The sequence below is a fragment of the Hypanus sabinus genome, chromosome X1, assembly GCF_030144855.1.
Source record: "Hypanus sabinus isolate sHypSab1 chromosome X1, sHypSab1.hap1, whole genome shotgun sequence".
NCBI classification, from domain to species: Eukaryota; Metazoa; Chordata; class Chondrichthyes; order Myliobatiformes; family Dasyatidae; genus Hypanus; species Hypanus sabinus.
This window is the reverse complement of record NC_082738.1, coordinates 31,838,560-31,982,738: the sequence shown is the minus strand read 5'-3', so window position 1 is coordinate 31,982,738 and position 144,179 is coordinate 31,838,560. Positions and strand designations below refer to the sequence as shown.

Genomic DNA, 144,179 nt, shown 5'->3' with positions numbered 1-144,179 from the left:
GGAGATCTGTACACTGACCATAATCTCTCAGTCCCTTTCTCTCAGGGTGAGATCTGTACACTGACCAGTGTCTCTCTGCCCCTCTCTCTCAGGGGGAGATCTGGACACTGACCGGTGTCTCTCAGCCCCTCTCTCTCAGGGGGAGATCTGTACACTAACTGGTCTCTCTCAGTCCCTCTCTCTCAGGGGGAGATCTGTACACTGACCGGTGTCTCTCAGTCCCTCTCTCTGAGGGTGAGATCTGGACACTGACCGGTGTCTCTCAGCCCCTCTCTCTCAGGGGGAGATCTGTACACTGACCATAATCTCTCAGTCCCTTTCTCTCAGGGTGAGATCTGTACACTGACCGGTGTCTCTCAGACCCTCTCTCTGAGGGTGTGATCTGGACACTGACCGGTGTCTCTCAGCCCCTCTCTCTCAGGGGGAGATCTGTACACTGACCGGTGTCTCTCAGTCCCTCTCTCTCAGGGGGAGATCTGGACACTGACCGGTGTCTCTCAGCCCCTCTCTCTCAGGGGGAGATCTGTACACTGACCGGTGTCTCTCAGACCCTCTCTTTCAGGGGGAGATCTGTACTCGGACCGGTGCCTCTCAGTCCCTCTTTCTCAGGGGGAGATATGTACACTGACCGGTGTCTCTCAGTCACCCTCTCTCAGGGGGAGATCTGTACACTGACCATAATCTCTCAGTCCCTTTCTCTCAGGGTGAGATCTGTACACTGACCAGTGTCTCTCAGACCCACTATCTCAGGGTGAGATCTGGACACTAACCGGTGTCTCTCAGCCCCTCTCTTTCAGGGGGTGATCTGTACACTGACTGGTGTCTCAGTCCCTCTCTCTCGGGGGGGAGATATGTACACTGACCGGTGTCTCTCTGCCCATCTCTCTCAGGGGGAGATCTGGACACTGACCGGTGTCTCACAGTCCCTCTCTCTCAGGGGGAGATCTGTACACGGCCCGGTGTCTCTCAGTCCCCCTCTCTCGGGGGGGAGATATGTACACTGACCGGTGTCTCTCTGCCCCTCTCTCTCAGGGGGAGATCTGGACACTGACCGGTGTCTCACAGTCCCTCTCTCTCAGGGGGAGATCTGTACACGGCCCGGTGTCTCTCAGTCCCCCTCTCTCGGGGGGGAGATATGTACACTGACCGGTCTCTCAGTTCCTCTCTCTCAGGGGGAGATCTGTACACTGACCATAATCTCTCAGTCCCTCTCTCTCGGGGGGAGATCTGTACACTGACCGGTCTCTCTCAGTCCCTCTCTCTCAGGGGGAGATCTGTACACTAACCTGTGTCTCTCAGACCCTCTCTTTCAGGGGGAGATCTGTACACTGACCATAATCTCTCAGTCTCTCTCTCTCGGGGGGAGATCTGTACACTGACCGGTGTCTCTCAGTCACCCTCTGTCGGGGGAGATTTGTACACTGACCGGTGTCTCTCAGACCCTCTCTCTCAGGGGGAGATCTGTACACTGACCGGTGTCTCTCAGTCACCCTCTCTCAGGGGGACATCTGTACACTGACCATAATCTCTCAGTCCCTCTCTCTCAGGTGGAAATCTGTACACTGACTGGTGTCTCTCAGTCCCTCTCTCTCGGGGGGAGATCTGTACACTGACCGGTGTCTCTCAGTCACCCTCTCTCGGGGGAGATCTGTACACTGACCATAATCTCTCAGTCCCTCTCTTTCAGGGGGAGATCTGTACACTGACCATAATCTCTCAGTACCTCTCTCTCACTCAGGGGGAGATCTGTACACTGACCGGTGTCTCTCAGTCCCTCTCTCTCAGGGGGAGATCTGTACACGGACCATAATCTCTCAGTCCCTCTCTCTCAGGGGGAGATCTGTACTCTGACCATAATCTCTCAGTCCCTCTCTCTCAGGGGGAGATCTGTACACTGACCGGTGTCTCTCAGTCCCCCTCTCTCGGGGGGGAGATATGTACACGGCCCGGTGTCTCTCAGTCCCCCTCTCTCGGGGGGGAGATATGTACACTGACCGGTGTCTCTCTGCCCCTCTCTCTCAGGGGCAGATCTGTACACTGACCGGTCTCTCAGTTCCTCTCTCTCAGGGGGAGATCTGTACACTGACCATAATCTCTCAGTCCCTCTCTCTCGGGGGGAGATCTGTACACTAACCTGTGTCTCTCAGACCCTCTCTTTAAGGGGGAGATCTGTACTCGGACCGGTGCCTCTCAGACCCTCTCTCTCAGGGGGAGATCTGTACACTGACCGGTGTCTCTCAGTCACCCTCTCTCAGGGGGACATCTGTACACTGACCATAATCTCTCAGTCCCTCTCTCTCAGGTGGAAATCTGTACACTGACTGGTGTCTCTCAGTCCCTCTCTCTCGGGGGGAGATCTGTACACTGACCGGTGTCTCTCAGTCACCCTCTCTCGGGGGAGATCTGTACACTGACCATAATCTCTCAGTCCCTCTCTTTCAGGGGGAGATCTGTACACTGACCATAATCTCTCAGTACCTCTCTCTCTCTCAGGGGGAGATCTGTACACTGACCGGTGTCTCTCAGTCCCTCTCTCTCAGGGGGAGATCTGTACACGGACCATAATCTCTCAGTCCCTCTCTCTCAGGGGGAGATCTGTACTCTGACCATAATCTCTCAGTCCCTCTCTCTCTCAGGGGGAGATCTGTACACTGACCGGTGTCTCTCAGTCCCCCTCTCTCGGGGGGGAGATATGTACACGGCCCGGTGTCTCTCAGTCCCCCTCTCTCGGGGGGGAGATATGTACACTGACCGGTGTCTCTCTGCCCCTCTCTCTCAGGGGCAGATCTGTACACTGACCGGTCTCTCAGTTCCTCTCTCTCAGGGGGAGATCTGTACACTGACCATAATCTCTCAGTCCCTCTCTCTCGGGGGGAGATCTGTACACTAACCTGTGTCTCTCAGACCCTCTCTTTAAGGGGGAGATCTGTACTCGGACCGGTGCCTCTCAGTCCCTCTTTCTCAGGGGGAGATCTGTACACTGACCGGTGTTTCTCAGTCACCCTCTCTCAGGGGGAGATCTGTACACTGACCATAATCTCTCAGTCTCTCTCTCTCGGGGGGAGATCTGTACACTGACCGGTGTCTCTCAGTCACCCTCTGTCGGGGGAGATCTGTACACTGACCGGTGTCTCTCAGACCCTCTCTCTCAGGGGGAGATCTGTACACTGACCGGAATCTCTCAGACCCTCTCTCTCAGGGGGAGATCTGTACACTGACCGGTCTCTCAGTTCCTCTCTCTCAGGGGGAGATCTGTACACTGACCATAATCTCTCAGTCCCTCTCTCTCGGGGGGAGATCTGTACACTGACCGGTCTCTCTCAGTCCCTCTTTCTCAGGGGGAGATCGGTACACTGACCGGTGTCTCTCAGACCCTCTCTCTCAGTGGGAGATCTGTACACTGACCGGTGTCTCTCAGTCACCCTCTCTCAGGGGGAGATCTGTACACTGACCATAATCTCTCAGTCCCTCTCTCTCAGGTGGAAATCTGTACACTGACTGGTGTCTCTCAGTCCCTCTCTCTCGGGGGGAGATCTGTACACTGACCGGTGTCTCTCAGTCACCCTCTCTCGGGGGAGATCTGTACACTGACCATAATCGCTCAGTCCCTCTCTCTCAGAGGGAGATCTGTACACTGACCATAATCTCTCAGTTCCTGTCTCTCAGGGTGAGATCTGTACACTGACTAGTGTCTCGCTGCCCCTCTCTCTCAGGGGGAGATCTGGACACTGACCGGTGTCTCACAGTCCCTCTCTCTCAGGGGCAGATCTGTACACTAACTGGTCTCTCTCAGTCCCTCTCTCTCAGGGGGAGATCTGTACACTGACCGGTGTCTCTCAATCCCTCTCTCTGAGGGTGAGATCTGGACACTGACCGGTGTCTCTCAGTCCCTCTCTCTCGGGGGGAGATCTGTACACTGACCGGTCTCTCTCAGTCCCTCTTTCTCAGGGGGAGATCTGTACACTAACCTGTGTCTCTCAGACCCTCTCTTTCAGGGGGAGATCTGTACTCGGACCGGTGCCTCTCAGTCGCTCTCTCTCAGGGGGAGATCTGTACACTGACCGGTCTCTCAGTTCCTCTCTCTCAGGGGGAGATCTGTACAGTGACCATAATCTCTCAGTCCCTCTCTCTCGGGGGGAGATCTGTACACTGACCGGACTCTCTCAGTCCCTCTTTCACAGGGGGAGATCTGTACACTGACCGGTGTCTCTCAGACACCCTCTCTCGGGGGAGATCTGTACACTGACCATAATCTCTCAGTCCCTCTCTCTCAGAGGGAGATCTGTACACTGACCATAATCTCTCAGTCCCTTTCTCTCAGGGTGAGATCTGTACACTGACCAGTGTCTCTCTGCCCCTCTCTCTCAGGGGGAGATCTGGACACTGACCGGTGTCTCTCAGCCCCTCTCTCTCAGGGGGAGATCTGTACACTAACTGGTCTCTCTCAGTCCCTCTCTCTCAGGGGGAGATCTGGACACTGACCGGTGTCTCTCAGCCCCTCTCTCTCAGGGTGAGATCTGGACACTGACCGGTGTCTCTCAGCCCCTCTCTCTCAGGGGGAGATCTGTACACTGACCATAATCTCTCAGTCCCTTTCTCTCAGGGTGAGATCTGTACACTGACCGGTGTCTCTCAGACCCTCTCTCTGAGGGTGTGATCTGGACACTGACCGGTGTCTCTCAGCCCCTCTCTCTCAGGGGGAGATCTGTACACTGACCGGTGTCTCTCAGCCCCTCTCTCTCAGGGGGAGATCTGTACACTGACCGGTGTCTCTCAGACCCTCTCTTTCAGGGGGAGATCTGTACTCGGACCGGTGCCTCTCAGTCCCTCTCTCTCAGGGGGTAATCTGTACACTGACTGGTGTCTCTCAGTCCCTCTCTCTCAGGGGGAGATCTGTACACTGACCATAATCTCTCAGTCCCTCTCTCTCAGGTGGAAATCTGTACACTGACTGGTGTCTCTCAGTCACCCTCTCTCGGGGGAGATCTGTACACTGACCATAATCTCTCAGTCCCTCTCTTTCAGGGGGAGATCTGTACACTGACCATAATCTCTCAGTACCTCTCTCTCTCTCAGGGGGAGATCTGTACACTGACCGGTGTCTCTCAGTCCCTCTCTCTCGGGGGGAGATCTGTACACTGACCGGTGTCTCTCAGTCACCCTCTCTCGGGGGAGATCTGTACACTGACCATAATCTCTCAGTCCCTCTCTCTCGGGGGGAGATCTGTACACTGACCGGTCTCTCAGTTCCTCTCTCTCAGGGGGAGATCTGTACACTGACCATAATCTCTCAGTCCCTCTCTCTCAGGGGGAGATCTGTACACGGCCCGGTGTCTCTCAGTCCCCCTCTCTCGGGGGGGAGATATGTACACTGACCGGTGTCTCTCTGCCCCTCTCTCTCAGGGGCAGATCTGTACACTGACCGGTCTCTCAGTTCCTCTCTCTCAGGGGGAGATCTGTACACTGACCATAATCTCTCAGTCCCTCTCTCTCGGGGGGAGATCTGTACACTGACCGGTCTCTCTCAGTCCCTCTTTCTCAGGGGGAGATCTGTACACTGACTGGTGTCTCTCAGTCCCTCTCTCTCGGGGGGAGATTTGTACACTGACCGGTGTCTCTCAGTCACCCTCTCTCGGGGGAGATCTGTACACTGACCATAATCTCTCAGTACCTCTCTCTCTCTCAGGGGGAGATCTGTACACTGACCGGTGTCTCTCAGTCCCTCTCTCTCAGGGGGAGATCTGTACACGGACCATAATCGCTCAGTCTCTCTCTCTCAGAGGGAGATCTGTACACTGACCATAATCTCTCAGTCCCTGTCTCTCAGGGTGAGATCTGTACACTGACCAGTGTCTCTCTGCCCCTCTCTCTCAGGGGGAGATCTGGACACTGACCGGTGTCTCACAGTCCCTCTCTCTCAGGGGCAGATCTGTACACTAACTGGTCTCTCTCAGTCCCTCTCTCTCAGGGGGAGATCTGTACACTGACCGGTGTCTCTCAATCCCTCTCTCTGAGGGTGAGATCTGGACACTGACCGGTGTCTCTCAGCCCCTCTCTCTCAGGGGGAGATCTGTACACTGACCATAATCTCTCAGTCCCTTTCTCTCAGGGTGAGATCTGTAAACTGACCGGTGTCTCTCAGACCCTCTCTCTGAGGGTGAGATCTGGACACTGACCGGTGTCTCTCAGCCCCTCTCTCTCAGGGGGAGATCTGTACACTGACCGGTGTCTCTCAGTCCCTCTCTCTCGGGGGGAGATCTGTACACTGACCGGTCTCTCTCAGTCCCTCTTTCTCAGGGGGAGATCTGTACACTAACCTGTGTCTCTCAGACCCTCTCTTTCAGGGGGAGATCTGTACTCGGACCGGTGCCTCTCAGTCCCTCTCTCTCAGGGGGAGATCTGTACACTGACCGGTCTCTCAGTTCCTCTCTCTCAGGGGGAGATCTGTACACTGACCATAATCTCTCAGTCCCTCTCTCTCGGGGGGAGATCTGTACACTGACCGGTCTCTCTCAGTCCCTCTTTCACAGGGGGAGATCTGTACACTGACCGGTGTCTCTCAGTCACCCTCTCTCGGGAGAGATCTGTACACTGACCATAATCTCTCAGTCCCTCTCTCTCAGAGGGAGATCTGTACACTGACCATAATCTCTCTGCCCCTCTCTCTGAGGGTGAGATCTGGACACTGACCGGTGTCTCTCAGCCCCTCTCTCTCAGGGGGAGATCTGTACACTAACTGGTCTCTCTCAGTCCCTCTCTCTCAGGGGGAGATCTGTACACTGACCGGTGTCTCTCAGTCCCTCTCTCTGAGGGTGAGATCTGGACACTGACCGGTGTCTCTCAGCCCCTCTCTCTCAGGGGGAGATCTGTACACTGACGATAATCTCTCAGTACCTCTCTCTGAGGGTGAGATCTGGACACTGACCGGTGTCTCTCAGTCCCTCTCTCTCGGGGGAGATCTGTACACTGACCATAATCTCTCAGTCCCTCTCTCTCAGGGGGAGATCTGTACACTGACCATAATCTCTCAGTCCCTCTCTCTCAGGTGGAAATCTGTACACTGACTGGTGTCTCTCAGTCCCTCTCTCTCGGGGGGAGATCTGTACACAGACCGGTGTCTCTCAGTCACCCTCTCTCGGGGGAGATCTGTACACTGACCATAATCTCTCAGTCCCTCTCTTTCAGGGGGAGATCTGTACACTGACCATAATCTCTCAGTACCTCTCTCTCTCTCAGGGGGAGATCTGTACACTGACCGGTGTCTCTCAGTCCCTCTCTCTCAGGGGGAGATCTGTACACGGACCATAATCGCTCAGTCCCTCTCTCTCAGAGGGAGATCTGTACACTGACCATAATCTCTCAGTCCCTGTCTCTCAGGGTGAGATCTGTACACTGACCAGTGTCTCTCTGCCCCTCTCTCTCAGGGGGAGATCTGGACACTGACCGGTGTCTCACAGTCCCTCTCTCTCAGGGGCAGATCTGTACACTAACTGGTCTCTCTCAGTCCCTCTCTCTCAGGGGGAGATCTGTACACTGACCGGTCTCTCAGTTCCTCTCTCTCAGGGGGAGATCTGTACACTGACCATAATCTCTCAGTCCCTCTCTCTCAGGTGGAAATCTGTACACTGACTGGTCTCTCTCAGTCCCTCTCTCTCAGGGGGAGATCTGTACACTGACCATAATCTCTCAGTACCTCTCTCTGAGGGTGAGATCTGGACACTGACCGGTGTCTCTCAGCCCCTCTCTCTCAGGGGGAAATCTGTACACTGACCATAATCTCTCAGTCCCTTTCTCTCAGGGTGAGATCTGTAAACTGACCGGTGTCTCTCAGACCCTCTCTCTGAGGGTGAGATCTGGACACTGACCGGTGTCTCTCAGCCCCTCTCTCTCAGGGGGAGATCTGTACACTGACCGGTGTCTCTCAGTCCCTCTCTCTCGGGGGGAGATCTGTACACTGACCGGTCTCTCTCAGTCGCTCTTTCTCAGGGGGAGATCTGTACACTAACCTGTGTCTCTCAGACCCTCTCTTTCAGGGGGAGATCTGTACTCGGACCGGTGCCTCTCAGTCCCTCTCTCTCAGGGGGAGATATGTACACTGACCGGTCTCTCAGTTCCTCTCTCTCAGGGGGAGATCTGTACACTGACCATAATCTCTCAGTCCCTCTCTCTCGGGGGGAGATCTGTACACCGACCGGTCTCTCTCAGTCCCTCTTTCACAGGGGGAGATCTGTACACTGACCGGTGTCTCTCAGTCACCCTCTCTCGGGGGAGATCTGTACACTGACCATAATCTCTCAGTCCCTCTCTCTCAGAGGGAGATCTGTACACTGACCATAATCTCTCAGTCCCTTTCTCTCAGGGTGAGATCTGTACACTGACCAGTGTCTCTCTGCCCCTCTCTCTCAGGGGGAGATCTGGACACTGACCGGTGTCTCTCAGTCCCTCTCTCTGAGGGTGAGATCTGGACACTGACCGGTGTCTCTCAGCCCCTCTCTCTCAGGGGGAGATCTGTACACTAACTGGTCTCTCTCAGTCCCTCTCTCTCAGGGGGAGATCTGTACACTGACCGGTGTCTCTCAGTCCCTCTCTCTCGGGGGGAGATCTGTACACTGACCGGTCTCTCTCAGTCGCTCTTTCTCAGGGGGAGATCTGTACACTAACCTGTGTCTCTCAGACCCTCTCTTTCAGGGGGAGATCTGTACTCGGACCGGTGCCTCTCAGTCCCTCTCTCTCAGGGGGAGATATGTACACTGACCGGTCTCTCAGTTCCTCTCTCTCAGGGGGAGATCTGTACACTGACCATAATCTCTCAGTCCCTCTCTCTCGGGGGGAGATCTGTACACCGACCGGTCTCTCTCAGTCCCTCTTTCACAGGGGGAGATCTGTACACTGACCGGTGTCTCTCAGTCACCCTCTCTCGGGGGAGATCTGTACACTGACCGGTCTCTCTCAGTCCCTCTTTCTCAGGGGGAGATCTGTACACGAACCTGTGTCTCTCAGACCCTCTCTTTCAGGGGGAGATCTGTACTCGGACCGGTGCCTCTCAGTCCCTCTCTCTCAGGGGGAGATCTGTACACTGACCGGTCTCTCTCAGACCCTCTTTCACAGGGGGAGATCTGTACACTGACCGGTGTCTCTCAGCCCCTCTCTCTCAGGGGGAGATCTGGACACTGAACGGTGTCTCTCAGACCCTCTCTTTCAGGGGGAGATCTGTACTCGGACCGGTGCCTCTCAGTCCCTCTCTCTCAGGGGGAGATCTGTACACTGACCATAATCTCTCAGTCCCTCTCTCTCAGTGGGAGATCTGTACACTGACCATAATCTCTCAGTCCCTCTCTCTCGGGGGGAGATCTGTACACTGACCGGTCTCTCAGTTCCTCTCTCTCAGGGGGAGATCTGTACACTGACCATAATCTCTCAGTCCCCCTCTCTCAGGGGGGAGATATGTACACTGACCGGTGTCTCTCTGCCCCTCTCTCTCAGGGTGAGATCTGGACACTAACCGGTGTCTCTCAGCCCCTCTCTTTCAGGGGGAGATCTGTACACTGACTGGTGTCTCTCAGTCCCTCTCTCTCGGGGGGGAGATATGTACACTGACCGGTGTCTCTCTGCCCCTCTCTCTCAGGGGGAGATCTGTACACTAACCGGTGTCTCTCAGTCCCTCTCTCTCAGGGGGAGATCTGTACACTGACCATAATCTCTCAGTCCCCCTCTCTCTCGGGGGAGATATGTACACTGACCGGTCTCTCTGCCCCTCTCTCTCAGGGTGAGATCTGGACACTAACCGGTGTCTCTCAGCCCCTCTCTTTCAGGGGGAGATCTGTACACTGACCGGTCTCTCAGTTCCTCTCTCTCAGGGGGAGATCTGTACACTGACCATAATCTCTCAGTCCCTCTCTCTCGGGGGGAGATCTGTACACTGACCGGTCTCTCTCAGTCCCTCTTTCTCAGGGGGAGATCTGTACACTAACCTGTATCTCTCAGACCCTCTCTTTCAGGGGGAGATCTGTACTCGGACCGGTGCCTCTCAGTCCCTCTTTCTCAGGGGGAGATCTGTACACTGACCAGTGTCTCTCAGTCACCCTCTCTCAGGGGGAGATCTGTACACTGACCATAATCTCTCAGTCTCTCTCTCTCGGGGGGAGATCTGTACACTGACCGGTGTCTCTCAGTCACCCTCTGTCGGGGGAGATCTGTACACTGACCGGTGTCTCTCAGACCCTCTCTTTCAGGGGGAGATCTGTACACTGACCGGTGTCTCTCAGACCCTCAGACCCTCTCTCTCAGGGGGAGATCTGTACACTGACCGGTCTCTCAGTTCCTCTCTCTCAGGGGGAGATCTGTACACTGACCATAATCTCTCAGTCCCTCTCTCTCGGGGGGAGATCTGTACACTGACCGGTCTCTCTCAGTCCCTCTTTCTCAGGGGGAGATCTGTACACTGACCGGTGTCTCTCAGACCCTCTCTCTCAGTGGGAGATCTGTACACTGACCGGTGTCTCTCAGTCACCCTCTCTCAGGGGGAGATCTGTACACTGACCATAATCTCTCAGTCCCTCTCTCTCGGGGGGAGATCTGTACACCGACCGGTCTCTCTCAGTCCCTCTTTCACAGGGGGAGATCTGTACACTGACCGGTGTCTCTCAGTCACCCTCTCTCGGGGGAGATCTGTACACTGACCGGTCTCTCTCAGTCCCTCTTTCTCAGGGGGAGATCTGTACACGAACCTGTGTCTCTCAGACCCTCTCTTTCAGGGGGAGATCTGTACTCGGACCGGTGCCTCTCAGTCCCTCTCTCTCAGGGGGAGATCTGTACACTGACCGGTCTCTCTCAGACCCTCTTTCACAGGGGGAGATCTGTACACTGACCGGTGTCTCTCAGCCCCTCTCTCTCAGGGGGAGATCTGGACACTGAACGGTGTCTCTCAGACCCTCTCTTTCAGGGGGAGATCTGTACTCGGACCGGTGCCTCTCAGTCCCTCTCTCTCAGGGGGAGATCTGTACACTGACCATAATCTCTCAGTCCCTCTCTCTCAGTGGGAGATCTGTACACTGACCATAATCTCTCAGTCCCTCTCTCTCGGGGGGAGATCTGTACACTGACCGGTCTCTCAGTTCCTCTCTCTCAGGGGGAGATCTGTACACTGACCATAATCTCTCAGTCCCCCTCTCTCAGGGGGGAGATATGTACACTGACCGGTGTCTCTCTGCCCCTCTCTCTCAGGGTGAGATCTGGACACTAACCGGTGTCTCTCAGCCCCTCTCTTTCAGGGGGAGATCTGTACACTGACTGGTGTCTCTCAGTCCCTCTCTCTCGGGGGGGAGATATGTACACTGACCGGTGTCTCTCTGCCCCTCTCTCTCAGGGGGAGATCTGTACACTAACCGGTGTCTCTCAGTCCCTCTCTCTCAGGGGGAGATCTGTACACTGACCATAATCTCTCAGTCCCCCTCTCTCTCGGGGGAGATATGTACACTGACCGGTCTCTCTGCCCCTCTCTCTCAGGGTGAGATCTGGACACTAACCGGTGTCTCTCAGCCCCTCTCTTTCAGGGGGAGATCTGTACACTGACCGGTCTCTCAGTTCCTCTCTCTCAGGGGGAGATCTGTACACTGACCATAATCTCTCAGTCCCTCTCTCTCGGGGGGAGATCTGTACACTGACCGGTCTCTCTCAGTCCCTCTTTCTCAGGGGGAGATCTGTACACTAACCTGTATCTCTCAGACCCTCTCTTTCAGGGGGAGATCTGTACTCGGACCGGTGCCTCTCAGTCCCTCTTTCTCAGGGGGAGATCTGTACACTGACCAGTGTCTCTCAGTCACCCTCTCTCAGGGGGAGATCTGTACACTGACCATAATCTCTCAGTCTCTCTCTCTCGGGGGGAGATCTGTACACTGACCGGTGTCTCTCAGTCACCCTCTGTCGGGGGAGATCTGTACACTGACCGGTGTCTCTCAGACCCTCTCTTTCAGGGGGAGATCTGTACACTGACCGGTGTCTCTCAGACCCTCAGACCCTCTCTCTCAGGGGGAGATCTGTACACTGACCGGTCTCTCAGTTCCTCTCTCTCAGGGGGAGATCTGTACACTGACCATAATCTCTCAGTCCCTCTCTCTCGGGGGGAGATCTGTACACTGACCGGTCTCTCTCAGTCCCTCTTTCTCAGGGGGAGATCTGTACACTGACCGGTGTCTCTCAGACCCTCTCTCTCAGTGGGAGATCTGTACACTGACCGGTGTCTCTCAGTCACCCTCTCTCAGGGGGAGATCTGTACACTGACCATAATCTCTCAGTCCCTCTCTCTCAGGTGGAAATCTGTACACTGACTGGTGTCTCTCAGTCCCTCTCTCTCGGGGGGAGATCTGTACACTGACCGATATCTCTCAATCACCCTCTCTCGGGGGAGATCTGTACACTGACCATAATCTCTCAGTCCCTCTCTTTCAGGGGGAGATCTGTACACTGACCATAATCTCTCAGTACCTCTCTCTCTCTCAGGGGGAGATCTGTACACTGACTGGTGTCTCTCAGTCCCTCTCTCTCAGGGGGAGATCTGTACACGGACCATAATCTCTCAGTCCCTCTCTCAGAGGGAGATCTGTACACTGACCATAATCTCTCAGTCCCTGTCTCTCAGGGTGAGATCTGTACACTGACCAGTGTCTCTCTGCCCCTCTCTCTCAGGGGGAGATCTGGACACTGACCGGTGTCTCACAGTCCCTCTCTCTCAGGGGCAGATCTGTACACTAACTGGTCTCTCTCAGTCCCTCTCTCTCAGGGGGAGATCTGTACACTGACCGGTGTCTCTCAATCCCTCTCTCTGAGGGTGAGATCTGGACACTGACCGGTGTCTCTCAGCCCCTCTCTCTCAGGGGGAGATCTGTACACTGACCATAATCTCACAGTCCCTTTCTCTCAGGGTGAGATCTGTAAACTGACCGGTGTCTCTCAGACCCTCTCTCTGAGGGTGAGATCTGGACACTGACCGGTGTCTCTCAGCCCCTCTCTCTCAGGGGGAGATCTGTACACTGACCGGTGTCTCTCAGTCCCTCTCTCTCGGGGGGAGATCTGTACACTGACCGGTCTCTCTCAGTCCCTCTTTCTCAGGGGGAGATCTGTACACTAACCTGTGTCTCTCAGACCCTCTCTTTCGGGGGAGATCTGTACTCGGACCGGTGCCTCTCAGTCCCTCTCTCTCAGGGGGAGATCTGTACACTGACCGGTGCCTCTCAGTCCCTCTTTCTCAGGGGGAGATCTGTACACTGACCGGTGTCTCTCAGTCACCCTCTCTCAGGGGGAGATCTGTACACTGACCATAATCTCTCAGTCTCTCTCTCTCGGGGGGAGATCTGTACACTGACCGGTGTCTCTCAGTCACCCTCTGTCGGGGGAGATCTGTACACTGACCGGTGTCTCTCAGACCCTCTCTCTCAGGGGGAGATCTGTACACGGCCCGGTGTCTCTCAGTCCCCCTCTCTCGGGGGGGAGATATGTACACTGACCGGTTTCTCTCTGCCCCTCTCTCTCAGGGGCAGATCTGTACACTGACTGGGCTCTCTCAGTCCCTCTCTCTCAGGGGGAGATCTGTACACTGACCGGTGTCTCTCAGACCTTCTCTCTGAGGGTGAGATCTGGATACTGACCGGTGTCTCTCAGCCCCTCTCTCTCAGGGGGAGATCTGTACACTGACCGGTGTCTCTCAGTCCCTCTATCTCAGGGGGAGATCTGTACACTGACCGGTGTCTCTCAGTCCCTCTCTCTCAGGGGGAGATCTGGACACTGACCGGTGTCTCTCAGCCCCTCTCTCTCAGGGGGAGATCTGTACACTGAACGGTGTCTCTCAGACCCTCTCTTTCAGGGGGAGATCTGTACTCGGACCGGTGCCTCTCAGTCCCTCTCTCTCAGGGGGAGATCTGTACACTGACCATAATCTCTCAGTCCCTCTCTCTCAGTGGGAGATCTGTACACTGACCATAATCTCTCAGTCCCTCTCTCTCGGGGGGAGATCTGTACACTGACCGGTCTCTCAGTTCCTCTCTCTCAGGGGGAGATCTGTACACTGACCATAATCTCTCAGTCCCCCTCTCTCAGGTGGGAGATATGTACACTGACCGGTGTCTCTCTGCCCCTCTCTCTCAGGGTGAGATCTGGACACTAACCGGTGTCTCTCAGCCCCTCTCTTTCAGGGGGAGATCTGTACACTGACTGGTGTCTCTCAGTCCCTCTCTCTCGGGGGGGAGATATGTACACTGACCGGTGTCTCTCTGCCCCTCTCTCTCAGGGGGAGATCTGTACACTAACCGGTGTCTCTCAGTCCCTCTCTCTCAGGGGGAGATCTGTACACTGACCATAATCTCTCAGTCCCCCTCTCTCTCGGGGGAGATATGTACACTGACCGGTCTCTCTGCCCCTCTCTCTCAGGGTGAGATCTGGACACTAACCGGTGTCTCTCAGCCCCTCTCTTTCAGGGGGAGATCTGTACTCGGACCGGTGCCTCTCAGTCCCTCTTTCTCAGGGGGAGATATGTACACTGACCATAATCTCTCAGTCCCCCTCTCTCAGGGGGGAGATATGTACACTGACCGGTGTCTCTCAGTCCCTCTCTCTCGGGGGAGATCTGTACACTGACCGGTCTCTCTCAGTCCCTCTTTCTCAGGGGGAGATCTGTACACTGACTGGTGTCTCTCAGTCCCTCTCTCTCGGGGGGGAGATATGTACACTGACCGGTGTCTCTCTGCCCCTCTCTCTCAGGGGCAGATCTGTACACTGACCGGTCTCTCAGTTCCTCTCTCTCAGGGGGAGATCTGTACACTGACCATTGTCTCTCAGTCCCTCTCTCTCAGGGGGAGATCTGTACACGGCCCGGTGTCTCCCAGTCCCCCTCTCTCGGGGGGGAGATATGTACACTGACCGGTGTCTCTCTGCCCCTCTCTCTCAGGGGCAGATCTGTACACTGACTGGGCTCTCTCAGTCCCTCTCTCTCAGGGGGAGATCTGTACACTGACCGGTGTCTCTCAGTCCCTCTCTCTGAGGGTGAGATCTGGACACTGACCGGTGTCTCTCAGACCCTCTCTCTGAGGGTGAGATCTGGACACTGACCGGTGTCTCTCAGCCCCTCTCTCTCAGGGGGAGATCTGTACACTGACCGGTGTCTCTCAGTCCCTCTATCTCAGGGGAAGATCTGTACACTGACCGGTGTCTCTCAGTCCCTCTCTCTCAGGGGGAGATCTGGACACTGACCGGTGTCTCTCAGCGCCTCTCTCTCAGGGGGAGATCTGTACACTGACCGGAGTCTCTCAGACCCTCTCTTTCAGGGTGAGATCTGTACTCGGACCGGTGCCTCTCAGTCCCTCTCTCTCAGGGGGAGATCTGTACACTGACCATAATCTCCCAGTCCCTCTCTCTCTCAGGGGCAGATCTGTACACTGACCGGTGTCTCTCAGTCCCTCTCTCTCAAGGGGAGATCTGTACACTGACCATAATCTCTCAGTCCCTCTCTCTCGGGGGGAGATCTGTACACTGACCGGTGTCCCTCAGTCCCTCTCTCTCAGGGGGAGATCTGTACTCTGACCATAATCTCTCTGTCCCTCTCTCTCTCAGGGGGAGATCTGTACACTGACCATAATCTGTCAGTCCCTCTCTCTCAGGGGGAGATCTGTACATTATCATCTAATTCTGGTGAGCCTCCATTCTTAAAGTTTCTCTTTTGCCACATTCTTATCTTATGAATCCAAATTTCCTTTGTAGTTTCCAGTGTCCTCGTTAACCTTCCTCAACCTCCCCCAACCTCTGGCTCATTCAGAAAGGCAGGCATTGCCCATGCTCCTGTCTGCATCAACTGTGCTGAGATTGAGAGGGGAGAAAACGTTTATATTCTCCTGTGAGTGTGAATGTCACCAATATCCTGTACAGACTCAATCAGTGCCTCTGCTTCCTCAGGAGGCTGAAGAAATTTGGCATGTCCCTGTTGACCCTCACCAAATTTTACTGATGCACCATAGAAAGCATCCCACCTGGGTGCATCACGGCTTGGCACGGCAACAGCTCTGCCCGTGGCTGTGGAGAGTTGTGGACACGGCTCAGCACATCACGGAAACCAGCCTCCCCTCCATGGACTCTGTCTACACTAGAGAAAGTTGCAGGGGCTTAAGGTGCTTTGTCCTCCTTCATCACCTCCCAGTTTCTTCCTTCATTCCCCCTTCCCCACCCTCTCACTCACCTGGTCTCACTTCCCTTGTATTCCTCTCCCCTCCCCCCACCTAATTCTGGATTCTGCTCCCCTTCCCTTCCACTCCTGACGAAGGGTCTCGGCCAGAAACGTAGCTTGTTTATTCCCCACCATAGATGCCTCAGCTTCCAGACCCGTTGACTTTGACCTTCCATATTGACCTCAGGATTTGGCGATCGTGAGAATTTGACCTCCAAGCCTTGAACTCTGGACTCGAGCAGACCTCCGACCCTGGGGCTCGCCAGCCACGGGGGAGTCAACGCGGTTCTCCAGTCCCAGGACCCGCCTACTTGGCAGACAACAAGACCTGGGAAAAGTAAGTTGGGATGTTCCGGTTGTGTAAGACATTGATGGAACTTGGAGAACTGTGTTGGAGAATAGTTCTGGTCACCTTGTTATACAGGAAGGGTGAGAGAGCAGCTGAGAGGCTCACCAGTAGTGGAGGGGCTGTGCTTCTGAGGAGAAGTGGGACAGACTAGGTTTCTTTTCACGAGTATTGGAGGCTGAGAGATGACCTGATAGATGTTTATATAACCATATGTGTCAGAGGTGATTTCCTAGGGCAGGGCAGTCTAGATGAGATGGCACAGGTTTAGGGTGAGAGGGGAGAGATTTAAAAGTAACATGAGGAGCACATTTCTCACACAGTGGGTGGGTGTAACAAGCTGCCAGAGGCGATGGTGGAGTTGGGGACAATTACAGGTATATCATTTGGACAGGTACGTGGATAGGAAAGACGTTGAGGGGCATGGGGCAAGTGGGACTGGCTTGGATAGATATCAGGCTTAACAAAGTGGGCCAAACGGCCTGTTTCTGTGCTATGGGGCATTTCAGAGTTGAGAGAGATCAAGGGATAGAGAGATAGAGAGAGATGGAGACATGGAGAAAGGTATAAATAGAGAGAGATAGAGAGATAAAAGAGCGATTGATAGAAAGAAGGAGAGAGGTAGAGAGAGAGCAATAAAGTGACAGGGAGAGATAGTGAGAGTGATGAAAAAATAGAGAGAGGCATATAAAGGGAGTGAGAGAGAGGTGGAGAGAGTGTTGGAGACAGAGAAAGAGGTATAGCCAGTGAATCAGAGAGGTAGATAGATAATGAAAAGGCAGAGAGAAGAGGAGAGAGGAGAGAGGGGAATGTGAGCGTGGGGGAGGTGCTGAGCACACACTGTCCCCAGGGACATCATTACTGCAATGTAAATAAAAAATTGGCATGACACCTCCCTAAATATTTCATCCCCCTGCAAGGAAGCAGCAGACAGACAGGCTGTTGGTCACTGCAGTGCTGCAGGACCTGGTTCGATAGAAAGTGTGTGTGTGTGTGTGTGTGTGTGTGTGTGAGAGAGGGAGGGAGAGGGATGGCAAAGGAGAGAGTGAGTGAGTGAGTGAATGAGAGAGGGAGGGTTGGGGTACACACCAACAGAAAGTCAGACAGAGGTGGAGAGGAACGGAGAGTCAGAGAGAGGAAGAGAAAGAAGCAGGGAAATAGGGAAAGGGAGGGAAGGAGGGGAACACAGCACAGTAGGGGTGTGGAGGGAGGAGAGGGGGAGAAATTGGGGTGATGGAGGTGAAGAGAGAGAGAAACTGAGGGCAGTTGAGGCAAGGGGAAAAGGTAGGAGAGGGAGACAGATTGAGCATCTACAGATGCTAGAAATCTTGAGCAACACACAAAATACTGGAGCAACAGAGCAGTTTAGGGAGCTTCTGTGGAAGGGAATGAGAGAGAGGGGGGAGAGAGAGGGGGGGAGAGAGAGGGGGGGGGAGAGAGAGGGGGAGAGAGAGGGGGAGAGGGGGAGAAAGAGGGAGAGAGAGAGGGGAAAGAGGGAGAGAGAGGGGAGAGGGAGGGGAGGGGGGAGAGGGAAGAGAGGGGGAGAGAGGGGAGGGGAAGAGAGGGGAGGGGGAGAGAGATGGGGGAGAGAGATGGGGAGAGAGGGGGAGAGGGGAGAGAGGGGGAGGGGGAGAAAGAGAGGGGACAGAGAGAGAGATGGGGAGAGGTGGGGTGGGGGGGGGTAAGAGAGACCATCACCCTGAACAACCTCCTGTAGACAGAAACTGACGTGTTAACAAATTGAGGATTTGCCTCCACACTCTCACTTCCAGCCTATCTCCTTCCTCTCTCCTCTCTCCCTCTATCTACTTTCCTGCTCCCCTCACCAACCCTCCCCCTCCACTCTGCCTCCACCCTCCCCTCTCTCCCCTCCCCTTCCCTGCCCTTGCCTTCCCCTCCTCCCTTCACTCACCCTCACCCTTCTCCTCACTCATCCCCCTCCCTGACCTCACCTCACCTGTCATCCCTCCATCACCCTCTCCCTCTCCACCCCCTGCCTCCCCCTCCCTCCCACTCCCTCCACACTCTGTCCAACCTCACTCCCCTCACTTCCCCCTCACCCTCCCTTCTTCTACATCTCCCTCCCTACTCTCTCCCTTTTCCCTCCTCCGCATAGCCCGCTCATTCCTCTCCCTCCCTCCCCTTCCCGCAACTCTGCCTCCCCCTCCCCTCCACAGTATCGATTGGTCGTGGATCAACAGCTCTACTCAATTTCATTTTAATCGAGGAAACAATCCCAAGAACAGCAAAAACAATTTTCTCCCAGAGATTTGCTTCTCTTAATGTGATGAAGTTATGGAAAACACAGCAGCAGAGGAATCAATTTGTGTTCTGCAAGAAAAATCTCCACCCCACCCCCTCTCTCCATCTCTCTCTCCCCACCGCCTCTCAGTCTCTCCCACCCCCCCTCAGCCTCACTCACTCCCTCGCAATCTCTCTCTCCCCACCCTCCTGTCTCCCCTCCCCAAGCATCCTCTGTCTCTCTCTCTCTCTCCCCACCCCCTCTCAGTCTCTCCCACCCCCTCAGTCTCCTTCCTCCCCACCCATCTCAGGCTCTCCTACCTCCTTTCAGTCTCTTCTCCCCCCCCACCTCCTCATAGTCTCTCCCACCCTCAGTCTCTCTCCCCACCCCCTCTCAGCCTCTCCTACCTCTTCACAGTCTCTCTCCCCCACCCCTTCACAGTCTCTCTCTCCTTCACCTCCACTCTGTCACTCCCTCCCCACCCCTCTCATGCCCCCTGTCTCTCTACCTCCATCCCGTCTCTTCCTCTCTGTCTGCCCGCCCCCCTCTCTGCTATTCTCTCCCTTTCTTCCCTGCAATTCTCTTGCTCTCTCCTTACCGTCTCCCTCTTGCTCTCTTCCCTCCCTCCCGTCACTCTCTCCCCCACTCTCCCTTTACATCTCCCTACCTCTTTCTCATTGTACACTCTCTATCTCCATCTCCCCTCTGCTGCTCTCCATTTGCCCCTCTCTCACCCTGTCTCTGTCCTTTGTCCCTGCCCTCCCCTCTAACTCTCCTCTTCTCTGCCCCCTCTCCATCTCTGCCTCTCAACATTCCCTTTTATTCCCCTCTTTCTAAACACTCCTCTTGCACCCTCTCTCTCCAACTTTACCCCTCTTACCCTTTAACTCGTCTCCTCTTTTCCCTCTACCTGCTTCTCTGACCAACTTGCCTTTTCTCTGCCCTTCTCTGTCACTCTGTTCAGCTCCCTTTTGCTGCCTACTCTAAATCTCTTCCCCCTCCCTCTCTGCCCTCCTCACTCTCTCTCCAGCCCCTCCCCCATCCTTCCCCTCCCCTCCCTCACTCCCTGACCTCATTCTCTCCAGGACCGGGCAATACTCCCAGGATCACAAGACCAGCCTACCACAGAAATCCGCAGGGCACAGTTCCAGAAACTCTCTGTAATTATTTATATCGATCGGTAACAAGATTAAAATTCACAACATGAATGGGAAAAAGTTTCCTGCAGGAAATTCACATCCCCAAAAAATAATTCAGAAAAAGAAATATTATGTTAGCAAACTGAGTTCCATTTGCTGGAATTTGGGGAATTTAACACACAAATCATAGACTGAATTCATTTCAACTCATGGAATGGGTCTTTATACAACACCTGCAATTTTACAGCCCCTCCCACAGCACGGCACTCCCTCCTCACCGCCCCTCCCACAGCACGGTGCCCCATCCTCACCTCCCCTCCCACAGCACGGCACTCCCTCCTCACCGTCCCTCCCACAGCACGGCACTCCCTCCTCACCTCCCCTCCCACAGCACGGCACTCCCTCCTCACCGCCCCTCCCACAGCACGGTGCCCCATCTTCACCTCCCCTCCCACAGCACGGCACTCCCTCCTCACCTCCCCTCCCACAGCGTGATGCTCCCTCCTCACCGCCCCTCCCACAGCACGGTGCCCCATCCTCACCTCCCCTCCCACAGCACGGCACTCCCTCCTCACCTCCCCTCCCACAGCGTGATGCTCCCTCCTCACTGCCCCTCCCACAGCGTGATGCTCCCTCCTCACCGCCCCTCCCACAGCACGGTGCCCCATCCTCACCTCCCCTCCCACAGCACGGCGCTCCATCCTCACCGTCCCTCCCACAGCGTGATGCTCCCTCCTCACCTCCCCTCCCACAGCACGGCGCTCCCTCCTCACCGCCCCTCCCACAGCATGATGCTCCCTCCTCACCGCCCCTCCCACAGCACGGTGCCCCATCCTCACCTCCCCTCCCACAGCACGGCGCTCCCTCCTCACCGTCCCTCCCACAGCACGGCACTCCCTCCTCACCGCCCCTCCCAAAGCACGGCGCTCCCTCCTCACCGCCCCTCCCAAAGCACGGCGCTCCCTCCTCACCTCCCCTCCCACAGCATGGCGCTCCCTCCTCACCTCCCCACCCACAGCACGGCACTCCCTCCTCACCGACCCTCCCACAGCACGGCGCCCCCTCCTCACCGCCCCTCCAACAGCTCGGCGCTCCCTCATCACCGACCCTCCCACAGCACGACGCTCCCTCCTCACCTCCCCTCCCACAGCATGGCGCTCCCTCCTCACCTCCCCACCCACAGCACGGCACTCCCTCCTCACCGACCCTCCCACAGCACGGCGCCCCCTCCTCACCGCCCCTCCAACAGCTCGGCGCTCCCTCCTCACCGACCCTCCCACAGCACGGTACTCCCTCATCACCGCCCCTCCCACAGCATGGCGCTCCCTCCTCACAGCCCCTCCCACAGCATGGCGCTCCCTCATAACCGCCCCTCCCACAGCACGGTGCGCCATCCTCACCTCCCCTCCCACAGCACGGCACTCCCACCTCACCGCCCCTCCCACAGCACCACGTTCCCTCCTCACCGCCCCTCCCACAGCACGGTGCGCCATCCTCACCGCCCCTCCCATAGTATGACACTCCCTCCTCACACTCCCTCCCACGGCACGGTGCGCCGTCCTCACCGCCCCTCCCACAACACGGCACACCCACCTCACCGCCCCTCCCATAGTATGACACTCCCTCCTCACACTCCCTCCCACAGCACGGTGCGCCGTCCTCACCACCCCTCCCATAGTATAACACTCCCTCCCACAGCACGGTGCGCCGACCTCACCACCCCTCCCATAGTATGACACTCCCTCCTCACACTCCCTCCCACAGCACGGTGCGCCGTCCTCACCACCCCTCCCATAGTATGACACTCCCTCCCACAGCACGGCACTCCCACCTCACCGCCCCTCCCACAGCGTGATGCTCCCTCCTCACCACCCCTCCCACAGCACGGCGCTCCCTCCTCACCACCCCTCCCACAGCGTGATGCTCCCTCCTCACCGCCCCTCCCACAGCACAGCGCCCCCTCCTCACCGCCCCTCCCACAGCACGGCACTCACTCCTCACCGCCACCTCCCACAGCACGGCACTCCCTCCTCACCGTCCCTCCCACAGCGTGATGCTCCCTCCTCACTGCCCCTCCCACAGCGTGATGCTCCCTCCTCACCGCCCCTCCCACAGCACGGTGCCCCATCCTCACCGCTCCTCCCACAGCACGGCACTCCCTCCTCACCGCCCTCCCAAAGCACGGCACTCCCTCCTCACCGCCCTCCCAAAGCACGGCACTCCCTCCTCACCGCCCTCCCAAAGCACGGCGCCCCCTCCTCATCGTCCCTCCCACAGCACGGCACTCCCTCCTCACCGCCCTCCCAAAGCACGGCACTCCCTCCTCACCGCCCTCCCACAGCACGGCACTCCCTCCTCACCGCCCTCCCACAGCACGGCACTCCCTCCTCACCGCCCTCCCAAAGCACGGCACTCCCTCCTCACCGCCCTCCCAAAGCACGGCACTCCCTCCTCACCGCCCTCCCAAAGCACGGCGCCCCCTCCTCATCGTCCCTCCCACAGCACGGCACTCCCTCCTCACCGCCCTCCCAAAGCACGACACTCCCTCCTCACCGCCCTCCCACAGCACGGCACTCCCTCCTCACCGCCCTCCCAAAGCACGGCGCTCCCTCCTCATCGTCCCTCCCACAGCACGGCGCTCCCTCCTCACCTCCCCTCCCACAGCATGGCGCTCCCTCCTCACCTCCCCACCCACAACACGGCGCTCCCTCCTCACCTCCCCACCCACAACACGGCGCTCCCTCCTCACCTCCCCTCCCACAGCACGGCGCTCCCTCCTCACCTCCCCACCCACAGCACGGCACTCCCTCCTCACCGACCCTCCCACAGCACGGCGCCCCCTCCTCACCGCCCCTCCAACAGCTCGGCGCTCCCTCCTCACCGCCCCTCCCACAGCATGGCGCTCTCTCATAACCGCCCCTCCCACAGCACGGTGCGCCATCCTCACCGCCCCTCCCACAACACGGCACACCCACCTCACCGCCCCTCCCATAGTATGACACTCCCTCCCACAGCACGGTGCACCGTCCTCACCGCCCCTCCCACAGCACGGCGCTCCCTCCTCACCTCCCCTCCCACAGCACGGCGCTCCCTCCTCACCTCCCCACCCACAGCACGGCACTCCCTCCTCACCGACCCTCCCACAGAACGGCGCCCCCTCCTCACCGCCCCTCCAACAGCTCGGCGCTCCCTCCTCACCGACCCTCCCACAGCACGGCGCTCCCTCATCACCTCCCCTCCCACAGCATGGCGCTCCCTCCTCACCTCCCCACCCACAGCACGGCACTCCCTCCTCACCGACCCTCCCACAGCACGGCGCCCCCTCCTCACCGCCCCTCCAACAGCTCGGCGCTCCCTCCTCACCGACCCTCCCACAGCACGGCGCCCCCTCCTCACCGCCCCTCCAACAGCTCGGCGCTCCCTCCTCACCGACCCTCCCACAGCACGGTACTCCCTCCTCACCGCCCCTCCAACAGCTCGGCGCTCCCTCCTCACCGCCCCTCCCACAGCATGGCGCTCTCTCATAACCGCCCCTCCCACAGCACGGTGCGCCATCCTCACCGCCCCTCCCACAACACGGCACACCCACCTCACCGCCCCTCCCATAGTATGACACTCCCTCCCACAGCACGGTGCACCGTCCTCACCGCCCCTCCCATAGTATGACACTCCCTCCCACAGCACGGTGCACCGTCCTCACCGCCCCTCCCATAGTATGACACTCCCTCCTCACCGCCCCTCCCACAGCACGGTGCGCCGTCCTCACCGCCCCTCCCACAGCACGGCGCTCCCTCCTCACCGCCCCTCCCACAACACGGCACACCCACCTCACTGACCCTCCCATAGTATGACGCTCCTTCCTCACCGCCCCACCTACAGCAGGGCGCTCCCTCCACTCCACCCCCCCACAGCATGGCACTCCCTCCTCAACGCCCCTCCCATAGTATGACACTCCCTCCTCACCCTCCCTCCCACAGCACAGCGCTACATCCTCACCTCCCCTCCCACAGCACGGCGCTCCCTCCTCTCCTCCCCATAGCACGGCGCTCCCTCTTCACCGCCCCTCCCAAAGCACAGCGCTCCCTCTTCACAGTCCCTCCCACAGCACGGCGCTCCCTCCTCACCTCCCACAGCATGGCGCTCCCTCCTCACCTCCCCACCCACAGCACGGCACTCACTCCTCACCGACCCTCCCACAGCACGGCGCCCCCTCCTCACCGCCCCTCCAACAGCTCGGCGCTCCCTCCTCACCGACCCTCCCACAGCACGGTACTCCCTCATCACCGCCCCTCCCACAGCATGGCGCTCCCTCCTCACAGCCCCTCCCACAGCATGGCGCTCCCTCATAACCGCCCCTCCCACAGCACGGTGCGCCATCCTCACCGCCCCTCCCACAACACGGCACACCCACCTCACCGCCCCTCCCATAGTATGACACTCCCTCCTCACACTCCCTCCCACAGCACGGTGCGCCGTCCTCACCACCCCTCCCATAGTATGACACTCCCTCCCACAGCACGGCACTCCCACCTCACCGCCCCTCCCACAGCGTGATGCTCCCTCCTCACCACCCCTCCCACAGCACGGCGCTCCCTCCTCACCACCCCTCCCACAGCGTGATGCTCCCTCCTCACCGCCCCTCCCACAGCACAGCGCCCCCTCCTCACCGCCCCTCCCACAGCACGGCGCTCACTCCTCACCGCCACCTCCCACAGCATGGCACTCCCTCCTCACCGTCCCTCCCACAGCGTGATGCTCCCTCCTCACTGCCCCTCCCACAGCGTGATGCTCCCTCCTCACCGCCCCTCCCACAGCACGGTGCCCCATCCTCACCGCTCCTCCCACAGCACGGCACTCCCTCCTCACCGCCCTCCCAAAGCACGGCACTCCCTCCTCACCGCCCTCCCAAAGCACGGCACTCCCTCCTCACCGCCCTCCCAAAGCACGGCGCCCCCTCCTCATCGTCCCTCCCACAGCACGGCACTCCCTCCTCACCGCCCTCCCAAAGCACGGCACTCCCTCCTCACCGCCCTCCCACAGCACGGCACTCCCTCCTCACCGCCCTCCCACAGCACGGCACTCCCTCCTCACCGCCCTCCCAAAGCACGGCACTCCCTCCTCACCGCCCTCCCAAAGCACGGCACTCCCTCCTCACCGCCCTCCCAAAGCACGGCGCCCCCTCCTCATCGTCCCTCCCACAGCACGGCACTCCCTCCTCACCGCCCTCCCAAAGCACGACACTCCCTCCTCACCGCCCTCCCACAGCACGGCACTCCCTCCTCACCGCCCTCCCAAAGCACGGCGCTCCCTCCTCATCGTCCCTCCCAAAGCACGGCGCTCCCTCCTCACCTCCCCTCCCACAGCATGGCGCTCCCTCCTCACCTCCCCACCCACAACACGGCGCTCCCTCCTCACCTCCCCACCCACAACACGGCGCTCCCTCCTCACCTCCCCTCCCACAGCACGGCGCTCCCTCCTCACCTCCCCACCCACAGCACGGCACTCCCTCCTCACCGACCCTCCCACAGCACGGCGCCCCCTCCTCACCGCCCCTCCAACAGCTCGGCGCTCCCTCCTCACCGCCCCTCCCACAGCATGGCGCTCTCTCATAACCGCCCCTCCCACAGCACGGTGCGCCATCCTCACCGCCCCTCCCACAACACGGCACACCCACCTCACCGCCCCTCCCATAGTATGACACACCCTCCCACAGCACGGTGCGCCGTCCTCACCGCCCCTCCCATAGTATGACACTCCCTCCCACAGCACGGTGCACCGTCCTCACCGCCCCTCCCATAGTATGACACTCCCTCCTCACCCTCCCTCCCACAGCACGGTGCGCCGTCCTCACCTCCCCTCCCACAGCACGGCGCTCCCTCCTCACCGACCCTCCCACAGCACGGCGCTCCCTCCTCCCCTCCCCTCCCACAGCACGGCGCTCCCTCCTCACCTCCCCACCCACAGCACGGCACTCCCTCCTCACCGACCCTCCCACAGCACGGCGCCCCCTCCTCACCGCCCCTCCAACAGCTCGGCGCTCCCTCCTCACCGACCCTCCCACAGCACGGCGCTCCCTCCTCACCTCCCCTCCCACAGCATGGCGCTCCCTCCTCACCTCCCCACCCACAGCACGGCACTCCCTCCTCACCGACCCTCCCACAGCACGGCGCCCCCTCCTCACCGCCCCTCCAACAGCTCGGCGCTCCCTCCTCACCGACCCTCCCACAGCACGGTACTCCCTCATCACCGCCCCTCCCACAGCATGGCGCTCCCTCCTCACAGCCCCTCCCACAGCATGGCGCTCCCTCATAACCGCCCCTCCCACAGCACGGTGCGCCATCCTCACCGCCCCTCCCACAACACGGCACACCCACCTCACCGCCCCTCCCATAGTATGACACTCCCTCCTCACACTCCCTCCCACAGCACGGTGCGCCGTCCTCACCGCCCCTCCCACAACACGGCACACCCACCTCACCGCCCCTCCCATAGTATGACACTCCCTCCTCACACTCCCTCCCACAGCACGGTGCGCCGTCCTCACCACCCCTCCCATAGTATGACACTCCCTCCTCACCGCCCCTCCCACAGCACGGCACACCCACCTCACCGCCCCTCCCATAGTATGACACTCCCTCCTCACCGTCCCTCCCACAGCACGGCACTCCCTCCTCACCGCCCTCCCAAAGCACGGCGCTCCCTCCTCACCGCCCCTCCCAAAGCACAGCGCTCCCTCCTCACCGCCCCTCCCAAAGCACAGCGCCCCCTCCTCACCGACCCTCCCACAGCACGGTACTCCCTCATCACCGCCCCTCCCACAGCATGGCGCTCCCTCCTCACCGCCCCTCCCACAGAATGGCGCTCCCTCATAACCGCCCCTCCCACAGCACGGTGCGCCATCCTCACCGCCCCTCCCACAACACGGCACACCCACCTCACCGCCCCTCCCATAGTATGACACTCCCTCCCACAGCACGGTGCACCGTCCTCACCGCCCCTCCCATAGTATGACACTCCCTCCTCACCGCCCCTCCCACAGCACGGTGCGCCGTCCTCACCGCCCCTCCCACAGCACGGCGCTCCCTCCTCACCGCCCCTCCCACAACACGGCACACCCACCTCACTGACCCTCCCATAGTATGACGCTCCTTCCTCACCGCCCCACCTACAGCAGGGCGCTCCCTCCACTCCACCCCCCCACAGCATGGCACTCCCTCCTCAACGCCCCTCCCATAGTATGACACTCCCTCCTCACCCTCCCTCCCACAGCACAGCGCTACATCCTCACCTCCCCTCCCACAGCACGGCGCTCCCTCCTCTCCTCCCCATAGCACGGCGCTCCCTCTTCACCGCCCCTCCCAAAGCACAGCGCTCCCTCTTCACAGTCCCTCCCACAGCACGGCGCTCCCTCCTCACCTCCCACAGCATGGCGCTCCCTCCTCACCTCCCCACCCACAGCACGGCACTCACTCCTCACCGACCCTCCCACAGCACGGCGCCCCCTCCTCACCGCCCCTCCAACAGCTCGGCGCTCCCTCCTCACCGACCCTCCCACAGCACGGCGCTCCCTCTTCACCTCCCCTCCCACAGCATGGCGCTCCCTCCTCACCTCCCCACCCACAGCACAGCACTCCCTCCTCACCGACCCTCCCACAGCACGGCGCCCCCTCCTCACCGCCCCTCCAACAGCTCGGCGCTCCCTCCTCACCGACCCTCCCACAGCACGGTACTCCCTCATCACCGCCCCTCCCACAGCACGGCGCTCCCTCCTCACCGCCCCTCCCACAGCATGGCGCTCCCTCCTCACCGCCCCTCCCACAGCATGGCGCTCCCTCATAACCGCCCCTCTCACAGCACGGTGCGCCATCCTCACCGCCCCTCCCACAACACGGCACACCCACCTCACCGCCCCTCCCATAGTATGACACTCCCTCCTCACACTCCCTCCCACAGCACGGTGCGCTGTCCTCACCGCCCCTCCCATAGTATGACACTCCCTCCCACAGCACGGCACTCCCACCTCACCGCCCCTCCCACAGCGTGATGCTCCCTCCTCACCACCCCTCCCACAGCACGGCGCTCCCTCCTCACCACCCCTCCCACAGCGTGATGCTCCCTCCTCACCGCCCCTCCCACAGCACAGCGCCCCCTCCTCACCGCCCCTCCCACAGCACGGCGCTCACTCCTCACCGCCCCTCCCACAGCACGGCGCTCACTCCTCACCGCCCCTCCCACAGCACGGCACCCCTTCCTCACCTCCCCTCCCACAGCACGGCGCTCCCTCTTCACCGTCCCTCCCACAGCACGGCACTCCCTCCTCACCGCCCTCCCAAAGCACGGCGCTCCCTCCTCACCGCCCCTCCCAAAGCACAGCGCTCCCTCCTCACCGTCCCTCCCACAGCACGGCGCTCCCTCCTCACCTCCCCACCCACAGCACGGCACTCCCTACTCACCGACCCTCCCACAGCACGGCGCCCCCTCCTCACCGCCCCTCCAACAGCTCGGCGCTCCCTCCTCACCGACCCTCCCACAGCACGGTACTCCCTCATCACCGCCCCTCCCACAGCATGGCGCTCCCTCCTCACCGCCCCTCCCACAGCATGGCGCTCCCTCATAACCGCCCCTCCCACAGCACGGTGCGCCATCCTCACCGCCCCTCCCACAACACGGCACACCCACCTCACCGCCCCTCCCATAGTATGACACTCCCTCCCACAGCACGGTGCACCGTCCTCACCGCCCCTCCCATAGTATGACACTCCCTCCTCACCGCCCCTCCCACAGCACGGTGCGCCGTCCTCACCGCCCCTCCCACAGCACCGCGTTCCCTTCTCACCGCTCCTCCCACAGCATGATGCTCCCTCCTCATTGCCCCTCTCATAGAATGGCATCCTCTCAAAACCTGATAGATAAGAAGGGATGTAGTTCCAAGAGGAGGTCACAGAGACGGGGAGGGTTGTACGGGATGGAATGAGGTATCAATGATACCGGGATGGGTTTAGTAGACTGGAAAGGTTAGAGAGGAGGGAAGGATCTCACAGTACAGAGAGAGAGAGGAGTCACACAGATGGGGAGGGGTGTTGGATAGGGAGAGACAGAGACGGAGAGAGATGTAGGGGAGGGAGGGAGCTCAGAGCAATGCAGAGGGGTGTAGGGGAGGGAGGCGGGAACGGAAATGGGGTGGGGTTGAGGGGACAGTGACAGTGTCACGATGAACAAACTACCTCACTATTACTCTTTTGCACTCTTTATTTTAATTGTAACTTCCAGTAATTTTTATGTCTTGCAGTGTATTGCTGCCACAAAGCAACACATTTCACAACATATGTCACTGATAATAAACCTGACTCTGATTCTGACCCTGAACTGATCGCGTTAAGTGATCCCAACTAGCTCTCTGCAGATAGAAATTTAACTGTTCCCAGCACCACTGAGAGAAACAGCTCTATAGAGAACAATTTCAACCTTCTGCATATCAGAATTTCCAATTATATGCATGAAACACACCCCATTTGGTTGCAATATACCTCGATTTGTCTTTGCCGTTCTGAAGTGCCTATCTACACAGGTAAACCACTTGCAGATCGCAGTGTGTAACCCAGGGGACAGACCCATTGCCAGTGAGCACTTGCTACAAAGTTTTCAGACAAGGCAGAAATTTGGGAATGACAGCAGTTCCTCAGAAATGACTCGAGGAACAGCTGAGCGTTAGTGTGAGGAGGGAATGGGTGGCTGGAGAAAGACAGGAAAATATATGTGTGTACTTGTGTTATGTGTGAGTCTGTGCCTGTGTGTGTATGTGTGTGTTTGTGTCCCTGTGTCCCTGTGGCTGTGTGTGTCGGTCTGTGCTTGTGTGTGTGTGTGTGTGCGTGCATGCGTGCGTGTGTGTGTGTGTGTGTGTGTGTTTGAGTGTGTCTGTGCATGTGTGTATTGTGTACATGTATATGCCTGAGTGAGTGTGTGTGTGTGTGTGTGTGTGTGTGAGTGTGTGTGTGTGTGTGTGTATGTGTATCCCTGTCTGTGTGTTTCTGTGTGTCTCTGTGTACATATGTGTGTGCATGTCTGTGTCTGTGCATATCTGTATCTGTATGTGTCTGTGTCTGTCTGTCTATTTGTGTGTGTCTCTTTGAACGTGTGCCTGTGTGTGTGTGTGTATGTATCTGTCTGTCTCTGTGTGTGTATGCCTGTGTGAGTGTGTGTTTGTGTGTGCATGTCTGAGTGTGTGTGTATGTGTCACATGTACCGAGATGCTGTGAAAATCTTGATTTACACACTGTCCATTCAGATCAGATCATCACACAGTGCATTGAGGTAGGAGAAGGGAAACACAGTAACAGAATGCAGAGTGAAGTGTCACAGTTACAGAGAAAGTGCAGAGTAGGCAGACAATAAGGCGCCAGGGCTACAATGAGGTAGATTGTGAGCTCAAGAGACGACTTATTGTCCAACTAAGCCTGTGTTTGTCCCGTATCCAAAACTTTCCAATCCATGGACCTATCCACGTAGTTTTTAAATGTTGTTTTATACCTGCCTCAGCCATTTCCTCTGGCAGCTCGTTCCACCCTCTGGGTGAAAAGTGGTCCCTCAGGTTCCCATTAAATCTCTTCCATCTCATCAATGTCTTGTACAACAGTAACATAACCTCCCAACTCCTGCACTCAATGCCTGGATTGATGTCCTCACGCCTTCCATAAGTAACTTGGAAGAGGAAGTAGAAGGGAGGTTAGTAAGCTTGCAGATAGTGTGGAAGGTTGTCGTAGGTTACGACGAGACATTGACAGGAAACAGAGCTGGAATGAGAAGTGGTAGATGGAGTTCAACCCAGGAAAGTGTGAGTAATTCACTTAGAAGTGGCAGGATTTTTAGCAGTGTGGAGGAACAGGGGGATCTTGGGGGCCACATTCATAAATCCCTCAATGTTGCTGTGCAAGTTGGTAGGGTTGTTAAGAAGATGTATGGTGTGTTGATCTTCATTAGTCAGGGGATTGAGTTCAAGAGCTGTGAAGTAATGTTGCAGCTCTGTAAAACCACACTTGTGTTCAGTTCCGGTCACCTCGTTATCGCAAGGATGTGGAAGCTTTAGAGGAGATTTACCAGGAAGGATTCTGTCTGGATTATAGACCATGTCTTATAATGACCGGTTGAGCAAGCTAGAGATTTTCTCTTTGGAGCAAAGGAGGATGAAAAGTGACTTGATAGAGGTGTACAAGATGAAAAGAGGCAGAGACAGAGTGGACAGTCAGAGACTTTCTCTGGGCAGCAATTTCTAATACAACAGCACGTAAATATTAGGGTGATTGGAGGAACATATGGGGGGGGGGTGGGCAGATGTCAGAGATAAGTTTTTTCCATAGAGAGTGGAAGGGTGTAACATTCTGCCAGTCGTGGTGGTAGAGGGAGATGCATTAGGGACATTTAAAACTGAGAAAGGCTCATGGATGTGAGAAAATGAAGGGTTATGTGGGAGAGAAGGATCAGATTTATTTTAGAGTAGGTTAAAAAGTTGGCACAATATTGAGGGCCAAAGGGGCTGTACTGTTCTATGTTCTATGAAAAAAGGAACCATAATCTTCCTCTCCATGTCTCTAGATGCTCGTTCATTTTGCTTTGTGTCATATAACGTGGGTGATCACGGTCTTTCCAGGACCATGATTGTTCTCGGCAAATTTTTCTACAGAAGTGGTTTGCCATTGACTTCTTCTGGGCGGTGTCTTTATCACCATCCACTCTGATCAGGGGACTAAGCAGGTGCGACACCTTGCCCAAAGGCAGCGGAGGGAAGATGCACCTTACACCTACTTTGGTAGAGACATACCTCCACCCTCTGGATGATGGGCAGAGATAAGGTGGACAACACAGCGTAAGGTTCTGATCGTCATACTGCAGGAAAGATACGATGGTGCAGAATCATGCACAATGATGTTGCTGGGACTGGATTTGAGTTGATTGTCACATGCACAATTCCATGTGGGCACAGGAGCAGAATGAGGCCATTTGGCCCACCGAGTCTGCTTCCCCATTCCATCACAGCTGGTTTATTATCCCTCTCAATCCTCATCCCTGAGAACTTTGACATCTTGAGTAACCAAGAACCCATCAACTTCTGCCTTAAATACACCCAATGACTTGGCCTACACAGTCATCTGTGGCAATGAACTCCACAGATTCACCACCCTCTGGCTAAAGAAATATTTCATCATCTCTGTTCGAACTAGATGTCCCTCAACTCTGAAGCTCGCCCACTATAGGAAACATCCTCTCCACTTGCAAGGATAAGTGCCAGGAGAGAGATCAGTGGGGAGGGACAAACGGACAAGGGAGTCGCGTAGGGAGTGATCCCTGTGGAAAGCAGAAAGTGTGGGCTGTGGGAAAGATGTGCTTGTTGGAGGGATCCCGTAGCAGGTGGCGGAAGTTCCGGAGAATTGTATGCTGGATGCGGAGGCTGTTGGTGTGGTAGGTAAGGACAGGAGGAACCCTATCCCTGGTAGGGTGGAGGGAGGATGGGGTAAGAGCAGATGTGTGTGAAATTGAAGTGATGCGGTTGAAGGCAGTGTTAATCTCCCTCCTGGCACTACACCTCCTCTCTCACCACCATTCAGAACCCCAAACAGTCCTTCCAGGTGAGGCGACACTTCACCTGTGAGTCTGTTGGGGTCATATATTGTGTCTGGTGCTCCCAGTGTGGCCTCCTGTACATCGGTGAGACCCGATGTAGATTGGGAGACCGCTTTACCGAGCACCTACGCTCCATCCACCAGAAAAAGCGGGATCTCTCAGTGGCCACCCGTTTTAATTCCCCCTCCCATTCCAACACGTCAGTCCATGGCCTCCTCTACTGTCGCAACCTGACACCAGGTTGGAGGAGCAATACCTTATACTCCGTTAGGGCAGCCTCCAACTGGTGGCATGAACATTGATTTCTCAAACTTCTGGTAATGCCCCCCCGGCCCCCACATCTCCATTTCCCATCCCTTCTTCCCTCTCTCACCTCATCTCACCAATCAACTTCCCAGCTCTTTATTTCATCCCTCCCTCTTCAGGTTTCACCTCTCCCCTCTCGCCACCTTTCAAATCTACTCCTCAGCTTTTTTTTCTCTGAAGGGTTTCGGCCTGAAATGTCGACTGTGTTTTTTGCCGTAGATGCTGCCTGCCCTGCTGAGTTCCTCCGGCATTTTGTGTGTGTTGCTCAGATTTCCAGCATCTGCAGATTTTCTCTTGGTCAGCATTACATCCTTGTTTTTAAATTCTAATCCTCTCGAAATGAATGCTAACATTGCATTTGCCTTCCTCACCACCAACTCAACCTACAAGTTAACCTTTAGGGAATCTGCACAAGGACTCCCATGTCCCTTTGCATAAATGATTTTTGAATTTTCTCATTTATAAAATAGTCCACACCTTTATTCCTTATGCCAAAGTGCATGACCATGTATTTCCATACACTATATTCCATCTGCCTCTTCTTTGCCCGTTCTCCCAATCTGTCCAAGTCCTTCTGCAGACACCCTGCTTCCTCAACACTACTTGCTTCTCCACTTAACTTTATATCGTCCACAAACTTGGCCACAAAGCCATCAATTCCTTCATCTAAATTATTGACAAATAACGGGAAAAGAAGCAATTCCAATGCCAAACCCTGCGGCACACCACTAGTCACGGGCAGCCGACCAGAAAAGTCACCCTTTATTCCCACTCTTTGTCTCCAGCCAGTCAGTCAACCTTCTATCCACGCTAGTATCTTTCCTGTAATTTCATGAGCTCTTATCTTGTTAAGCAGCGGCATGTGTGGCACCTTGTCAAAGGTCATCTGAAAATCCAAGTACACAACATCCACTGACTCTCCTTTGTCCGTCCTGCCTGTTATTTCCTCAAAGAATTCCAATAGATGTGTCAGGGAAGTATCCACTCAGATATCCCCTCTTGCCTCTCTTCTATTGTATCTGAAAAAAAAATTGCATCCTCTTTTATATTATTGGCTAATTTACCTTCATATTTCATCTTTTTTCTATTTATGCTTTTTTAGTCGCCTTCTATTGGTTTTTAAAAGCTTCCCAGTCCTCTATCTTTCCACTAATCTTGTTTGTATTGGCCCTCTCTTTAGCTTTTATGCTGTCTTTGACTTCCCTTGTCAGCCATGGTTGCCTCATTGCCCTTCCTTTAGAATACTTATTCATCTTTGGGTTGCATCTTCCGAATTTCTCCCAGAGACACCAGCCATTGCTTTTCTGCCATTGCCCCTGCTAGTGTCCCCTTCCACTCCTGCTCATGCTACTAACTCAGATATCAAATCTGAAGACAATACAACAGTGATTGGCCTAATCACAAACAATAACGAGTCTGCACATAGAGAGGAGGTGGTGAAACTGTCCAATTGGGGCAGGAAGCACAACCTGTCATTTAATATCAAGAAGACAAAAGAAATGATAATTGATTTCAGGAAGGCAAGAAGTCCTGAACAATCTCCACTAAATGGTGAGGCAGTGGAAAGGGTCTCTAGTTTCAAGTTTTGGGGGATGAACATCACTGAGGAGCTCTCTTGGTCTATCAATACAACCTTGATATTAGGGACACACACAAAATACTGGATGCCCTCAAAATTTGCCTGCTCTATTTTCAACACCTCCCTCCCCTTTCTCGATCTCACTGCCTGTTATTTCCTCAAAGAATTCCAATAGATGTGTCAGGGTTCCTCTTGTCCTCACCTACCACCCCACCAGCCTCCACGTCCAGCACATAATTCTCCTCAACTTCTGCCATCTCCAAGGGGATCCCCCCACCAAACACATCTTTCCCTCCTCCCACTTTTTGCTTTCTGCAGGGAACACTCCCTACACAACTCCCTTGTCCATTCGGCCAGCGTCCTACCCAGCTCGATATTAGGGAAGGCACAACAGCGACTACACTACCTGAGGTGCTTAAGGAGAGCTAATCTGCCTCGAAAGTTGCAGGCCAGCTTTTATCAATGTACAATGGAGAGCCTACTGACATACAGAGTGACAGTGTGGCACTCCAGCTGCAGCAAGGCAGATCCCAGAGCACTCCAGTGGGTGATTAGGACAGTTCAGCACATCACTGGGACTCAACTACCGAACTTGAGACAATCTACGACTCTCGATGCCTGCGGCACGCTCGAAACATCAGTAAAGACCCATCCCATCCCAGACACTGTCTGTTCAGTCTCCTGCCATCTGGTAGGAGATTCAGAAACATCTTTGCCAAGACAGTGAGACTGAAAATCAGCTTCTACCTGAGGACTGTTATGCAGCTGAATAATGCTGCACCCCGGCTTGCCAATGGCCTTTGAGTGTCATGGACTATCAAAGTCTCTTGTTGCATGTAAATATGGAAACATTTATTTATTTATTTACTAAATAAGCAGTACCACTTGCATTGTGACTATCTGTTTTGCATGGTCTGGAGTAGCACGGCAATCTCATTGTCTTTAGCAATGACAACACAGTTCTACTCTCACTAGCACATGGCATAGACAGCAATCTAGAGATCCTGCTTTTCACCTTTCTCTTCAGGATCTCCTCTCTTTTCCTACCAATGTTGCTGATACCAACTTGCATTGCAATTTCCAGCTGTTCGCCTTCAATTTAATGCAGACAAGTGTGAGGTGTTGCACTTTGGGAGAACAAACCAAGGCAGGGCACTGACGAACTCGGTAGAACAAAGGGATCTGGAATACAGGTATGTAATTTGTTGAAAGTGGTAGATAAGGCCATAAAGAACGCTTTTGGCATTTTTGCCTTCGTAAATCAAAGTATTGCCTACAGGAGATGGGATGTTATGTTGCAGTTGTATAGGACGCTGGTGAGGCCTAATTTGGAGTATTGCATGCAGTTTTGGTGACCTACCTACAGGAAAGATGTAAATAAGGTTGAAAGAGTGCAGAGAAAATTTACAAGGATGTTTGACGGGACTTGAGGACCTGAGTTATCGGGGAGGGTTAAATAGTTTAGGACTTTTTTTCCCTGGAGCATAGCAGAATGAGGAGAGATTTAATAGATGCATGCAAAATTATGAGGGTCATAGATAGGTAAATGCAAACAGGTTTATCCCCCCAAAAGTCGGGTAAGTCTCGAACCAGAGGTCATGTGTCAAGGGTGAGAGGTGAAATATTTAAGCAGAACTCCTTCACTCAGCAGTGGAACAGGTTTATTTCAATATTTAAGGGAAGCTTGGATAAGTACATGGTTGGGAGGGGTATGGAGGGCTATGGTGCATGGGTCTAAGCAGATTAATAGTTTGGCTTGGACTAGATATTAGATGGGCCAAAGGACCTGTTTCTGAGCTCTATGACTCTATTATACCCAATGACTTGTCCTTCACAAATTCCACAGATTCACCACCCTCTAATTAAAGAAATTCCTCCTCATCTCTGTTCTAAAGGGACATCTCTCTATTCTGAGGCTGTTCCCTCTGGTCCTAGACTCCCCCACTATAGGATACATTCTCTCTATGTCCACTCTATCTAGGCCTTTCAATATTCGGTAGGTTTCAATAAGATTCCACCCCCCACCTCCATTCTTCTAAACTCCAGCAAGTATAGGCCCAAAGACATCAAACACTCACATACATTAACCCTTTCATTCCTGGGATAATTTTTATAAACTTCCACTGGACATTCTTGTACAACTGAAGAAACCACTGGGCAGGAGGTACAGAAGCCTGGAGTCCCACACCACCAGGTTCAGGAACAGCTACTTCCCTTCAAACATTCGGTTCCTGAACCAACCGGCACAACCCTGATCACCACCTCAGTACAGCAACACAGTGACCACTCTGCACTATGATGGACTCTATGATGGACCCTTGCTGCAGAGAGCTGTGGGCTCTGCCCAATACATCACCGACACATCCCTCCCCACCATGGGTAGTATCTGCAGGATGTGCTGCCTCAAGAAGGCAACATCCATCATCAGAGATCCCCACCATCCGGGCCATCCCATCTTCTCACAGCTCCCATCGGGCAGGAGGTACAGAAGCCTGGAGTCCCACACCACCAGGTTCAGGAACAGCAACTTCCCTTCAACCACTTGGTCCTTGAACCAACTGGCACAGCCCTCAGTACAGCAAGACTGTGATCACTCTGTGCTAAAATGGAATTGGTTATATTTTTGTGTTTTTTCTTGTAAAAAAATTGTGCGTAATTAATGTTCAGTTAATGGTTTTCTTGTGAATATCTGTTTCTATGTGCCTGTGACAGCATAAAGTACACACCATTCACAAGAAAAACATAACTAGTAGTTGTACAGAACTTTTTACAGTCATTTTCTGTACTCACTGGGATTGGTTACAGTCTTTTCCCCAGAGTTGAGGAATCTAAAGCCAGAGGGAATAGGTTTAAGGGGAAAGGTTTATGGAGGACACGAAGAGCAACATTTTCACACAGAGACTGGTGAGTATGTGGAATGAACTGCCAGAGGAAGTGGTAGAGAATTCCAACATTTAAAGGACATTTTTGGTCAGAGACATGGATAGGGAATGTTTAGAAGCATATGGGCAAAATGCAGACAAATTGGAATTGGAAATGGAACTGGAATTGGTTTATTATTGTCACATGTGCTGAGATAGAGTTAAACACTTGTCTTGCACACTGTTCATACAGATCAGATCATTACATGGTGCATTGAGGTGGGAACAAGGTAAAACAGTAACAATGCAGAATAAATCAGAATCAGCTTAACATCATTGGCATATGTTGTGAAATTTATTGTTTTTGTGACAGCAGTACAATGCAATACATAGTAATAAGGAGAAAAGTGAATTACAGTAAATTTATGTCAAATTAAATAGAAATAAAAATGTATTGAGATAGTATTCACTGTCCATTCAGAAATCAGTTCCAGTTCCAGAGAAAGTGCCGTGCAGGCAGATAATAAGGTGCAAGATCATAAAGAGTTAGATTGAGTCCAATATATCATACTAGGGGACCATTCAATAGGATTATAACAATGAGACTAGCTGAGAAAGGTACCTTGGTGAAAAGAAAGAGTTAAATTTGATTCCTCCTTGGTATATGCCAAGATGTGTGACACAAAATGGAAGTCTGTCCGATAAAATCGTGCCAGCTTGGAATATGGGACTAGCCTGGGGATGTGTATGAAGACGCATTCTTGAGATTAAATGCTGATATAGCATGTTTTCCTCCCTGCTGACCTGTTGACCATGTTTCCAAGTTATGTGTCTAGGCTGAAGGTCACAACAGATAAGGGATGGAAAAGTACCGGGGTAGAAGTTAAGTTAGATTTTTGAAGGGTATAAAAAGGGGCAATTACCTTGAGCGAGAAGAAACCTTCTCTTAGGCTTGGTCACAACTAGTGCTAAGAGCTGGAGACAGAGACGAAGTTATTGAGAGGGAGAGACAGGAAAATCTGTTGGGCATTTGCTGTCTCGTCTGGGGTGTGGCTTACTGATTGGTTGATAAGTATTATTTTGTCTCTAGTTAATTGTATTTCTTTCCGCGCCTTGTGGCGCATTGGGCAGCAGTTTTGCTGTTTTTTTACGAGGCCGAGTATCAAACTCAACGCTGAACCCAGCACGGATGGAACCGGCTGTATTCAAACCTCGAAGTCCATTGCTGACGCCACTAAATCAGCAGCCAGCCACTTCGTCTCTTACTACGTCATTAATCATTTTTCTTTCTTTCTGTATCTCCAATAAAGTAATTTCTTATAACTTTTATATGTACAGTGCATCCTTTGTTTGTGGATCCCACTTGCTACTAAATCAGAAAAGAACAAGGAACACACTTTAAATATTTTCGTTACATTTAGTCAACGTGGATGAGTTGGGCTGAAGGGCCTATGGATTCTGTGACAAATGTCCCCTCCATGGCTCTCTCTCTCTCCCTTTTCCCCAGGAGAGGGCAGAAACGGATAACTATCCAAAACAATAATATTCCAGATGCTCTGCGGAAGTGGGGAATCGTCCCAGTTCTCAGGAGTTGAGACAGAACATCTGGAGAGACTGCTTCCCATTTCAGCTCCCTGCTTAAAGAATTCACAGTACTTGCTCTTTTCCGAGTTTACACCATTCACTCCACTTGTCTCCCATTTCACTCTCTCTCCCACTCTGTCACTACCTCCTGCTTTCTCCCTTTCCCCTCTCTCTCCTGCCCCCTCTCACCTCTATCACTTTCTTGCTCTCTCCCCTTTTGCCTTCCTTTCTCTCTCTCTCACCATCTCTCTCCACCTCTCTCATCCCACCCCCCCCCCGTTCTCTGTCCCTTTTTCTTCCCTGCCGTCTCTCTCTCTACTTTCTGCTCTCTCCCACCACCTCCCTCTCCTTATCCTCCGCCTTTCTCTATAACCAGGCTCTCAAAACCGTATGGATGACTCCACAATCTACAGAATACTTTCAAAAGTATTATTTTTATTTGCACACCTTCTCTTCTTTTGCACAAACTGATTGTCAGTCTTAGCCTGTTTATCTATAGTTTATTTTGTAAATTATATAGTATTTCTGTTCCCTGCATGAAAATGAATCTCAAAGTAGTATGTGGTAACTAACATACTTCGATGATAAATTTACTTTCAACATCTTCTCTCCCTCTCCCCTTCTCCATTGCCACCTCTTCGCCCCTCTCTCCCTTCCCCCCACCCAGCTCTGCTCTCAGAGTTTGCTTCCTTCACCACCTCGCTCTTTCTTTCGCTCTCCCCTCCCCCACTCTCTTTCTCCTGCCTCCGCCACCCTCCTGCACTCTCCCCCTCCCCCTCCTACCTTTCCCCTCCCCCTAATCTCTCTCCACCCTGCCTCCTTCCCCTTTGTCCAAAACCCGGGCTCCGTTCCCAGCGCTGAGCCCTCCTCCCTTGCCACACACACAGACACACACACACAGAGCTCCCTGTGTCTCGGCTCCAGACACCGGTCACTGGGACGTAACGAGACGGGACGAGGCAGCTCGGATTGGGAACATGTTCCGGCTTTTGGTTAAACAAGCGCGGAGACACCGCGGAGTGAGTCACGGAGCGACGGGGGGGGGGGGGGGGAGATGGAGAGAGCTAGCGTGGAAGAGAGGAGGTTTGGAAGACGGGAGGAGGGGAGGGAGACGAGATGGAGGGAGGGAGGGTGAAGCAACGGAGGGAGTCATGAGATGCTGGCGGGATACTGGAGCGGCCACGAAGCAAATTCTCCCTCTTACCTCCCTTTTTCCCACGCCTCTCCATCCCCCTTGCCACCTTCCTTTCCTCACCCATCCCTCCCGTTCCTCCTTTCTCCATCTCTCCTCTCCTCACACTTCTCAAACCTTCTTTAAAATTCCCTGTTCCCACCTTCAGACTCAATCCTCCATCACCTTTCCTGTTCTATAACCTTACCTCACACCCTCTCAAAGCCGCCTTTACTCCCTCCCTCAACTACTTTCTTCCTCACAAGGATGGCGAAGATGCACTATCCCCATTCAGTGTCCCCCTTAAACTCCCCAACACCCGGTGATTTCCAACGTCCCCATTCAGTCTCCCCCTTAACCTCCCCAACACCCGGTGATTTCCAACATCCCCATTCAGTCTCCCCCTTAACCTCCCCAACACCCGGTGATTTCCAACGTCCCCATTCAGTGTCCCCCTTAACCTCCCCAACACGGTGATTTCCAACGTCCCCATTCAGTGTCCCCCTTAACCTCCCCAACACCCGGTGATTTCCAACGTCCCCATTCAGTGTCCCCCTTAACCTCCCCAACACCCGGTGATTTCCAACGTCCCCATTCAGTCTCCCCCTTAACCTCCCCAACACCCGGTGATTTCCAACCTCCCCATTCAGTGTCCCCCTTAACCTCCCCAACACGGTGATTTCCAACGTCCCCATTCAGTGTCCCCCTTAACCTCCCCAACACCCGGTGATTTCCAACATCCCCATTCAGTGTCCCCCTTAACCTCCCCAACACGGTGATTTCCAACGTCCCCATTCAGTGTCCCCCTTAACCTCCCCAACACCCGGTGATTTCCAACGTCCCCATTCAGTGTCCCCCTTAACCTCCCCAACACCCGGTGATTTCCAACATCCCCATTCAGTCTCCCCCTTAACCTCCCCAACACCCGGTGATTTCCAATATCCCCATTCAGTCTCCCCCTTAACCTCCCCAACACCCGGTGATTTCCAATATCCCCATTCAGTCTCCCCCTTAACCTCCCCAACACCCGGTGATTTCCAATGTCCCCATTCAGTCTCCCCCTTAACCTCCCCAACACCCGGTGATTTCCAACGTCCCCATTCAGTCTCCCCCTTAACCTCTCCAACACCCGGTGATTTCCAACGTCCCCATTCAGTGTCCCCCTTAACCTCCCCAACACCCGGTGATTTCCAACGTCCCCATTCAGTGTCCCCCCTTAACCTCCCCAGCACCCAGTGATTTCCAACCTCCCCATTCAGTGTCCCCCTTAACCTCCCCAACACGGTGATTTCCAACGTCCCCATTCAGTGTCCCCCTTAACCTCCCCAACACCCGGTGATTTCCAACATCCCCATTCAGTGTCCCCCTTAACCTCCCCAACACGGTGATTTCCAACGTCCCCATTCAGTGTCCCCCTTAACCTCCCCAACACCCGGTGATTTCCAACGTCCCCATTCAGTGTCCCCCTTAACCTCCCCAACACCCGGTGATTTCCAACATCCCCATTCAGTCTCCCCCTTAACCTCCCCAACACCTGGTGATTTCCAACGTCCCCATTCAGTGTCCCCCTTAACCTCCCCAACACCCGGTGATTTCCAACGTCCCCATTCAGTCTCCCCCTTAAACTCCCGAACACCCGGTGATTTCCAACGTCCCCATTCAGTCTCCCCCTTAACCTCCCCAACACCCGGTGATTTCCAACTTCCCCATTCAGTCTCCCCCTTAACCTCCCCAACACCCGGTGATTTCCAACGTCCCCATTCAGTCTCCCCCTTAAACTCGCGAACACCCGGTGATTTCCAACGTCCCCATTCAGTCTCCCCCTTAACCTCCCCAACACCCGGTGATTTCCAACTTCCCCATTCAGTCTCCCCCTTAACCTCCCCAACACCCGGTGATTTCCAACGTCCCCATTCAGTCTCCCCCTTAAACTCCCAAACACCCGGTGATTTCCAACGTCCCCATTCAGTCTCCCCCTTAACCTCTCCAACACCCGGTGATTTCCAACGTCCCCATTCAGTGTCCCCCTTAACCTCCCCAACACCCGGTGATTTCCAACGTCCCCATTCAGTGTCCCCCCTTAACCTCCCCAACACCCGGTGATTTCCAACATCCCCATTCAGTGTCCCCCTTAACCTCCCCAACACGGTGATTTCCAACGTCCCCATTCAGTGTCCCCCTTAACCTCCCCAACACCCGGTGATTTCCAACGTCCCCATTCAGTGTCCCCCTTAACCTCCCCAACACCCGGTGATTTCCAACATCCCCATTCAGTCTCCCCCTTAACCTCCCCAACACCTGGTGATTTCCAACGTCCCCATTCAGTGTCCCCCTTAACCTCCCCAACACCCGGTGATTTCCAACGTCCCCATTCAGTCTCCCCCTTAAACTCCCGAACACCCGGTGATTTCCAACGTCCCCATTCAGTCTCCCCCTTAACCTCCCCAACACCCGGTGATTTCCAACTTCCCCATTCAGTCTCCCCCTTAACCTCCCCAACACCCGGTGATTTCCAACGTCCCCATTCAGTCTCCCCCTTAAACTCCCGAACACCCGGTGATTTCCAACGTCCCCATTCAGTCTCCCCCTTAACCTCCCCAACACCCGGTGATTTCCAACGTCCCCATTCAGTGTCTCCCTTAACCTCTCCAACACCCGGTGATTTCCAACGTCCCCATTCAGTGTCTCCCTAACCCTCTCCAACACCCGGTGATTTCCAACTTCCCCATTCAGTCTCCCCCTTAACCTCCCCCAACACCCGGTGATTTCCAACGTCCCCATTCAGTGTCCCCCCTTAACCTCCCCAACACCCGGTGATTTCCAATATCCCCATTCAGTCTCCCCCTTAACCTCCCCAACACCCGGTGATTTCCAACGTCCCCATTCAGTCTCCCCCTTAACCTCCCCAACACCCGGTGATTTCCAACGTCCCCATTCAGTCTCCCCCTTAACCTCCCCAACACCCGGTGATTTCCAACGTCCCCATTCAGTCTCCCCCTTAACCTCCCCAACACCCGGTGATTTCCAACGTCCCCATTCAGTGTCCCCCTTAACCTCCCCAACACCCGGTGATTTCCAACGTCCCCATTCAGTGTCCCCCTTAACCTCCCCAACACCCGGTGATTTCCAACGTCCCCATTCAGTCTCCCCCTTAAACTCCCGAACACCCGGTGATTTCCAACGTCCCCATTCAGTCTCCCCCTTAACCTCCCGAACACCCGGTGATTTCCAACATCCCCATTCAGTCTCCCCTTTAACCTCCCCAACACCCGGTGATTTCCAACGTCCCCATTCAGTGTCTCCCTTAACCTCTCCAACACCCGGTGATTTCCAACGTCCCCATTCAGTGTCTCCCTAACCCTCTCCAACACCCGGTGATTTCCAACTTCCCCATTCAGTCTCCCCCTTAACCTCCCCCAACACCCGGTGATTTCCAACGTCCCCATTCAGTCTCCCCCTTAACCTCCCCAACACCCGGTGATTTCCAACGTCCCCATTCAGTCTCCCCCTTAACCTCCCCAACACCCGGTGATTTCCAACGTCCCCATTCAGTCTCCCCCTTAACCTCCCCAACACCCGGTGATTTCCAACGTCCCCATTCAGTGTCCCCCTTAACCTCCCCAACACCCGGTGATTTCCAACGTCCCCATTCAGTGTCCCCCTTAACCTCCCCAACACCCGGTGATTTCCAACGTCCCCATTCAGTCTCCCCCTTAAACTCCCGAACACCCGGTGATTTCCAACGTCCCCATTCAGTCTCCCCCTTAACCTCCCGAACACCCGGTGATTTCCAACATCCCCATTCAGTCTCCCCTTTAACCTCCCCAACACCCGGTGATTTCCAACGTCCCCATTCAGGGTCTCCCTTAACCTCTCCAACACCCGGTGATTTCCAACGTCCCCATTCAGTGTCTCCCTAACCCTCTCCAACACCCGGTGATTTCCAACTTCCCCATTCAGTCTCCCCCTTAACCTCCCCCAACACCCGGTGATTTCCAACGTCCCCATTCAGTGTCCCCCCTTAACCTCCCCAACACCCGGTGATTTCCAACATCCCCATTCAGTCTCCCCCTTAACCTCCCCAACACCTGGTGATTTCCAACGTCCCCATTCAGTGTCCCCCTTAACCTCCCCAACACCCGGTGATTTCCAACGTCCCCATTCAGTCTCCCCCTTAAACTCCCGAACACCCGGTGATTTCCAACGTCCCCATTCAGTCTCCCCCTTAACCTCCCCAACACCCGGTGATTTCCAACTTCCCCATTCAGTCTCCCCCTTAACCTCCCCAACACGGTGATTTCCAACGTCCCCATTCAGTGTCCCCCTTAACCTCCCCAACACCCGGTGATTTCCAACGTCCCCATTCAGTCTCCCCCTTAAACTCCCGAACACCCGGTGATTTCCAACGTCCCCATTCAGTCTCCCCCTTAACCTCCCGAACACCCGGTGATTTCCAACATCCCCATTCAGTCTCCCCTTTAACCTCCCCAACACCCGGTGATTTCCAACGTCCCCATTCAGTGTCTCCCTTAACCTCTCCAACACCCGGTGATTTCCAACGTCCCCATTCAGTGTCTCCCTAACCCTCTCCAACACCCGGTGATTTCCAACTTCCCCATTCAGTCTCCCCCTTAACCTCCCCCAACACCCGGTGATTTCCAACGTCCCCATTCAGGGTCCCCCCTTAACCTCCCCAACACCCGGTGATTTCCAATATCCCCATTCAGTCTCCCCCTTAACCTCCCCAACACCCGGTGATTTCCAACGTCCCCATTCAGTCTCCCCCTTAACCTCCCCAACACCCGGTGATTTCCAACGTCCCCATTCAGTCTCCCCCTTAACCTCCCCAACACCCGGTGATTTCCAACGTCCCCATTCAGTGTCCCCCTTAACCTCCCCAACACCCGGTGATTTCCAACGTCCCCATTCAGTCTCCCCCTTAAACTCCCGAACACCCGGTGATTTCCAACGTCCCCATTCAGTCTCCCCCTTAACCTCCCGAACACCCGGTGATTTCCAACATCCCCATTCAGTCTCCCCTTTAACCTCCCCAACACCCGGTGATTTCCAACGTCCCCATTCAGTGTCTCCCTTAACCTCTCCAACACCCGGTGATTTCCAACGTCCCCATTCAGTGTCTCCCTAACCCTCTCCAACACCCGGTGATTTCCAACTTCCCCATTCAGTCTCCCCCTTAACCTCCCCCAACACCCGGTGATTTCCAACGTCCCCATTCAGTGTCCCCCCTTAACCTCCCCAACACCCGGTGATTTCCAACATCCCCATTCAGTCTCCCCCTTAACCTCCCCAACACCTGGTGATTTCCAACGTCCCCATTCAGTGTCCCCCTTAACCTCCCCAACACCCGGTGATTTCCAACGTCCCCATTCAGTCTCCCCCTTAAACTCCCGAACACCCGGTGATTTCCAACGTCCCCATTCAGTCTCCCCCTTAACCTCCCCAACACCCGGTGATTTCCAACTTCCCCATTCAGTCTCCCCCTTAACCTCCCCAACACGGTGATTTCCAACGTCCCCATTCAGTGTCCCCCTTAACCTCCCCAACACCCGGTGATTTCCAACGTCCCCATTCAGTCTCCCCCTTAAACTCCCGAACACCCGGTGATTTCCAACGTCCCCATTCAGTCTCCCCCTTAACCTCCCGAACACCCGGTGATTTCCAACATCCCCATTCAGTCTCCCCTTTAACCTCCCCAACACCCGGTGATTTCCAACGTCCCCATTCAGTGTCTCCCTTAACCTCTCCAACACCCGGTGATTTCCAACGTCCCCATTCAGTGTCTCCCTAACCCTCTCCAACACCCGGTGATTTCCAACTTCCCCATTCAGTCTCCCCCTTAACCTCCCCCAACACCCGGTGATTTCCAACGTCCCCATTCAGTGTCCCCCCTTAACCTCCCCAACACCCGGTGATTTCCAACATCCCCATTCAGTCTCCCCCTTAACCTCCCCAACACCTGGTGATTTCCAACGTCCCCATTCAGTGTCCCCCTTAACCTCCCCAACACCCGGTGATTTCCAACGTCCCCATTCAGTCTCCCCCTTAAACTCCCGAACACCCGGTGATTTCCAACGTCCCCATTCAGTCTCCCCCTTAACCTCCCCAACACCCGGTGATTTCCAACTTCCCCATTCAGTCTCCCCCTTAACCTCCCCAACACGGTGATTTCCAACGTCCCCATTCAGTGTCCCCCTTAACCTCCCCAACACCCGGTGATTTCCAACGTCCCCATTCAGTCTCCCCCTTAAACTCCCGAACACCCGGTGATTTCCAACGTCCCCATTCAGTCTCCCCCTTAACCTCCCGAACACCCGGTGATTTCCAACATCCCCATTCAGTCTCCCCTTTAACCTCCCCAACACCCGGTGATTTCCAACGTCCCCATTCAGTGTCCCCCTTAACCTCCCCAACACCCAGTGATTTCCAATGTCCCCATTCAGTCTCCCCCTTAACCTCCCCAACACCCGGTGATTTCCAACATCCCCATTCGATGTCCCCCTTAACCTCCCCAACACCCGGTGATTTCCAACGTCCCCATTCAGTGTCCCCCTTAACCTCTCCAACACCCGGTGATTTCCAACGTCCCCATTCAGTCTCCCCCTTAACCTCTCCAACACCCGGTGATTTCCAACGTCCCCATTCAGTCTCCCCCTTAACCTCTCCAACACCCGGTGATTTCCAACGTCCCCATTCAGTCTCCCCCTTAACCTCTCCAACACCCGGTGATTTCCAACGTCCCCATTCAGTCTCCCCCTTAACCTCCCCTAAACCCGGTGATTTCCAACGTCCCCATTCAATCTCCCCCTTAACCTCCCCAACACCCGGTGATTTCCAACGTCCCCATTCAGTGTCCCCCTTAACCTCTCCAACACCCGGTGATTTCCAACGTCCCCATTCAGTGTCCCCCTTAACCTCTCCAACACCCGGTGATTTCCAACTTCCCCATTCAGTCTCCCCCTTAACCTCCCCAACACCTGGTGATTTCCAACGTCCCCATTCAGTGTCCCCCTTAACCTCCCCAACACCCGGTGATTTCCAACTTCCCCATTCAGTGTCCCCCTTAACCTCCCCAACACCCGGTGATTTCCAACGTCCCCATTCAGTCTCCCCCTTAACCTCTCCAACACCCGATGATTTCCAACATCCCCATTCAATCTCCCCCTTAACCTCCCCAACACCCGATGATTTCCAACATCCCCATTCAGTGTCCCCCTTAACCTCTCCAACACCCGGTGATTTCCAATGTCCCCATTCAGTGTCCCCCTTAACCTCCCCAACACCCGGTGATTTCCAACGTCCCCATTCAGTCTCCCCCTTAACCTCCCCAACACGGTGATTTCCAACATCCCCATTCAGTCTCCCCCTTAACCTCCCCAACACCCGGTGATTTCCAACGTCCCCATTCAGTGTCCCCCTTAACCTCCCCAACACCCGGTGATTTACAATGTCCCCATTCAGTCTCCCCCTTAACCTCTCCAACACCCGGTGATTTCCAACGTCCCCATTCAGTCTCCCCCTTAACCTCCCCAACACCCGGTGATTTCCAATGTCCCCATTCGGTCTCCCCCTTAACCTCCCCAACACCCGGTGATTTCCAATGTCCCCATTCAGTCTCCCCCTTAACCTCTCCAACACCCGGTGATTTACAATGTCCCCATTCAGTCTCCCCCTTAACCTCTCCAACACCCGGTGATTTCCAACGTCCCCATTCAGTCTCCCCCTTAACCTCCCCAACACCCGGTGATTTCCAATGTCCCCATTCGGTCTCCCCCTTAACCTCCCCAACACCCGGTGATTTCCAACGTCCCCATTCAGTCTCCCCCTTAACCTCCCCTAAACCCGGTGATTTCCAACGTCCCCATTCAATCTCCCCCTTAACCTCCCCAACACCCGGTGATTTCCAACGTCCCCATTCAGTGTCCCCCTTAACCTCTCCAACACCCGGTGATTTCCAACTTCCCCATTCAGTCTCCCCCTTAACCTCCCCAACACCTGGTGATTTCCAACGTCCCCATTCAGTGTCCCCCTTAACCTCCCCAACACCCGGTGATTTCCAACTTCCCCATTCAGTGTCCCCCTTAACCTCCCCAACACCCGGTGATTTCCAACGTCCCCATTCAGTGTCCCCCTTAACCTCCCCAGCACCCAGTGATTTCCAATGTCCCCATTCAGTCTCCCCCTTAACCTCCCCAACACCCGGTGATTTCCAACATCCCCATTCGATGTCCCCCTTAACCTCCCCAACACCCGGTGATTTCCAACGTCCCCATTCAGTGTCCCCCTTAACCTCTCCAACACCCGGTGATTTCCAACGTCCCCATTCAGTCTCCCCCTTAACCTCTCCAACACCCGGTGATTTCCAACGTCCCCATTCAGTCTCCCCCTTAACCTCTCCAACACCCGGTGATTTCCAACGTCCCCATTCAGTCTCCCCCTTAACCTCTCCAACACCCGGTGATTTCCAACGTCCCCATTCAGTCTCCCCCTTAACCTCCCCTAAACCCGGTGATTTCCAACGTCCCCATTCAATCTCCCCCTTAACCTCCCCAACACCCGGTGATTTCCAACGTCCCCATTCAGTGTCCCCCTTAACCTCTCCAACACCCGGTGATTTCCAACGTCCCCATTCAGTGTCCCCCTTAACCTCTCCAACACCCGGTGATTTCCAACTTCCCCATTCAGTCTCCCCCTTAACCTCCCCAACACCTGGTGATTTCCAACGTCCCCATTCAGTGTCCCCCTTAACCTCCCCAACACCCGGTGATTTCCAACTTCCCCATTCAGTGTCCCCCTTAACCTCCCCAACACCCGGTGATTTCCAACGTCCCCATTCAGTGTCCCCCTTAACCTCCCCAACACCCGGTGATTTCCAACGTCCCCATTCAGTGTCCCCCTTAACCTCCCCAGCACCCAGTGATTTCCAATGTCCCCATTCAGTCTCCCCCTTAACCTCCCCAACACCCGGTGATTTCCAACATCCCCATTCGATGTCCCCCTTAACCTCCCCAACACCCAGTGATTTCCAACGTCCCCATTCAGTGTCCCCCTTAACCTCTCCAACACCCGGTGATTTCCAACATCCCCATTCAGTGTCCCCCTTAACCTCCCCAACACCCGGTGATTTCCAATGTCCCCATTCAGTGTCTCCCTTAACCTCCCCTACACCCGGTGAATTCCAACGTCCCCATTCAGTGTCCCCCTTAACCTCCCGAACACCCGGTGATTTCCAATGTCCCCATTCAGTCTCCCCCTTAACCTCCCCAATACCCGGTGATTTCCAACGTCCCCATTCGGTCTCCCCCTTAACCTCTCCAACACCCGGTGATTTCCAACGTCCCCAGTCAGTCTCCCCCTTAACCTCCCCAACACCCGGTGATTTCCAACGTCCCCATTCAGTCTCCCCCTTAACCTCCCCAACACCCGGTGATTTCCAACGTCCCCATTCAGTGTCCCTCTTAACCTCCCCAACACCCGGTGATTTCCAACGTCCCCATTCAGTGTCCCCCTTAACCTCTCCAATACCCGGTGATTTCCAACATCCCCATTCAGTCTCCCCCTTAACCTCCCCAACACCCGGTGATTTCCAACGTCCCCATTCAGTGTCCCTCTTAACCTCCCCAACACCCGGTGATTTCCAACGTCCCCATTCAGTCTCCCCCTTAACCTCCCCAACACCCGGTGATTTCCAACGTCCGCATTCAGTCTCCCCCTTAACCTCCCCAACACCCGGTGATTTCCAACGTCCCCATTCAGTCTCCCCCTGAACCTCCCCAACACCCGGTGATTTCCAACGTCCCCATTCAGTCTCCCCCTTAACCTCTCCAACACCCGATGATTTCCAACATCCCCATTCAGTGTCCCCCTTAACCTCCCCAACACCCGGTGATTTCCAATGTCCCCATTCGGTGTCCCCCTTAACCTCTCCAACACCCAGTGATTTCCAACGTCCCCATTCAGTGTCCCCCTTAACCTTTCCAACACCCGGTGATTTCCAATGTCCCCATTCAGTCTCCCCCTTAACCTCCCCAACACCCAGTGATTTCCAATGTCCCCATTCAGTGTCCCCCTTAACCTCCCCAACACCCGGTGATTTCCAACGTCCCCATTCAGTCTCCCCCTTAACCTCCCCAACACCCGGTGATTTCCAACATCCCCATTCAGTCTCCCCCTTAACCTCCCCAACACCCGGTGTTTTCCAACGTCCCCATTCAGTGTCCCCCTTAACCTCCCCAACACCCGGTGATTTCCAATATCCCCATTCAGTCTCCCCCTTAACCTCCCCAACACCCGGTGATTTCCAACGTCCCCATTCAGTCTCCCCCTTAACCTCCCCAACACCCGGTGATTTCCAACATCCCCATTCAGTCTCCCCCTTAACCTCCCCAACACCCGGTGTTTTCCAACGTCCCCATTCAGGGTCCCCCCTTAACCTCCCCAACACCCGGTGATTTCCAATATCCCCATTCAGTCTCCCCCTTAACCTCCCCAACACCCGGTGATTTCCAACGTCCCCATTCAGTCTCCCCCTTAACCTCCCCAACACCCGGTGATTTCCAACGTCCCCATTCAGTCTCCCCCTTAACCTCCCCAACACCCGGTGATTTCCAACGTCCCCATTCAGTGTCCCCCTTAACCTCCCCAACACCCGGTGATTTCCAACGTCCCCATTCAGTCTCCCCCTTAAACTCCCGAACACCCGGTGATTTCCAACGTCCCCATTCAGTCTCCCCCTTAACCTCCCGAACACCCGGTGATTTCCAACATCCCCATTCAGTCTCCCCTTTAACCTCCCCAACACCCGGTGATTTCCAACGTCCCCATTCAGTGTCTCCCTTAACCTCTCCAACACCCGGTGATTTCCAACGTCCCCATTCAGTGTCTCCCTAACCCTCTCCAACACCCGGTGATTTCCAACTTCCCCATTCAGTCTCCCCCTTAACCTCCCCAACACCCGGTGATTTCCAATATCCCCATTCAGTCTCCCCCTTAACCTCCCCAACACCCGGTGATTTCCAACGTCCCCATTCAGTCTCCCCCTTAACCTCCCCAACACCCGGTGATTTCCAACATCCCCATTCAGTCTCCCCCTTAACCTCCCCAACACCCGGTGTTTTCCAACGTCCCCATTCAGGGTCCCCCCTTAACCTCCCCAACACCCGGTGATTTCCAATATCCCCATTCAGTCTCCCCCTTAACCTCCCCAACACCCGGTGATTTCCAACGTCCCCATTCAGTCTCCCCCTTAACCTCCCCAACACCCGGTGATTTCCAACGTCCCCATTCAGTCTCCCCCTTAACCTCCCCAACACCCGGTGATTTCCAACGTCCCCATTCAGTGTCCCCCTTAACCTCCCCAACACCCGGTGATTTCCAACGTCCCCATTCAGTCTCCCCCTTAAACTCCCGAACACCCGGTGATTTCCAACGTCCCCATTCAGTCTCCCCCTTAACCTCCCGAACACCCGGTGATTTCCAACATCCCCATTCAGTCTCCCCTTTAACCTCCCCAACACCCGGTGATTTCCAACGTCCCCATTCAGTGTCTCCCTTAACCTCTCCAACACCCGGTGATTTCCAACGTCCCCATTCAGTGTCTCCCTAACCCTCTCCAACACCCGGTGATTTCCAACTTCCCCATTCAGTCTCCCCCTTAACCTCCCCCAACACCCGGTGATTTCCAACGTCCCCATTCAGTGTCCCCCCTTAACCTCCCCAACACCCGGTGATTTCCAACATCCCCATTCAGTCTCCCCCTTAACCTCCCCAACACCTGGTGATTTCCAACGTCCCCATTCAGTGTCCCCCTTAACCTCCCCAACACCCGGTGATTTCCAACGTCCCCATTCAGTCTCCCCCTTAAACTCCCGAACACCCGGTGATTTCCAACGTCCCCATTCAGTCTCCCCCTTAACCTCCCCAACACCCGGTGATTTCCAACTTCCCCATTCAGTCTCCCCCTTAACCTCCCCAACACGGTGATTTCCAACGTCCCCATTCAGTGTCCCCCTTAACCTCCCCAACACCCGGTGATTTCCAACGTCCCCATTCAGTCTCCCCCTTAAACTCCCGAACACCCGGTGATTTCCAACGTCCCCATTCAGTCTCCCCCTTAACCTCCCGAACACCCGGTGATTTCCAACATCCCCATTCAGTCTCCCCTTTAACCTCCCCAACACCCGGTGATTTCCAACGTCCCCATTCAGTGTCTCCCTTAACCTCTCCAACACCCGGTGATTTCCAACGTCCCCATTCAGTGTCTCCCTAACCCTCTCCAACACCCGGTGATTTCCAACTTCCCCATTCAGTCTCCCCCTTAACCTCCCCCAACACCCGGTGATTTCCAACGTCCCCATTCAGTGTCCCCCCTTAACCTCCCCAACACCCGGTGATTTCCAACATCCCCATTCAGTCTCCCCCTTAACCTCCCCAACACCTGGTGATTTCCAACGTCCCCATTCAGTGTCCCCCTTAACCTCCCCAACACCCGGTGATTTCCAACGTCCCCATTCAGTCTCCCCCTTAAACTCCCGAACACCCGGTGATTTCCAACGTCCCCATTCAGTCTCCCCCTTAACCTCCCCAACACCCGGTGATTTCCAACTTCCCCATTCAGTCTCCCCCTTAACCTCCCCAACACGGTGATTTCCAACGTCCCCATTCAGTGTCCCCCTTAACCTCCCCAACACCCGGTGATTTCCAACGTCCCCATTCAGTCTCCCCCTTAAACTCCCGAACACCCGGTGATTTCCAACGTCCCCATTCAGTCTCCCCCTTAACCTCCCGAACACCCGGTGATTTCCAACATCCCCATTCAGTCTCCCCTTTAACCTCCCCAACACCCGGTGATTTCCAACGTCCCCATTCAGTGTCCCCCTTAACCTCCCCAACACCCAGTGATTTCCAATGTCCCCATTCAGTCTCCCCCTTAACCTCCCCAACACCCGGTGATTTCCAACATCCCCATTCGATGTCCCCCTTAACCTCCCCAACACCCGGTGATTTCCAACGTCCCCATTCAGTGTCCCCCTTAACCTCTCCAACACCCGGTGATTTCCAACGTCCCCATTCAGTCTCCCCCTTAACCTCTCCAACACCCGGTGATTTCCAACGTCCCCATTCAGTCTCCCCCTTAACCTCTCCAACACCCGGTGATTTCCAACGTCCCCATTCAGTCTCCCCCTTAACCTCTCCAACACCCGGTGATTTCCAACGTCCCCATTCAGTCTCCCCCTTAACCTCCCCTAAACCCGGTGATTTCCAACGTCCCCATTCAATCTCCCCCTTAACCTCCCCAACACCCGGTGATTTCCAACGTCCCCATTCAGTGTCCCCCTTAACCTCTCCAACACCCGGTGATTTCCAACGTCCCCATTCAGTGTCCCCCTTAACCTCTCCAACACCCGGTGATTTCCAACTTCCCCATTCAGTCTCCCCCTTAACCTCCCCAACACCTGGTGATTTCCAACGTCCCCATTCAGTGTCCCCCTTAACCTCCCCAACACCCGGTGATTTCCAACTTCCCCATTCAGTGTCCCCCTTAACCTCCCCAACACCCGGTGATTTCCAACGTCCCCATTCAGTCTCCCCCTTAACCTCTCCAACACCCGATGATTTCCAACATCCCCATTCAATCTCCCCCTTAACCTCCCCAACACCCGATGATTTCCAACATCCCCATTCAGTGTCCCCCTTAACCTCTCCAACACCCGGTGATTTCCAATGTCCCCATTCAGTGTCCCCCTTAACCTCCCCAACACCCGGTGATTTCCAACGTCCCCATTCAGTCTCCCCCTTAACCTCCCCAACACGGTGATTTCCAACATCCCCATTCAGTCTCCCCCTTAACCTCCCCAACACCCGGTGATTTCCAACGTCCCCATTCAGTGTCCCCCTTAACCTCCCCAACACCCGGTGATTTACAATGTCCCCATTCAGTCTCCCCCTTAACCTCTCCAACACCCGGTGATTTCCAACGTCCCCATTCAGTCTCCCCCTTAACCTCCCCAACACCCGGTGATTTCCAATGTCCCCATTCGGTCTCCCCCTTAACCTCCCCAACACCCGGTGATTTCCAATGTCCCCATTCAGTCTCCCCCTTAACCTCTCCAACACCCGGTGATTTACAATGTCCCCATTCAGTCTCCCCCTTAACCTCTCCAACACCCGGTGATTTCCAACGTCCCCATTCAGTCTCCCCCTTAACCTCCCCAACACCCGGTGATTTCCAATGTCCCCATTCGGTCTCCCCCTTAACCTCCCCAACACCCGGTGATTTCCAACGTCCCCATTCAGTCTCCCCCTTAACCTCCCCTAAACCCGGTGATTTCCAACGTCCCCATTCAATCTCCCCCTTAACCTCCCCAACACCCGGTGATTTCCAACGTCCCCATTCAGTGTCCCCCTTAACCTCTCCAACACCCGGTGATTTCCAACTTCCCCATTCAGTCTCCCCCTTAACCTCCCCAACACCTGGTGATTTCCAACGTCCCCATTCAGTGTCCCCCTTAACCTCCCCAACACCCGGTGATTTCCAACTTCCCCATTCAGTGTCCCCCTTAACCTCCCCAACACCCGGTGATTTCCAACGTCCCCATTCAGTGTCCCCCTTAACCTCCCCAGCACCCAGTGATTTCCAATGTCCCCATTCAGTCTCCCCCTTAACCTCCCCAACACCCGGTGATTTCCAACATCCCCATTCGATGTCCCCCTTAACCTCCCCAACACCCGGTGATTTCCAACGTCCCCATTCAGTGTCCCCCTTAACCTCTCCAACACCCGGTGATTTCCAACGTCCCCATTCAGTCTCCCCCTTAACCTCTCCAACACCCGGTGATTTCCAACGTCCCCATTCAGTCTCCCCCTTAACCTCTCCAACACCCGGTGATTTCCAACGTCCCCATTCAGTCTCCCCCTTAACCTCTCCAACACCCGGTGATTTCCAACGTCCCCATTCAGTCTCCCCCTTAACCTCCCCTAAACCCGGTGATTTCCAACGTCCCCATTCAATCTCCCCCTTAACCTCCCCAACACCCGGTGATTTCCAACGTCCCCATTCAGTGTCCCCCTTAACCTCTCCAACACCCGGTGATTTCCAACGTCCCCATTCAGTGTCCCCCTTAACCTCTCCAACACCCGGTGATTTCCAACTTCCCCATTCAGTCTCCCCCTTAACCTCCCCAACACCTGGTGATTTCCAACGTCCCCATTCAGTGTCCCCCTTAACCTCCCCAACACCCGGTGATTTCCAACTTCCCCATTCAGTGTCCCCCTTAACCTCCCCAACACCCGGTGATTTCCAACGTCCCCATTCAGTGTCCCCCTTAACCTCCCCAACACCCGGTGATTTCCAACGTCCCCATTCAGTGTCCCCCTTAACCTCCCCAGCACCCAGTGATTTCCAATGTCCCCATTCAGTCTCCCCCTTAACCTCCCCAACACCCGGTGATTTCCAACATCCCCATTCGATGTCCCCCTTAACCTCCCCAACACCCAGTGATTTCCAACGTCCCCATTCAGTGTCCCCCTTAACCTCTCCAACACCCGGTGATTTCCAACATCCCCATTCAGTGTCCCCCTTAACCTCCCCAACACCCGGTGATTTCCAATGTCCCCATTCAGTGTCTCCCTTAACCTCCCCTACACCCGGTGAATTCCAACGTCCCCATTCAGTGTCCCCCTTAACCTCCCGAACACCCGGTGATTTCCAATGTCCCCATTCAGTCTCCCCCTTAACCTCCCCAATACCCGGTGATTTCCAACGTCCCCATTCGGTCTCCCCCTTAACCTCTCCAACACCCGGTGATTTCCAACGTCCCCAGTCAGTCTCCCCCTTAACCTCCCCAACACCCGGTGATTTCCAACGTCCCCATTCAGTCTCCCCCTTAACCTCCCCAACACCCGGTGATTTCCAACGTCCCCATTCAGTGTCCCTCTTAACCTCCCCAACACCCGGTGATTTCCAACGTCCCCATTCAGTGTCCCCCTTAACCTCTCCAATACCCGGTGATTTCCAACATCCCCATTCAGTCTCCCCCTTAACCTCCCCAACACCCGGTGATTTCCAACGTCCCCATTCAGTGTCCCTCTTAACCTCCCCAACACCCGGTGATTTCCAACGTCCCCATTCAGTCTCCCCCTTAACCTCCCCAACACCCGGTGATTTCCAACGTCCGCATTCAGTCTCCCCCTTAACCTCCCCAACACCCGGTGATTTCCAACGTCCCCATTCAGTCTCCCCCTGAACCTCCCCAACACCCGGTGATTTCCAACGTCCCCATTCAGTCTCCCCCTTAACCTCTCCAACACCCGATGATTTCCAACATCCCCATTCAGTGTCCCCCTTAACCTCCCCAACACCCGGTGATTTCCAATGTCCCCATTCGGTGTCCCCCTTAACCTCTCCAACACCCAGTGATTTCCAACGTCCCCATTCAGTGTCCCCCTTAACCTTTCCAACACCCGGTGATTTCCAATGTCCCCATTCAGTCTCCCCCTTAACCTCCCCAACACCCAGTGATTTCCAATGTCCCCATTCAGTGTCCCCCTTAACCTCCCCAACACCCGGTGATTTCCAACGTCCCCATTCAGTCTCCCCCTTAACCTCCCCAACACCCGGTGATTTCCAACATCCCCATTCAGTCTCCCCCTTAACCTCCCCAACACCCGGTGTTTTCCAACGTCCCCATTCAGTGTCCCCCTTAACCTCCCCAACACCCGGTGATTTCCAACGTCCCCATTCAGTCTCCCCCTTAACCTCCCCAACACCCAGTGATTTCCAACGTCCCCATTCAGTGTCCCCCTTAACCTCCCCAACACCCGGTGATTTCCAACGTCCCCATTCAGTGTCCCCCTTAACCTCCCCAACACCCGGTGATTTCCAACGTCACCATTCAGTCTCCCCCTTAACCTCCCCAACACGGTGATTTCCAACATCCCCATTCAGTGTCCCCCTTAACCTCCCCAACACCCGGTGATTTCCAACGTCCCCATTCAGTCTCCCCCTTAACCTCTCCAACACCCGATGATTTCCAACATCCCCATTCAGTGTCCCCCTTAACCTCCCCAACACCCGGTGATTTCCAATGTCCCCATTCGGTGTCCCCCTTAACCTCTCCAACACCCAGTGATTTCCAACGTCCCCATTCAGTGTCCCCCTTAACCTTTCCAACACCCGGTGATTTCCAATGTCCCCATTCAGTGTCCCCCTTAACCTCCCCAACACCCGGTGATTTCCAACGTCCCCATTCAGTCTCCCCCTTAACCTCCCCAACACGGTGATTTCCAAAGTCCCCATTCAGTGTCCCCCTTAACCTCCCCAACACCCAGTGATTTCCAACGTCCCCATTCAGTCTCCCCCTTAACCTCTCCAATACCCGGTGACTTCCAACGTCCCCATTCAGTGTCCCCCTTAACCTCCCCAACACCCGGTGATTTCCAACGTCCCCATTCAGTGTCCCCCTTAACCTCCCCAACACCCGGTGATTTCCAACGTCCCCATTCAGTCTCCCCCTTAACCTCCCCAACACGGTGATTTCCAACGTCCCCATTCAGTGTCCCCCTTAACCTCCCCAACACCCAGTGATTTCCAACGTCCCCATTCAGTCTCCCCCTTAACCTCCCCAACACGGTGATTTCCAACGTCCCCATTCAGTGTCCCCCTTAACCTCCCCAACACCCGGTGATTTCCAACGTCCCCATTCAGTCTCCCCCTTAACCTCTCCAACACCCGATGATTTCCAACATCCCCATTCAGTGTCCCCCTTAACCTCCCCAACACCCGGTGATTTCCAACGTCCCCATTCAGTCTCCCCCCTTAACCTCCCCAACACCCGGTGATTTCCAACGTTCCCATTCATGTTGCAGTTGTCTGGGGAAGGGAGTGGGGTGGGATTGGAGATGTTCTGGGGAAGAAAGGTTGGAGGGAGGAGATGGGGAGAGGGTCTCCTCATGCTTACTTCATATTTTTTTTGTTTTTCTTGGTACAGCTTATCCCCCTGTTCTTTTTCATTGGATTGGGGATGGGATCTGCATCTCTGTACCTCCTCCGTCTGGCCGTGCGGAATCCGGAAGTCATGTAGGTATTGTTGGTGATGTGTTTTGGGGGGGGGGATAATTTAGTGCTTGCATTTTAACAGGAGCTGCAGAGCAAGATGTGGAATGCAACGCTCCTTCGCTCCTGGCCACAGTGTGGTGCACCCTCCTGCCATCTCTATCCATGTGCCTGTCTACAGCCTTTGACCTCTCCCCTCCCCGCCATTGTATCCGCCTCTCCCACCACCCTCGGCAGCACGTTATCCGCTCACTAAGTAAAAAAAAACTTGCCCCTCATGTCTCCTTTGAACTGAAATGTCTCCTCTCAAACTGAAATGCATGCCCTCTGGCATAAAAGGTTCTGTGCCCCTCACAATCTTATAAACCTCTCTCAGGTCTCCCCTTGGTCTCTGCTGCTCCAGAGAAAACAACCCAGGTTTGTCCAGCCTCTCCTTGTATATGCCCTCTAATCCTGGTGAACCTCCTCTGCACCCTCTCCAAAGCCCCCACACCCTTCCTGTGATCAGAACTGAATGCTATACTTCAGAAGCGGCCTGATCCGAGTTTCGTGAAGCTGCAACATAACTTCCTGACTCAAACTCAGTGCCTTGACTAACAAAGGCAAGCATGCCGTATGCTTTCTTCACTGCCCTGACAACTTGTTCATAGCAGCTCTTTCAGGGAGCTCTGAACCTGGTCTCCCAGATCTCTGTCTTGTTGCAATTTGAGGAGGGGTGGAGTGGGGTGGTGGAAAATCAAATGCCCTAAACTGTGTCTCTGTCTCTCCTAGCTGGGACAGGAAGAATAACCCAGAACCCTGGAACAATCTCAGTCCCACCCACCAGTACAAGGTAAGATGGTAGCCCCTAACAACCCGGCTGACAGCCCCATGAGTCAATCGCCCTGAAGTTCATTTGGACCAGGAGTCACACCGAGTGTATTGATATCCTCTCAGCAGAATATGTGGGTGCTCAGCCGACTTCATCCCATGGCCCCCATGTCCTTCAGACTATGGAGCTGCCCCAGATCAATGAAGGAATAAGAATCAGGCCATTTGGCCCATCAAGGCTGTTCTGCCACTCAGCTGTAGCTGAATCTCTGAATGTAGAGCAGTACAACACAAGAACAGGCCCTTTGGCCCACAATATTGCGCTAAACTAATTAAACTCGTAATTGACTTACTAAAGTAATTCCTTTCTGCCTACTCAATGTCCATATCCCTCCATTCCCAGTACATAGGAGCCTCTTAAACACCCCTATCGTATTTGCCTCCACCAGCATTCCTGGCAGTGCATTCCAGGCATCCACCACTTCGTGTGTAAATAAACTTATCACACAAACCTCCTTTGAACTTACACCCTCTTGTCTTAAATACATTTCCTCTGTATTAAACATTTCAAGCCTGGGGAGAATGATACTAGCTGTCTGTCTAGGTTTCTCATAATGTTATAAATCTCTATCAGGCCTCTCCTCAGCCTGCATCACTCTACTCAAGCTTGTCCAACCTGTACATCCAGGCAGCATCTTGGTGAATCTCTTCTGCACCCTCTCCAAATCCTTCACACTCTTCCTGTAATGCTGCGACCAGAACTGAATACAGCACTTCACATGCAGCCTAACCGGAGCCTTATAAAACTGCTATATAACTTCCCTACCCTCGAACTAATAAAGGCAAGCATGCTGTATAGCCACTTACAGGGAGCTGTGGACCTTGACCCTAAGGTCCCCTGTATATTGATGCTCCCAAAACTGTCATTAACTGTGTCCTGTCCCTTTACATTAGATGGTCCAAGTTTCAACACCTCTCACTTGCCCAGATTAAACTCCATTTGCTTTTCTTTGCCATATATCTGGTCTATATCCCACTGTATCCATTGGCAACCTTCTATACTGTCTAAAACACCACCCATATTTGTAGCTGCAGCTTCACGATTCTTATCCTGACCGATGTAGGCAAGCATGTCATATGCCTTCTCGACCACGCTATCTACTTGTGTGGCAATATTCAGGGGGCCATGGACTTGAAGCCCAGGATCCCCCTGTACGTAATCGTCCTTGGACTCCTATCAAGTACAACACATCATACTTGCCCGATTAAGCTCCATCTCTATGTCTCAGACTATGTTTACAACCGGTCCGGAGGAAGCTTATGAGAATGGGGGGGCCTGTACCCGCTGGAGTTTAGGAGAATGAGTGGGGATATCATTGAAACATATTGAATTTTGAAAGGCCTAGACAGAGTGGATGTAGAGAATATTGTTTTGATTGTGGGGGAGTCTGGGACCAGAGGGCACAGCCTCAGAATGGAAGGATGCCCATTCATTTAGATCAGAGATGAGGAGGAATTTCTTTAGCCGGAGGGTGGTGAATCTGTGGAATTCATTGTCACCGACAGCTGTGGAGGCCAAGTCATCGGGTATATTCAAAGTGGATGTTGAGATGTTCTTGATTAATAAGGGCATCAAAGGATACGAGGAGATGGCAAGAGTGGGGTTGATAAATAAAATAAATCAGCCACAGCCTAATTCTGTTCCTATGTCTTATAGTCCACATCTAGTGGAAATCTTCCTCAGCTGTCCAGATCATTTGTAGAACATTAGAAGCAAAACAGGTGGTATCTGGGGGGAACCCTTTGCTACTTGCCCCCCCCATTTCACCTGACCTCACTGATTCTCTCCTCCCCTCTTCCCTCTCCTCAGTTCATGGCCGTTGAGACTGACTACAGCAAGCTAAAGAAGGAACGTCCCGACTTCTAGAGCCATCCATGTCCAGCGAGGAAGACAGAAGGGGTGGGTGCATCGAAGAAGCCTTACACCCGCACCCCCTTAGCTATTATAGACACTCCCACCCCTCACATAAAACCACATCGTAGTGCCTTGGCCTTGAACAGAGACACTGTGTTCTAGAGAATTTGTATCCAAGCTTTTATTGTACAACTAGAATAAAGTTTTCAGCAAACTCCTGCATGTATTTTCAGGGAGGGGCTGGTGGGGGGGTGGGGAGGGAGGTTTGTGTTATGGGAGGGGTGGGGTCAGTGAGGGGGAAAGAGGCGGAGATGGGTGAGGGGTTAGCACCGCGCTATGTCAGAGAATCAGCCCTCGAGTCATTTAATGCGGGGGAAAATGCAATTTTGATTTTATTTCTGGACCTTTGTGTACAGAAACAGGGAGAGGGAGGGGGAAAAAGAGGGATGTGGGGAAGGAGGTGGGAGTGAGAAAGAGGTATGTGGAGGGAAAGTGGGGTCATGGAAGTTGGAGAGGGAAGGGAATGAGGGAGGGAAGTTGGGATGTCAGTTATCCAAAAGGGATATTCAGCCGGATATCACCCATCCCTCGGTGGTTGGCCTCCATCAGTGGGTTCTAATGGTTGGTCCCTCCTCCCTCTGTGACCCTCTCCCCTGGATCTCCACCCTTCATCAATGGTCCTTGAAGCCTGGCATGGGGAAGCTCCTGGCAAATTCCTCAACGCGCCCCCGAAGATCGGCGAGTTTGGCTGTGGCGTCAGGATCTGCGAGGAGAGCCTCCTTGAACTCCTTCAGGTTCCCTGCAGGGTTGTAGAGGTGGGGGAAACAGAAAGGAGGTGAGTGTGGTTAGAACATAGAAACGGATATGAGAGGGACCAACCTGAGCTTCCTGGCCCCAGCTGGTATGTTGTGATGACGGTGTAGGTGATATCTCAACAGGACCCTAAAGATTCCAGACAAGGATGGTCCAGATCCCAGAATGGGAAGCAGGCTCCTCGACCCACCATGTTGTGCCAAACTAACCCAATGTCACCTAACTAAACTACTGCTTTCTGTCTACACAATGTCCATATCCCTCCATTCTCTGCACATACACATGTCTGTCTAAGAGCCTCTTAAACTCTTATTGTAGCTGCTTTCACCACCACCCCTGGCAGCACATTCCAGGCACCCACCACTCTGTGGAAAAGAAGACTTTTCCGTGAAAAAGGTGCCCCACACATTGCCAGACCAACAAGCTGACAGCGGACTTCAGGAAGGGGAAGTCGAGCGCACACACACCAAGTCTCATCGAGGGATTAGAAGTGTGAGCAGTTTAAAGTTCTTGGTGTCAACATCCTGAACGCAACACACTGATGCAATGAAAAAGGCGGCACAACAGTATTTCTACTTTGTTGGGAGTTTGAGGAGATTCAATATGTTACTAAAGACTAGCAAATTCCTATAGATATACGGTGGAGAACATTCTAACTGGGTGCATCAGAGTCTGGTACAGAGGCTCCTTCAAGATGGCAGCATCCATCACTAAGGATCCCCACCACCCAAGACATGTCCCCTTCTCGTTACTATCATCAGGGAGGAGGTACAGGAGCCTGAAGACCCACACTCAGCGATTCAGGAACAGCATATTCCTGAACGGTCCAGAACCCATGAACTCCACCTCGCTATTCCACTTTGGCACTTTTTAATCTTTGTAACTCATACGCATTGCATTGAAGTACTGCCGCAAAACGACAAATTTCATGGTATGTTGGTGATAATAAACCTGATTCTGATTCAAAACTTACCTCCTCTCACCTTAAATGCATGCCCTCTAGTATATATTTTGACCCATCTGTCTACTCTGTCTCACAATCTTATAAACCTCTCTCAGGTCTCCCCTCAGCCTTCGCCGCTCCAGAGAAAACAACCCAGGTTTGTCCAACCTCTGCTTCTAGCTCACGCCCTCTAATCCAGGCAGCATCCTGGTGAATCTCTTCTGCTCCCTCTCCAAAACCCCCACACCCTTCCTGTAATGGGACGACCAGACTTGAATTTGATACCCTCAATGTGACCTAAACAGAGTTTTATAAAGTTGCAACATAGTTAATCCTCTAATCCTTGAACTCAATGCCTCGACTAATGACGCAAGCATGCCATTGCCTCCATTACAGATTGTCAATCTTTACATCTACTTTCAGGGACTTGGACCCCTGAATCCCTTTGTATATCAACACTGTTGAGACTCCTGCAGTTCCTCTTACATTTGACCTCCAAAAGTGCAAACTCTCAAGAGTGGCAAGCTTCCTTCAGTCTAATCTCACTATATCCAGAATAATCAGAATCAAGATCAAGTTTATTATCACTGATGTCATGAAATTTGTTTTGCGGCAGCAGTACAGTGCAATATATGACAAATAACTCCCTCCACACCATCCATCACACACTCCTGGGGTCAGACAAAGGGTGAAGCTCCTTCCACACTGTCACATCACACACTCCCAGGGTCAGACACAGAATGAATCTCCCTCCACACTGTCCCATCACACGCTCCCAGGGTCAGACACAGACTGAATCTCCCTCCACAATGTCCCATCACACACTCCCGGGATCAGACACAGAGTGAATCTCCCTCCACACCGTCCCATCACACTCTCCCTGGGTCAGACACAGAGTGAATCTCCCTCCACACCGTCCCATCACACTCTCCCAGGGTCAGACAGAGAGTGAATCTCCCTCCACACTGTCCCATCACACTCTCCCAGGGTCAGACAGAGAGTGAATCTCCCTCCACACTCTCCCATCATACACTCCCAGGGTCAGACACAGAGTGAATCTCCCCCCACACTGTCCCATCACACACTCCCAGGGTCAGACACAGAGAGAATCTCCCTCCACACCGTCCCATCACACACTCTCCCAGGGTCAGAGAGATTGAACACAACCCCCAACACCTCAGACTTGCTGCAAGGTCTCCCGACCCAACCGTAACTTTTACCTGTTTTCTTCTTGACGTCTAAGGCAATGGAGATTCCCTCGTCGATAAATGCCACCACCTTCTCAAAGTCAGCCTCCTTGAATTGCCTTGATGTCAGGGCAGGGGCTCCTGAGAGAGTGGACACACATGTAAGTTTTAGAAATGTTTCAAAGGCCCTTTACCAACTCGACCACCCCGATACAGAAAGATCAAGAAATGAATGTGTGACAAAAACCATATCCTCCATAGTACCCCACTATCAGACACAGAGAGAATCTCCCTCCACACCATCCCATCACACACTCCTGGGGTCACACACAGAGTGAATCTCCCTCCACACTGTCCCATCACACACTCCCGGGATCAGACACAGAGTGAATCTCCCTCCACACCGTCCCATCACACACTCCTGGGGTCAGACACAGAGTGAATCTCCGTCCACTCTGTCCCGTCGCACACTCCCAGGGTCAGACACGGAGTGAATCTCCCTCCACACTGTCCCATCACACACTCCCAGGGTCAGACACAGAGTGAATCTCCCTCCACACTGTCCCATCACACACTCCCAGGGTCAGACACAGAGTGAATCTCCCTCCACACCGTCCCATCACACACTCCCAGGGTCAGACACACAGTGAATCTCCCTCCACACTGTCCCATCACACACTCCCTGGGTCAGACACAGAGTCAATCTCCCTCCACACCGTCCCATCACACACTCCCAGAATCAGACACAGAGTGAATCTCCCTCCACACTGTCCCATCACACACTCCCAGGGTCAGACACAGAGTGAATCTCCGTCCACACCGTCCCATCACACACTCCCAGGGTCAGACACAGAGTGAATCTCCCTCCACACCGTCCCAACACACACTCCCAGGGTCAGACACAGAGTGAATCTCCCTCCACACCGTCCCATCACACACTCCCTGGGTCAGACACAGAGTCAATCTCCCTCCACACCGTCCCATCACACACTCCCAGAATCAGACACAGAGTGAATCTCCCTCCACACTGTCCCATCACACACTCCCAGGGTCAGACACAGAGTGAATCTCCGTCCACACCGTCCCATCACACACTCCCAGGGTCAGACACAGAGTGAATCTCCCTCCACACCGTCCCATCACACACTCCCAGGGTCAGACACAGAGTGAATCTCCCTCCACACCGTCCCATCACACAACCCCGGGGTCAGAGACAGAGACAGCCCTCCACAGTGACTCAGGGGTTGAGTACTTACCCAGCCTGAGGCCGCCGGGTGAGAGGGCGCTCTTGTCCCCGGGACAGGTGTTCTTGTTGGCTGTGATGGACACCAGCTCTAATGCTCTCTCTGCTCTGGCTCCATCCAGCCCTTTTGGTCGCAGATTCACCAGGACCAGGTGATTGTCCGTTCCACCTGTAACATGGGTGTTGTGCAGTTACAATATCACCCCTCACAACACACAGTGACTGAAAACCGACAGCAGAGAAGCAGGCCCATCAGCCCATTCTGTCCATGCCGGTCACAGTCACTATGTCAAATGCCGATGCAGATCACAGGAAGGGGACAGACAGCTTAGTGACATGGCGTCATGACAACAACTTTGTCCTCAACATCAAAAAACAGAGCTGGCTGTTGTCTTCAGGAAGGGGAATTGTGCACATACTCCTGTCTACACCTACAGGTGTAGTTACAAGTTCCTATAGGTGTGAATATCTCCAAAAGCCTGTCCTGGTCCAACCACATTGAATTCACAGCCAAGAAAGCCTCTACTTTATCAGGAGGCTAAAGAAATTCTGCACGTCCCCTTTGACCCTCACCAATTTTTACTGGTGCACCATAGAAACCATTCTGTCTGGATACACAGTGGCTTAGTACGACAACTGCTCTGCCCGTGACCACAAGAAATGGCTGAGAGTTGTGGGCACAGCTCAGCACATCACAAAAACCAGCCTCCCCTCCACGGACTCTGTCTACACTTCTCACTGCCTTAGTAAAACAGACAACATCAGCAAAGCCACCACCCACCCCAGATGTTCTCTCTTCCCCTCACCCTCTCCCATCGGGCAGAAGACACAAAAGCCTGAAAGCACACTCCACCACTGTGGATCTACCCCACTGTGATCAGACCATTGAATGGTCCCTTAGTATGATACAATGAGACTCTTGATCGCACAAGCTACCTCGTTGTGGCCCTCACACCTTACTGACCATCTGCTCTGTACTTTCTCTGTGACTGTGACACTTTATTCTGCATTCTGTTATTGTTTTACCTTGTTCTACCTCAAGACACTGTGTAATGATCTGATCTGTGTGAACAGCTCGCAAAACAAGCTTCTCACTGCCCCAGTACATGTCACAACGATAAGCCCATTTACTGATTTATCCATCTATCTGTATTACAAATCCTCCAACAATTCGCTGATACACTCTAGCTTATCGCCCTACAACCCCCTTGCCCGACATTCTCCACAGTCACTGGAATGTTCAACCACAAATCCCTATGTAAACACATCACGTTGTAATGGCAGCCATCTCACCACGAGGGGGTGACAGGGCTGGGTTGAAAATAAATGTAACAAGAGCAGTTTGCCACAGGACAGATGTGTCACTCGGTTCTTCAATAACTGGACCTGGTAATGTCACAGAGACAGGGAGAGGTGCAAGAGATGGAGAGGGTCACAGAGGGGTGGAAAAGGTCATCGAGACGGGGTGGTGTGTAGTGAAGGGAGGAGTTCAGAGAAACTGGGAGGGGTGTAGGGGAGGGAGAGGGTCACAGTGACCAGGAGGGGTGGAGAGAGGGATGGATAGGGTCATGAAGACAGGAAGGGTAGCGGAAGAGGGGGAGGGGGAAGGATGAAGGAAGATGCGACTCACCAGATACCAAAGTGTAGCCCCTCTTCAGCAGGGCATTTGCCATGGCCTTTGCATTTTTTAGGACCTGCTGGGAATATTCTTTGAACATCGGGGAGCTCGCCTGTCGGGGGAGGAACAGTGTCAAACCTTTCACTACACCAGGGTGGCAGTAGAGAGAGCCCCCCTGAGTCACACCTGTCTTGTGAATCCTCTCCCCTCCCCAACTCCTGGGATTGTATGTAAGACTGGAGAGAGGAGGTTGTATGGAGCTGTGTGGGTAGGATGTGCGGAATTCAGTGAGGGAGCTGGGGAAGGGATGGAGGGAAGAGGAGGGATGGGTGAGTGGGATGGAGGAAAGTGGAAAAGAGAGGGATGGGTCAAGGTGTTGGGGTGGAGGGTAAGAGGAGAAAGAGAGGGACAAGAGAGGGATTTGGCAGGATGGAGGGGGAAGAGAAGAGAGAGGGTGGGTGAGGGATGGGGGCAAGAGGTAGGAGATAACTTGACATCTATTGCTTTATTCTAAGGGGTGTTAGGACTTCAGAAGTTGGGAGCTCTTGGTGAGCCCACATCGAGAGTATTGTCTACAGTTCTGGTCTCCTTTCAAGAGGGCCCTGGATTGTGTTGTAAAACAGGGGCACCTACAGTTACAGGTCCATGGATTCCCTGAAAGTGGTGTCACAGGTAGACAGGGTGGTTTGGTACACTGGCCTTCATCAGTCAGGGCACTGAGTACAGGAGTTGGGACGCTATTTTGTGGTTGTTTTTAAATATTGATTTATTTAGGGATTCAGCATGAAACAGGCCCTTCTGTCCCAATGAGCCGCACCGCCCAGCAACCCACCGATTTAACACTAGCCTGAAGCAACACGCACAAAATGCTTAAAGAACGCAGCGGGTCAGGCAACGTCGATGGAAAAGAATAAACAGTCGATGTTTCAGGGTGAGACCTTTCTTCAGAACCTGATGCTGAGTTCCTCCAGCATTGGAGTCCCAGCTTTTGCAGACTTGCTCTTCTTTGTAAGACTAGCCCAACTTACAGGACAATTTACAATGGGCAATTAACCGTACTCACCGGTGCACCTTTGGATTGTGGGAGGAAACCAGAGCATCTGGAGGAAATCCATGCGTTCATGGGGAAGGACATACAAACTCTTTACAGAGACGCATCGGAATTGAACCCTGGACCTCCAATGCCCCGAGCAATACTGGTGTTGTACCAGATGTTGGAGAGTACTGTGTGCAGTTCTGGAAGGATGGGATGGGATTGAGCTGAAGGCAGTACAGGAAAGATTCACTGGGATGCTGCCAGGATTGGAGGGCTTGTGGTATAAGGAGAGACTGGACAGGCCGGGACTGTTTTCTCTGGAGTGAACGAGGCTGAAGGGGTGACGATAGGGGTCAATAAAATTATGAGGGGTTAGAAAAGGTGGGTTAGTTTAAGGTGAGAGGGGAGAAAACTTGGAGGCAGCTTTTTCGCCCAGAGGGTGGTCCATATATTAAATGAGCTGCCAGAGGCAGTGGGTGAGGACAAGCACATGGACAAGAAAGGTTTAGAGGGATATGGACCAAATGTGAGGACTTGGGATTGGCTCAGGCATAGATGAGTTGGGCCAAAAGGCTTGTTTTTGACCTGTATAACTCAAAGATGTGTGGAGTATTTAGTGGGATCTCAGAGTGAGTAAGTGATGGAGGAGTTTACTAGCTTCAAGGATAGGGAGACAGAAACTGTGCTCGGAGCTCCTGGTGTGGGTCTAGCCCAGGGATAGGGAGACAGGAAATGTGCACGGTGCCCCGGGTGTGGAACTGACCCAGGGATAGGGAGACAGGAAATGTGCACGGCGTTCCTGCTGTTGAGGGGAGGGGGAGCAGGTTACCTGTTTCAGGGCTGCTGCCACTCCTGCGATGGCGTGGTTGTGCGGGCCACCTTGCAGCGAAGGGAAGACGGCAAAGTTGACCCTCTCTTCCAGATCGTACATGACCTTAGCTCCCGTCTTCTTGTCCACTGAACGCACTCCCTTGCGGTAGAAGATAAGGCCCGCGCTTTGGGAGAAGGTGGTGAGCAGAGGTCAGGCATTGCAGAGACAACGTACGGTAGTTGTTGGGAACTCGGAGGGACTCGAGGGAGTCAGACACGACAGTCAGCGTCTGGGAAGGTGACCGATCCCAGGTGCCCTGATAGATTCCAGTGTTGTGCGAGAGAGTGAATGAGAGAGGGATGGAGACAGGGAGGGAGAGAAGGAGGAAGCGGGGGGAGTGAGGAAGGAGGGAGATGGGCGAGGGAGAAGGAGGCAGAAAGAGAAAGAAAGACAGCGGAGGCTGGAGAGAAAGGACATTTCTGATTGATTCCCTTTGCCAGGAAGCTGGCCCTTTTGTACCTTTGCAGTGTTGTTTAAAGGGGTGGGTGTACGGTGGGTCTTTAACAGTGGATATAACAGACACCCAAAATACTGGAGGCATTCAGCAGGTTAGGCACTATCTCTGTAAGGAACTGAATGGAAATAAAGAAATTCAGCATGTCCCTCTGACCCTCACCAATTTTTATTGATGCACACAAAAAGCATGCTACCTGGATGCATCAGGGTTTGGTAAGGCAACCGCTCTGCCTGTGACCACAAGAAACTGCAGAGATGCGTGGACACAGATCAGCACATCACGAAAAGCAGACTCCTCCATGTGGACTCTGTCTATACTCACTGCCTCAGTAAAGCAGCCGATATCATCAAAGACCCCACCCACCCCAGACATTCTCTCTTCTACCCCTCTCCCATTCTTGACAGAAGATACAAAACCCTGAAAGCACACACCACTTGGCTCAGGGAACTTTTCATCCCATGAGACACAGGAGCAGAATTAGGTCATTCACCCATTGAGTCTGCTCCACCATTCCACCATGGCCATTCCCGGATCCCACTCAACCCCATACATCTGTCTTCTTGCCATATCCTTTGCCCTGACCAATCAGGAAAGTATCAATTTTCACTTTAAGTATACCCACAGACTTGGCCTCCACCGCAGTCTGTGACAGAGCATTCCACAAATTCACTACTCTCTGGCTAAAAAAAACTACTCCCTTACCTCTGTTCTAATGGTCGCCCCTCAATTTGAGGCTGTGCCCTCTAGTTCAGGACACTCCCACCATAGAAACGTCCTCTCTACCTCCACCCTATCTAGTCCTTTCAACATTCAGGTTTCTATGAGATCCTCCCCCCCCCCCCCCCGCATTCTTCTAAATTCCAGTGAGTACAGGCCCAAAGCTGCTAAGCACTCTTCATATGTTAACCCCTTCATTCCCGGAATCATCCTTGTGAACCTCCTCTGGACTCTCTCCAATGACAACACATCCTTTCTGAGTTATGGGGCCCAAAACTGTCAATAATACTCCAAGTGCAGCCTGACCAGTGTCTTATAAAGGTTTGGCATTACCTCCTTGCTTTTATATTCTATTCCCCTTGAAATAAATGCCACCATTGCATTTGCCCTCTTTACGACTCGACCTGTAAATTAACCTTCTGGGAGTCTTGCACAAGGACGCCTAACCTCTGACCTTTGAACCTTCTCCTCATTTAAATATCAGTGTGCACTATTGTTCCTTTTACCAAAATGCATTATCATACATTTCCCAACACTGTATTCCATCTGCAACTTTTTTGCCCATTCTTCCTGTTGCAATCGCATTGCTTCCTCAGCACCACCTATCTTCGTATCATCCGCAAACTTCGGCACAAAGCCATCAATTCCATTATTTACATCATCGACAAACAATGTGAAAAGTAGCAGTACCCCAAGGAACAGGACCATGCCAGAATCAAGTGATTCTTGAAAGATCATGACCAGTGCATCCATTATCTCTCCAACAACCCCTCTCAGGACTCTGGGATGACTCCATCTGGTCCAGGTGACTTATCTACCTTAAGACCTTTGAGTTTACCTAACACTTTTTCCTTTGTAATAGCAATGGCACTCACTCCTGCTCCCAGACACTCACAGACCGCTGGCACACTGTTAGTGGTCTTTAATACAACCCTATTAATGTGGTCATATGATTCCTGCTTCTCAGCTCCACCCATGCAGCCTCGGTAGACAAGCCCTTTAATCTGTCCTGCCTGAGCACTGCTGTAACATTTTCCCTGACTAGTAATGCCACTCCCCCACCCTTCATGCCTCTGCCTCTATCACAGCTGAAACATTGGAACCCTGGAACATTGAGCTGCCAGTCCTGCCCCTCCTGTAGCCAAGTTTCACTGATGGCTATAATGTCATAATTCCACGTGTCAATCCACACCCTCAGCTCGTCAGCCTTCCCCACAATACTCCTCGCATTGAAATAGACACACCTCAGAAGATTATTACCACCAAACACAACCCTTCTATTTGTGACTTTGCATGAACTTTTAACATCATTTATTTTCACCTCCGCTCCACTATCTGCTCTGGCACTCTGGTTCCCATCCCCCTGCAAATCTAGTTTGAACCCCCCTAATAGCACTAACGAAGGATATTGGTCCTCTTGTAGTTCAGGTGTAACCCGTCTCTCTTGTACTGGTCCCACCTGCCCCAGAAGAGGTCCCAATGATCCTGAAATCTGAAGCCCTGCCCCCTACACTAGTTCCCCATCCTCCAGAGCATCCTATTTTTACCCTCACTGACACGTGGCACAGGTAGCAATCCTGAGATCACCACCCTCGAGGTCCTGCGTTTTAACTTCCTACCAAGCTCTCTGTACTCACTCATCAGGACCTCCTCACTCTTTCTTCCTACGTCATTGGTACCGATGTGTACCGTGACATCTGGCTGCTCACCCTCCCACTTCAGAATGCTGTGCACACGATCAGAGACATCCCTGACCCTGGCACCCGAGAGGCAACAAACCATCCGGGAGTGTCTGTCACGACCACAGAACCTCCTGTCTGTACCCCTGACTATGGAGTCCCCTATCACTACTGCTCTCCTCTTCTTCCTCCCTCCCTTCTGCACTGCAGAACCAGACTCAGTGCCAGAGATCCGGCTGCCACAGCTTGTCCCACGTAAGTCATTCCCCCCCCCCACAGAATCCAAATCGGTATACCTGTTGAGGGGAATGGCCACAGGGGAGCCCTGCTTTGCCTGCCCTCCCCCCTTCCCTCACCTGACGGTAACCCGATTACCTGTGCGCTGCTCCTTTGGCGTAACTGCCTCCCTGAAACTACTGTCTACAAACTCTTCTTTCTCCCGAATGATCTGGAGGTCATCCAGCTCCTGCTCCAGTTCCCTAACGCGGTTTAGTAGGAGCTGCAGCTGGATGCACTTCTTGCAGGTGTCATTGTCAGGGACACCGGAGGTCTCCCTGACTTCCCACATCCTGCAAGAGGAGCATTCCAACATCCTGCCTGGCATTCTCTCTACTCTAAACCAACAAGACAAAACTTACGGGAACCCACCCTCGCCTTTGCCTGCTGAGCCAAAGCCGTCCCACTCTGCTCCCTCTCACTCTGCTGCCCGCTGGATACGGTGGTCTTTCTTTTTTAAACCTTTGGTGCTCTACGTCATGGGCCTGTGCAGTCTAGCCTCTTTTCCCCAAGCAGTGTAAAAAAATGACCTCTCCGAGATTCCTGTGAACTCTCAGAGAACTGTGACACTTTATTCTGTTATGTTTTCCCTTGTTCTACCTCGATGCCAATGATCTGACCTGTGTGAACAGTGCGTAAGACGAGCTTTTCACTGTATCTCAGTATGGGTGACAGTAAGAAACCAAAGACAATAAGTTGATGTTTTGGGCTGACACCCTTCATTAGGAGGTGGGGGGGGGGGGTGTGGATGTTGTGAAAAGCTAGGAGGGAATCAGTGGAAGAGATAAAGGCCTGAAGAAGGAATTTTACACCTTCCTCCCTCTACCTTGTTTCACCTATCATTTACCAGTTTGTAATATTTCCTCACCCCTCACCTTCTTACTTTTGCTTCTGCCCCCTTCCTTTCCAGTCCTGATGAAAGAGCTCGGCCTGAGGTGCTGACGGGTTTATTCCCCTCTGTGGATGCTCCCTGACCTGCTGAGTAACTCCAGCATTTTGCGTGTGTTGGGCAGGTCCAATGATGGGAAAGGTGTAGAGGGATATGGGTCAAACAGGGATGGAGGGGACCGGGTGAGTTGAAAAGAAGAGCCGAAGGGCCAGTTTCCGTGTTGTATCACTCTGACGATCCACCCCAGCTCAGGCAAAGGTTCTGCTCAGTGTCTCTGCAGCCATTGAAATGAGGGAGGGGTAGCGAGCACTGAGCACCACGTTGCGGAAGGAGCAGTGAGGAGGGAGTGCAATGGTGAGGGAGGGGGCGGTGAAGAGGGAGCAGGGATGGCGAGGAAGGAACACACTTTGGGAGAAGGGCGATCATTTCTCACCGGGCTCCGCGGAGTGTCTTGTGCGTGGTACTGGTGACCAGGTCCGAGTACTCGAAAGGAGAAGGAATCACCTTGGCTGCCACCAGCCCACTGATGTGGGCCATGTCGGACAGTAAGTAAGCCTTCACCTCATCACAGATCTGTGTGGGGAGAAATCAGGTCCAACCTCTGTAACGCTCTCCCCTCCCTGTCTCTGTGACCCCTCCCTGTCTCAGTGTCCCCTCCCTGTGTCTCTGACCCCACCCTGTGTCTGTGACCCCTCCCTGTCTCAGTGTCCCCTCCCTGTCTCAGTGTCCCCTCCCTGTCTCTGTGACCCCTCCCTGTGTCTCTGACCCCTCCCTGTGTCTGTGACCCCCCACCCCTACACCATTCACCGTGTCTATGACCACTCACTCCACTACACCCCTCCCTGTGTCTGTGACCCCCCACCCCTACACTATTCACCATCTCTGTGACCCCTCACTCCACTACACCCCTCCCTGTGTCTGTGACCCCCCACCCCTACACTATTCACCGTCTCTGTGACCCCTCACTCCACTACACCCCTCCCTGTGTCTGTGACCCCCCACCCCTACACTATTCACCGTCTCTGTGACCCCTCACTCCACTACACCCCTCCCTGAGTCTGTGACCCCCCACCCCTACACTATTCACCAAGTCTGTGACCCCTCACTCCACTACACCCCTCCCTGTGTCTGTGACCCCCCACCCCTACACTATTCACCGTCTCTGTGACCCCTCACTCCACTACACCCCTCCCTGTGTCTGTGACCCCCCACCCGTACACTATTCACCGTCTCTGTGACCCCTCACTCCACTACACCCCTCCCTGTGTCTGTGACCCCCCACCCCTACACTATTCACCTTCTCTGTGACCCCTCACTCCACTACACCCCTCCCTGTGTCTGTGACCCCCCACCCCAACACTATTCACCCTCTGGGACCCCTCACTCCACTACACCCCTCCCTGTGTCTGTGACCCCCAAACCCTACACTATTCACCCTCTGTGACCCCTTACTCCACTACACCCCTCCCTGTGTCTGTGACCCCCCACACCTACACTATTCACCGTCTCTGTGACCCCTCACTCCACTACACCCCTCCCTGTGTCTGTGACCCCCCACCCCTACACTATTCACCATCTCTGTGACCCCTCACTCCACTACACCCCTCCCTGTGTCTGTGACCCCCCACCCCTACACTATTCACCGTCTCTGTGACCCCTCACTCCACTACACCCCTCCCTGTGTCTGTGACCCCCCACCCCTACACTATTCACCATCTCTGTGACCCCTCACTCCACTACACCCCTCCCTGTGTCTGTGACCCCCCACCCCTACACTATTCACCATCTCTGTGACCCCTCACTCCACTACACCCCTCCCTGTGTCTGTGACCCCCCACCCCTACACTATTCACCGTCTCTGTGACCCCTCACTCCACTACACCCCTCCCTGTGTCTGTGACCCCCCACCCCTACACTATTCACCGTCTCTGTGACCCCTCACTCCACTACACCCCTCCCTGTGTCTGTGACCCCCCACCCGTACACTATTCACCGTCTCTGTGACCCCTCACTCCACTACACCCCTCCCTGTGTCTGTGACCCCCCACCCCTACACTATTCACCGTCTCTGTGACCCCTCACTCCACTACACCCCTCCCTGTGTCTGTGACCCCCCACCCCTACACTATTCACCCTCTGGGACCCCTCACTCCACTACACCCCTCCCTGTGTCTGTGACCCCCCACCCCAACACTATTCACCCTCTGGGACCCCTCACTCCACTACACCCCTCCCTGTGTCTGTGACCCCCAAACCCTACACTATTCACCCTCTGTGACCCCTTACTCCACTACACCCCTCCCTGTGTCTGTGACCCCCCACACCTACACTATTCACCGTCTCTGTGACCCCACACTCCACTACACCCCTCCCTCTGTCTGTGACCCCCCACCCCTACACTATTCACCCTCTGTGACACTCCACTACACTCCTCCCTGTGTCTGTGACCCCCCACCCCTACACTATTCACCGTCTCTGTGACCCCTCACTCCACTACACCCCTCCCTGTCTCTGTGAACCCCCCACCCCTACACTATTCACCCTCAGTGACCCCTCACTCCACTACACCCCTCCCTGTGTCTGTGACCCCCCCACCCCTACACCATTCTCCGTGTCTATGACCACTTACTCCACTACACCCCTCCCTGTGTCTGTGACCCCCCACCCCTAGACTATTCACCGTCTCTGTGACCCCTCACTCCACTACACCCCTCCCTGTGTCTGTGACCCCCCACCCCTACACTATTCACCGTCTCTGTGACCCCTCACTCCACTACACCCCTCCCTGTGTCTGTGACCCCCCACCCCTACACTATTCACCATCTCTGTGACCCCTCACTCCACTACACCCCTCCCTGTGTCTGTGACCCCCCACCCCTACACTATTCACCGTCTCTGTGACCCCTCACTCCACTACACCCCTCCCTGTGTCTGTGACCCCCCACCCGTACACTATTCACCGTCTCTGTGACCCCTCACTCCACTACACCCCTCCCTGTGTCTGTGACCCCCCACCCCTACACTATTCACCGTCTCTGTGACCCCTCACTCCACTACACCCCTCCCTGTGTCTGTGACCCCCCACCCCTACACTATTCACCCTCTGGGACCCCTCACTCCACTACACCCCTCCCTGTGTCTGTGACCCCCCACCCCAACACTATTCACCCTCTGGGACCCCTCACTCCACTACACCCCTCCCTGTGTCTGTGACCCCCAAACCCTACACTATTCACCCTCTGTGACCCCTTACTCCACTACACCCCTCCCTGTGTCTGTGACCCCCCACACCTACACTATTCACCGTCTCTGTGACCCCACACTCCACTACACCCCTCCCTCTGTCTGTGACCCCCCACCCCTACACTATTCACCCTCTGTGACCCCTCACTCCACTACACCCCTCCCTGTGTCTGTGACCCCCCACCCCTACACTATTCACCGTCTCTGTGACCCCTCACTCCACTACACCCCTCCCTGTGTCTGTGACCCCCCACCCGTACACTATTCACCGTCTCTGTGACCCCTCACTCCACTACACCCCTCCCTGTGTCTGTGACCCCCCACCCCTACACTATTCACCGTCTCTGTGACCCCTCACTCCACTACACCCCTCCCTGTGTCTGTGACCCCCCACCCCTACACTATTCACCCTCTGGGACCCCTCACTCCACTACACCCCTCCCTGTGTCTGTGACCCCCCACCCCAACACTATTCACCCTCTGGGACCCCTCACTCCACTACACCCCTCCCTGTGTCTGTGACCCCCAAACCCTACACTATTCACCCTCTGTGACCCCTTACTCCACTACACCCCTCCCTGTGTCTGTGACCCCCCACACCTACACTATTCACCGTCTCTGTGACCCCACACTCCACTACACCCCTCCCTCTGTCTGTGACCCCCCACCCCTACACTATTCACCCTCTGTGACACTCCACTACACTCCTCCCTGTGTCTGTGACCCCCCACCCCTACACTATTCACCGTCTCTGTGACCCCTCACTCCACTACACCCCTCCCTGTGTCTGTGACCCCCCCACCCCTACACCATTCTCCGTGTCTATGACCACTTACTCCACTACACCCCTCCCTGTGTCTGTGACCCCCCACCCCTAGACTATTCACCGTCTCTGTGACCCCTCACTCCACTACACCCCTCCCTGTGTCTGTGACCCCCCACCCCTACACTATTCACCGTCTCTGTGACCCCTCACTCCACTACACCCCTCCCTGTGTCTGTGACCCCCCACCCCTACACTATTCACCATCTCTGTGACCCCTCACTCCACTACACCCCTCCCTGTGTCTGTGACCCCCCACCCCTACACTTTTCATCTCTGTGACCCCTCACTCCACTACACCCCTCCCTGTGTCTGTGACCCCCCACCCCTACACTATTCACCGTCTCTGTGACCCCTCACTCCACTACACCCCTCCCTGTGTCTGTGACCCCCCACCCGTACACTATTCACCGTCTCTGTGACCCCTCACTCCACTACACCCCTCCCTGTGTCTGTGACCCCCACCCCTACACTATTCACCGTCTCTGTGACCCCTCACTCCACTACACCCCTCCCTGTGTCTGTGACCCCCCACCCCTACACTATTCACCCTCTGGGACCCCTCACTCCACTACACCCCTCCCTGTGTCTGTGACCCCCCACCCCAACACTATTCACCCTCTGGGACCCCTCACTCCACTACACCCCTCCCTGTGTCTGTGACCCCCAAACCCTACACTATTCACCCTCTGTGACCCCTTACTCCACTACACCCCTCCCTGTGTCTGTGACCCCCCACACCTACACTATTCACCGTCTCTGTGACCCCACACTCCACTACACCCCTCCCTCTGTCTGTGACCCCCCACCCCTACACTATTCACCCTCTGTGACACTCCACTACACTCCTCCCTGTGTCTGTGACCCCCCACCCCTACACTATTCACCGTCTCTGTGACCCCTCACTCCACTACACCCCTCCCTGTGTCTGTGACCCCCCCACCCCTACACCATTCTCCGTGTCTATGACCACTTACTCCACTACACCCCTCCCTGTGTCTGTGACCCCCCACCCCTAGACTATTCACCGTCTCTGTGACCCCTCACTCCACTACACCCCTCCCTGTGTCTGTGAACCCCCACCCCTACACTATTCACCGTCTCTGTGACCCCTCACTCCACTACACCCCTCCCTGTGTCTGTGACCCCCCACCCCTAGACTATTCACCGTCTCTGTGACCCCTCACTCCACTACACTCCTCCCTGTGTCTGTGACCCCCCACCCCTACACTATTCACCGTCTCTGTGACCCCTCACTCCACTACACCCCTCCCTGTCTCTGTGAACCCCCCACCCCTACACTATTCACCCTCAGTGACCCCTCACTCCACTACACCCCTCCCTGTGTCTGTGACCCCCCACCCCTACACTATTCACCGTCTCTGTGACCCCTCACTCCACTACACCCCTCCCTGTGTCTGTGACCCCCCACCCCTACACTATTCACCGTCTCTGTGACCCCTCACTCCACTACACCCCTCCCTGTGTCTGTGACCCCCCACCCCTACACTATTCACCGTCTCTGTGACCCCTCACTCCACTACACCCTTCCCTGTGTCTGTGACCCCCCACCCCAACACTATTCACCCTCTGGGACCCCTCACTCCACTACACCCCTCCCTGTGTCTGTGACCCCCAAACCCTACACTATTCACCCTCTGTGACCCCTTACTCCACTACACCCCTCCCTGTGTCTGTGACCCCCCCACCCCTACACCATTCTCCGTCTCTTTGACCCCTCACTCCACTACACCCCTCCCTGTGTCTGTGATTCCCCCACCCCTACACTATTCACCATCTCTGTGACCCCTCACTCCACTACACCCCTCCCTGTGTCTGTGACCCCCCACCCCTACACTATTCACCCTCTGGGACCCCTCACTCCACTACACCCCTCCCTGTGTCTGTGATCCCCCACCCCTACACTATTCACCCTCTGGGACCCCTCACTCCACTACACCCCTCCCTGTGTCTGTGACCCCCCACCCCTACACTATTCACCGTCTCTGTGACCCCTCACTCCACTACACCCCTCCCTGTGTCTGTGACCCCCCACACCTACACTATTCACCCTCTGGGACCCCTCACTCCACTACACCCCTCCCTGTGTCTGTGACCCCCCACCCCTAGACTATTCACCGTCTCTGTGACCCCTCACTCCACTACACCCCTCCCTGTGTCTGTGACCCCCCACCCCTACACTATTCACCGTCTCTGTGACCCCTCACTCCACTACACCCCTCCCTGTGTCTGTGACCCCCCACCCCTACACTATTCACCGTCTCTGTGACCCCTCACTCCACTACACACCTCCCTGTGTCTGTGACCCCCCACCCCTACACTATTCACCCTCTGTTACCCCTCACTCCACTACACCCCTCCCTGTGTCTCTGACCCCCACCCCTACACTATTCACCGTCTCTCTGACCCCTCACTCCACTACAGCCCTCCCTGTGTCTGTGACCCCCCCACCCCTACACTATTCACCGTCTCTGTGACCCCTCACTCCACTACACCCCTCCCTGTGTCTGTGACCCCCCACCCCTACACTATTCACCCCCTGTGACCCCTCACTCCACTACACTCCTCCCTGTGTCTGTTACCCCCCACCCCTACACTATTCACCCTCTGTGAACCCTCACTCCACTACACCCCTCCCTGTGTCTGTGAGCCCCACCCCTACACTATTCAGCCTCTGGGACCTCTCCCTGTGTCTGTGACCCCCCACCCCTACACCTTTCACACGTCTCTGTGACCCCTCACTCCACTACACCCCTCCCTGTGTCTGTGACCCCCCACCCCTAGACTATTCACCCTCTGTGACCCCTCACTCCACTACACCCCTCCCTGTGTCTGTGACCCCCCACCCCTACACTATTCACCGTCTCTGTGACCCCTCACTCCACTACACCCCTCCCTGTGTCTGTGACCCCCCACCCCTACACTATTCACCATCTCTGTGACCCCTCACTCCACTACACCCCTCCGTGTCTGTGACCCCCCACCCCTACACTATTCACCATCTCTGTGACCCCTCACTCCACTACACCCCTCCCTGTGTCTGTGACCCCCCACCCCTACACTATTCACCGTCTCTGTGACCCCTCACTCCACTACACCCCTCCGTGTCTGTGAACCCCCCACCCCTACACTATTCACCGTCTCTGTGACCCCTCACTCCACTACACCCCTCCCTGTGTCTGTGACCGCCCACCCCTACACTATTCACCGTCTCTGTGACCCCTGACTCCACTACACACCTCCCTGTGTCTGTGACCCCCCACCCCAACACTATTCACCAACTCTGTGACCCCTCACTCTACTACACCCCTCCCTGTGTCTGTGACCCCCACCCCTACACTATTCACCCTCAGTGACCCCTCACTCCACTACACCCCTCCCTGTGTCTGTGACCCCCACCCCTACACTATTCACCCTCTGGGACACCTCACTCCACTAGACCGCTCCCTCTGTCTGTGACCCCCCACCCCTACACTATTCACCCTCTGTGACCCCTCACTCCACTACACCCCTCCCTGTGTCTGTGACCCCCCACACCTACACTATTCACCCTCTGGGACCCCTCACTCCACTACACCCCTCCCTGTGTCTGTGACCCCCCACCCCTACACTATTCACCGTCTCTGTGACCCCTCACTCCACTACACACCTCCCTGTGTCTGTGACCCCCCACCCCTACACTATTCAGCCTCTGGGACACCTCACTCCACTAGACCGCTCCCTGTATCTGTGACCCCCCACCCCTACACCATTCACACATCTCTGTGACCCCTCACTCCACTACACCCCTCCCTGTGTCTGTGACCCCCCCACCCCTACGCTATTCACCCTCTGTGACCCCTCACTCCACTACACCCCTCCCTGTGTCTGTGACCCCCCCACCCCTACGCTATTCACCCTCTGTGACCCCTCACTCCACTACACCGCTCCGTGTCTGTGACCCCCCACCCCTACACTATTCACCCCCTGTGACCCCTCACTCCACTACACCCCTCCCTGTGTCTGTGACCCCCCACCCCAACACTATTCACCCTCTGGGACCCCTCACTCCACTACACCCCTCCCTGTGTCTGTGACCCCCCACCCCTACACTATTCACCCTCTGTGACCACTCACTCTACTACAGCCCTCCCTGTGTCTGTGAACCCCCCACCCCTACACTATTCTCCGTCTCTGTGACCCCTCACTCCACTACACCCCTCCCTGTGTCTGTGAGCCCCCACCCCTACACTATTCACCATCTCTGTGACCCCTCACTCTACTACAGCCCTCCCTGTGTCTGTGACCCCCCCACCCCTACACTATTCACCATCTCTGTGACCCCTCACTCCACTACACCCCTCCCTGTGTCTGTGACCCCCCACCCCTACACTATTCACCCTCTGGGATCCCTCACTCCACTACACCCCTCCCTGTGTCTGTGACCCCCCACCCCTACACCATTCACACGTCTCTGTGCCCCCTCACTCCACGACACCCCTCCCTGTGTCTGTGACCCCCCACCCCAACACTATTCACCGTCTCTGTGACCCCTCACTCCACTACACCCCTCCCTGTGTCTGTGACCCCCCACCCCTACACTATTCACCCTCTGTGATCCCTCACTGTACTACAACCCTCCCTGTGTCTGTGACCCCCCACCCCTACACTATTCACCCTCTGTGACCCCTCACTCCACTACACCCCTCCCTGTGTCTGTGAGCCCCCACCCGTACACTATTCACCATCTCTGTGACCCCTCACTCCACTACACCCCTCCCTGTGTCTGTGACCCCCCACCCCTACACCATTCATACGTCTCTGTGCCCCCTCACTCCACGACACCCCTCCCTGTGTCTGTGACCCCCCCAACCCCTACATTATTCACCGTCTCTCTGACCCCTCACTCCACTACACCCCTCCCTGTGTCTGTGACCCCCCCACCCCTACACTATTCACCCTCTGTGACCCCTCACTGTACTACACCCCTCCCTGTGTCTGTGACACCCCACCCCTACACTATTCACCCTCTGGGACACCTCACTCCACTAGACCGCTCCCTCTGTCTGTGACCCCCCACCCCTACACTATTCACCGTCTCTGTGACCCCTCACTCCACTACACCCCTCCCTGTGTCTGTGAACCCCCACCCCTACACCATTCACACGTCTCTGTGACCCCTCACTCCACTACACCCCTCCCTGTGTCTGTAACCCCCCACCCCTACACTATTCACCCTCTGGGACCCCTCACTCCACTAAACCCCTCCCTGTGTCTGTGACCCCCCACCCCTACACTATTCACCGTCTCTGTGACCCCTCACTCCACTACACCCCTCCCTGTGTCTGTGACCCCGCACCCCTACACTATTCACCCTCTGTGACCCCTCACTCCACTACACCCCTCCCTGTGTCTGTGACCCCCCACCCCTACACTATTCACCCTCTGTGACCCCTCACTCCACTACACCCCTCCCTGTGTCTGTGACCCCCCACCCCTACACTATTCACCGTCTCTGTGACCCCTCACTCCACTACACCCCTCCCTGTGTCTGTGACCCCCCACCCCAACACTATTCACCCTCTGTGACCCCTCACTCCACTACACCCCTCCCTGTGTCTGTGACCCCCCACCCCAACACTATTCACCGTCTCTGTGACCCCTCACTCCACTACACCCCTCCCTGTGTCTGTGACCCCCCACCCCTACACTATTCACCCTCTGTGACCCCTCACTCCACTACACCCCTCCCTGTGTCTGTGACCCCCCACCCCTACACTATTCACCGTCTCTGTGTCCCCTCACTCCACTACACCCCTCCCTGTGTCTGTGATCCCCACCCCTACACTATTCACCCTCTGTGACCCCTCACTCCACTACACCCCTCCCTGTGTCTGTGAAGCCCTCTCACTCTTACACCCCATCCCATCTCAGTGACCTCCCCCTCACCCCTGTCACTGTGTCCCCTCCCTCCTCTTCCTGTCCTGAGGAGACATACCTGTCGGAAACGGCTGTAGTCGATGAGCCGTGAGTATGCGCTGGTTCCAGCGATGATCAGTCGTGGACGGAAGAGGCGGGCGGTTAGGGCCAGCTGGTCATAGTCGATCAGTCCGGTGGTGGGCTGTCGGAAGGAAGGAGGGGCAAGGTGAAAGTCACTGCCCTATGAGAGAAGGGAAGGATGGGAAGAGAGGGAAAGGGGAGGGGCAGAAAGGGAATGGGAGGGGGAGGAAGGGGAAGGGGTGAAATGGTGTTGAGGGCATGGGAATTAGGGGTGGGGGAGAGGAGTGAGGAGAGAGTGGAGAGGAGAGGGAAGCATGCAATGGGGAGGGAGGAAGGGCAGCAATGTGAGTGAGGGAGGGAAAGCAGACAGAGGGGTGTGGAGGGGGAGTGAAAGTGTGGGGAGGTTGGATGGGAGTGAGGGAGGCAAAGGTTTAGGAGGAAAGGGTGAGAAGAGGGCCAGGAGGGAGAGAGGGGAGAATGGTGGGTGATACAGGGGGACACACACTCACGTTCAGTTTGTATGGCATTGATTCAAAGTAGATGGATGTTGCTGAAATCCGCTTCACATCAGACATGTAACCGTGTGTGAGACTGTAAGAGAAGGAGGAGGGGTCAGGAGCAAGAGAATGGAGTAAAGGGAGTGAGAGTGAGAGAGAAAGGTAAGGAGAGAGACAGGGAGAGGGAGAGAAGGGTAAAATGGAGAGGGAAAGAGAGAGGCACACTCGGATCGAATAAGACGCACAAAAAGACAGAGAGTGAAGGTGGGAAGACTGAGGAGACAGCAAAGACCAGAAGCTGGTGAAATGGGGGAACAAGTGGCACTCACTGTCCCCCCTCAGGAAGATCCAGCCCCATAATCCGATCGTGTGGGTTCAGCATGGCGGTGTAGGCGGCGAAGTTGGCAGGAGAGCCCGAGTAGGGCTGGACGTTCACACCCCACAGGCTGGGGTCGAGGTGAAAGGCCTCCAGTGCCCGGCGCTGGCAAAGGCGTTCCACCTCATCGATGATTTCCGTCCCTCCGTAGTACCTGTTGGGGAGGGGGTGGGGGGAAGAGGGGAGAGGGGGAGGGGAGAAAGAGAGTGAGTGAGAGTTGATGGAGAGGGGTGAGGGGAGAGTGGGGTGGGGTGGGGAGGGGAGAGAAGGAAACATATTAAAGAAAGGCACTGCACATCCCAGAGTGCTCCCTCCTCAGACAGACAGTTAGGAGACTTGGTGGGAGGCATACAACTGGTGAAGATCTGGTTAATTGGGGACCCGACCCAGATCACGTTACCAAAGATCCGCTCACCTCGTTCCTGGGTATCCTTCGGAATACTTGTTCTGGAGGCAGGAACCAAGGGCCTCGAGACAGGCTCGACTGCAGAAATTCTGCAAGGCAAGGGAGAGGGGGTTAGAGAGTCTCAATGGAGAGGGATGTACTGGGTGGGGGAGATGGAAGGGAGAAAGGGGAAAGAGAAGGGGAGGGGGAGGAGAGGGAGCGGAGAGAGAGAAAACAGAAAGAGTCCCATTGGAGGTGGGGGGGTTAGGGGAACAGGGAGGAGGAAGCAAGTTAAGAGATGAAGGGGAGCAGGAGAGGGACAGCGTAATGGAAAGTGAGGGTTCAGACAGAGAGCGCGCGATACAGAAAAGAGAAGATAAGGAGAGCAGAGAGAAGGAGAAAGGGGTAAAATAAATGATGGCAAGAAAGATCAGGGAAAGGGAAGAGGGTGAAAGGGAGGTAAGGGCGCAGGGGAGAAAGGGAAGGAAAGTTGGCGATCTGGAAGGGAGGGATTGAGAGAGGTGGCGAGGCAGGAGAGACGAGGGGACAGGTGGAGAGACAAGAGGGTGAGAGATGGGGAAGTTGATGAGAAAGGGAAAGGGGGACGGATGGAGGACAAAGAACTGCATGGGGGAGTACCATTGTCTAATTGACACACACAGGTTCATGTTCACTCCCTCACCTCAGAGGCGATCAATTCCAGCCCACGGCACTGCCTGTCTTTCTCCTTCTGCAACAGTTTCCACAGCTCAGGGTCGCTGTCCGCCATCGACTCCTGACCCGTCCACTGCGAGGAATGGCATCGCCCTGTCCCCACCGCATTCTCATGGTGACGTGTGCGGACCCCGAAAACAACTGCCGCACTTTGAAAGGCATCCTTCACAGGCTAGAGGAGAAGCAGGAGAAGGGAGAGCAAGTGAGTGAGAGAGAGTGAAACACTGTGTCTGACCCAGGGAGTGTGTGATGGGACGGTTTTGAGGGAGATTCACTCTGTGTCTGACCCTGGGAGTGTGTGATGGGACAGTGTGGAGGGAGATTCACTCTGTGTCTGACCCTGGGAGTGTGTGATGGGACAGTGTGGAGGGAGATTCACTCTGTGTCTGACCCCGGGAGTGTGTGATGGGACGGTTTTGAGGGAGATTCACTCTGTGTCTGCCCCTGGGAGAGTGTGATGGGACAGTGTGGAGGGAGATTCACTCTGTGTCTGACCCCGGGAGTGTGTGATGGGACGGTTTTGAGGGAGATTCACTCTGTGTCTGACCCTGGGAGTGTGTGATGGGACAGTGTGGAGGGAGATTCACTCTGTGTCTGACCCTGGGAGTGTGTGATGGGATGGTGTGGAGGGAGATTCACTCTGTGTCTGACCCTGGTTGTGTGTGATGGGATAGTGTGGAGGGAGATTCACTCTGTGTCTGACCCCGGGAGTGTGTGATGGGACGGTTTTGAAGGAGATTCACTCTGTGTCTGACCCCGGTTGTGTGTGATGGGACAGTGTGGAGGGAGATTCACTCTGTGTCTTACCCTGGGAGTGTCTGATGGGACGGGGTGCAGGGAGATTCACTCTGTGTCTGACCCTGGGAGTGTCTGATGGGACAATGTGGAGGGAGATTCACACTGTGTCTGACCCTGGGAGTGTGTGATGGGACAGTGTGGAGGGAGATTCACTCTGTGTCTGACCCTGGGAGAGTGTGATGGGACAGTGTGGAGGGAAATTCACTCTGTGTCTGACCCTGGGAGAGTGTGATGGGACGGGGTGCAGGGAGATTCACTCTGTGTCTGACCCTGGGAGAGTGTGATGGGACAGTGTGGAGGGAGATTCACTCTGTGTCTGACCCTGGGAGTGTGTGATGGGACAGTGTGGAGGGAGATTCACTCTGTGTCTGACCCCGGGAGAGTGTGATGGGATAGTGTGGAGGGGATTCACTCTGTGTCTGACCCTGGGACTGTGTGTTGGGAGAGTGTTGAGGGAAATTCACTCTGTGTCTGACCCCGGAGGTGTGTGATGGGACAGTGTGGAGGGAGATTCACTCTGTGTCTGACCCCGGGAGTGTGTGATGGGACAGTGTGGAGGGAGATTCACTCTGTGTCTGACCCTGGAAGTGTTTGATGCGACAGTGTGGAGGGAGATTCACTCTGTGTCTGATCCTGGGAGTGTGTGATCGGACTGTGTGGAGGGAGATTCACTCTGTGTCTGACCCTGGTTGTGTGTGATGGGATAGTGTGGAGGGAGATTTACTCTGTGTCTGACCCCGGGAGTGTGTGATGGGACGGTTTTGAGGAAGATTCACTCTGTGTCTGACCCTGGGAGTGTGTGATGGGACAGTGTGGAGGGAGATTCACTCTATGTCTGACCCTGGGAGTGTCTGATGGGACAGTGTGGAGGGAGACTCACTCTGTGTCTGACCCTGGGAGAGTGTGATGGGACAGTGTGGAGGGAGATTCACTCTGTTTCTGACCCTGGGAGTGTCTGATGGGACAGTGTGGAGGGAGATTCACTCTGTGTCTGACCCCGGGAGTGTGTGATGGGACGGTTTTGAGGGAGATTCACTCTGTGTCTGCCCCTGGGAGAGTGTGATGGGACAGTGTGGAGGGAGATTCACTCTGTGTCTGACCCCGGGAGTGTGTGATGGGACGGTTTTGAGGGAGATTCACTCTGTGTCTGACCCTGGGAGTGTGTGATGGGACAGTGTGGAGGGAGATTCACTCTGTGTCTGACCCTGGGAGTGTGTGATGGGATGGTGTGGAGGGAGATTCACTCTGTGTCTGACCCTGGTTGTGTGTGATGGGATAGTGTGGAGGGAGATTCACTCTGTGTCTGACCCCGGGAGTGTGTGATGGGACGGTTTTGAAGGAGATTCACTCTGTGTCTGACCCCGGTTGTGTGTGATGGGACAGTGTGGAGGGAGATTCACTCTGTGTCTTACCCTGGGAGTGTCTGATGGGACGGGGTGCAGGGAGATTCACTCTGTGTCTGACCCTGGGAGTGTCTGATGGGACAATGTGGAGGGAGATTCACACTGTGTCTGACCCTGGGAGTGTGTGATGGGACAGTGTGGAGGGAGATTCACTCTGTGTCTGACCCTGGGAGAGTGTGATGGGACAGTGTGGAGGGAAATTCACTCTGTGTCTGACCCTGGGAGAGTGTGATGGGACGGGGTGCAGGGAGATTCACTCTGTGTCTGACCCTGGGAGAGTGTGATGGGACAGTGTGGAGGGAGATTCACTCTGTGTCTGACCCTGGGAGTGTGTGATGGGACAGTGTGGAGGGAGATTCACTCTGTGTCTGACCCCGGGAGAGTGTGATGGGATAGTGTGGAGGGGATTCACTCTGTGTCTGACCCTGGGACTGTGTGTTGGGAGAGTGTTGAGGGAAATTCACTCTGTGTCTGACCCCGGAGGTGTGTGATGGGACAGTGTGGAGGGAGATTCACTCTGTGTCTGACCCCGGGAGTGTGTGATGGGACAGTGTGGAGGGAGATTCACTCTGTGTCTGACCCTGGAAGTGTTTGATGCGACAGTGTGGAGGGAGATTCACTCTGTGTCTGATCCTGGGAGTGTGTGATCGGACTGTGTGGAGGGAGATTCACTCTGTGTCTGACCCTGGTTGTGTGTGATGGGATAGTGTGGAGGGAGATTTACTCTGTGTCTGACCCCGGGAGTGTGTGATGGGACGGTTTTGAGGAAGATTCACTCTGTGTCTGACCCTGGCAGTGTGTGATGGGACAGTGTGGAGGAAGATTCACTCTATGTCTGACCCTGGGAGTGTCTGATGGGACAGTGTGGAGGGAGACTCACTCTGTGTCTGACCCTGGGAGAGTGTGATGGGACGGGGTGCAGGGAGATTCACTCTGTGTCTGACCCCGGTTGTGTGTGATGGGACAGTGTGGAGGGAAATTCACTCTGTGTCTGACCCTGGGAGTGTCTGATGGGACAGTGTGGAGGGAGATTCACTCTGTGTCTGATCCTGGGAGTGTGTGATCGGACTGTGTGGAGGGAGATTCACTCTGTGTCTGACCCCGGGAGTGTGTGATGGGACGGTTTTGAGGAAGATTCACTCTGTGTCTGACCCTGGGAGTGTGTGATGGGACAGTGTGGAGGGAGATTCACTCTATGTCTGACCCTGGGAGTGTCTGATGGGACAGTGTGGAGGGAGACTCACTCTGTGTCTGACCCTGGGAGAGTGTGATGGGACGGGGTGCAGGGAGATTCACTCTGTGTCTGACCCCGGTTGTGTGTGATGGGACAGTGTGGAGGGAAATTCACTCTGTGTCTGACCCTGGGAGTGTCTGATGGGACAGTGTGGAGGGAGATTCACTCTGTGTCTGACCCTGGGAGAGTGTGATGGGACGGGGTGCAGGGAGATTCACTCTGTGTCTGACCCCGGGAATGTGTGATGGGACAGTGTGGAGGGAGATTCACTTTGTGTCTGACCCTGGGAGTGTGTGATGGGACAGTGTGGAGGGAGATTCACTCTGTGTCTGACCCTGGGAGTGTGTGATGGGACGGTGTGGAGGGGATTCACTCTGTGTCTGACCCCGGGAATGTGTGATGGGACAGTGTGGAGGGAGCTTCACTCTGTGTCTGACCCTGAGATTGAGTGATGGGACGGTGTGAAGGGAGAATCACTCTGTGTCTGACCCCGGGAGTGTGTGATGGGACAGTATGGAGGGAGATTCACTCTGTGTCTGACCCCAGGAGAGTGTGATGGGACGGTGTGGAGGGGATTCACTCTGTGTCAAACCCTGGGAGAGTGTGATGGGACAGTGTGGAGGGAGATTCACTCTGTGTCTGACCATGGGTGTGTTTGATGGGAGAGTGTGGAGGGAGATTCACTCTGTGTCTGACCATGGGTGTGTTTGATGGGACAGTGTGGAGGGAGATTCACTCTGTGTCTGACCATGGGTGTGTGTGATGGGACGGTGTGGAGGGAGATTCACTCTGTGTCTGACCTCGGGAATGTGTGATGGGACAGTGTGGAGGGAGATTCACTCTGTGACTGACCATGAGATTGAGTAGTGGGACGGTGCGAAGGGAGATTCACTCTGTGTCTGACCCCGGGAATGTGTGATGGGACAGTGTGGAGGGAGATTCACTCTGTGACTGACCATGAGATTGAGTAATGGGACGGTGCGAAGGGAGATTCACTCTGTGTCTGACCCCGGGAGTGTGTGATGGGACAGTATGGAGGGAGATTCACTCTGTGTCTGACCCCGGGAGAGTGTGATGGGACAGTGTGGAGGGAGATTCACACTGTGTCTGACCCTGGGAGTGTGTGATGGGACGGTGTGGAGGGGACTCACTCTGTGTCTGACCCTGGGAATGTGTGATGGGACAGTGTGGAGGGAGATTCACTCTGTGTCTGACCCCGGGAATGTGTGATGGGACGGTGTGGAGGGGATTCACTCTGTGTCTGACCATGGTTGTGTTTGATGGGAGAGTGTTGAGGGAGATTCACTCTGTGTCTGATCCTGGGAGGGTGTGATCGGACTGTGTGGAGGGAGATTCACTCTGTGTCTGACCCTGGGAGTGTGTGATGGGACAGTGTGGAGGGAGATTCACTCTGTGTCTGACCCTGGGAGTGTGTGATGGGACGGTGTGGAGGGGACTCACTCTGTGTCTGACCCTGGGAATGTGTGATGGGACAGTGTGGAGGGAGATTCACTCTGTGTCTGACCCTGGGAGTGTGTGATGGGACAGTGTGGAGGGAGATTCACTCTGTGTCTGACCCTGGGAGTGTGTGATGTGACAGTGTGGAGGGAGATTCACTCTGTGTCTGACCTCGGGAGTGTGTGATGGGAGAGTGTGGAGGGAGATTCACTCTGTGTCTGACCCTGGGAGTGTCTGATGGGACAGTGTGGAGGGAGATTCACTCTGTGTCTGACCCTGGGAGAGTGTGATGGGACGGGGTGCAGGGAGATTCACTCTGTGTCTGACCCCGGTTGTGTGTGATGGGACAGTGTGGAGGGAGATTCACTCTGTGTCTGACCCTGGGAGAGTGTGATGGGACGGGGTGCAGGGAGATTCACTCTGCGTCTGACCCCGGGAATGTGTGATGGGACAGTGTGGAGGGAGATTAACTCTGTGTCTGACCCTGGGAGAGTGTGATGGGACGGTGTGGAGGGGATTCACTCTGTGTCTGACCCCGGGAATGTGTGATGGGACAGTGTGGAGGGAGATTCACTCTGTGTCTGACCCTGAGATTGAGTGATGGGACGGTGTGAAGGGAGATTCACTCTGTGTCTGACCCCGGGAGTGTGTGATGGGACAGTATGGAGGGAGATTCACTCTGTGTCTGACCCCGGGAGAGTGTGATGGGACGGTGTGGAGGGGATTCACTCTGTGTCTGACCCTGGGAGAGTGTGATGGGACAGTGTGGAGGGAGATTCACTCTGTGTCTGACCCTGGGAGTGTGTGATGGGACAGTGTGGAGGGAGATTCACTCTGTGTCTGACCCTGGAAGTGTTTGATGCGACAGTGTGGAGGGAGATTCACTCTGTGTCTGATCCTGGGAGTGTGTGATCGGACTGTGTGGAGGGAGATTCACTCTGTGTCTGACCCTGGTTGTGTGTGATGGGATAGTGTGGAAGGAGAGTTACTCTGTGTCTGACCCTGGTTGTGTGTGATGGGACAGTGTGGAGGGAGATTCACTCTGTGTCTGACCCTGGGAGTGTGTGATGGGACAGTGTGGAGGGAGATTCACAATTTGTCTGATCCCGGGAGTGTGTGATGGGACAGTGTGGAGGGAGATTCACTCTGTGTCAGACCCTGGGAGAGTGTGATGGGACGGGGTGCAGGGAGATTCACTCTGTGTCTGACCCTGGGAGTGTGTGATGGGACAGTGTGGAGGGAGATTCACTCTGTGTCTGACCCTGGGAGTGTGTGATGGGACAGTGTGGAGGGAGATTCACTCTGTGTCTGACCCCGGGAGAGTGTGATGGGATAGTGTGAAGGGGATTCACTCTGTGTCTGACCCTGGGACTGTGTGTTGGGAGAGTGTTGAGGGAAATTCACTCTGTGTCTGATCCCGGGAGTGTGTGATGGGAGAGTGTTGAGGGAGATTCACTCTGTGTCTGACCCTGGGAGAGTGTGATGGGGCAGTGTGGAGGGAGATTCACTCTGTGTCTGACCCTGGGAGTGTGTGATGGGACAGTGTGGAGGGAGATTCACTCTGTGTCTGACCCTGGGAGAGTGTGATGGGACGGGGTGCAGGGAGATTCACTCTGTGTCTGACCCTGGGAGTGTGTGATGGGACAGTGTGGAGGGAGATTCACTCTGTGTCTGACCCTGGGAGTGTGTGATGGGACAGTGTGGAGGGAGATTCACTCTGTGTCTGACCCCGGGAGAGTGTGATGGGATAGTGTGAAGGGGATTCACTCTGTGTCTGACCCTGGGACTGTGTGTTGGGAGAGTGTTGAGGGAAATTCACTCTGTGTCTGACCCCGGAGGTGTGTGATGGGACAGTGTGGAGGGAGATTCACTCTGTGTCTGACCCTGGGAGTGTGTGATGGGACAGTGTGGAGGGAGATTCACTCTGTGTCTGAACCTGGAAGTGTTTGATGCGACAGTGTGGAGGGAGATTCACAATTTGTCTGACCCCGGGAGTGTGTGATGGGAGAGTGTTGAGGGAGATTCACTCTGTGTCTGATCCTGGGAGTGTGTGATCGGACTGTGTGGAGGGAGATTCACTCTGTGTCTGACCCTGGTTGTGTGTGATGGGATAGTGTGGAGGGAGATTCACTCTGTGTCTGACCCCGGGAGAGTGTGATGGGACGGTGTGGAGGGGATTCACTCTGTGTCTGACCCCGGGAGTTGTGTGATGGGAGAGTGTTGAGGGAGATTCACTTTGTGTCTGACCCTGGGAGTGTGTGATGGGACGGTGTGGAGGGAGATTCACTCTGTGTCTGATCCTGGGAGTGTGTGATCGGACTGTGTGGAGGGAGATTCACTCTGTGTCTGACCCTGGTTGTGTGTGATGGGATAGTGTGGAGGGAGAGTTACTCTGTGCCTGACCCCGGGAGTGTGTGATGGGATGGTTTTGAGGGAGATTCACTCTGTGTCTGACCCTGGGAGTGTGTGATGGGACAGTGTGGAGGGAGATTCACTCTATGTCTGACCCTGGGAGTGTCTGATGGGACAGTGTGGAGGGAGATTCACTCTGTGTCTGACCCTGGGAGAGTGTGATGGGACGGGGTGCAGGGAGATTCACTCTGTGTCTGACCCCGGTTGTGTGTGATGGGACAGTGTGGAGGGAAATTCACTCTGTGTCTGACCCTGGGAGTGTCTGATGGGACAGTGTGGAGGGAGAATCACTCTGTGTCTGACCCTGGGAGAGTGTGATGGGACGGGGTGCAGGGAGATTCACTTTGTGTCTGACCCTGGAAGTGTGTGATGGGACAGTGTGGAGGGAGATTCACTCTGTGTCTGACCCTGGGAGAGTGTGATGGGACGGTGTGGAGGGGATTCACTCTGTGTCTGACCATGGGTGTGTTTGATGGGACAGTGTGGAGGGAGATTCACTCTGTGTCTGACCCCAGGAGTGTGTGATGGGACAGTGTGGAGGGAGATTCACTCTCTGTCTGACCCTGGGAGTGTGTGACGGGACAGTGTGGAGGGAGATTCACTGTGTCTGACCCCAGGAGTGTGTGATGGGACAGTGTGGAGGGAGATTCACTCTCTGTCTGACCCCGGAGGTGTGTGATGGGATAGTGTGGAGGGAGATTCACTCTCTGTCTGACCCCGGAGGTGTGTGATGGGATAGTGTGGAGGGGACTCACTCTGTGTCTGACCCTGGGAATGTGTGATGGGACAGTGTGGAGGGTGATTCAGTCTGTGTCTGACCCCGGGAATGTGTGATGGGATGGTGTGGAGGGGATTCACTCTGTGTCTGACCATGGTTGTGTTTGATGGGAGAGTGTTGAGGGAGATTCACTCTGTGTCTGATCCTGGGAGTGTGTGATCGGACTGTGTGGAGGGAGATTCACTCTGTGTCTGACCCTGGGAATGTGTAATGGGACAGTGTGGAGGGAGATTCACTCTGTGTCTGACCCTGGGAGTGTGTGATGGGACAGTGTGGAGGGAGATTCACTCTGTGTCTGACCCTGGGAGTGTGTGATGTGACAGTGTGGAGGGAGATTCACTCTGTGTCTGACCCCGGGAGTGTGTGATGGGAGAGTGTTGAGGGAGATTCACTCTGTGTCTGACCCCGGGAGTGTATGATGGGAGAGTGTTGAGGGAGATTCACTTTGTGTCTGACCCTGGGTGTGTGTGATGGGACGGTGTGGAGGGAGATTCACTCTGTGTCTGTCCCTGTGAGTGTCTGATGGGACAGTGTGGAGGGAGATTCACTCTGTGTCTGACCCTGGGAGAGTGTGATGGGACGGGGTGCAGGGAGATTCACTCTGTGTCTGACCCCGGTTGTGTGTGATGGGACAGTGTGGAGGGAGATTCACTCTGTGTCTGACCCTGGGAGAGTGTGATGGGAGGGGGTGCAGGGAGATTCACTCTGCGTCTGACCCCGGGAATGTGTGATGGGACAGTGTGGAGGGAGATTAACTCTGTGTCTGACCCTGGGAGAGTGTGATGGGACGGTGTGGAGGGGATTCACTCTGTGTCTGACCCCGGGAATGTGTGATGGGACAGTGTGGAGGGAGATTCACTCTGTGTCTGACCCTGAGATTGAGTGATGGGACGGTGTGAAGGGAGATTCACTCTGTGTCTGACCCCGGGAGTGTGTGATGGGACAGTATGGAGGGAGATTCACTCTGTGTCTGACCCCGGGAGAGTGTGATGGGACGGTGTGGAGGGGATTCACTCTGTGTCTGACCCTGGGAGAGTGTGATGGGACAGTGTGGAGGGAGATTCACTCTGTGTCTGACCGCAGGAGTGTGCGATGGGGCGGTGTGGAGGGAGATTCACTCTGTGTCTGACCCTGGGAGAGTGTTATGGGACAGTGTGGAGGGAGATTCACTCTGTGTCTGTCCATGGGTGTGTTTGATGGGAGAGTGTGGAGGGAGATTGACTCTCTCTCTGACCCCGGGTGTGTTTGATGGGAGAGTGTGGAGGGAGTTTCAGTCTGTGTCTGACCCTGGGAGTGTGTGACGGGACAGTGTGGAGGGAGATTCACTCTGTGTCTGACCCCAGGAGTGTGTGATGAGTCGGTGTGGAGGGAGATTCACTCTGTGTCTGACCCTGTGAGTGTGTGATGGGACAGTGTGGAGGGAGATTCACTCTGTGTCTGACCCTGGGAGTGTGTGACGGGACAGTGTGGAGGGAGATTCACTCTGTGTCTGACCCCAGGAGTGTGTGATGAGACGGTGTGGAGGGAGATTCACTCTGTGTCTGACCCTGGGAGTGTGTGATGGGACAGTGTGGAGGGATATTCACTCTGTGTCTGACCCTGGGAGTGTGTGATGTGACAGTGTGGAGGGAGATTCACTCTGTGTCTGACCCCGGGAGTGTGTGATGGGACAGTGTGGAGGGAGATTCACTCTGTGTCTGACCCTGGGAGTGTGTGATGGGACAGTGTGGAGGGAGATTCACTCTGTGTCTGACCCTGGAAGTGTTTGATGCGACAGTGTGGAGGGAGATTCACAATTTGTCTGAACCCGGGAGTGTGTAATGGGACAGTGTGGAGGGAGATTCACTCTGTGTCTGACCCTGGGAGTGTCTGATGGGACAGTGTGGAGGGAGATTCACTCTGTGTCTGACCCTGGGAGAGTGTGATGGGACGGGGTGCAGGGAGATTCACTCTGTGTCTGACCCCAGTTGTGTGTGATGGGACAGTGTGGAGGGAGATTCACTCTGTGTCTGACCCTGGGAGACTGTGATGGGACGGGGTGCAGGGAGATTCACTCTGCGTCTGACCCCGGGAATGTGTGATGGGACAGTGTGGAGGGAGATTAACTCTGTGTCTGACCCTGGGAGAGTGTGATGGGACGGTGTGGAGGGGATTCACTCTGTGTCTGACCCCGGGAATGTGTGATGGGACAGTGTGGAGGGAGATTCACTCTGTGTCTGACCCTGAGATTGAGTGATGGGACGGTGTGAAGGGAGATTCACTCTGTGTCTGACCCCGGGAATGTGTGATGGGACAGTGTGGAGGGAGATTCAGTCTGTGTCTGACCCTGAGATTGAGTGATGGGACGGTGTGAAGGGAAATTCACTCTGTGTCTGACCCCGGGAGTGTGTGATGGGACAGTATGGAGGGAGATTCACTCTGTGTCTGACCCCAGGAGTGTGCGATGTGGCGGTGTGGAGGGAGATTCACTCTGTGTCTGACCCCAGGAGTGTGTGATGAGTCGGTGTGGAGGGAGATTCACTCTGTGTCTGACCCTGTGAGTGTGTGATGGGACAGTGTGGAGGGAGATTCACTCTGTGTCTGACCCTGGGAGTGTGTGACGGGACAGTGTGGAGGGAGATTCACTCTGTGTCTGACCCCAGGAGTGTGTGATGAGACGGTGTGGAGGGAGATTCACTCTGTGTCTGACCCTGGGAGTGTGTGATGGGACAGTGTGGAGGGAGATTCACTCTGTGTCTGACCCTGGGAGTGTGTGATGTGACAGTGTGGAGGGAGATTCACTCTGTGTCTGACCCCGGGAGTGTGTGATGGGACAGTGTGGAGGGAGATTCACTCTGTGTCTGACCCTGGGAGTGTGTGATGGGACAGTGTGGAGGGAGATTCACTCTGTGTCTGACCCTGGAAGTGTTTGATGCGACAGTGTGGAGGGAGATTCACAATTTGTCTGACCCCGGGAGTGTGTAATGGGACAGTGTGGAGGGAGATTCACTCTGTGTCTGACCCTGGGAGAGTGTGATGGGACGGGGTGCAGGGAGATTCACTCTGTGTCTGACCCCAGTTGTGTGTGATGGGACAGTGTGGAGGGAGATTCACTCTGTGTCTGACCCTGGGAGAGTGTGATGGGACGGGGTGCAGGGAGATTCACTCTGCGTCTGACCCCGGGAATGTGTGATGGGACAGTGTGGAGGGAGATTAACTCTGTGTCTGACCCTGGGAGAGTGTGATGGGACGGTGTGGAGGGGATTCACTCTGTGTCTGACCCCGGGAATGTGTGATGGGACAGTGTGGAGGGAGATTCACTCTGTGTCTGACCCTGAGATTGAGTGATGGGACGGTGTGAAGGGAGATTCACTCTGTGTCTGACCCCGGGAGTGTGTGATGGGACAGTGTGGAGGGAGATTCACTCTGTGTCTGACCCTGGGAGAGTGTGCTGGGACGGGGTGCAGGGAGATTCACTCTGTGTCTGACCCCGGTTGTGTGTGATGGGACAGTGTGGAGGGAGATTCACTCTGTGTCTGACCCTGGGAGAGTGTGATGGGACGGGGTGCAGGGAGATTCACTCTGCGTCTGACCCCGGGAATGTGTGATGGGACAGTGTGGAGGGAGATTCACTCTGTGTCTGACCCTGGGAGAGTGTGATGGGACGGTGTGGAGGGGATTCACTCTGTGTCTGACCCCGGGAATGTGTGATGGGACAGTGTGGAGGGAGATTCAGTCTGTGTCTGACCCTGAGATTGAGTGATGGGACGGTGTGAAGGGAAATTCACTCTGTGTCTGACCCCGGGAGTGTGTGATGGGACAGTATGGAGGGAGATTCACTCTGTGTCTGACCCCAGGAGTGTGCGATGTGGCGGTGTGGAGGGAGATTCACTCTGTGTCTGACCCTGGGAGAGTGTTATGGGACAGTGTGGAGGGAGATTCACTCTGTGTCTGACCATGGGTGTGTTTGCTGGGAGAGTGTGGAGGGAGATTGACTCTCTGTCTGACCCCGGGTGTGTTTGATGGGAGAGTGTGGAGGGAGTTTCAGTCTGTGTCTGACCCTGGGAGTGTGTGATGGGAGAGTGTTGAGGGAGATTCACTCTGTATTGAGCTCTTTACGTCCACCCCCTCCCTGCAGGACAGCATTATTATTTTCAAATTCAGAATTTTCAGAATATACGTCAACACTACTCCCCACCCACATGGCAAGAGACTTCTCTGAGTTCCAAATCTGCGTACCCTGGTATCCTCGTTCGGCTTTCAGAATACAGAGACACTACCAGCAATCCGATTTTCAATCCAGAGAGCGACAGAAGGACAGCAGCGTGGAGGAACAGAGGGATCCCTCAAAGTTGCTGCACAAGTTGACAGGGTGGTTAAGAAGGTGTGCTGGTCTTCATTAGTCAGGGCATTGAGTTCAAGAGCTGTGAGGTAATGTTGCAGCTCCAAAAAACCCTGGTCACACCATACTTAGAATATTGGGACTGTGGGATTAGTTTGGGGACTGATACAGGGCTGTGGAGAGACAGCGGGGCTGTGGGATTAGTTTGGGGACTGACACAGCACTGTGGGGAGAGAGTTGGGAAGTGGGATTATTTGGGGACTGTGGGGAGAGAGTGGGGCAGTGGGGTTAGTTTGGGGACTGACATGGGACTGTGGGGAGAGAGTGGGACAGTGGGATTAGTTTGGGGACTGACTGGGGACTGTGGGGAGAGAGTGGGACAGTCAGATTAGTTTGGGGAGTGACTGGGGACTGTGGGGAGAGAGTGGGACAGTGAGATTAGTGAGTTGTGGGAAGAACACAGGACAGTGGGATTAGTTTGGGGAGAGTGCGGAACAGTGGGATTATTTGGGGACTGACATGGAGCTGTGGGGAGAGAGTGGGACAGTGGGATTAGTTTGGGGACAGACAGGGGACTGTGGGGAGAGAGTGGGGTAGTATTAGTTTGGGGACTATGGGGAGAGAGTGGGGCAGTGAGATTAGTTTGGGGACTGTGGGGAGAGAGTGGGGCAGTGAGATTAGTTTGGTGACTGACACGGAGCTGTAGAGGGAGAAAGCGGGACAGTGGGATTAGTTTGGGGAGTGACAGGGGAATGTGGGGAGAGAGTGGGGCTGTGAGATTAGTTTGGGGACTGACATGGGACTGTGGGGAGAGAGTGGGGCAGTGTGATTAGTTTGGGGAGTGACTGGGGACTGTGGGGAGAGAGTGGGACAGTGAGATTAGTTTGGGGAGTGACTGGGGACTGTGGGGAGAGAGTGGGACAGTGAGATTAGTGAGTTGTGGGAAGAACACAGGACAGTGGGATTAGTTTGGGGAGTGACTGGGGACTGTGGGGAGAGAGTGGGACAGTGAGATTAGTTTGGGGAGTGACTGGGGACTGTGGGGAGAGAGTGGGACAGTGAGATTAGTGAGTTGTGGGAAGAACACAGGACAGTGAGATTAGTTTGGGGAGTGACTGGGGACTGTGGGGAGAGAGTGGGACAGTGAGATTAGTGAGTTGTGGGAAGAACACAGGACAGTGGGATTAGTTTGGGGAGAGTGCGGAACAGTGGGATTATTTGGGGAATGACACTGGGCCATGGGTAGAACACGAGAACAAAGGACGGTGGGGATAGACGTGGCAAAGGACAATACAGAGAAGTACGCAGCAAACAGTATAAACTTGGAGTGAAGGGTACAGCAGAAAGGAAGGAAAATTCTTCCTTCCTCTGTATGAGTGACCGATGAGAGACTACTCTGCACCCCACTCACGTAATGCGTTCTGGCAAGGTCACCTCTCGGCAGGGGGACACTGACCTGCCAGATGCTCAGACAAGCCACGTGGGCTGTCAGCCTTCTCCTGTGGATAAACCAAGGTGACACGTTGCCTGAGTTGGAGGGAGGGAGGAAGTCGACTGAGAGCCCAGCTCATTCTCCACCACATCACAACTCCTTGAGCCTTGCTCAAACCGGTGATTTCCAACGTCCCCATTCAGTGTCCCCCTTAACCTCCCCAACACCCGGTGATTTCCAACGTCCCCATTCAGTCTCCCCCTTAACCTCCCCAACACCCGGTGATTTCCAACGTCCCCATTCAGTCTCCCCCCTTAACCTCTCCAATGCCCATTATCTTTCACCCCCAACTAGAAACGTCTGTTACCAGAGGGGTAAGTTTTTATATTGTGAGTGGTGGGCATCTGGAATGTGCTGCCAGGGGTGGCGGTGGATACAGAATCGAAAGAGAGGTTCAGAATGTTCAGGAATAGATGTGTTTGACTTTCATTTGGGATTGTGCTCATCATGGACATGATGAGTGAAAGACTTTATTGCTGAATTTTCTTTATTGCATGCATCAGCATTGTGTGGAAGGCTGGGAGGAGTTGGGAGATCTGTGACCTCAGCACGTATATCTGAGCGATCAGTTTGACTGAGCTGTCAATCAGACAGGAGACGACCAACTGGGTAATGTTCTACAGTGGCTAGAGTCCGAGGAAAGGGTTGAACAGGTGGAGTTCGAACTGCTCCTCCCTCCACTACATCTCTCCCCCCAACCTGTCTCCATGCCCGTCTCAATCTCCCTTACATCCTTCCTCTGCTCTGTGACACTCAACAGTCCTCCCCATCTCTGTGACCCCTTTCCTCACCTCCCACTCCATCTGTGATTCCCTCCCTCCCCTTCTCTATGACTCCCTCCTTCCTCACCTACATCCCTACCCCCACAGCCCACCATGCCTATCCTTCACAGCTACAATTTACTGTCACTCTCCCTTCCCCTCTGCACACTTCTTCCCTACTCTACCCTTCTTCCCCCTCTCTATTCCTCTTTCCCTCTTCAGTTTTACCCGTCCCCTCCTTCCTTCCACTCGTTGCTCCTCCTCCATCATTTTTATCTGCAATTTCACCATCCCTCCTTCCTCAGTGTTCTTTTTTCTTTCTCCCAGTCTCTATGCCTCAACTCCCCGCCTCTCCTTTCTCTTCCCATCCTTTCTGCCTTTCCCATCCTCTCTCTCTCTCTGCACTACCCCATCCCACTGTCCGTCCCTCTCTCACTCACCAACCTCACACTGTCACTGCAGCTGAGCTGTCCCTGAGCAGTGTCAGTGGCAGGTGCTGGGCGACAGGCAGGACTGGTGTTGACAGTAATTACTGGACACACAGGCAGCCTTGTCTTTGAAGGTCAACCTCGCACGTCAGTTAACACTACCTCACCCTCCCCAAGAGGCACCAAGCACCAAGCAACTCCAACTGGGAATCAGAAGGTCATTCGTTTGCAGATCACAACGTGTCAGTTCAAAACTAGCACCTCAAATTCCTCTCTGCTCTGAGTGGCGCTAGTGATACAAGGCGGAAAGAGAGGGGGCAATGAGGAGACAGGACAGCAAGAACCTTCCCAGCTGAGAACACATGCCTCACTCGCAATAAGTTTGCTGAAGCTGGCATCTTCCTGTAAACAAATAAAATGTTCCTCTTTTGTAGATTGCATTTAAAATATTTTATTTGCGGTAGTTTAAGGAGACTGAATGGGGACGGTGGAAATCACCGGGTGTTGGGGAGGTTAAAGGGGACACTGAATGGGGACACTGGAAATCACCGGGTGTTGGGGAGGTTAAGGGGGAGACTGAATGGGGACGTTGGAAATCACCGGGTGTTGGGGAGGTTAAGGGGGAGACTGAATGGGGACGTTGGAAATCACCGGGTGTTGGGGAGGTTGAGGGGGAGACTGAATGGGGATGTTGGAAATCACCGGGTATTGGGGAGGTTAAGGGGGACACTGAATGGGGATGTTGGAAATCACCAGGTGTTGGGGAGGTTAAGGGGGAGACTGAATGGGGACGTTGGAAATCATCGGGTGTTGGGGAGGTTAAGGGGGAGACTGAATGGGGACGTTGGAAATCACCGGGTGTTGGGGAGGTTAAGGGGGAGACTGAATGGGGACGTTGGAAATCACCGGGTGTTGGGGAGGTTAAGGGGGGACACTGAATGGGGACGTTGGAAATCACCGGGTGTTGGGGAGGTTAAGGGGGAGACTGAATGGGGACGTTGGAAATCACCGGGTGTTGGGGAGGTTAAGGGGGACACTGAATGGGGATGTTGGAAATCACCGGGTGTTGGGGAGGTTAAGGGGGACACTGAATGGGGACGTTGGAAATCACCGGGTGTTGGGGAGGTTGAGGGGGAGACTGAATGGGGACGTTGGAAATCACCGGGTGTTGGAGAGGTTAAGGGGGACACTGAATGGGGACGTTGGAAATCACCGGGTGTTGGGGAGGTTGAGGGGGAGACTGAATGGGGACATTGTAAATCACCGGGTGTTGGAGAGGTTAAGGGGGAGACTGAATGGGGACGTTGGAAATCATCGGGTGTTGGGGAGGTTAAGGGGGAGACTGAATGGGGACGTTGGAAATCACCGGGTGTTGGGGAGGTTAAGGGGGAGACTGAATGGGGACGTTGCAAATCACCGGGTGTTGGGGAGGTTAAGGGGGAGACTGAATGGGGACGTTGGAAATCACCAGGTGTTGGGGAGGTTAAGGGGGACACTGAATGGGGACATTGGAAATCACCGGGTGTTGGGGAGGTTAAGGGGGAGACTGAATGGGGACGTTGGAAATCACCGGGTGTTGGAGAGGTTAAGGGGGACACCGAATGGGGACATTGGAAATCACCGGGTGTTGGGGAGGTTAAGGGGGACACTGAATGGGGATGTTGGAAATCACCGGGTGTTGGGGAGGTTAAGGGGGAGACTGAATGGGGACGTTGGAAATCACCGCGTGTTGGAGAGGTTAAGGGGGAACCTGAATGGGGACGTTGGAAATCACCGGGTGTTGGAGAGGTTAAGGGGGAGACTGAATGGGGATGTTGGAAATCACCGGGTGTTGGAGAGGTTAAGGGGGAGACTGAATGGGGACGTTGGAAATCACCGGGTGTTGGGGAGGTTAAGGGGGAGACTGAATGGGGACGTTGGAAATCACCGGGTGTTGGAGAGGTTAAGGGGGAGACTGAATGGGGACGTTGGAAATCACCGGGTGTTGGAGAGGTTAAGGGGGACACCGAATGGGGACATTGGAAATCACCGGGTGTTGGGGAGGTTAAGGGGGACACTGAATGGGGATGTTGGAAATCACCGGGTGTTGGGGAGGTTAAGGGGGACACTGAATGGGGACATTGGAAATCACCGGGTGTTGGGGAGGTTAAGGGGGACACTGAATGGGGACGTTGGAAATCACCGGGTGTTGGGGAGGTTAAGGGGGACACTGAATGGGGACGGTGGAAATCACCGGGTGTTGGGGAGGTTAAGGGGGAGACTGAATGGGGAAGTTGGAAATCACCGGGTGTTGGGGAGGTTGAGGGGGAGACTGAATGGGGATGTTGGAAATCACCGGGTGTTGGGGAGGTTAAGGGGGACACCGAATGAAGACGTTGGAAGTCACCGGGTGTTGGGGAGGTTAAGGGGGACACTGAATGGGGACGTTGGAAATCACCGGGTGTTGGAGAGGTTAAGGGGGACACTGAATGGTGACATTGGAAATCACTGGGTGTTGGGGAGGTTAAGGGGGGACACTGAATGGGGACATTGGAAATCACCGGGTGTTGGAGAGGTTAAGGGGGAGACTGAATGGGAACGTTGGAAATCACCGGGTGTTGGAGAGGTTAAGGGGGTCACTGAATGGGGACGTTGGAAATCACCGGGTGTTGGAGAGGTTAAGGGGGACACTGAATGGGGACATTGGAAATCACCGGGTGTTGGGGAGGTTAAGGGGGACACTGAATGGGGATGTTGGAAATCACCGGGTGTTGGGGAGGTTAAGGGGGACACTGAATGGGGACGTTGGAAATCACCGGGTGTTGGGGAGGTTGAGGGGGAGACTGAATGGGGACGTTGGAAATCACCGGGTGTTGGAGAGGTTAAGGGGGACACTGAATGGGGACGTTGGAAATCACCGGGTGTTGGGGAGGTTGAGGGGGAGACTGAATGGGGACATTGTAAATCACCGGGTGTTGGAGAGGTTAAGGGGGAGACTGAATGGGGACGTTGGAAATCATCGGGTGTTGGGGAGGTTAAGGGGGAGACTGAATGGGGACGTTGGAAATCACCGGGTGTTGGGGAGGTTAAGGGGGAGACTGAATGGGGACGTTGCAAATCACCGGGTGTTGGGGAGGTTAAGGGGGAGACTGAATGGGGACGTTGGAAATCACCAGGTGTTGGGGAGGTTAAGGGGGACACTGAATGGGGACATTGGAAATCACCGGGTGTTGGGGAGGTTAAGGGGGAGACTGAATGGGGACGTAGGAAATCACCGGGTGTTGGGGAGGTTAAGGGGGACACTGAATGGGGATGTTGCAAATCACTGGGTGTTGGGGAGGTTAAATGGGAGACTGAATGGGGACGTTGGAAATCACCGGGTGTTGGAGAGGTTAAGGGGGAGACTGAATGGGGACGTTGGAAATCACCGGGTGTTGGAGAGGTTAAGGGGGAGACTGAATGGGGACGTTGGAAATCACCGGGTGTTGGAGAGGTTAAGGGGGACACCGAATGGGGACATTGGAAATCACCGGGTGTTGGGGAGGTTAAGGGGGACACTGAATGGGGATGTTGGAAATCACCGGGTGTTGGGGAGGTTAAGGGGGAGACTGAATGGGGACGTTGGAAATCACCGCGTGTTGGAGAGGTTAAGGGGGAACCTGAATGGGGACGTTGGAAATCACCGGGTGTTGGAGAGGTTAAGGGGGAGACTGAATGGGGATGTTGGAAATCACCGGGTGTTGGAGAGGTTAAGGGGGAGACTGAATGGGGACGTTGGAAATCACCGGGTGTTGGGGAGGTTAAGGGGGAGACTGAATGGGGACGTTGGAAATCACCGGGTGTTGGAGAGGTTAAGGGGGAGACTGAATGGGGACGTTGGAAATCACCGGGTGTTGGAGAGGTTAAGGGGGACACCGAATGGGGACATTGGAAATCACCGGGTGTTGGGGAGGTTAAGGGGGACACTGAATGGGGATGTTGGAAATCACCGGGTGTTGGGGAGGTTAAGGGGGACACTGAATGGGGACATTGGAAATCACCGGGTGTTGGGGAGGTTAAGGGGGACACTGAATGGGGACGTTGGAAATCACCGGCTGTTGGGGAGGTTAAGGGGGACACTGAATGGGGACGGTGGAAATCACCGGGTGTTGGGGAGGTTAAGGGGGAGACTGAATGGGGAAGTTGGAAATCACCGGGTGTTGGGGAGGTTGAGGGGGAGACTGAATGGGGATGTTGGAAATCACCGGGTGTTGGGGAGGTTAAGGGGGACACCGAATGAAGACGTTGGAAGTCACCGGGTGTTGGGGAGGTTAAGGGGGACACTGAATGGGGACGTTGGAAATCACCGGGTGTTGGAGAGGTTAAGGGGGGCACTGAATGGTGACATTGGAAATCACTGGGTGTTGGGGAGGTTAAGGGGGGACACTGAATGGGGACATTGGAAATCACCGGGTGTTGCAGAGGTTAAGGGGGAGACTGAATGGGAACGTTGGAAATCACCGGGTGTTGGAGAGGTTAAGGGGGTCACTGAATGGGGACGTTGGAAATCACCGGGTGTTGGAGAGGTTAAGGGGGACACTGAATGGGGACATTGGAAATCACCGGGTGTTGGGGAGGTTAAGGGGGACACTGAATGGGGACGTTGGAAATCACCGGGTGTTGGGGAGGTTAAGGGGGAGACTGAATGGGGATGTTGGAAATCACCGGGTGTTGGGGAGGTTAAGGGGGACACTGAATGGGGATGTTGGAAATCACCGGGTGTTGGAGAGGTTAAGGGGGAGACTGAATGTGAACGTTGGAAATCACCGGGTGTTGGAGAGGTTAAGGGGGAGACTGAATGGGGACGTTGGAAATCACCGGGTGTTGGGGAGGTTAAGGGGGACACTGAATGGGGATGTTGGAAATCACCGGGTGTTGGGGAGGTTAAGGGGGACACTGAATGGGGACGTTGGAAATCACCGGGTGTTGGGGAGGTTAAGGGGGACACTGAATGGGGACGTTGGAAATCACCGGGTGTTGGGGAGGTTAAGGGGGGAGACTGAATGGGGACGTTGGAAATCACCGGGTGTTGGAGAGGTTAAGGGGGACACTGAATGGGGACGGTGGAAATCACCGGGTGTTGGGGAGGTTAAGGGGGAGACTGAATGGGGAAGTTGGAAATCACCGGGTGTTGGAGAGGTTAAGGGGGTCATTGAATGGGGACGTTGGAAATCACCGGGTGTTGGGGAGGTTAAGGGGGACACTGAATGGGGACATTGGAAATCACCGGGTGTTGGGGAGGTTATGGGGGAGACTGAATGGGGATGTTGGAAATCACCGGGTGTTGGGGAGGTTGAGGGGGAGACTGAATGGGGATGTTGGAAATCACCGGGTGTTGGGGAGGTTAAGGGGGACACCGAATGGGGACGTTGGAAATCACCGGGTGTTGGAGAGGTTAAGGGGGACACTGAATGGTGACATTGGAAATCACTGGGTGTTGGGGAGGTTAAGGGGGGACACTGAATGGGGACATTGGAAATCACCGGGTGTTGGAGAGGTTAAGGGGGAGACTGAATGGGAACGTTGGAAATCACCGGGTGTTGGAGAGGTTAAGGGGGTCACTGAATGGGGACGTTGGAAATCACCGGGTGTTGGAGAGGTTAAGGGGGACACTGAATGGGAACATTGGAAATCACCGGGTGTTGGGGAGGTTAAGGGGGACACTGAATGGGGACGTTGGAAATCACCGGGTGTTGGGGAGGTTAAGGGGGAGACTGAATGGGGACGTTGGAAATCACCAGGTGTTGGGGAGGTTAAGGGGGAGACTGAATGGGGATGTTGGAAATCACCGGGTGTTGGGGAGGTTAAGGGGGACACTGAATGGGGACGTTGGAAATCACCGGGTGTTGGAGAGGTTAAGGGGGACACTGAATGGGGACGTTGGAAATCACCGGGTGTTGGAGAGGTTAAGGGGGAGACTGAATGGGAACGTTGGAAATCACCGGGTGTTGGAGAGGTTAAGGGGGAGACTGAATGGGGACGTTGGAAATCACCGGGTGTGGGGAGGTTAAGGGGGACACTGAATGGGGACGTTGGAAATCACCGGGTGTTGGGGAGGTTAAGGGGGAGACTGAATGGGGATGTTGGAAATCACCGGGTGTTGGGGAGGTTAAGGGGGACACTGAATGGGGATGTTGGAAATCACCGGGTGTTGGGGATGTTGAGGGGGACACTGAATGGGGACGTTGGAAATCACCGGGTGTTGGAGAGGTTAAGGGGGACACTGAATGGGGACGTTGGAAATCACCGGGTGTTGGGGAGGTTAAGGGGGAGACTGAATGGGGATGTTGAAAATCACCGTGTTGGGGCGGTTAAGGGGGAGACTGAATGGGGACGTTGGAAATCACCGGGTGTTGGGGAGGTTGAGGGGGAGACTGAATGGGGACGTTGGAAATCACCGGGTGTTGGAGAGGTTAAGGGGGACACTGAATGGGGACGTTGGAAATCATCGGGTATTGGGGAGGTTAAGGGGGAGACTGAATGGGGACATTGGAAATCACCGGTTGTTGGGGAGGTTAAGGGGGAGACTGAATGGGGACATTGGAAATCGCCGGGTGTTGGAGAGGTTAAGGTGGAGACTGAATGGGGACATTGGAAATCACCGGGTGTTGGAGAGGTTAAGGGGGAGACTGAATGGGGATGTTGGAAATCACCGGGTGTTGGAGAGGTTAAGGGGGAGACTGAATGGGGACGTTGGAAATCACCGGGTGTTGGGGAGGTTAAGGGGGAGACTGAATGGGGACGTTGGAAATCACCGGGTGTTGGAGAGGTTAAGGGGGAGACTGAATGGGGACGTTGGAAATCACCGGGTGTTGGAGAGGTTAAGGGGGACACCGAATGGGGACATTGGAAATCACCGGGTGTTGGGGAGGTTAAGGGGGACACTGAATGGGGATGTTGGAAATCACCGGGTGTTGGGGAGGTTAAGGGGGACACTGAATGGGGACATTGGAAATCACCGGGTGTTGGGGAGGTTAAGGGGGACACTGAATGGGGACGTTGGAAATCACCGGGTGTTGGGGAGGTTAAGGGGGACACTGAATGGGGACGGTGGAAATCACCGGGTGTTGGGGAGGTTAAGGGGGAGACTGAATGGGGAAGTTGGAAATCACCGGGTGTTGGGGAGGTTGAGGGGGAGACTGAATGGGGATGTTGGAAATCACCGGGTGTTGGGGAGGTTAAGGGGGACACCGAATGAAGACGTTGGAAGTCACCGGGTGTTGGGGAGGTTAAGGGGGACACTGAATGGGGACGTTGGAAATCACCGGGTGTTGGAGAGGTTAAGGGGGACACTGAATGGTGACATTGGAAATCACTGGGTGTTGGGGAGGTTAAGGGGGGACACTGAATGGGGACATTGGAAATCACCGGGTGTTGGAGAGGTTAAGGGGGAGACTGAATGGGAACGTTGGAAATCACCGGGTGTTGGAGAGGTTAAGGGGGTCACTGAATGGGGACGTTGGAAATCACCGGGTGTTGGAGAGGTTAAGGGGGACACTGAATGGGGACATTGGAAATCACCGGGTGTTGGGGAGGTTAAGGGGGACACTGAATGGGGACGTTGGAAATCACCGGGTGTTGGGGAGGTTAAGGGGGAGACTGAATGGGGATGTTGGAAATCACCGGGTGTTGGGGAGGTTAAGGGGGACACTGAATGGGGATGTTGGAAATCACCGGGTGTTGGAGAGGTTAAGGGGGAGACTGAATGTGAACGTTGGAAATCACCGGGTGTTGGAGAGGTTAAGGGGGAGACTGAATGGGGACGTTGGAAATCACCGGGTGTTGGGGAGGTTAAGGGGGACACTGAATGGGGACGTTGGAAATCACCGGGTGTTGGGGAGGTTAAGGGGGACACTGAATGGGGACGTTGGAAATCACCGGGTGTTGGGGAGGTTAAGGGGGACACTGAATGGGGACGTTGGAAATCACCGGGTGTTGGGGAGGTTAAGGGGGGAGACTGAATGGGGACGTTGGAAATCACCGGGTGTTGGAGAGGTTAAGGGGGACACTGAATGGGGACGGTGGAAATCACCGGGTGTTGGGGAGGTTAAGGGGGAGACTGAATGGGGAAGTTGGAAATCACCGGGTGTTGGAGAGGTTAAGGGGGTCACTGAATGGGGACGTTGGAAATCACCGGGTGTTGGGGAGGTTAAGGGGGACACTGAATGGGGACATTGGAAATCACCGGGTGTTGGGGAGGTTATGGGGGAGACTGAATGGGGATGTTGGAAATCACCGGGTGTTGGGGAGGTTGAGGGGGAGACTGAATGGGGATGTTGGAAATCACCGGGTGTTGGGGAGGTTAAGGGGGACACCGAATGGGGACGTTGGAAATCACCGGGTGTTGGAGAGGTTAAGGGGGACACTGAATGGTGACATTGGAAATCACTGGGTGTTGGGGAGGTTAAGGGGGGACACTGAATGGGGACATTGGAAATCACCGGGTGTTGGAGAGGTTAAGGGGGAGACTGAATGGGAACGTTGGAAATCACCGGGTGTTGGAGAGGTTAAGGGGGTCACTGAATGGGGACGTTGGAAATCACCGGGTGTTGGAGAGGTTAAGGGGGACACTGAATGGGAACATTGGAAATCACCGGGTGTTGGGGAGGTTAAGGGGGACACTGAATGGGGACGTTGGAAATCACCGGGTGTTGGGGAGGTTAAGGGGGAGACTGAATGGGGACGTTGGAAATCACCAGGTGTTGGGGAGGTTAAGGGGGAGACTGAATGGGGATGTTGGAAATCACCGGGTGTTGGGGAGGTTAAGGGGGACACTGAATGGGGACGTTGAAAATCACCGGGTGTTGGAGAGGTTAAGGGGGACACTGAATGGGGACGTTGGAAATCACCGGGTGTTGGAGAGGTTAAGGGGGAGACTGAATGGGAACGTTGGAAATCACCGGGTGTTGGAGAGGTTAAGGGGGAGACTGAATGGGGACGTTGGAAATCACCGGGTGTGGGGAGGTTAAGGGGGACACTGAATGGGGACGTTGGAAATCACCGGGTGTTGGGGAGGTTAAGGGGGAGACTGAATGGGGATGTTGGAAATCACCGGGTGTTGGGGAGGTTAAGGGGGACACTGAATGGGGATGTTGGAAATCACCGGGTGTTGGGGATGTTGAGGGGGACACTGAATGGGGACGTTGGAAATCACCGGGTGTTGGAGAGGTTAAGGGGGACACTGAATGGGGACGTTGGAAATCACCGGGTGTTGGGGAGGTTAAGGGGGAGACTGAATGGGGATGTTGAAAATCACCGTGTTGGGGCGGTTAAGGGGGAGACTGAATGGGGACGTTGGAAATCACCGGGTGTTGGGGAGGTTGAGGGGGAGACTGAATGGGGACGTTGGAAATCACCGGGTGTTGGAGAGGTTAAGGGGGACACTGAATGGGGACGTTGGAAATCATCGGGTATTGGGGAGGTTAAGGGGGAGACTGAATGGGGACATTGGAAATCACCGGTTGTTGGGGAGGTTAAGGGGGAGACTGAATGGGGACATTGGAAATCGCCGGGTGTTGGAGAGGTTAAGGTGGAGACTGAATGGGGACATTGGAAATCACCGGGTGTTGGGGAGGTTAAGGGGGAGACTGAATGGGGACGTTGGAAATCACCGGGTGTTGGGGAGGTTAAGGGGGACACTGAATGGGGACATTGGAAATCACCGGGTGTTGGGGAGGTTAAGGGGGACACTGAATGGGGACGTTGGAAATCACCGGGTGTTGGGGAGGTTAAGGGGGGAGACTGAATGGGGACGTTGGAAATCACCGGGTGTTGGAGAGGTTAAGGGGGACACTGAATGGGGACGGTGGAAATCACCGGGTGTTGGGGAGGTTAAGGGGGAGACTGAATGGGGATGTTGGAAATCACCGGGTGTTGGAGAGGTTAAGGGGGTCACTGAATGGGGACGTTGGAAATCACCGGGTGTTGGGGAGGTTAAGGGGGTCACTGAATGGGGACATTGGAAATCACCGGGTGTTGGGGAGGTTAAGGGGGAGACTGAATGGGGATGTTGGAAATCACCGGGTGTTGGGGAGGTTGAGGGGGAGACTGAATGGGGATGTTGGAAATCACCGGGTGTTGGGGAGGTTAAGGGGGACACCGAATGGGGACGTTGGAAATCACCGGGTGTTGGAGAGGTTAAGGGGGACACTGAATGGTGACATTGGAAATCACTGGGTGTTGGGGAGGTTAAGGGGGGACACTGAATGGGGACATTGGAAATCACCGGGTGTTGGAGAGGTTAAGGGGGAGACTGAATGGGAACGTTGGAAATCACCGGGTGTTGGAGAGGTTAAGGGGGTCACTGAATGGGGACGTTGGAAATCACCGGGTGTTGGAGAGGTTAAGGGGGACACTGAATGGGAACATTGGAAATCACCGGGTGTTGGGGAGGTTAAGGGGGACACTGAATGGGGACGTTGGAAATCACCGGGTGTTGGGGAGGTTAAGGGGGAGACTGAATGGGGACGTTGGAAATCACCAGGTGTTGGGGAGGTTAAGGGGGAGACTGAATGGGGATGTTGGAAATCACCGGGTGTTGGGGAGGTTAAGGGGGACACTGAATGGGGACGTTGGAAATCACCGGGTGTTGGAGAGGTTAAGGGGGACACTGAATGGGGACGTTGGAAATCACCGGGTGTTGGAGAGGTTAAGGGGGAGACTGAATGGGAACGTTGGAAATCACCGGGTGTTGGAGAGGTTAAGGGGGAGACTGAATGGGGACGTTGGAAATCACCGGGTGTGGGGAGGTTAAGGGGGACACTGAATGGGGACGTTGGAAATCACCGGGTGTTGGGTAGGTTAAGGGGGAGACTGAATGGGGATGTTGGAAATCACCGGGTGTTGGGGAGGTTAAGGGGGACACTGAATGGGGATGTTGGAAATCACCGGGTGTTGTGGATGTTGAGGGGGACACTGAATGGGGACGTTGGAAATCACCGGGTGTTGGAGAGGTTAAGGGGGACACTGAATGGGGACGTTGGAAATCACCGGGTGTTGGGGAGGTTAAGGGGGAGACTGAATGGGGATGTTGAAAATCACCGTGTTGGGGCGGTTAAGGGGGAGACTGAATGGGGACGTTGGAAATCACCGGGTGTTGGGGAGGTTGAGGGGGACACCGAATGGGGACGTTGGAAATCACCGGGTGTTGGAGAGGTTAAGGGGGACACTGAATGGTGACATTGGAAATCACTGGGTGTTGGGGAGGTTAAGGGGGGACACTGAATGGGGACATTGGAAATCACCGGGTGTTGGAGAGGTTAAGGGGGAGACTGAATGGGAACGTTGGAAATCACCGGGTGTTGGAGAGGTTAAGGGGGTCACTGAATGGGGACGTTGGAAATCACCGGGTGTTGGAGAGGTTAAGGGGGACACTGAATGGGAACATTGGAAATCACCGGGTGTTGGGGAGGTTAAGGGGGACACTGAATGGGGACGTTGGAAATCACCGGGTGTTGGGGAGGTTAAGGGGGAGACTGAATGGGGACGTTGGAAATCACCAGGTGTTGGGGAGGTTAAGGGGGAGACTGAATGGGGATGTTGGAAATCACCGGGTGTTGGGGAGGTTAAGGGGGACACTGAATGGGGACGTTGAAAATCACCGGGTGTTGGAGAGGTTAAGGGGGACACTGAATGGGGACGTTGGAAATCACCGGGTGTTGGAGAGGTTAAGGGGGAGACTGAATGGGAACGTTGGAAATCACCGGGTGTTGGAGAGGTTAAGGGGGAGACTGAATGGGGACGTTGGAAATCACCGGGTGTGGGGAGGTTAAGGGGGACACTGAATGGGGACGTTGGAAATCACCGGGTGTTGGGGAGGTTAAGGGGGAGACTGAATGGGGATGTTGGAAATCACCGGGTGTTGGGGAGGTTAAGGGGGACACTGAATGGGGATGTTGGAAATCACCGGGTGTTGGGGATGTTGAGGGGGACACTGAATGGGGACGTTGGAAATCACCGGGTGTTGGAGAGGTTAAGGGGGACACTGAATGGGGACGTTGGAAATCACCGGGTGTTGGGGAGGTTAAGGGGGAGACTGAATGGGGATGTTGAAAATCACCGTGTTGGGGCGGTTAAGGGGGAGACTGAATGGGGACGTTGGAAATCACCGGGTGTTGGGGAGGTTGAGGGGGAGACTGAATGGGGACGTTGGAAATCACCGGGTGTTGGAGAGGTTAAGGGGGACACTGAATGGGGACGTTGGAAATCATCGGGTATTGGGGAGGTTAAGGGGGAGACTGAATGGGGACATTGGAAATCACCGGTTGTTGGGGAGGTTAAGGGGGAGACTGAATGGGGACATTGGAAATCGCCGGGTGTTGGAGAGGTTAAGGTGGAGACTGAATGGGGACATTGGAAATCACCGGGTGTTGGGGAGGTTAAGGGGGAGACTGAATGGGGACGTTGGAAATCACCGGGTGTTGGGGAGGTTAAGGGGGACACTGAATGGGGACATTGGAAATCACCGGGTGTTGGGGAGGTTAAGGGGGACACTGAATGGGGACGTTGGAAATCACCGGGTGTTGGGGAGGTTAAGGGGGGAGACTGAATGGGGACGTTGGAAATCACCGGGTGTTGGAGAGGTTAAGGGGGACACTGAATGGGGACGGTGGAAATCACCGGGTGTTGGGGAGGTTAAGGGGGAGACTGAATGGGGATGTTGGAAATCACCGGGTGTTGGAGAGGTTAAGGGGGTCACTGAATGGGGACGTTGGAAATCACCGGGTGTTGGGGAGGTTAAGGGGGTCACTGAATGGGGACATTGGAAATCACCGGGTGTTGGGGAGGTTAAGGGGGAGACTGAATGGGGATGTTGGAAATCACCGGGTGTTGGGGAGGTTGAGGGGGAGACTGAATGGGGATGTTGGAAATCACCGGGTGTTGGGGAGGTTAAGGGGGACACCGAATGGGGACGTTGGAAATCACCGGGTGTTGGAGAGGTTAAGGGGGACACTGAATGGTGACATTGGAAATCACTGGGTGTTGGGGAGGTTAAGGGGGGACACTGAATGGGGACATTGGAAATCACCGGGTGTTGGAGAGGTTAAGGGGGAGACTGAATGGGAACGTTGGAAATCACCGGGTGTTGGAGAGGTTAAGGGGGTCACTGAATGGGGACGTTGGAAATCACCGGGTGTTGGAGAGGTTAAGGGGGACACTGAATGGGAACATTGGAAATCACCGGGTGTTGGGGAGGTTAAGGGGGACACTGAATGGGGACGTTGGAAATCACCGGGTGTTGGGGAGGTTAAGGGGGAGACTGAATGGGGACGTTGGAAATCACCAGGTGTTGGGGAGGTTAAGGGGGAGACTGAATGGGGATGTTGGAAATCACCGGGTGTTGGGGAGGTTAAGGGGGACACTGAATGGGGACGTTGGAAATCACCGGGTGTTGGAGAGGTTAAGGGGGACACTGAATGGGGACGTTGGAAATCACCGGGTGTTGGAGAGGTTAAGGGGGAGACTGAATGGGAACGTTGGAAATCACCGGGTGTTGGAGAGGTTAAGGGGGAGACTGAATGGGGACGTTGGAAATCACCGGGTGTGGGGAGGTTAAGGGGGACACTGAATGGGGACGTTGGAAATCACCGGGTGTTGGGTAGGTTAAGGGGGAGACTGAATGGGGATGTTGGAAATCACCGGGTGTTGGGGAGGTTAAGGGGGACACTGAATGGGGATGTTGGAAATCACCGGGTGTTGTGGATGTTGAGGGGGACACTGAATGGGGACGTTGGAAATCACCGGGTGTTGGAGAGGTTAAGGGGGACACTGAATGGGGACGTTGGAAATCACCGGGTGTTGGGGAGGTTAAGGGGGAGACTGAATGGGGATGTTGAAAATCACCGTGTTGGGGCGGTTAAGGGGGAGACTGAATGGGGACGTTGGAAATCACCGGGTGTTGGGGAGGTTGAGGGGGAGACTGAATGGGGACGTTGGAAATCACCGGGTGTTGGAGAGGTTAAGGGGGACACTGAATGGGGACGTTGGAAATCATCGGGTATTGGGGAGGTTAAGGGGGAGACTGAATGGGGACGTTGGAAATCACCGGGTGTTGGGGAGGTTAAGGGGGACACTGAATGGGGATGTTGGAAATCACCGGGTGTTGGGGAGGTTAAGGTGGAGACTGAATGGGGACGTTGGAAATCACCGGGTGTTGGAGAGGTTAAGGGGGAGACTGAATGGGGACGTTGGAAATCACCGGGTGTTGTAGAGGTTAAGGGGGAGACTGAATGGGGACGTTGGAAATCACCGGGTGTTGGGGAGGTTAAGGGGGAGACTGAATGGGGACGTTGGAAATCACCGGGTGTTGGGGAGGTTAAGGGGGGAGACTGAATGGGGACATTGGAAATCACCGGGTGTTGGGGAGGTTAAGGGGGACACTGAATGGGGACGTTGGAAATCACCGGGTGTTGGGGAGGTTAAGGGGGAGACTGAATGGGGACGTTGGAAATCATCGGGTGTTGGAGAGGTTAAGGGGGAGACTGAATGGGGACGTTGGAAATCACCGGGTGTTGGGGAGGTTAAGGGGGAGACTGAATGGGGACGTTGGAAATCACCGGGTGTTGGGGAGGTTAAGGGGGGAGACTGAATGGGGACATTGGAAATCACCGGGTGTTGGAGAGGTTAAGGGGGACACTGAATGGGGACGTTGGAAATCACCGGGTGTTGGGGAGGTTAAGGGGGAGACTGAATGGGGACGTTGGAAATCATCGGGTGTTGGAGAGGTTAAGGGGGAGACTGAATGGGGACGTTGGAAATCACCGGGTGTTGGGGAGGTTAAGGGGGAGACTGAATGGGGACGTTGGAAATCACCGGGTGTTGGGGAGGTTAAGGGGGACACTGAATGGGGACGTTGGAAATCACCGGGTGTTGGGGAGGTTAAGGGGGAGACTGAATGGGGACGTAGGAAATCACCGGGTGTTGGGGAGGTTAAGGGGGACACTGAATGGGGATGTTGCAAATCACTGGGTGTTGGGGAGGTTAAAGGGGAGACTGAATGGGGACGTTGGAAATCACCGGGTGTTGGAGAGGTTAAGGGGGAGACTGAATGGGGATGTTGGAAATCACCGGGTGTTGGGAGGTTAAGGGGGACACTGAATGTGAACGTTGGAAATCACCGGGTGTTGGAGAGGTTAAGGGGGAGACTGAATGGGGACGTTGGAAATCACCGGGTGTTGGGGAGGTTAAGGGGGACACTGAATGGGGATGTTGGAAATCACCGGGTGTTGGGGAGGTTAAGGGGGACACTGAATGGGGACATTGGAAATCACCGGGTGTTGGGGAGGTTAAGGGGGACACTGAATGGGGACGTTGGAAATCACCGGGTGTTGGGGAGGTTAAGGGGGGAGACTGAATGGGGACGTTGGAAATCACCGGGTGTTGGGGAGGTTAAGGGGGACACTGAATGGGGACATTGGAAATCACCGGGTGTTGGGGAGGTTAAGGGGGAGACTGAATGGGGATGTTGGAAATCACCGGGTGTTGGGGAGGTTGAGGGGGAGACTGAATGGGGATGTTGGAAATCACCGGGTGTTGGGGAGGTTAAGGGGGACACCGAATGGGGACGTTGGAAATCACCGGGTGTTGGAGAGGTTAAGGGGGACACTGAATGGTGACATTGGAAATCACTGGGTGTTGGGGAGGTTAAGGGGGGACACTGAATGGGGACATTGGACATCACCGGGTGTTGGAGAGGTTAAGGGGGAGACTGAATGGGAACGTTGGAAATCACCGGGTGTTGGAGAGGTTAAGGGGGCACTGAATGGGGACGTTGGAAATCACCGGGTGTTGGAGAGTTTAAGGGGGACACTGAATGGGGACATTGGAAATCACCGGGTGTTGGGGAGGTTAAGGGGGACACTGAATGGGGACGTTGGAAATCACCGGGTGTTGGGGAGGTTAAGGGGGAGACTGAATGGGGACGTTGGAAATCACCGGGTGTTGGGGAGGTTAAGGGGGACACTGAATGGGGACGTTGGAAATCACCGGGTGTTGGGGAGGTTAAGGGGGAGACTGAATGGGGATGTTGGAAATCACCGGGTGTTGGGGAGGTTAAGGGGGACACTGAATGGGGACGTTGGAAATCACCGGGTGTTGGAGAGGTTAAGGGGGACACTGAATGGGGACGTTGGAAATCACCGGGTGTTGGGGAGGTTAAGGGGGACACTGAATGGGGACGTTGGAAATCACCGGGTGTTGGGGAGGTTAAGGGGGAGACTGAATGGGAACGTTGGAAATCACCGGGTGTTGGAGAGGTTAAGGGGGAGACTGAATGGGGACGTTGGAAATCACCGGGTGTGGGGAGGTTAAGGGGGACACTGAATGGGGACGTTGGAAATCACCGGGTGTTGGGGAGGTTAAGGGGGAGACTGAATGGGGATGTTGGAAATCACCGGGTGTTGGGGAGGTTAAGGGGGACACTGAATGGGGATGTTGGAAATCACCGGGTGTTGGGGATGTTGAGGGGGACACTGAATGGGGACGTTGGAAATCACCGGGTGTTGGAGAGGTTAAGGGCGACACTGAATGGGGACGTTGGAAATCACCGGGTGTTGGGGAGGTTAAGGGGGAGACTGAATGGGGATGTTGAAAATCACCGTGTTGGGGCGGTTAAGGGTGAGACTGAATGGGGACGTTGGAAATCACCGGGTGTTGGGGAGGTTGAGGGGGAGACTGAATGGGGACGTTGGAAATCACCGGGTGTTGGAGAGGTTAAGGGGGACACTGAATGGGGACGTTGGAAATCATCGGGTATTGGGGAGGTTAAGGGGGAGACTGAATGGGGACATTGGAAATCGCCGGGTGTTGGAGAGGTTAAGGTGGAGACTGAATGGGGACGTTGGAAATCACCGGGTGTTGGAGAGGTTAAGGGGGAGACTGAATGGGGACGTTGGAAATCACCGGGTGTTGGGGAGGTTAAGGGGGAGACTGAATGGGGACGTTGGAAATCACCGGGTGTTGGGGAGGTTAAGGGGGACACTGAATGGGGACGTTGGAAATCACCGGGTGTTGGGGAGGTTAAGGGGGAGACTGAATGGGGACGTAGGAAATCACCGGGTGTTGGGGAGGTTAAGGGGGACACTGAATGGGGATGTTGCAAATCACTGGGTGTTGGGGAGGTTAAAGGGGAGACTGAATGGGGACGTTGGAAATCACCGGGTGTTGGAGAGGTTAAGGGGGAGACTGAATGGGGATGTTGGAAATCACCGGGTGTTGGGGAGGTTAAGGGGGACACTGAATGGGGACGTTGGAAATCATCGGGTGTTGGGGAGGTTAAGGGGGAGACTGAATGGGGACGTTGGAAATCACCGGGTGTTGGAGAGGTTAAGGGGGAGACTGAATGGGGACGTTGGAAATCACCGGGTATTGGGGAGGTTAAGTGGGAGACTGAATGGGGACGTTGGAAATCACCGGGTGTTGGAGAGGTTAAGGGGGAGACTGAATGGGGACGTTGGAAATCACCGCGTGTTGGAGAGGTTGAGGGGGACACTGAATGGGGACGTTGGAAATCACCGGGTGTTGTGGAGGTTAAGGGGGAGACTGAATGGGGACGTTGGAAATCACCGGGTGCTGGGGAGGTTAAGGGGGTCACTGAATGGGGACATTGGAAATCACCGGGTGTTGGGGAGGTTAAGGGGGTCACTGAATGGGGACATTGGAAATCACCGGGTGTTGGAGAGGTTAAGGGGGACACTGAATGGGGATGTTGGAAATCATCGGGTGTGGGGAGGTTAAGGGGGACACTGAATGGGGACGTTGGAAATCATCGGGTGTTGGAGAGGTTAAGGGGGAGACTGAATGGGGACGTTGGAAATCACCGGGTATTGGAGAGGTTAAGGGGGAGACTGAATGGGGACGTTGGAAATCACCGGGTGTTGGGGAGGTTAAGGGGGACACCGAATGGGGACGTTGGAAATCACCGGGTGTTGGGGAGGTTAAGGGGGAGACTGAATGGGGACGTTGGAAATCACCGGGTGTTGGGGAGGTTAAGGGGGACACTGAATGGGGACGTTGGAAATCATCGGGTGTTGGAGAGGTTAAGGGGGAGACTGAATGGGGACGTTGGAAATCACCGGGTGTTGGAGAGGTTAAGGGGGAGACTGAATGGGGACGTTGGAAATCACTGCGTGTTGGAGAGGTTAAGGGGGACACCGAATGGGGACATTGGAAATCACCGGGTGTTGGGGAGGTTAAGGGGGGAGACCGAATGGGGATGTTGGAAATCACCGGGTGTTGGGGAGGTTAAGGGGGAGACTGAATGGGGACGTTGGAAATCACCGGGTGTTGGGGAGGTTAAGGGGGACACCGAATGGGGACATTGGAAATCACCGGGTGTTGGGTAGGTTAAGGGGGACACCGAATGGGGACATTGGAAATCACCGGGTGTTGGGGAGGTTAAGGGGGAGACCGAATGGGGACATTGGAAATCACCGGGTGTTGGGGAGGTTAAGGGGGACACTGAATGGGGACGTTGGAAATCACCGGGTGCTGGGGAGGTTAAGGGGGACACTGAATGGGGACGTTGGAAATCACCGGGTGTTGGGGAGGTTAAGGGGGACACTGAATGGGGACGTTGGAAATCACTGGGTGTTGGGGAGGTTAAGGGGGAGACTGAATGGGGACATTGGAAATCACCGGGTGTTGGGGAGATTAAGGGGGAGACTGAATGGGGACGTTGGAAATCACCGGGTGTTGGGGAGATTAAGGGGGAGACTGAATGGGGACGTTGGAAATCACCGGGTGCTGGGGAGGTTAAGGGGGAGACTGAATGGGGACATTGGAAATCACCGGATGCTGGGGAGGTTAAGGGGGAGACTGACTGGGGACGTTGGAAATCACCGGGTGTTGGGGAGGTTAAGGGGAATGGAGATATTGGGAATCACTGGGATGGTTAGTATTGTCTGGATAGATGGAGTGTTTCCGCATTTGCTCTGCATGTTTGCGGATGTTTGTGTCTTTGTTGGATAGAGGATGCGTGACAGAGTGGAGCTGATGATCTGTCAGGCTCCCGGGGTGTGTTGGGGGGGGGTTAGGTCAGGCAGTGATTGGTGATGATGAGAGATGAACAGGGAGATTGCTATCAGCAGGCAGCACATATTTCCTCTGCAAACCTCTCAGCTAAATGGTGTTCTGGCTCCTGTCAGTGTGAGTGATCACCTGGGTGAATCGCCCGACAGTCTCTTCACTCTCCCTTGTTCCTCTCTCTCTCTCTCTCTCTCTCTCTCTCTAACTTTCTTTCTCCTTTTGTGTCTCCCTCCATATCTCTCTCTCTGTTTCTAAATGTCTTCTTCCCTTTCTCTCCCTTCCTCCTCCCCCTTACCTGTCCCTTTCTCATCTCCCTCCCTACCCTTTCCTTCTCCTTTTCCCTTTCTCTTCCTTTACTCTCTCCATCCCTCTTCTCTCAATCGTCTCGCTCACTCCTCTCTCTCCTCCTTTGCCCCCTCTCTCGTCCCTTTTTTCTTCTCTTCTTTTTTCCCTTCCTCCCTCATGCGGCATCTCCGTCATTTGTCTCTCATTCATCTCTCTCGCTGCTCCCTTCTGTCTGCCATCTCTCTGTTCCCCCTGCTCCACTTCACATCACTCTTAATGTCACTCATCTCTCACCCCCTGCTGTTTCTCTCTCTCTCTCTCTCCCCACTTACTCCCTGCCCTCATTTCCCTCTCCCTCCTCATCCCTTCTCCTTTACTCTCTCTCCACTCCTCCTCGCTCACTGTTCTCTCCCTCTCTCCTGTTTTTCCATGCCTCAGAGTTGGACTTTGATGCATTGGGAGCCGTTGAGAGGTTTGCTGGACTCACCCCTGGAACGAGCAGGTTGTCTCACGTGGAATGGTCAGACAGCGGGGACTTAACATAACTGGGATTTAGGGAGAGCGAGTGTGAAGGGATTGGAACATCTCTGAACCCCATGGGTCTTGACAGAACCTATCTAAACCTGAAAGCATGTACCACCAGGCTGAAGGACAGCTCCAACCCCGCTGTTAACACACTCTTGGAAGGACCTCTTGTACGTAAGATGGGAGCAGTCTCACAATCTAATTTTTTGGACTCCTTCCTCCCTCACTCCAAAGAGACAGGCCCTAGCTCACTTAACCTATTCTCATAAGTCATGCTCTCTAATCCAAATCTCCTCTTCACTCTCTCTAAAGCTTCCACATCCTTCCTATAATGAGATGAACACAAATGTGGTCTAACCCGAGTTTTAAGGAGCTGCAACATTACTTCACGGCTTGAACTCTATCTCTTAATGCAGGCCAACACACCATCACCTTATGAACGTGTGCAGTACCTTTGAGTGATCTCTGGACATGGACCCCAAGATCCGTCTGTCCCTACACACTGCTCAGAATCCCGCCAGTAACTCTGTATTCTGCCTTTGAGGTTGCCCTTCCAAAGTGAATCACTTCACACTTTTCTGGGTGAACTTCATCTGCCACTTCTCAGCCCAGCTCTGCATCCTATCAATGAATGTCCTATTGTAATCCTTGACAACAACCTTTTACACTATCAACACCACCACCAAAAAGTTCCACTAAGGTTCTAGCAGTATGTGTGGTGTAAATCTGATACCGAGAATCAAAATGGCTTCTTTGGTTTGCTAGAGTAGGAATGCTTTTATGTCTGATAAGTGCTTTCTCTCACAGTTGTTTAGCTTTAGACTTGCTGATATGGGGATTGTATTCATTTGTTGACCAATGGGGAATGTTATTTTGTCTTGTGGGTCTGGGAGCTTGGGGGTTTTCGCTGTTTTTTCAGGGGAGGCGGGAAGGAGACGCCGAGGAAGGTGGACATGCGCTGCACGGCTTGGTTGACCACCGGGGTGGTCCCAGGTGCGAAGACGTGGAGGTCGGAGGAAAGTGACGAGGGGTCGAATGGTTCGATGGTTGAGCTCCAACGATGTGCACTAAACTGACTGAACTTTGGTAAGTTGGCACCTTTTACTTTATTTTCTTTTCCGTCATATATATTGTATTGCCTAGTACTCTTTTAGTTTTTGTAAAATCTTTAAAGTGTATTCCATAACTGTATCTGGTGTGAGTTTGATATTGTGTGGTGCGCGCGGCATAAACCTGATTCTCACAGCACCTGCGTGTACGGGAGGTGGGGTTGGTGAGTGGCTGGATCTCCTTTTCCCCTAGACATATACCAGCCTGTTGGGTAAATCTGATACCGCACATCAGCCAGGTAACACCATCCCTACTGTAAAATGTGTTGGAGGTTGCATCATGTCATGGGGATGCTTTTCAGCAGCAGGGACTGGAAATCTGATCAGCACTGATGGGAAATGCTGATAAATACAGAGAGATCCTGGGAAAAACCTGCTAGCCTCTGCCAGAAAACTTAAACTGGGGAGGATGTTCATCCTCCAGTAGGACCACAACCCAAAGCACACTGCCAGAGCCACCATGGAGTGGTTTCAGATGAAGAAAATTGATGTTCTTGAATGGTCAGAGTCCTGACCTTAACCCAGTCGAACATCTCTGGCAAGGTTGCTGTAGACTGCTGCTCCCCAACTAACCTGGCACAGCTTGAGCAATTTTGCATGGAGAAATGGGCAAATGTTGCTCCATCAAAATTGTGCAAAGCTAATAGAGACTTATCCAAAAAGACTACTGGTTGTAGTAGCTGTGAGAGGTGGTTCAACCAAGTATCGAGCAAAGGGGGATGAATACTTTTGAACGGCTGACATTTCAGTTTTGAATTTTTAGTTTTTCATGCTTTACAATTTTCCCTGTGTTTTTTCTGGCTCTACTGTGAAAAATGGAGCATGTGATGCACAAATAAAAATCCTCAGTTAAATTGATCAAAATCCTTGGTTGTAATACTCATTTATGTGATCAAAGGGTTGGGGCTGAATACTTTTACAAGGCTCTGTATTTATTTTTGTAATCTATAGATTTTTATGTCTTTGCACTGAGCTGCTGCTGCAAAATAACAAATTTCACATCATATAAGTCAGTGATAATAAATCTGATTCTGATTCCCAGTTCACTTATAATCTTATGAACATCTACCAGCTCTCCCCTGAGCCTCTTTTGCTCCAGGGAAAAGTCTCAGCCTGGCTGATTGCTCCTGTATCTAAAGTCCTCCAGTCTGGACAACATGCTTGTGAATCTCCCTCAGTTCCCCCTCCAGCACAGTCACAAAAAAGAACACAGTTAGAACAAAAAAAAGGCTTTTCATTCCAGAACATCTGACATGATTTCCTTCTTCAAAGAATGGGGCATCCTTTCCACTACCATCGATGCTCCCCTCACCCACATCTCCTGTTTCCCACACATCTGCCCTCGTCCCATCTTCCCACAGCCATAACAGGGACAGAGTTCCTCTCGTCCTTACCTACCATCCTATGAGCCTCTGCATTCAGCACATTATTCCCTGTAACTTCCTGCCACCTTCAACAGGATCCACAAAGGCCATCTTTCCCTCCTTCCATACTCGGCCATCTGTAGGGATCTATGTGACTCCATTTGTCCCTCCCTGCTGATCTCCCTCCTGGCACTTATCCTTGCAAGCAGCCCTGCTCACCTCCTCCCTCACCACCACTTAGGGCCCCAGTCAGTCCTTCCAGGTCAGGCAACACTTAACCCACAAGTCTGTTGGGGTCATCTTCTGTATCTGGTGCTGTGGGGCCCGCTCCATCCACCAAGGTAGGGTTTCCCAGTGGCTAACAATTTCAATTCATATCCCCATTCCTGATCCGACATGTCAGTCCATGGCCTCCTTGACTGCCGCAATGAAGTTGGAGCAGCAACACCTCATATTCCATCTAGGTAGCCTTCAACCTGATGGCATAAACATCGACTTCTCCACCTTCTGGTAATTTTGCCTCCCTCCCCCTTCTCTTTTTTACCATTCCCTATTCTTGTCCCCCTCTCACTCCTTCTCCTCACATGCCCAACTCCTCCTTTACTTTCCCCCATCGTCCACTCTTCCTATCAGATTCCTTCTTCTTCAGCACTTCACCTCTTCCACCTGTCCCCTCCCAGCTTTTAACTTTGACCCCTCCCTCCACCACCCACCCACTCACCTACCTTTCCCCTCACCTGGTCTCACTTATCACCTGCCAGCCTTGTACTCGACCCCTCCACCCACTGCTGCCCCCCCTTCCTTTCCAGATCTGATGAAAGATCTCGGTCAAACTATCAACTCTTTTTTCCCTCCATAGATGCTGCCTGACCTGCTGAGTTCCTCCAGCATTTTGTGTGTGTTGCTCTGGATTTCCAGCATCTGCAGAATCTCTTGTGTTTATGGCCAAAGGGAAGTAATTGTTCCAGAACTACACAAATTTTTACTGTATCTTTGTACATGTGGCAATAATAACCCACCAACACAAGAATAATACCCCATCACTGGAATCGGTTTATTATTGTCACATGTACAGTGAAAAGCTTGTCTTCCATACTCTTCACACAGATCAGATCATTACACAGTACATTGAGGTAGAACAAGGTAAAACAATAACAGAATGCAAAATAAAGTGTCACAGTTACAGAGAAAGTGCAGTACAGGCAGACAATAAGGTGCAAGGGTCACAATGAGGTAGATTATGAAGTTAACAGTCCATCTTATCGTATGAGGTTCATTCAATAGACTGATAACAAGAGAGAAACTGTCCCTGAGCCTGGTGTTAGGTGCTTTCAGGCTTTTGTATCTTCTGCCTGATGGGAGAGGGGAGGAGAGAGAATGTCTGGGGTGGGTGGGGTCTTCGATTATGCTGTCTGTTTCACTGAGACAGTGAGAAGTGTAGAAAATCAAGTCACTCCTCAGCCTCCTTTGCTCTAGGGAAAACCTGTGCAATTTCTTCCCGTTAATAAAGCTCACTTTGTCAGATGAATGAATTCAGTCTTTGACATCACGTGAGATTACTTTAGTGTGAATGAATATTCAGACTTTTTAGTACGCTGCCAATGTCTACACAGGAAGATCCCATGCAGAGCCCTGATTCAAGTTCAGCCAGAGGGGGTGGTCCCATGGTGCTAATGAGATGGATAACTCATTATCCCACCCTCTTGCTGCAACACCAATGTCAAAGTTGAATTTATTGTCACCTGTACAAGTCCCTGTGTGTACAGGTGCAATGAAAAACTTACCTACAGCAGCATCACAGGCACAGAGCATCAGAAACACAACATTCACAAAGAAACATAGATTAAACAAACAATAGACAATTTTTACAAGATAGAATACAAATGGAACAAAATCAAAGTCCATCATAGTGCAGAGTGGTCACGGTGTTGCTGTACTGAGGTGGTGATCAGGGTTGTGCCGGTTGGTTCAGGAACCGAATGGTTGAAGGGAAGTAGCTGTTCCTGAACCTGGTGGTGTGGGACTTCAGGCTTCTGTACCTCCTGCCCGATGGGAGCTGTGAGAAGATGGGATGGCCCGGATGGTGGGGATCTCTGATGATGGACGTTGCCTTCTTGAGGCAGCACCTCCTGTAGACACTACCCATGGTGGGGAGGGATGGGGTACCCATAATGTACGGGGCAGATTCCACAACTCTCTGCAGCTCTACAACAAGTAGTTAAGATTGCCCACATGTCACTGGCACCATTCTACCCACTCTGCATTCCGGGGAGTTACTTGTATATTGTGTTATATAGGATTGCTTTTATATTTATTCTGTTTGTTTTGGTTTTTTTTAATTGTGTTCTTTATCCTTCTTGTGTTTTCTTTGCTGCATTGAAACTGGAGTAACAATCTTTTTGTTCTCCTTTCTGCCGGTGTACTGACAAATGCCAATAAACAATTTTGAATCTTCTTACATTTCTGTGCATTTGAATTGTTGTACCAGACCGTGACGCAACCATTAAGGACATTTCCAACTGTACATCTGTAGAAGTTTGTTAAAGTGTTTGGCGACAAGATGGACCTCCTCAACCTCCTTGATGGGCTGAATGGCAGTGGAGAGAAGTTATGGGCATATGCTATCATTGTGTTCACAACCTGGTGGTGTGGGACACAGAGGAGAATTTTACATCCCAAAATGCCGATGAGATTTGTTACTAAGTGGCAAGGATTTTTTCTTTGTGATGATGTTTAATCTGCAGACCCTGGCAGTGAGTGATTTATCCTCTGTCAGGATATGGGAACAGAATGAATCGCATTAAGGATCTGACAAGCTGATGAACTGGAACTGCTCTGAGGCAGGGTCCCTGCCGGGTGATTCCCGCCTGTCTCCCTGTCAGCTGGGAGGTGTGAGGAAGGCAGGAAGGAATCGCCTGAAATCCAGAATATAGAACAATACTGGTCCTTGGGCCTTTCATTTTATGTTGACCTTTTAGCCTACTCCAACATCAATCTAACCCTTCCCTCTCGCATCGCCCTCCAACTCGGAACTGTTCTCTACCCTTCCACAGCACCTCCCTGGGGAGAGAAATTCCCAGAGAAGGAATCCCCACCTCATTTCCATCCGAAGGCTCCTCACCACTTACTCTAAAACGATATCATGCTCCCCCCCCACCCCACCCCCTCATTCTGGATTCCACACCCCCTCCCCACCCAGCAGTGGAGACACTCACCCTGTCCAGCACTCCCCTAACCCCAGAACCTAATGTTTCCAACAATGTTGCCTCTCATTCCTCCAAAGCCCTCAATGGGTACAGGTCCCCTTGTGTCAATCTTTTTCCCAACTTACCCCCACCCCACTGCAACCCCCAGTAATCGAACCGGGGAATCTACTCCAATGGGAGGGTGGACAATCCCTACTAGAGTCTCACAGATCCTTCGGCACAACCACTTCCTGCTGACCAAGATTTCCATCTAAGCCAGTCCCAGTCCCAGTCGCCTGTGTTTGTCCCATATCCCTCTGAACATTTCCTATCCAAGTGACTTAAATGTTGTTACTGTACCTACCTCAACCACTTCCTCTGGTAGCTCATTTCATATATAGACTCCTCAGAGTGAGAAGGTTGCCCCTCGGGTCCCTATTAAATCTTTCTCCTCTCACCTTAAACCTGGATCCTCTGGTATTTGATTCTCCAATCCTGGGGGTAAAAAACTGTGCGCATTCACCCTATGGCCCTCATGATCTTATACACCACTATTAGGTCAGCCCTCAGTCTCCTACACTCTAAGGAACAAAGTCCCATCCTGCCCAACCTTTCTCTGTAACTCAGTCCCTAGAGTCTCAGCACCATCCTCTTAAATATCCTTTGCATTCTTTCTAGCTTAATGGCATCTTTCCTATAGCAGGGTGACCAAAACTATACACAATATTTCAAGTGCAGCCTAACCAACATCTCGTACAACCTCCAACTCCTGTACTCAGTGCCCTGACTGATGAAGGCCAGTGTACCAAACCACCCTGTCTACCTGTGACACCACTTTCAGGGAATCCATGGACCTGTAACTGTAGGTGCTCCTGTTTTACAACACAATCCAGGGCCCTCTTGAAAGGAGACCAGAACTGTAGACAATACTCTCGATGTGGGCTCACCAAGAGCTCCCAACTTCTGAAGTCCTAACACCCCTTGGAATAAAGCAATTATCTCCTACTTCCCCCAATACCCTCACCTGTCCATCTCTCTTTCTCCTCTTCCCTTCATCCTTCCCCCAACCCCCTCATCTCCATCACACCCTCCTCTTTTCAGTCCTATGTACAATCCCAGGAGTTGAGGTGTGGGGAGAATCCATGGAAGGTGTGCTCCAGGGAGGTGGAACACCCCGCTCAGGGAGGTTCTCTCTACCCCACCCCCATATAGTGAAGGGTGTGGCATTGTGATCCTCCCCCCACTGCCGAGCTCCCTGATGTTCCAGGAATATTTCGGGGGGGGGGGGGGGGAGGAGTCATTCTCAAAAGAAGGCAGGTATGTCAGGGTCCCTACTTTCATAGGTGGTTGCATCATAATCTGGGATGGCAATTTGAATACAGAGGAATGTAAGAAGCTGCAGAGAGTTGTGGGCTCTGCCCAGTACATCACGGACACATCCCTCCCCACCATGGGTAGTGTCTACAGGCAGGAGGTACAGAAGCCTGAAGTCCCACCAGGTTCAGGAACAGCTACTTCCCTTCAACCATTCGGTTCCTGAACCAACCGGCACAACCCTGATCACATCAACACCAAACACCATAATGAACTTAATGTAAGAAGTTGCAGAGAGCAGTGGACTCTGCCCAGTACATCATGGGCACATCCCTCCCCACCATGGGTAGTGTCTACAGGAGGTGCTGCCTCAAGAAGGCAACGTCCATCATCAGAGATCCCCACCATCCGGGCCATCCCATCTTCTCACAGCTCCCATCAGGCGGGAGGTTCAGAAGCCTGGAGTCCCACACCACCAGGTTCAGGAACAGCTACTTCCCTTTAACCATTCGGTTCCTGAACCAACCGGCACAACCCTGATCACCACCTCAGTACAGCAACACCGTGACCACTTTGTCACCACAATATTTTTCTTTGCTAATTGTATCATTTCTTGTGAAACTCGTATAATGTATGTTTAATTTGCATTTCAAAGTCATTAAACATCCACATAAATTAATCTCTTCTACTTGCACATGATTCACAGTTCTCCATTCCCCGCACTTTCATGCCTACTGCACAAATACTGTCCATCATCAGAGATCCCCACCATCCGGGCCATCCCATCTTCTCACAGCTCCCATCGGGCAGGAGGTACAGAAGCCTGAAGTCCCACACCACCAGGTTCAGGAACAGCTACTTCCCTTCAAACATTCAGTTCCTGAACCAACCAGCACAACCTGATCACCACCTCAGTACAGCAACACCGTGACCACTCTGCACTACGATGGATTCTTTGTTCAAACTGTGTTCTTTCTTGGAAAAATTGTGTATAATTTAAGTTTGATTTATATTTTCCTTCCAAATAGTGTGTCTCTGATGCTCTGTGCCTGTGAAGCTGCTGTAAGTTTTTCATTGCACCCGTGCATACAGGGGCGTGTGTTTGACAATAAACTTGATTTTCACGGAACATAGGACAGTACAGACCCTTCGGCTCATGACATTATGCTGACTTTTCAACCTACTCCAAAATCACTCTCACACTGAATTTTATGGGCTCTCTCCAAATATCTGCAAGTAGAGTGAAACAGCGGGGAAACAGGCCCTTCAGCCCATCAAGTCTGTGCTAACCTCCCATCCATACCAATCCCTTTCTATTCAATTCTCCCAGATTCTTTTCCTGCACCCATACAAGTGAGCAGCTAATTAACCCACTGATCCCACAGGGTTAGGGTGGGGAGTAACTGTTCGCATTTTTTCTCCTGCCTCTCCATTCCCTCCATCTTGCACCTCTCTCCTCTCTTCTATAGCTTCTCCCTCCCTTCTGCTCCCTCTCCTTCTCTCCTCCACCCTCTACTTCCTGCTTCTTCCTCCAACCCTGCCTCCACCCTTTTTCTGCTCCTCCCTATCCCTGCTCCCTCACCCTTCCTATGCCACCTCTTCCAAAACCCAATCTTCACTCTCCCGTCAGTCCCTCCTTCCCCCCCCTCCGTGTACACCCCTCCCATCCTCAGCTCCCACACACAGCTCAGAGAATGAGAGAGAGAAGTTGTCAGGGAAGACACACTGTCAGCAGAACCACTGGCCTCCCCCACTCAACAGGAATCAGGACTCTGCGTGGGATCTTGCTGAAAATCTTGAATAGTCATTCACACTGAAGTGATCTCACAAGATGTCAACGAATGAACTCATTCATGTGACAAAAAGGCTGGGACATTCACTAGGGTACAAGGCTGTGATTTGAACAAAGTTATCATTCACATTGCAGAATTATAACCACACTGCAACTTTATCAAACACTGGTTAGGCCACACTTGAGAGGTTTCTGCGCACAGTTATAGTCGTCACGTGACAGGAAGGGAGTGACCCTTCAACACACTGGAGAAGGAGCAGAGGAGATTCAGCGGGGTATTGTCCTGGATTGGAGAACTTCATTAACAGGAAGAAATTGCACAGGCTGGTCTTGTTCTCCCTGGAGTGAAGGAGACTGAGGGGTGACCTGCTTTTCTGTACTTCTTACTGCCTCGGTAAAGCATCCACCCCTGACATTCAAAATTGGGTATACTTCATGGTTTTCCTGTGAATGTTGTGTCTCTGGTGCTATGTGCCTGTGATGTTGCAATCAAATTTTTTATTGCAATATATACAAAATGCTGGAGGAATTCAGCACATCTGGCAGCATCTATGGAGGGGAATAAATGTGACCTCACAATTTTTTTGTATTTTCATTGTACTTATGCATCCAAGTACTTGTGTGCACGACAATGAGCTCAACTTTGATTTTCAGCCCACAATGTTGTGCCAAACTAAATAAACTAGAAATTAAGCTGCTCCCTTCTGCCCACGCAATGTCCATACCCTCCACTCCCTGCACAACCATAAGCTTATCTAAAAAATTCCTCTCCATGCCTTGTGGTGCATTGGGTGGCCAGCACAGACGGAGCTGGCCAGACTTGAACCCCGGACCACTTGCCTCGAAGTCTGGTGCTGATGCCACTTCACAACTGGCTGCCATATGTTTATCTAAGAACCTCTTAAAATGCCTCTGTCGTATCTGCCTTCACCACCACCCCAGGCAGCATATTCCAAGCACCTACCACTCTCCGTGTACAAGATTAACCCCTCGCATCTGCTTTGAACTTCCCCCTCTCACTTTAAATGCATGCTCTGTCCTTTTAGACATTTCCATTCTGGGAGAAAGATACTGTCTGTCTACTCTATCCGAGAGGTAATCCTATCAACCTCTGCTGCTCCAAAGCAAACAACCCAGGTTTGTCCAGCCTCTCCTCGTAGCTTTCGCTCTCCAATCCAGACAGCATCCTGGTGAACCTCTTCTGCACCCTCTCCAAAGCCCCCACACCCTTCCTGTAATGGGGTATCAGAAATAAGAGGGGATAGGTTTGAGGTGAGAGGGAAGAGGATTAAAGGGGTAGAAGGACAGGGTCCAAATGGGGGCAGATCAGTGTAGGTAGGCAAAGTCAGCAGACACATGTTGGGCCAAAGAGCCTGTTTCTGTGACTCTGGGATGTGGTTGGGTCAATGTTCAGAACTGTTTTGCACACAGATGAAAGGTCAATTGTTCTGGAAGCGGTGCCTGGGAACTTGGTGTGTCGTGTACTTCAACCTTTATTGATTATGGGAGATTACAACATCTCCAGTCTTCCTCTCAACTCTGAGGAGATTCACTTTCACTAAGGCATTAAGGAGGAATCGAAATCTTCCCTCAGGTAAGTGGGGAAGGTTTGACAATCTCTTGAACTCTACCTCACAAACCACACCTCCACATTCTGGGCTCCATACCTAAGAAAGGATGTATCGGTATTGGAGAGGGTTGAGAGGTTTATGAGAATGATCCTGGAATGAAAGGCCGAGATAGAGTGGAAGTGGAAAGCACATTTGCAAAAGTGGGAAAGTCTAGGAATAGAGGGCACCACACAGACTACAAAGTCATCCCTTTAGAACAGAGATGAGAAGGAATTTTTTAGCCCAGAGGGTGATGAATCTGTGGAATTCATTGTCAGAGGTGGCTGTGGAGGCCAAGTCGTTGGGTATATTTAAAGCGGAGGTTGACAGGTTCTTGCTTAGTAAGTGTGTCAGAGGTTATGGGGAGAAGGTAGGAGAATGGGGTAATGATGCATTTCACTGTATGCTTCATTGTACATGTGACAAATAAAGTTAATCTTTAAAGTCCATGGGTGCACAAGTACAAAGAGAAACTTAATTGAAGCAGCGTCACAGCCAGAGTATCAGATACACAATGTTCATGAGAACAACACACACATTATACAGAAATTACGCACAATTTTTGCAAGAACAAAATTACTGTTTACTCTTTTCCATAGATGCTGTCTGGTCTGCTGAGTTCTTCCAACATTTTGTGTGTGTTGCTTTGCAGTGTAAACTTTACACTGTAAAGTGGTCACGGTGTTTCTGTACTGAGGTGGTGATCAGGGTTGTGCCAGTTGGTTCAGGTACCGAATGGTTGAAGGGAAGTAGCTGTTCCTGGACCTGGTGGTGTGGGACTTCAGGCTTCTGTACCTCCTGCCCGATGGGAGCTGTGAGAAGATGGGATGGCCCAGATGGTGGGGATCTCTGATGATGGATAAATTTTTATTTTGTTGGAACATGACCTCTCTGTGCCTGTACTTACTGCTGCAATCAATGAAAGTCAGGGTCCCTCCCTCACCATGCCATCTCCCCGTGCTGCCACCTTCAAGGATCATTGAACTTGGACACCAAAGTCCCCCTGCTTCTCAACACTCCCAGCGGCATGATGGTAGAAAACCAAGGTGCAAGGGTCACCACGAGGCAGACTGGGAGATCTGAAGTTCACACACAATTAAAGATTCAGTCACTGGTGAGACAGGAGCAGAGGAATCAGGAATGAAACAAGGCCACTCAGTCCTACTGGTCCTGTTACCCCACCCTATACCTCTGACCTGACTGTAACTGCAACCTTGTACAAACACCAAACCCCTTACTCATTGAGAACCAATCTATCTCCATCTCAACCACTCATTCCCATCTTCTCTGTCTCAAGGACTATTTCCCTCCCAAGGCTGGTTGTTATTCATCAATATTCCAGATTCAGAGATTCTAGTTATAGGATGTCATTTCCAGTACACGAGTGCAAAGGAGAACAAAATGATTGTTACTCCGGATCTGATGCAGCACAAAAAAAAACACAATAAGATAAAGGAAACAATAAATATCAACATATAAGATAGCTTCTATAAAGAGATTGATTGTGTGTCCATAAAGTGACGCTAGGCACAGCAGTGTCTGTACATTAGCTGACTGTCAGAAAATGATAAGGTAGTGGTGGTTGGGGGTTGTGGAGGGGTGGGTTAGTGAATGTTGATCAGTTTTACTGCTTGGGAAAAGTAACTGTTTTTGAGTCTGGGGTCCTGGCGTGGATGCTACGTAGCCTCCTCTCTAATACAAGTGGGACAAACAGTCCATGAGCAGGGTGGGTGGGATCCTTCACAATATTGCTGGCTTTTTTCCAGCAACTTTCTCTATCCATGTCCCTGATGGTGGGTAGGTTGACGTCGGCATTGCATTGGGCACTTTTGACGACCAATTTTAGAGCTGCAGAGAGTCGTGGACTCTGCCCAACACGTCACGGACACATCCTCCCCACCATGGGTAGTGTCTGCAGGAGGTGCTGCCTCAAGAAGGCAACGTCCATCATCAGAGATCCCCACCATCCGGGCCATCCCATCTTCTCACAGCTCCCATCGGGCAGGAGGTACAGAAGCCTGAACTTTGTCTCCCCCCCTCCCACCCAGTGAGACCCAGGGTACAGGAGAAATTATTGCACTGCTGTTGTTTGCACAACATTTGAAGATAAGATAACAAGGGGCAAAATATTCCAGAGTCTAAAGGCAAGTTGCTGTATCAGCAACTCTCCTCTGGCAGAGATTGTAAAAGGGAAAGTTATAAATACATCTACACCCCTCTCCTCTGTGAACTCCTCACCCTCCTAATGCCTCCACAAAACCCCTCTCCATCATTGTGAACCCACTCCCTTTCCTGCACTTCTCCACTGTGAAATCACCCTCCAACCATCTCTGTGACCTCCTACAGCCACTCATCCCTTCCCATCTCTGTGACCCCACTCTCTGCCCTATATCTTTTGCCTCTGTAACTCCTCTTCCTCCCCTACACCCCATCCCATCTCTACGTACCCCTCTGGACCATAAATACCTCCCCATCTATGTGACCTACTCCCTCCCCTACAGCCCTCTCTGTGACCCCTTCCCTCACCTTCACCCTTCCCTGTCTCTGCCAGTCTCTCTCACCTGCACCCCTCTCTGTGACCCTCCCCACCCTCTTGTCTCTGTGACCCCCTTCCTTCCCTACACCCCTCCCTGTCTCTGTGCCCAATATTTTGGAACATCTCATATCTACACATGGTCACGTGAAGGTGTAGAATTATACTAAACTTAATTTTAAAGTTCAATTTTATTATTAAAATTTTAAATAAGATTTAACTAAAATGTAAATATAATTGAAATTTGGGGCTATATTTTATATCAAACTATTTTTAATCAGATGAAACTCGTCCACAGGAAGTTTCCTGGAAAGTTTCCAAGTGTATCTCTAACATTTGACCTGCACATGAAAACTGACACCCAACAGTCCTGGCACCTTGTCCAGGGGCCGGCAACAAGTGGTTCAGAGACATCTTGGAAAAGAGGGACATAGTTGGGAGCTGACAATGGTGGAGTCGGGGTGGGAATGATGAGGCCATGTGGCGAGGGGAGCAGTGTGAGGTGGGAGAAGGAAAGGGGAGAGAGGGAAAGGGGGAGGGATGGGGTGGGGGGGAGATGGAGGTGGGATGGGGGAGGGGGTAATCAAGGGAGGGTTGTGAAATCACTGTTTCCTGGGGCTCCGGTGTGATCACTCACAGTACGTTTCTGTCTCGTCACGATCTCCCTTACACACGCTCTCTTTCTGCAGCCAGCCCAGGCCTCTCGATCGGCAGCGTGACACTTGATCACACGTGCACGCCAGCTCGCGCGCGCACACAGACCGACAGCCCAGTCAAAGTGGTCAATCTTGTGTCTGACAGGGTCGCACGGGCAGTTCACACGCACACGCAGGGTCAATCCACCCACTGCCAGCATGTTAACTCGGCACTGCACCGCCACGCAACGTGTCAGTTCCAGGCGACACACTGTATTCATTAATTGGACACGGTGTATCGGTTCCCGGGGACACATCTCCACTCGTGGGACACATTATATCGTTCCAGAAGATATAAGGTATCGGCTCCCGGGACACGGTGTATCCATTCCCCGGGACACACTGTATCAGTTCCCGGGGACACGGTGTATCCATTCCCCGGGACACACTGTATCTGTTCCCAGGGACCCGGTGCCGCTGCCTACTCCCTGCAACTCCGGTTGGCCCCACTCTTTAACTCACCAACCCAAGGCCTGGTCCCAGCGTCACTCGTAGCCGCAACCCCAGACCCAACATCGCCGCTGGCTTCCCGCTTCGACACCCAGCTCATCCGGGTCTGGGACAGGGGCAGGCTCGGCCCCAACCCCCGCCCCCTAACCCGCTGGCTGAGGCAGGCTGGGAGATGTAGTTCGACGTCCCTGCCTGAGGGGAGGTGAGACTGGACTCACTTCAGAGCCCTTCCTACGCTTGGAGAGATATAATAGGAACCTGAGAGGCATCTCTTTCACCCAGAGGGTGGTCCGTGTATGGAATGAGCTTCCAGAGGAAGTGGTTGACGGGGGTATATTAATATTTTTTTAAAACTTGGGCAGGTACATGGATAGGAAAAGTTTAGAGGGTTATGGGACAAATGGGACCAGCTTAGGGTAGCATCTTGATCGACATGGAGCAGATGGGCCAAAGGGTCTGTCTCCCCTGCTGTGTCATAGAGTCAGAATAGTACAGTACAGAAGCAGGCCATTCGGCCCATCCAGTCTGTGCCAAACCATTTAAACTGCCTACTCCAATCGACCTGCACCAGAACCATAGCCTTCCATACCCCAACCATCCACGTACCGCTCCAAATTTCTCTTAAACATTGAAATCAAGCTCGCAGACACCACTTGTGCTGGCAGCTCATTCCACACTCTCACAACTCTCTGAGTGAAGAAGTTTCCCCTCATGTTGGCCTTAAACTCCAAGAAACTGAAACTGGAGAAATCACCTTTACCTATGGAGAAAAGATATCTTGCCTATTTGTGCCTCTCATAATCTTATAAACCTCTCTCAGTTCTCCCCTCAGCCTTCGCTGCTCCAGAGAAAACAACCCAGGTTTGTCCAGCCTCTCCTTGTAGCTTATGCTCTCTAATCCAGGCGGCATCCTGGTGAATCTCTCCAAAGTCTCCACACCCTTCCTGTAATGGGGTGAGCGGAACTGAATGCAATACTCCAGATCAAAGGTTCAAAGGTTTATTTGATTATCAAAGTATGCAAGAACACATCTCTTGAGATTCATCTTCTTTAGATAGACAAAAATACAGAAAAACCATGGAATCATTGAAAAAAGGCATCAACCCCCCCCCCCACCCGCAAAAAAAAGAAAAAGGAACAGAAACTTGCAAACCCCGACGCCCCCCCCCAAGTCCCTCCCTCACAAAAAAACTAACGTATTGCCCCCCAAGGGAAAAAACAGCGATAATAACATCAACCCCCAACCCCTCTCTCACATGCAAAAATTTAACAGATCCCCCACACAGAAAAACACAGACCCCCTCAAACAAACATTAACATATCACCCACAATGTCATCAAAACCCCCCGTACCCCCAACCTGCCCATCGGCAACAAGAAGGAAAACACAGAAAACTGAAGGAGAGCAGTCCGATAATCACATCAATTTAAGAATTTCAAAAGCATCCTCCATCAGCAACCACTTGAATTCAGTCCTTCTGTGGAAGACCTGGCCTCCTCCAGATTCGCCTCGATGTTTGATCAGCGAGATCATCGCGCCCCGTCTCTGGTCTTCTCCTCAAAGCAGCTGGTGCTTAAGCTCCCCTCCTGGAATTTTCTTGGGGACAGCAGAGAGCTAGATCACTCGATCAAACTCCAAACTGTAAGCCTTGGGCTCCAACGATTTCCAAAACACTATTAAGATAAAATGAATAAACAGAAGATGTGGAAAAAGTGAAATAATTGACTATCTGTAAGTTGTTGCCCAAGGAATTATTGCTTGCTGGCCTCACCTTGTCTTTGCATAAAGATAAAATGAAAATCTATATAACTTAACATAACTTCTTGAGTTCATTGCCTTGACTAATAAAGGCAAGAGTGTTGTGTGCCTCCTTTAGTAAACTGTCAACCTGTGCAACCAGCTCCAGAGAGTTATAGAGCACAAAAACAGGCCAGATCGGAGGCATTCAGGTGTGTCAGCAAGAAAGTTCCAAGAGGTCTAGGTATCATCTCCGGAGAGCCATCTCACAGGCCAAGTGGTAATTCCAAATCGAATCAACAAGGGATGCTCAACAGCTGTGTCAGGGGTGAATACCATCACCTTCTACAAAGTTAAATCAAGCGACGTACTGTAGGAGACAGCAGGGCTTTGCTCCCAGAGGAGCTCAATGGCTTTGATGCTCGCTTTGACCTTAAAAACATGGAGGAACATTAATGAAATCTCACAGCCCCCCGATGATCCATGTCTCTGAGGGTGATGTACGAGTAACCTACAGGAGGGTGACCCACTGAAAGCATCCAGCCCAGTCGGTTACCTGGCCAAGTACTAAAGACCTGTTCTGATCAACTGGCTGGAGTGTTCACTGAGATCTTTAACCTCTCACTTCTGCAGACGGAGGTACCCACCTGCTTCAAGCAGGCCCCAATTGTACCGGTGCCCAAGAGGAACCTGGTGACCTGCCTCAATGACTATCATCCAGTCATCCACAGTGATGAAGTGTTTTCAGAGGTTGGTGATGAAACATATCAACTCCTGCCGGAGAAGCAAATTGGATCTGCTCCAATTTGCCTACCAGGGCAACAGGTCCACAGCAGTTTCCATCTCTTTGGCTCTTCACTCAACCCTGGAACATCTGGACAGAAAAGATGCATACATCAGGATGCTCTTTATCGACTACAGCTCAGCATTCAGTACCGTCATCCCCTCAAATCTGATCAGTAAGCTTCAAGACCTGGGCCTCAATACCTATGTGCAATTGGATCCTTGATTTCCTCACTTGAAGACCCAAGTCAGTTCAGATTGGCAACAACATCTGGAGGGCAGAGCTTAGTCATGATGGCGCTAAACGGTGACTCCTTTGCTTGCATCTTTGGAAACAGCTCTATTTCCATCTTTAATATCTATTTTTCCTTTTGAGGGTTCTTTTGAAGACCCTGAACTGGAGCTACATGCTGATTTCGGTTCTTTGTGGGAATAGGACCCACGACTCACCGCTATTTGACATGCCAAGGACACAACCTAAGAGCCAAGCTCACCTTCAGAGGTCCGAGACCTCGAGGCTCTGGAGGCGGGCGGATTGAAGGTCGGTGTCCCGGCAGGTGTGTCATGGGAGTTGGAAGATCTATGACTGTGTGCCCAGAGACCTGAGATCTTTGGGCACAGAGCTCGGAAAAACCGATGCAACAGACTTTTAATATAATAAACCAGTGAGTTGTTTGTTATGTCTCCCCTCTCACTGTGAAACGGAGACATCTCTTTCTCCCTTATTAGGGAGAGAGAGAGAGAGAGAGAGAGCCTGTGGTATGTTGAATACTGGGTGAATGAGTAGTCTTTGGGGTTCTGCAAGTCTGTGTCTTTGCTGTTGCTTTGCTGCACGCTCGAGTGCTCGGTGGCGGGTGCTGGTGCTTTATTCTGCCAGTAGGGGGAAGGGGGATCATTGCTCGCTGCTGCTTCTGCATGGGAGGGAGGGGAGCTGGGGGGACTCTGGGGTTCTAACATTTAACTGGCATTCATTCTTTGGGGCACTCCTCTGTTTTTGTGGATGTTTGTGAAGAAAAAGCATTTCAGGATGTATATTGTATACATTTCTCTGACATTAAATGTACCTTTGAAACCTTTGTACATCTCCTCCATGATCTCCATCAGCACAGCTGCACCACAAGACTGTGTGCTTAGCCCCCTGCTCTACTGGCTTTACACTTATGACTGTGTGGCTAAGCACAGCTCCAATGCCATATTTAAGTTTGCTGATGACACCACTGTTGTTGCCTCAATCAAAGGTGGTGATGAATCAGCATACAGGAGGGACATTGAAAATCTGGTTGAGTGTTGTCATGACAACAACCTCTCACTCAATGTTTAGCAAAACCAAAGAGCTGATTATTGACTTCTATTGTGTTTCTTGGATTAACTGTGTATGCCCATGAGAAAATGAATCTCAGGGTTGTATATGGTGACATATATGTATTTTGATAATAAATACTTTGAATTTTGATCAAGATAAAATTACAACAATTCAGAATATTGTGAGGTTAAGAATCCATCCTATTGTACTAGGGGACCATTTAATGGTCTGATCACAGCGGGGTAGAATCTGTCCCTGAGCCTGGTGGAACGTGCTTTCAGGCTTTTGTGTCTTCTGCCCAACGGGAGAGGGGAGAAAAGTGAATGGCCGGGTGGGTGGGGTCTTTGATTCTGTTGGCTGTTTTACCAAGGTGGTGGGAAGTATAGACAAGTTCTGTGATGTGATGAACTGTGTCCACAACTTTTTGCAATTTCTTTGATCCCAGGCAGAGCAGTTACCATCCCAAGCCATGATGCATCCAGATAGGATACTTTTTGTGGTGCAGCAATAGAAATTGGTGAGGGTCTACTGCAGCCTCCTGAGGAAGTAGAGGCATTGGTGAGCTTTCCTGGTCGTGGCATCTTCGTGGGTAATGTAGGTGTGTTGTCCACCTGAACCAGACTCATCTGCTCACCTTTGGCCCATACCCTCTAAGCCTTTCCTGTCCATGCACCTGTCCAAACGTCTTTTGAATGTTGAAATTGCAGAGTTGTGGACACAGCTCAGCACATCACAGAAACCAGCCTCCCCTCCATGGTCTCTGTCCACACTTCTCACTGTCTCAGTGAAGCAGCCAACATGAAAGCATGTTGCACCAGGCTCAAGGACGGCTTCTACCCCACTGTTATCATTAAGACTATTAGATAATTCCTTAGTCTTTAAGGACTGGGATGAACTAGGTATTAAGTGTTTTTGGGACCTGTTTATCTCAGGATCTCTTGCTTCATTTGACCAATTGTCAAATAAATTTGCACTGCCAAAAACACACTTTTACAGTTACCTTCAAATTAGAGATTTCTTCCGTTTCCAATTAACTACTTTTCCTATAGGTCCTTATAAAAATTTACTGGACGATCTTTTAAATTTAAAACCTTTTGTTAATGGTTCTATTACCGGTATCTGTAACTTGTTGATTGATTCTAGACAAGACTTTTCAGATAAAATAAGAAAAGGTTTGGGAGGATGACCTAAATTGTCAGATTTCTGATGATAGATGGAATAAAGTTCTTAAACAGGTTAATAAATCATCTTTCTGTGCTCGTCATTCTCTTCTACAATTTAAAGTGGTTCATAGAGCTTATATTTCTAAACAGAAGCTCTCCAGTTTTTACTCAAACGTTTCTCCACTTTGTAATAAATGCAACTCTGCTGATGCTTCTTTAATTCATATGTTTTGGTTTTGCCCTACAATTGAAAAGTTTTGGCAGGAAGTATTCCATACCTTCTCACAACTTTTTAGGGTCCAATTTGACCCAAATCCCCTTACTGCCTTGTTTGGTATTATTGCAAATGAAGATATAACTTTAAATACTCCTAGCCTGCAGGTTTTAGTTTTTACCTCTCTTTTAGCAAGGAGAGCAATCTTGCTTAAATGGAAGGAGTCTACCCCTCCTACACATCTTCAATGGCTACGTGATATTATGTCATATTTAAATTTAGAGAAGATCTGCTGCTCAGTCTTAAATTTGAAACAATCTTTTTATGATATCTGGGGACCTTTCCAAAATTACTTTTCCAATTTATAAAGTTTAACAGTGCACAGAATTTTATGTATATTTCTATCTTCTCTTCTTAAGCGAATATGTTTTTTTTTCTAATTATCCATTATCATCCATCAGCTTTTCTCTTTGGTAGTTGGTAAGGGGTTGACTTTTTTATATAAAAAATTTATCTTATGATGTATGACCTATCTTTAAGTTTTTGATTACAGAGTGGTATACCGTTATGTGTTATGCTATAACATTTTGATCAATTTTGTTACAATATATGAATGTACACAATTTATGTTGAGATGTATGTGTTGCACTCTGTAAATCTTGTTTTTTTCTTCTGAATAAAAATATTGTAAAAAGATAATTCCTTAGTAAGAAAAATTTTACTCTTGACCTTACAATCTACCTTATTGTGACTTTGCACCTTAATGCCTACCTGCAGTGCACTTTCTCTGTAACTGTTACACTTTATTCTGCATTCTGTTATTGCTTTCCCCTTGTACTACCTCAATGTACTGATGTGGTAAAATAATCTGAATGGAGGCATGCAAAACAAAGTTTTTCTCTGAACCTCAGTATATGTGACAATAATAAATCAATTTACCAATTAATTGTATCCACCTGTACAACTTCCTGTTGGCAGTGTCCTGACTGATTGCATCAGGGGTTGGTACAGTAATTTGAATGTGTGGAAACAGAAGTTGCAGAGAGTCGTGGACTCTGCCCAGTACATCACGGGCACATCCCTCCCCACCATCGGTAGTGTCTACAGGAGGTACACAGGAAGGCAACGTCCATCTTCAGAAATCCCCACCATCCAGGCCATCCCATCTTCTCACAGCTCCCATCGGGCAGGAGGTACAGAAGCCTGAAGTCCCACACCACCAGGTTCAGGAACAGCTACCTCCCTTCAAACATTCAGTTCCTGAACCAACCAGCACAACCCTGATCACCACCTCAGTACAGCAACACCGTGACCACTCTGCACTATGATGCACTCTTTGTTTTTGTTCTAATTGTGGTCTTCGTGACTATTCCTAATCATATTATGCCTCTCCAAATGTTCATAAATCCTGCCTCTCAGGATCTTCTCCATCAACTTACCAACCACTGAAGTAAGACTCACTGGTCTATAATTTCCTGGGCTATCTCTACTCCTTTTCTTGAATAAGGAAATAACATCCACAATCCTCCAATCCTCCAGAACCTCTCCCGTCCCCATTGATGATGCAAAGATCATCGCCAGAGGATCAGCAATCTCCTCCCACAGTAGCCTGGGGTACATCTCGTCCGGTCCCGGAGACTTATCCAACTTGATGCTTTCCAAAAGCTCCAGGACATCCTCTTTCTTAATATCTATATGCTCAAACCTTTCAGTCCACTGTACGTCATCCCTACAATCGCCAAGATCCTTTTCCACAGTGAATACTGAAGTAAAGTATTCATTAAGTACCTCCACTATCTCCTCCGGTTCCATACAAATTTTTCCACTGTCACACTTGATTGGTCCTATTCTCTCACATCTTATCCTCTTGCTCTTCACATATATTGGGATTTTCCTTAATCTTGTCTGTCAATGCCTTCTCATGGCCCCTTCTGGCTCTCCTAATTTCATTCTCAAGCTCCTTTCTGCTAGCCTCATAATTTTCTAGATCTCTATCACTACCTAGTTTTTTGAACCTTTCGTAAGGTTCTTGCGGGCATTCATAGTGGAACAAAGAAGCACAATAGAATGAATGATAAACTACACACAGCAAAGATGGACAAACAGTCAACGTGTATAAGAAAACATTAGAAGTATGTCCCCTTGTCTTAGTCATTGACACTCCACCTCAGTCCAGAACTGAACACAACACTCCAAGTTTGGTCTAACCAGGGTTTTATAGATCGGTAACGTTACCTCACGGGACTTGAACTCACTCCCCCAACTATTCAATTTTGACTTTCCTCTAGCAGTTTGTTCCATATACTTACCAGCTTACGTGTGGAAAAACTTGCCTCTTAGGTCCCCTTTTGAATTGTTTCCTGCTCACATTAAACCTCTGGCCTCTGGTTTGTGTGTGGGTGAAGGGGAAGTAGCTTAGCTGTAGGGAACGTTGGCACTGACATATGCTCCAGTGAATCAGAATCAGAAGCACAGGAGATTCTGCAGATGCCGGAAATCTTGAGCAACACACACAAAATGTTGGAGGAACTCAGCAGCTCAGGCAGCATCTATAGAGTTAATGTTTTGGGCCAAGATCCTTCATCAGGACTGGATTCAGGATAGAATCAGGTTTATTATCACTGAAATGGGTTGCTTTACAGCAGTAGTGCAAATACAAAATGACTATAAACTACTGAATAAATAAATGGTGCAATAGAAAATGAATGACTAGGCAGTATTCATAGGTTTGTGGTCTGTTCAGAAATCTGATGGTGGGGAGGGGAAGAAGCTGTTCCTGAATCATTCAGTATGGGTCTTCAGGCTCCTGTATCTTCTCCCCAATGGGCACAATGAAAAGGGGGCATGTCCAAGGTGGTGAGGGTCCTTAGTGATGGATGCCACCTTCTTGAAGTACTACCTCTCGAAGGTGGTCCCAATGGTGGGAAAGGTTGTATCTTGGATGGAGCTGGCTGAATCTACAACCCTCTGCAGTCTCTACCAATCCTTTGCATTGGAGCCTCCACACCAGACAGTGATGCCACCAGCCTGAATTCTCTCCATGGTATGTCTATAGAAATTTGCATACCAAAACATGGACATACCAAAACTCCTAATGAAGTAGAGCCACTGCTGTGCCTTCTTTGTGATTGCATCAATGTATTGGGCCCAGGAGAGATCCTCAGAGATGTTGACACCCAGAAACTTGAAACTACCCACCCGTTCCACGATTGTGTTGCTGAGGCTTTCTAAGGCACTGGTGAGGCCTCACCTTGAGTATTGTGAACAGTTCTGGAAAAGATGTGCTGACATTGGAGAGGGTTCAGAGGAGATTCACAAGGATGATTCCAGGAATGAAAGGATTATCATACAAGGAATGTTTGATGGCTCTGGGTCTGTACTCACTGGAATTCAGAAGGTTGTGGGGGGGGGGGGATCTGATTGAAACCTTTCGAATGTTGAAAGAGTAGATGTGGAAAGGATGTTTCCCATGGTGGGAGAGTCTAGGACAAGAGGGCACAGCCTCAGGATAGAGAGACGCCCTTTCAAAACAGAGATGCGGAGAAATTTCTTTAACCAAATTTGTGGAATTTGTTGCCACATTCAGCTGTGGAGGCCAGGTCGTTGGGTGTATTTAAGGCAGAGATTGATAGGTTCTTGATTGGACCTGGCACCAAAGGTTACAGGGAAAAGGCCGGGAACTGGGGTTGAGGAGGAGAAAAAAAAGGATCATCCACGATTGAATGGCGGAGCAGACTCGATGGGTCAGATGGCCCAATTCTGCTCCTATGTCTTATGGTCTTATGACACCTCAGTGAGGGCTGGTGTGTGTTCCCTCAGCTTCCCCTTATTGATGTCCACAATCAATTCCTTAGTCATACTGACATTGTCGTTGATGTGACACCACTCAACCAGCTGATCTATCTCATCACCATCTGAAATTCTGCCAACAATAGTTGTATCATCAGCAAGTTTACATATGGCGTTTGTGCTGCGCCTAGCCATACAGTCGTGGCTGTAGAGAAAGTAGAGCAGTGGGCTAAGCACACGTTCATGAGGTGCACCAGTGTTGACTGTCAGTGATTGGATGTCATTAGGGAAGCAGGAGCTCTGAGGCACAGAGAGAAAATGAGGTGGAGGGCGGTTCTAAGACAGGCAAGTCTCAGTCATTAGCTGTGCCTGGCCGCCAAGGAGGCACTGGCGAAGCTGGGAATGGTTTTAATTGGAACTGGGAGAGCGGCTGAGTCACCAAGGTCAAACCCAGTGTGGAATGTGAGAGGCTGCAGCTCGTGTTGTGTGTGTCTGTGAGCATCACTGACAGCTTGCTACGGGGGTGGGAGAGAGAGGAGAGGAAAAAGAGGGCTGAGGTACATGGAGAAGATGGATGGGGAACGGGGAGTGAGGGGGAAGAGAGAGAGGGGAGGGTGAGATGAGGGAGGGACAGGCAACTGGTGTAGAGTGTGTGTGTGTGTGTGTGTGTGTGTGTGTGTGGGGGGTAGGAGGCGTGCACCCACCAATGGTCTCACACTTGTGAGCTGTGGGTGGGGTAGAGTGGAATGACTGGTGTTGGAGTGAGTATTTTCTAGACATACTGTTTTTATATATATTTATGTGCGTGTATATATATTGTTACGAAGGATGAACAGCTCTGATGGGCAGAAGGGTGCAGAGTTGCCCATGTCCCCCTCCCCTGGGGGAATCACAAACTGTTACTGTTGCCAGGCTGTTAGTGAGAGAGAAAGAGATGGAACGAAAACATATTGGGACTGGAACATTTGCTTCAGACAAGGGCGAGATAACAGCCTGAGAGAGAGTTACGTTTATCCACCATGTTATGAATCCTGAAAGACTTATGGCTCTGGAGAGGGCTGTTTACGTGGTACCATCCTGCTCATTGAAATCCCTCAGGGGACAGCCAGAGTGGGCTGGTTTGATGGGTTAAGTCATTCAAACCTGATTGACACTTGAGACCCCGTGAATGGGGATAAAAGTGAGGTCTGGGGAGACACCCCTCAGACACACCAGGAGAAACGCTAGTGAGCAGCAGAAACCCACGAGAAAGTGTGGGGCATCGGGGACCGAACGGATTGGTCAATTTCACTCACAGTGTTTATAGCAAGGCCGGTGGGGGCTTGTGTGTGTGTCCACCCTTGCCTGGGTGACGAGTCCACCATAGAAGAACGGTTTAGCTAAAGGACAGAGGGGTCATACCTGAATGGCCACAACAACACATCGACGGATCAGGATCGTAAAGGAAAGTTTGCAAGACAATAGCTGTCACTGTTTGATCGCTCTCTCTCTCTCTCCAACAATTACAACACATCGACCAACAACTACCTCAGCACGTATGAACTGAACTTTATATTCACATATGACAATTCATTATCCCCTAGACAATGA

General features: G+C 53.3%; 2 protein-coding genes across 2 annotated transcripts; one reads left to right on the top strand and one right to left on the bottom strand.

Moving 5' to 3' along the window:
• The first annotated feature begins 39,716 nt into the window (after positions 1-39,716).
• LOC132384765 (NADH dehydrogenase [ubiquinone] 1 alpha subcomplex subunit 4-like 2) lies at positions 39,717-61,059 on the top strand. Its single transcript, XM_059956228.1, has 4 exons — positions 39,717-39,898; positions 58,056-58,144; positions 58,892-58,952; positions 60,801-61,059. Exons 1-4 carry the CDS (start codon positions 39,857-39,859, stop codon positions 60,855-60,857), a joined length of 249 nt encoding a protein of 82 aa, XP_059812211.1. The 5' UTR covers positions 39,717-39,856; the 3' UTR covers positions 60,858-61,059.
• Positions 61,060-61,109: 50 nt separating this feature from the next.
• On the bottom strand, positions 61,110-133,760 carry shmt2 (serine hydroxymethyltransferase 2 (mitochondrial)). The gene is made up of 12 exons (XM_059956227.1): positions 133,613-133,760; positions 84,581-84,784; positions 83,929-84,008; positions 83,467-83,667; positions 83,150-83,231; positions 82,639-82,761; positions 73,008-73,147; positions 68,515-68,680; positions 66,662-66,761; positions 65,045-65,200; positions 63,822-63,929; positions 61,110-61,644 (listed from the first exon to the last, which is right to left on the bottom strand). The coding sequence occupies exons 1-12, from the start codon at positions 133,664-133,666 to the stop codon at positions 61,517-61,519; spliced, it is 1,542 nt and encodes a 513-aa protein (XP_059812210.1). The 5' UTR covers positions 133,667-133,760; the 3' UTR covers positions 61,110-61,516.
• Positions 133,761-144,179: the final 10,419 nt, after the last annotated feature.

Bases quoted from the DNA above. Each gene is read 5' to 3' on its own strand.
- shmt2 (XM_059956227.1), bottom strand. From the start codon at position 133,666: ATGTTGGGTCTGGGGTTGCGGCTACGAGTGACGCTGGGACCAGGCCTT. The intron at 83,232-83,466 runs GTGAGTGCCACT...CTTCTCTTACAG, and splicing joins GATCTTCCTGAGGGGGGACA to TCTCACACACGGTTACATGT. The intron at 61,645-63,821 runs GTAAAAGTTACG...ACAACCCTGCAG, and splicing joins AGACGTCAAGAAGAAAACAG to GGAACCTGAAGGAGTTCAAG.
- LOC132384765 (XM_059956228.1), top strand. From the start codon at position 39,857: ATGTTCCGGCTTTTGGTTAAACAAGCGCGGAGACACCGCGGA. The intron at 58,145-58,891 runs GTAGGTATTGTT...TGTCTCTCCTAG, and splicing joins GTGCGGAATCCGGAAGTCAT to CTGGGACAGGAAGAATAACC. The intron at 58,953-60,800 runs GTAAGATGGTAG...CCCTCTCCTCAG, and splicing joins GTCCCACCCACCAGTACAAG to TTCATGGCCGTTGAGACTGA.